This window comes from Pangasianodon hypophthalmus, chromosome 11, assembly GCF_027358585.1.
Source record: "Pangasianodon hypophthalmus isolate fPanHyp1 chromosome 11, fPanHyp1.pri, whole genome shotgun sequence".
In the NCBI taxonomy this organism is placed as follows: domain Eukaryota; kingdom Metazoa; phylum Chordata; class Actinopteri; order Siluriformes; family Pangasiidae; genus Pangasianodon; species Pangasianodon hypophthalmus.
In genome coordinates this window covers 22,294,519-22,438,697 of record NC_069720.1, presented here as the reverse complement: position 1 = coordinate 22,438,697, position 144,179 = coordinate 22,294,519, and the positions used below count along the sequence as shown (strand labels likewise).

Below are 144,179 nucleotides of genomic sequence, written 5' to 3'. Positions count from 1 at the left end.
GACTACAGAAGGTGATGGGCCTGGCTCAGGAACAATGCCAAGAGCAGAAATGCTCACTGCCCCTGCCGTCTTCTTCCCAGAGATGAGTATACAGGCCAAGTGGAGGGGGAGTGGCAGAGACAGCAGAGACGGCCTTCTGTCTTCTTCCCAGAGACAGGGCACATCCTGTCAGTCCTCATTCACAGTAATAAAGACCATCACACTTTTTCATGTGTGACACCTATAAGCAGCAATGCGAAAATGAATTGTATTGCAGTGTATTAGTGCATTCATTTCCAATCCTCGCTCCTATCTGACAAGTAATTTCAAGGTTTTCATCCCTCTCAAAAACTTTACAGATAAATCTCTAGGGATTTTTTGTTTTCTCTTACTTCCCTTTGCTAATTGTCATGGGGGATTTATACAGTGTGTGTATATGGTGAGTGTAATATCGGGGCCAGATGGCTTAAGTCTGTGAGTGTCTATTGAGATAGCACACCACTGAAGGGGTCTGTGCCACCAAACCCATTTTGATTAGACTGAGGATTCAGAGCCAGTGAAGCTCTGGCAGACTCTTCCTAGCCTCCAGATCATAAACTCCTCAATCACCCTAGTAAAGTACATTCATTTGGCTTGGCAGCCCACACTCGGAGCAATGAACTAGGCTCAGGTATATTCGTCATTCCTTTCACTTTTACTTTCTTCTCCATGCCCTGCCCTCCTCTAACTTATTCTCCACAAAAGCACTGGAAAGAGAGGCAAGTGTTTGTTTACTCAAGCTTTCTCGTTAATATAAAATGAAGCACTCCTGTGAAAGATGGGGTGAAAAAAAAAAAAAACAATTACACACGGAAACGCAAATGAGGTATGGCCGCGTCAACAGCAAAAGCTTAATAGTTCATTTCAGTCATTGTCTGTGTGTGAGTGCGTGGGGCTTTTTGGTCCATTACCTCCAAAACAGTATGTAAATTCGCTCCTTTATAGACAAAATATTTAGCTGTGCTTTGCTCGGAGCAAATGAACACAGGCTCTGATGGAGGGGAGAGAGAGAGAGAGAGAGATGCAGGAGGTTGGAAGCCGTTTGAAGTTTTCTCTGAGTCTGCAGGAACTAGCCTGTAGCGTAGCCCAAGCTTTGCTTAAAATATTAGTTCTGAAGGCATCCAGGTCACAAGTGAGTTTACATAAGCAGCCGTGAGGTGTTCAGAAGGAAATGTCATTATTTTATCTGTTCTCTCTCCCACTCACTCTCTGGCATTTCAAGAATTATGACTTTCACCTGTAACAGTGGTTGGCTGAAGTTGGTAAATGAGTATTTACTGGCATTCACTGAACATTGAAAGTGTTTCTTTGACCAGAGGTCTTAGTTCTTCATACTTGGATCATTTTTTAGCATTTATAGTATTATAGCACAGCAAAAAAAGGAGAAACTCATGAAGACCTACTTTATTTTTCCCATATTAGTTTTTATGTTCATAGTCAACTCCGGAATTATTGGCACCCTTGCTGAAAACATGTAAATGTGTGGTAAATGAATAGCAGTATTTGGTAACACTTCGATTTTATTGAGGTTTATTAATGAATTTAAACTTCAATAATAAACTGTTTAGGCGCAAATAATGTGTAATTTATTAATAAGAAATAATGAAAAATAATTGTGTAATGTTTAAAATATCTTTCATATAATTAATTAATATTAACCTTTTAGGTTAAAAATCTTATACCAAGAATATGTTTAATGAGGATTTGATTTTTAATTTATTAATAAATGACTTCCCAACACTCTTTAAACTGTTGGTAAATACTCGTTTTTTGATTTTTTAAATTACATTTTTAAAAATTAATTTGTTGATATTATTTTTTTACCATTTTAATAAAGATGATGTAGCATCCCCCTAGAGAGAATAACAGCACTTATACTAGAGATACATGGACATTGTGGATACTAAAATGGTTATTGCAAACAGCAATTTTATATCCCTCACCCATTCCTGCATTGATTTAGATGGAAGTTTGGGGTTATAATCTTGTTGAGATAATGAGAGATCCATCTATGACCAAATTTTGGCCTCTTGGCAGAGGAAACAAGTTTTGCGCTAAAGTATCCTAGTGATTAATGGAATTCCTGTTGCCATCAATCTTCCCAAGAGCTCCAGGACCACCACAGCCCCAAAGCGTCAGCGATTCACCACCTTACTGTATTTTACAGTGGATATGGGGCACATTTCCTTGTAAGTGTCGGCCAAGAAGCTTTTCATTTTATCTGACAACAACATATGATTCCATCTGTAGTTCTAATAATACTAGGCAAAGGTTAGATTGTTAGGTAAGGTTGTTGTGTGTAATTTTTTTTATATTCTTTAATTCATCTTCAGTACCTGCTTTATCAGGGTCAGGGTTGTGCTGGGGTCGGACATAATCCCGGTAACACTGGGTACAAGGCAGGAGAATTCACCCTGGATGTTACACCAGTTCATCGCACAGGACCACGCACACACACTCACATTTATGGGACAAGTTAGCATAGCCAATGTGTGTTTGGAAGTTTGGAGAATACCAAAGAACCCAAACAACACCGGCATAAGCACCGGGACAACATGCACAGAAACTCCACATATACAGTAACCTGAGCTCAGACTCAAACAGAGAACCCTGGCACTGTGAAGCAGCAATGCTAACCTGATATGTTATATGTCTCTTTTGTGTTGAAGCACTTTTATTTTTTCCCTATATTATGACATTAACAAAGGTGTGCAACCTTATATTTCTGGTTACCAAAGCTGACAATTTGTTTGTTTGTCATTTTAAGTATTGCTTAGGGGTGTCAATAATTTTGCCACACATGAATTGCCACATATATGCTTGTTCTCACAGCCTGGAATCATCAAACGGCAGGTCAAAAATTTTGCTCTCAATATATGAGGCCCAGTTGTTTGTGTGGCATACTGTTCACAACATTTCATATTTGAGGTTGAACTCTCACCTTCACGACTCCTTTAAAGCTATGAAGTCATGGTCACAGAGTGCATTGGCAGAAGATCAATAACACATGCTGCTCCCCTTTCATGGCTACTGGCCTGCATGACAAAGTGAAATAGAAGTGGGGAAGCTTTTCCCCGTGCTGGTCTACAGCTATATGAAAAGGCACTGGCCTGAGAGATGTGGTCACAAGCACCTCTGCATGACTGAGCTGCTGATTTGCAGAATGGACTGACCTCAGAACCTCCTCACCATACTTTTGAAATGAATGTGTATTACACGTTTTATGAAATTATGTAGACATTTGCTGGGGGCAGTAAACAAACTTTTATTGAAAGTTTTTTATTGATTCTTAATTCATATATATATATACACATAGATAAATTACAATAAATTATACAAATGTTTTATACATACAATATACAATAAATTATATAGATGTATAGCATAATTTACTCACTCTCTCTCTCTCTCTCTCTCTCTCTCTCTCTCTATATATATATATATATATATATATATATATATATATATGTGTGTGTGTGTGTGTGTGTGTGTGTGTGTATATATATATATATATATATATATAGAGAGAGAGAGAGAGAGAGAGAGAAAGAGAGAGAGAGAGAGAGTAAATTAAGCTGTACATCTATATAATTTATTGTTTTGGAGATTTTGATCAGAACAGCTTTTTACTATGTTGTTAAATTGGATAAAATTACACAAGGAACATTTCTACAGAGCCCCTAAGGGTACATGGTGATGAAAAAAAAAAATGAGATAGGAGATATTGAGACATGAGATATTTCAATGCTTTTGCATTTACTTGCAAAACTTTTGTGTTCTTCCAAGAAACTTTGTGTACTCTCGCAATTTTTTTTTTTGCTTTTGCAAAGATCTTGCAAATGAATGCAAAAAGTTGTGAGAGAACGTAAAATAACTGTGAGAGAATGCAAATTTCTTTGTGAGAGAATGCAAAAAAAATACCTGCGAGAGAACGCAAAAAAATTGTGAGATAATGCAAAGTTTTTTGGAGGAACGCAAAAGTTTTGCGAGCGAACGCAAAAGCGTAGAAATATAAATTTTCCTCCTATCTCATAGTTTTTTTCCCAACACCATGTCCCCTTAGGGGCACCGTACATTTCAAACATGAGCAAACAGGCTTTTTATCGAGTTAAACAGGATTCTGGCAAGAAACAACAATTTTAAAAAATATAAGCGTGATAAATAAGTGTATGTATTCTACTCGAGCAATCATTCATGCCTTTAGAGAAAGACAGGAAGAGGAAGAAAGCAGTCTGCTTAAAAAAGGACAATGCTGATTTCCTGATGAAAAAAAGAAATGACAAGTTCAACTCACACACATCCATGATGAATGAGTTGAATCAAGTCAAGACCGTAACATTACAGCAATCTGCACTTAGCATCCTTCGTCCTGTTCATGTCTGAGCTGATGGCCTACGAGGGGTTTTCTCATGAAAGCACCTCATTCAGGCTGTATACTCATTCTGCTCTGGATATGAGCTAAAACACACTACTAGTTCCTCCATCATGCTCTGCATCAGTGTCAATGATTAAAGCTCCACCCCCAAACCACCCACCTCCGTTTGGCTGCGTACGTTCCATCAAAAGTTCAGTTCTGGTTAACTTTTTAACTGGACAGTGGAGAATATTTTTTAAACATCATCATAAAATCAATGGGAAGATGTATGTGTGTGTGTGTGTGTGTGTGATGTATACTAAAATGTTCTTGGGAATGCAGCCTTAAGGTAAATGGACAGTAAAATAATCAATATTAAAGATTAGAATTGGGATGAATTGCTATCATGTTACTTCACAGTCTAAAAAACAGAAGAGAGAAGAGATGGACTTCAGAATATCTATTGCACTGTGGAGTCAGTGTGAGGTCAGAATACTTTTTGTAACATTTTGTTCTCCCATTCCTGCAGGTGTCAATACAATATACTGTCTCTAAAAAAAAAAAAAAAAACTCTAGTCACTGTGGCTGCCTCAGGTTCTGTAAATGAGAGAAAAAACAAATGATGTCAACAATGCATCTCTACTTGCTTGGCATGTGTGTTGGCTATCAACCAAAAAGCAATTGCTCTGTTGTCAGGAGATTGAGTTCGAATCCCAATGATGCCACGGCCAGCTGAGGCTAGAAGTCCAAGAGAGCAGAATCGTCTGTGCTTTCTGAGTGGGAGGGATGGCGTTACCCGCTCTCTCCTGTCAATCACTGTTACATTAAACAGTTGAAGTATGAAAGCTTAAGAATGCTGAAGAACGCTTTCCTCTGAGTGTGTTCAGCTGCTCTGTGATGTAGCATGATGTAGCACGTGCTAGGCGTCTGATAGGGAAGAACTAGCTAATGGTTGGGAATTGGAATTGGTTGGGAGAAAATGGGATTTTTTTTTTTTTCCCTCTCGTTCAGGCATTCTAAGCATAGGCAGCATGTGTGTATGTGGTTTGAGCCATGGCATTGGATGGAATCATTCCAATGAAGGAAGCGGTTGTATTTGTTTGGATTTTCAATGGCTAGCTTCAGATAACTTTTAAAAATTGCTGACTATAACTTTCAGCTAGAATCCACTTTTCTCTTATAGTGAGTAGTGTGAGGTAGTCCATCCATCCATGCTTATTCTGCACAGGGTCATGGGGGAGCCTGGAGACTATCCCAGGAGACTTGGGGCACACTGGACGGGGTGCCAACCCATCACGGGGTACGATCACACACTATGGACAATTTAGAGATGCCAGTCAGTCTACAATGCATGTCTTTGGATTGGGCGAGGAAACTGGAGTACCCAGAGGAAACCCCCAGAGCTCAGGGCCATGCAACATGCAAACTCCACACAGATTCAAACCCCCAACCTTGGAGGTGCAAGGCAGCAGTGCTAACCACTAAGCCCCATGTGAGGTAGTCATGCATTACTAAACATTTTGCACTAGTTTAAAAAGTGTTTAGTTAAGCAGATGAGATGACATACAGCAGACTACAAACTGCTGAGCACATGAGAAACTTAATTATATGTAGATGAACTGTTAACCCATAGTGCCTAAGCTAATGCGGAGATGCAAATCAATGCTAAATATGACCTTATGAAAAGGCATTGAAAAGACACTGGCATGCTAATCGATCCTTGATTAATAGGGCAAACCATAAACATGGCCAGTTAATCCTTGGTCAAGTTTTAGGATTAAGTCAGGGACGTGTTCCAATTCAACATGCAACAGGGAACATTAGTGAGCCATCGTCCCCATTTTTACGTCATTTCTACATATTGATTTTGTCCACATCAGAATGCAGATAGGATAAGAAAGCAGCTATTCTGCGCATTTGCAGATCATTCACACTACCTAAACCAAGAGCTTTATGTCATTTACACAGTTTGTGTTGTTTATGTGTTTGATGTGATGTGCACCAGCGAAGATGGCTTAATAAAGACTGTTTGTGCAGTCAGTAACGACATCAAGCACGCAGTCATTCTGTAGTACTTTGTCTCACACACTGCATTTTGTACATAGCATCATTTATTTCTAAAAGACTTACCAAACAACTGAGAAAAATATTAATATTAAATACTAAAAATACTAGCAACCATACTAATACCCCAAAAAGAACATTTTCAGTCTGTTGCCTGGAGAGTCTTTTCAAAACGGTGCATTTTTAATGGTCAGAAGCACCTATATTAAGTTTGACAGAAAGTCAAAAAGAGAAAGCGTTGTGTGTTTTTAAATGTATCTACATTGGTGTGGATATGCATATGATTCGGTGGCACAGGCTCGACTTTCTCTTTTCATTTGAAAAGAAAATGATTGTGCATTATTCATTTCACGTGCGTTACTCACATATTAGTTTTTCTTTCTCATAAACTACAACATTATTCAGTATGGGGAAGGATGTTTATACCCTAAACCCCACAGCAAACCGTGGTACTAGAGGCAGTTATGAGTAGAATAGTTAAGCTTATAAAAATCGTTCCACAACCACTTATTCATCAGCATCAATATGCTGTAGGAGATGTTACGGGTTAATAAAAAGTGCCCTTTAGTAAGTTTCTGGACACTATTAGATATGCAACACGCAACACTGAGCGAGAGAGACAGACAGAGAGAGAGAGAGAGAGAGAGCCTCCTGCTTCCCTGCCATTTTATGGCCAATGATGACATTGAGTGTCCTTTTTATGACAAAAAAATGTGTAAACTTAAAGGATGAACTATCTTCGCCTGAATTGACCGGTCTCTGATTTACTGTGCCAACTGTTTCCCTTCTCCATAATTGTCCATCAACGTGCACAGAAACTTTTTTTTCAGAGCTCTCTAATTCCACACCATTTATGAGGAAGAACATCATAAATCAGAAAGGAAAGAATAATTAAAATTTGCTCAAACAGGATCACACCCCCATGGCTTAGTCCTTTCCTGTAACATTGCTGCATCACTTCCTTTGCTTTGCCCTGTCCACAGTTACACTAATATTGTTGATAAAAGTTTTGTTTATAATATTTTAGGAAAATATAGCAATAAAATCTACTTGCATTTGAAGCACTGAGATATATCATGGACTAGGAGCAATAGATGATGTGTTTTTTTATGCTATCACTGCAACTGTGCCACAGAAGAAAGAAGCATTGCTGTCATTAAAATAGCATTTTATCTGCTTTTATTTGTGGTGATGATGCGGCTATTAGATTTGATCATTTCATACAAATCTCCTGTAGTCATATGGGATTTGTTTTCATAGAGTGATGGTTCAGTTCAGAGACAATATGCCCTGAAAATTGGTTTCATTTTTAAGTGTACAAAAACATAAAACACAAGTTCAAGACAGAAAATAAAGGCATCACATGGATGAATGATGACCGATGAGTGAACGTTCATGGGAGCATACACTCACCGGCCACTTTATTAGGAAAACCATACTAATCCTAGTTAAGACTACCTTTGCTCTGAGAGCAGCTCAATTCTTCATGGCATGGATTCCACATTCTTTTCAGCGTCTAGTCCATGCTGACATGTTGCACCGGATAATTACTGCAGATGTCAGCTGTACTTTCATGCTGCAAATCTCCCACTGAAGTACACTGACCACTGAAGTACACTGAACTCATGGAAAGAGACTGAGACAGCTTTGTGACATGATTGTATATGCTTGGTTGTCTATGCTATAAACAGATTGTGTATGCTTTGTGACATGCTGCATAATCATATTGGAAGTAGGCGTTATAAGATGGGTACATTGTGGCCATAAAGGGAAGCACATGATACTCAGATATACTGTGGTATTCAAACAACGCATAATTGGTGTTCCCCACAGCATTACACCACCACCACCAGCCTGAACTATTTACACAAGGCAGGTTAGACTATGGTTTCAGGCTGTTGACATCAAATTCTAACCTCACCATATGCATGTGCTTAGGTGATGTTTTCCCTTCTTCGACTGTCCAATTTAGGTGATCCTGTGCCCTCGGATTCTTTTTTTTTGGCTGACAGGAGTGGAACCCGATGTGGTCTTCTGTGGTTGTAGCAGATCCGCCTCAAGGTTCAGCACTTTGTGCATTCTGAAACGCTCATCTGCTCACTAAGATTTGCTGTAGCCTGCGCAACTCGAACTAGTTTGGCCATTCTCCTCTGACCTCTCTCATCAGCAAGGTGTTTCCACCTGCAGGGTTGCCTCTCAGAGGATGTTTTTTTTTTTTGTGAGAGAAAGAGGGAGAGAGAGAGAGAGACTGAAAGCATGCCCTTATGCGTGTTGCTCCATTACTTCCTCTATTCTCTCTATACAAGACATCCCTGAGTGTGTGTGCAGCTGTGTCCTTGTCTCCGTTTGGGTGACTGCTCGGGTTAATGCATCACCCATCATCTGTTCTGCATATAGACCCAGCTGCTCCAGCCAAACCTGTATCTCCACATCTCATGGTTCATCTTGATGCCCTGCACCTTTCCTCTCTGTCCCCTCCACCCGTCCTTCTCTCTCCATCTCTTCATCCAATGACTCGGGTGCTGATTGCACATCTGGAACCTGCAGCTTTTCCACAGATGGCTCTGGTGCGTTGTGGGTAATGCATAGAGCACTGCAGGGACAAGTAGAGGGTGAGTGTATTGCTCAGAACAGGATTAGTTCTTGTGAAGGGCATATAGAACCATTAAATGTGTATGAAGCGTAAAAGGAGGTTATATGTCAATTACCGTATTGTACTAAACTATAATAATGCATAATGAATTTTATAAATCTGTAAGTCTCTAAACACGTCATATATTTCTAAACACAGTACTCTTTTATTAACCCGTCATCTATTTTCATTATGGCTGCATAATTCAGCAAAATGGTGAAATATGCGCAAAGTTAAGCTCGGGTAGTTTGATACACAAGTCACTAAGATACACAAGTCATGAAGGATTGATATTCCAAAGCTGTCTCGGGTGACTTTGAGCACAGAGTGCTGGCGTATGGTGGCAGATGCTTGCTGAAGAAGCTGAGATAGCACAGAAGCCCCAAGATCGTTAGGGACAAGGAAAATTATATATCATTTTTTTTTTTTTTTGCATTTGCACAAAAAGTATGGAGCACCAGAGCTTTGTTGTTCAACTTCTCACCAGCAACCAAGTGGAAAATAAAGTGCATCTGCAACATCAAGAGAGGCAGAAGGAATGCAGACAAACAGAAGGCTTGGTATGAAAAAAAAAAAAAACATATCTGCTTTGTTAAATCAAGCGATGAAACTTTTGCTCTTGGTGGTGACCTGTATATGAAGGGAAAATCACTTTTGCGTTTTCACACTACAGCAAAGATTAACTTATGTGGGCAGCCCAGTAATATGCACTGAAATAGGTGCTTGGATTTTAAATCGATCAATAACCCAAAGGAGCTTTTGATAAGACTGTGTACATATTGCTGCAGTGGGAGAAAGACAATAATTTTCTCAGCATTTCAACATGAGAATAATGCATAGTAACCTTTCTATATAACTTGATGTCATGGGAATAACTACTGCTATGCTATAATGCTTCCTTACAATATTCCCATATTACTTAGATATATACAGTCTTATGCTTAACTTTAGAACCATAATGGTTGCTTGGCTTGTCTCTGGGGAAATTTAAGTGTTCTTTATAAAACTCTATAAAACAGGAAGCTTAGAATTATCCAAAGAACTATTAAAGAAGCCCATTTCTGAGAGAGAAGAATTGGCAATGCCCTGTGAGTGCTGGTGATGGTCTCTTTAGTAAAGCCTTTATCGTGGTAAGAGTTGCAGTGGATCCAGAGCCTATCCCAGGAACACTGGGCTCAAGGCAGATGAGATGCCAGTCCACTATACACACACTCACACACATTCACACCTTCAGTTACCCCTAGGGGCCATTTAGCATAGCCAGTCGACCCAAAAGCATGTTTTTGGGAGGTGGGAGAAAATCAGAACACCCAGAGGAAACCCACATGGACACGGACAGAACATGCAAAACTCCACACAAACAGTAAGTGTACAGAATACCCTTAATTACTGCCTATGCTAAGTGTAAGGAACAGGCATCATGTAGGGTACCATTTTGGATGCCAGACAATTTTTTTTTTGTAATACCAGGCTCAGTAAGAGCATTATGAAGTGCACTGCCTCTTCTTATACCAAGTATTGTTGCAAGTGTCCCCATAAAGATGAGGAAAAAAACAGATTGGGCCAGCTTCCAATTACACTCCTCCATCAAGGTCGATCCAGAGAGGGCCTTTACCAACCTGCCCCAGCTGTTCCTGCTAATGTGGCTGGCATCTGCCCCTAAAATTCTCACATGTGGCATGTGCCACACGCCCGGATGCCCTCCTACAGAACACAAGGGACAATGGGTTAAAGAGGAGCCAAGACGTCTGTCAGTCATTAACCTATCACAGTTGGGGTGGAGCTATGAATAGATTGTTGTGACCTGGGAGGACTTGAGAGAAAGGTATGCAAACATCGTAGTGGAGCATCTTAACCTTAGCCACGTCACTGGCTTCAGCATTCCGGCCACTAAAGAATAGGAGAGACAAATCCATTACTTTGCTGTCCCACATTTGAATTGGGAAAAGGACTGAATTTTGCACATTCATAGGCATACACTGGCAAAGCAATTTGCAGCCCAAGGCTTGCGAGCCACTCTCATAAATCTAGATTCAAGCAGCATCTTTGAGTAAAAGTCACCAAAATGTTAAGGTACTTGGGAGTTATTTGTCTGTCTTCAGGCATTTGTACTGGCTATATACTGCCAAATGCTATGCCACACACACTGTTTATCTGTGACAAAACACAAAGGTGAGAAGAATCAGGGATGTGGTATGTACTTTTATTTTCTTTTTCTTTTTTTTTGTTGTTTTCCTCCTGGGATGCTTCCCAAAATGTAACTGAAAAGCACAGACCTTCATGTCAAACCTTCTCGTGAAAACAAGCAAAGCATATGTATATATATATATATATATATATATATATATATATATATATGTGTGTGTGTGTATATATGTATTTATTTATGTATACGAATATACATAGCGTATATATATATGTATTACCTATTGTAATGCTGATGCAATCAGTGCTACTTTTTCAGTCGTTTGACTGGTGGATAAGGTACCATACTGTATATGCCGAAATCCATTAACACTAGCCCACACATAGTGTTTCTTCCCTTGCAAAAAATTGTATCTAAACCTGCCAGGAATAAAAAAAGGGACATGCAGCACACAAAAATCATCATTTTCACTGGACAGGTGAAAAAGGCAGCAAGTGCAGCAAGAGGAAGAAAGCTTCATTGCTTAGGGAAAATATAGGCAGAGCTGTGCACGGAATCAAAATGTATTCAGTTAGGAGTTCCTTAATTCTTCCTTCTGTCAAATATGCCAAAACCTAGTCAAAAACCAACAACAACCTTGTCCAGCAAGCCCACTAAGGTGAGTACACTAGTCAGACCTGTGTCAAACCATCCCAGAACAGCAGCCTCATCCAATTGACCTTCATCCACGCTGCAGAAAAGAGAACAATGCTAGCCAGGTTCACAAAAGGTTCTTTTTGTCCGCTTCAGGGCACCACATGGCTGTGGCTTGGCATAGAGAGAAACCTGGTTGGTTTTTTGGCACATTTTCTTTTCAGGAAATTGTTGTGAAATTGCAGGCTTGGGTTACATTCTTGGTCTCTGACTCATGGCCCTGTCTAACAGATCATACACGGTTTTGTATTTCGTGTCTGTAGAAAAGGCATCTTAGTTTTGGCCAAATCTGGTATGTGAAACATGATTTGACTTCCATTCGTCAATGTCATAGTGATCATCTGGTCAAACGTCTGTTGCGCTTCACTAAGCCAGTGTGTTTATTTATGAAAATATTTGAAACCTATGCCCTTGCTTACACAGAAATGTATCCTGAACATGTAGCGTCTAGCAGAGAATAGCTATATTCTCGTGGCACAGTTTAGTCTAGCTGGATGTAAAGCAAAGTGACCTCTGTGCAAGTGTATGTGTTTATGTGAGTGTGTGGGAGATGCGAAATAGCCTATGCAGAAAAGCCCACTCAGGGCACAAGGGAAGCCAGTAGGCATATGGTAACTGTGACCTTTCTCTCTTTCATTCAATTCATTTGCTCTCCCTCTTTCCAATTTGTCATTTTCCTTCTGAATTAATGTATCATTTCTCCCCCACACTTGCTAATCTCATTGCATTTTCCCAATTTCCCAAGTATCTCATCAGCAATCAGTTTCCTGTCTGATGCTTATTCATGCGCTTTGCTTTAATGTATTAGTTCTTGCTTTCTTCTCCTTCACTCTGCGCTGCTGTATTCTTGCTCTTCTTACCCAACTTCTTTTAGCTTCCTTTTGCACTTTCCTCTTTTTTTTCTTCTCTGCTCAATGACACAAACACATGTAATTCTTCCTAATGTGACAAGTGAGCTTCTTTAATCGTAACAAAGCTGCACGCTCGCCGCTGCATTCATCTGTGTTAATCAAAGTGTTTATGCAAATGCCAGGTTTAGAAGAGTGTGAGGTATTTTTCTCCCAAATAAGTGCATAAGCTGGCTTTCTTTGAAATGCTAATGTAAACAAGTGTCAAAAAAAGAACATTTAGCATCCAACTCACTCTGCAAACTCACTCTGATGAGCTTTACCGATGCTCAAACGTAGTCACCCAGTGCGCCAGTACGCTAAGCTTGTTAGCTGTAGCGCAGGCAGGTTTGGTTGTGTGTCATCGGCAAGGAGACTGTCCCCGAAACTGGAAGAAAAGATAACGTCCATCTCTTGATATACACCCTTGCCTGAAAGCTTACTCTGTCAACATTCGAAACTGCCTAAATTATGCACCCAGTGGCACACAATTCATGCCCATCCAACACTTTACGGTTGAAATACGATCAATCTCATTCCAAACGTAGCCGAACTATTTCCATTCCATGTCTTGTAAGGTAACACATTAGGCTGCAATTCCGTTGGCTTAGTGGCATGGGCATTTAAACATTTACGACGATACATCACGATATATGGTGCTGTCAGTGCGTGTATGGCTGGGGGGCATATTGCCAAAGTGCCGATGTCTCAGAGGGTGGGGAGGGAGGGGTTGTTCCAGAGCTGTGGAATGACAAAACCTCAGTCTGAAGTATTTATGACCTCGGTGTGTTCAGAGCCACAAAGCAGAGTGCTCTTCTTTATATTGGCTAGGCTGAACCTGCCCTAGCTGACATACGCCATCCCCTCTCTGCTGTAGTGGAGAGGTGTTTATAATGCACCGTGTGATCTGGAGCAGACGGCACACAGGCTCTCTGACTGCTGTCTCCTCTAATGCCGTATCCTCGGAGCATTGGAGAGAGGGCTGTCATGAGAACTGCAACCCCCATACCCGCAATCACATCTATCATATGGTACATAGAGAGCCAGGAACATCAGGATACATCCTTCATATTCCACATGTCTTGTTATGACCAGCATACAGGAAGCAAGATTCAGCAGAAGTACAGGAGGTACATGTCTCGCTTTTGAATTGCCAAACAGTGGCTGGATTCTAAAAGACAAATAACTCTAGCAGGCAAGCATGACTGCCACACAATACAATTAATACTGAAGTGTTTTCCAATCTGATCATGCTCCACTGGTTTCCAAGACGCATTCTGAATAAAATGACTGAGCCCACGTGGATAGGGTCTGAAATGGTAAATCTGTTTTTAAATGATCAGATAACATGGGGTCTGTTATCATGCAATGTTAAATATTTCATTGTCTCTCAAGTTTCCTTTGTCTGTTTGTTTGGGAGAAACAGAACAGGCATGCACACTGCCCTCCTATAATTTTATGCTCCAGTATTTCTGTGTATGAGCATTCGCCTTCGTTGTGGTCCAGAAGCTCACACAAACACACACACATATATGCACGCACTCATGCACACACACACACACACACACACACACACACACCAGCTGCAGCCTTGCCACCCATGGCATGGGCATAAACCCTGCAAATTTAATGGTTCAAATGCAACATGGCCTGCCATCTGGGATGGAAAAGTGTTTTTTTTTTTTCTCTCCTGCTCTGATTAACGATGGTTTGGAGCACTGAAATAGATGGAATCATTATGGAAAAGCTTTGCTAAATGATCAAATGCATCTCGCCTTTCTGAAGAGTGAATGTTCGACAGCCACACGATTGGAAATGACTTCTGTAATGATTGGAATATTTAAGTAAATGACCAGAAAACTGATGAGTGGCTACTTTATCATGAGTTCATTCATAACCTACTGAGCAATTCAAGAGAGGGCTTATTTATCCTATTAAATTTCACTGCAACAACAGGATATAAAATATTTAACTGTGATCAAATTGAATCCCACTAACACATAAACGATCCTGGAACACAATACGCCTGAGATGAAATTATACCTGGAGATTGTCTTTCACTTCAGATTTACACATCCGTCCATGACACTGTTTATTATTTCTTATGATGAAATCTATTATCATATGGCCTTTTGCTAATTAGTTTTCCACTGATGTGCCACCCATTGACCACGGGTAAGGACAGACTCAACTGTTCCACTCTACTGCACAGCACATGTAAACCCATCAGCGCCTGCCTGTAGGACACTGGATTTGGCAGCAATCATGATCCTTCTTCTGTTCATCTGTCACTCAGGGAAGATTACAGGCTGGCCCAAACAAGACTGGACATGAGAAGAAATAATATCCCATTTATCCATCCCGATTTCACTTCACCAGAGATTAGCGGTTTCTCACGCTGCCGTGATACTACTTTGCCCACTATTTTTATAATAAATGGAATTTGAGTTCAGCTCGGGATTAACTTATACTTCTAAGAGCCCTTGACCAGCGTATAAAGGTAACATTAAAATGGAACCTTTAACCGAAACCCGTAACATGATCCTGATCCTGGTTTTACCTCTATCGATTGGGAAAAAGGAGAGCGGAAAGATGTATCAGCTATAGGGTTAAGTCTCATTTTCACAAACTATGAATGTATGCTTAATACACTATATATAGCCAAAAGTATATGGACACCTGACGATTCCATCCATAAATTTGTTATATATAACTCTCCTGTTCTAATTAACAGTCACCTTGCAGTTAAACATGAGAGAAAAGAGACTGTAACATTACAAATTACAACTGTTCCAGCATGACAATGCCCCTGTGCACAAAGCGAGTCCATGAAGACATGGTGTGTGAAGGTTGGACTGGAAGAACTCGAGTGTCCTGCACAGAGCCCTGACCTCAACCCCACTGAACACCTTTGGGATGAACTGGAACTCCATGCCTTCTCCATTCTCACACGACATCAGAGCTTGCTCACTAATGCTCTTGCAGATGAATGAGCACAAATCCCCACAGCCACATTACAAAATCTAGTGGAAATCCTTTCTAAAAGAATGGAGGCTGTTATAGCAGCAAAGGTGGGATCAAGTCCATATTAATGCCTATGTTTTTGGAATAAGATGTTCAAGGACAGATTGGGAGTGTGAAGGTCAGGTGTCCACAAACTTTTGGCCGTATAGTACATGAATGGCAAATTTGCAAAAATGACAAAAAAAAATCTAAGCAATTCAGTTACTGTGCTACTATAAAACACATTCTGGAATTAAAAGGAAAAACTTGCTCTCCATTTTGACTCTCTTTAGTTTGGGCCGAGATCAAATACTAACTATGTATCAGAGAAACAGATGCTAATTTACCTAACAGAAGCAAATAATACTGTTTCCTCTAGGGTTTTAATTACAAATTACGAAACGTTCCAAAAATGGATTTAGTTGATGTCTTCTGGTACAATGCAGAACCAAAATGGGGGTTTAAAAAGCAGAAATATGTGATTCTGAATGTACAAACACCTGTGTTCATTTAAACAGTATGGACTTCATGTGATAATGTATTGAAAGAAGCAACAGGAACAACAGATCATGCCTGGGCCACACAAGAGAATAATTGCACTAACTTTAAGGCTGATTTCCCCTCCTGATTTTAGACTGGTCTTAAATGAAGGGGGCAGTCATGGCCTAATGGATAGAGAGTCGGACTTGCAACCCGAAGGTGAACCTGAAAGTTGTGGGTTCGAGCCTCAGGTCCAGCAGGGATTGTAGGTGGGGGGAGTGAATGACCAGCGCTCTCTTCCACCCTCAATACCACGACTGAGGTGAGACCCTTGAGCAAGGCACCGAACCCCCGACTGCTCCCCGGGCGCCGCAGCAAAAAAGGCTGCCCACTGCTCCGGGTGTGTGTTCACGGTGTGTTTGTGTATGTTCACTACTGTGTGTGTGTACTTGAATGGGTTAAATGCGGAGCACAAATTCCGAGTATGGGTCACCATACTTGGCCACCAGTCACTTCACTTCATGATCATCCTCCCAGATTATATCTTACAGTCCAGTTGTAACTAAAAGAATATTAAACATGCTTACGTTTCAATATTGTGTGGTGTGGGGGGGGTGCACTAACTGTCACGCATGGAAGCCCAATCTTGACGTCATGCATGAATCATCAACAACCAGTGACAGATGAGCTGAACTGTCATCTGTCATGTTTATTTTAATCTGAAGTCATGTGTGTTCAGAAGAAATTCCGCAAGATCCCAGATCTGGATCTGGAAGTGTGTGGTGTTTTATTCTGGGCCGTGTGGGCCTGATGACTAAAAGACCATTCACGACAAAAAAAATCGGTGTGAAATTTGTCATTACAACATGTGTGTCGGGTAGAATTGTGTAAATTTAGTAGTGTGGCCTAGACCTAAGACATCACATGACGGAAACTATTCTGCAATTAAAAAGGAATTTCAGCACAATGGAAAAAAAAACATAAATGTAGTCATTAACTAGCTGGACTCCAGCTAGTCCAACCCACTGCAGATGAAATTCTGCAAAAATTAAAAAAAAGTGTTAGCATAAAATATAATCATCAAACTATGATATCTGGTGTTGCAGGAATTCACCTCATGGCTTTCCTTTTCTTCCTTTTGAATGGTGGTTCAGTACTAATATTTCCTACTTTACTCTGAAAAATTCATCTCATTGTGCTTACAAAAGCAATTATGTTACTTCTTACATGCTTGCTTTATACCTCATGCATCTTTATTGACAGTTGCTGTTTAAGATCATCAGACCGTGTGAAGCTGAATAGAAATGGTGCCCAATGCATAGTTTGTGAGATTTACTGATATAACAAGCACGATCACAGTGTTTAAAAAAAAAAAAAAAAAAAAAAAAAACACTAAAAGCAATACTGAGGCTCTGTCAATGACAGAATACTCTTTCAATTCATAATTCATCTCTAACGAGCTCTGGTATGATCCGTCCATGGAAATGTAAAACGTGGCAGAATGAGGATGATTTAATGATGATATAATATAGTTTCACACTGCTTTAGAGTAAATTGTGTATTTACACACATAGTAAAGACAGTGCCACTATCTGTGTTTGTATGTATCTGTACCTAATCGAATCTGCATATGTATTCGGATTTAAACCTGAAGTGGGCGTGGCCTAAATATGTACCCTACCACTCTGTACCCAGAAACACTGAAAAACACTGGAATTCCTCGAGCCTCATTCGAGTTCCTACACGGTTCAATTCAATTCAATTCAATTTTATTTGTATAGACATTGTCACAAAGCAGCTTTACAGAAATATAGAAATTCAGGATATAAATTTTACATTTATAAATTTATCCCTAATGAGCAAGCCAGAGGTGACAGTGGCAAGGAAAAACTCCCTGAGACGACATGAGGAAGAAACCTTGAGAGGAACCAGACTCAAAAGAGACCCCATCCTCATCTGGGTGACACCAGATAGTGCAACTATCTAATAATTCCCTTCTATAACTGTGTACTACATGGTCAAAAAGTGCAATCGTGTAACCAGGAAATTCATTATAGTTTTCATATGAAGTCTATTTTGTCGAAGTTATCAACTGTTCACTGATGGAGACTTGAGTGCAAAACTGTTTGTGGCAAATTGCAGTTCTAAAGCAATTTAGATATCATAGCAATTGCAGTCCTAAGCCATTGTAGCAAAACTGTTTGTATCAATTGCAGTCCAAAGCCATCTTCAATGGTTTCTAAGAGGTACCATCCACAGATCCACAGTAATCTCATGTATCTTTACATGGTCTCAACAACAGCTCTGCACTGTTTGTACCTGCCTGCGATACTTTCTAACAATTATATCAGGTTCTATTTCCTAACACATAAATAACCTAGTAGCTTAATTTAAACCACAGCTACTCAGACCAGGCAGGTACTAAAGATGAATGAATGAATGAATGAATGAATGAATGAATGAATGAACTTTGTAAATGCATCGCACTGTGACTCACGTTCATGTACATTAATGCACTCCTTTTTCCCACAAGTTTAATATCTGATCCCTTGCTTACATCCTGTTAGTGTTTTCACAAGGTTCCTACCATTAGTCTCAACCAGATTACAAGCAATGAAATAAAGAAATATGAGTACTGTGATTCCTATTCATATCTGTATTTCTATATGTTTAGAACACACTTTCTGTTTCAGAATAATGTATTACATCCCTAGTAATATTATTTCAAATTTGTAAAAGGTATTAATTCAGTCAAAGCAATCATTAACTGCTGTGTGTATACATTTAATCATTAAAGCAGAATGTATGTATTCAGTTTCCTAGCTTAAAGGATTTTCTGTGTCGTGCATCAGAAGATATTGTGCTATCAGTATGATGCTAAAATTTTCAAATAAGGAATACTGAAAACTGAAACATTCTGGCCAACCAGTATATAAATGGAGAGACGAGAATTTATAGGAAATAACTAGATGTTAGACCTCCATATGTGGTCTTTCTCCCAAGCTTCAGTTATTTCATAACTTTAATTTAATCACATTTCCATCAATTCAGTATTGAACCTAATTAAAAACCCAAATTGAATGCTACTGTTCTCACATTGTTGACACCCGCATGGCTCCTCTATGTCCTAAATCTCAATTTAACCCTGTTGGTAGCCAATATTCTGCTTGAGCAGTGTTGCTATTAGCTGACAGATGAACTTCCTGGTGGTTTAGTACACAAAAGTATGTTTGTGTCCTGCTGATGGCAGCTCCACCGAGGCTGGCCCTTCTCATCAACTCGTTTTCATTTCACTGGCATCAGGGGGGCTTTCAAAATGCTGCTGCCCTCTAATCATACCAGAAATGTCTTGCAGGGCTTAATCACCCTATGTCCATTTTTTCACTCGAGAGTTTCAGATAGGTCGAATGTTTACGAGCAGTACACTCCTAGGCAAAAAAAAAAGACAAAACATGAAGCTTTTAATGGTCGTAACAACAAATCATTTAGCAAGAATTAAACAAATAGATAAAGGAAGCTAGTATGGGAGCTTTTCCCTTTGATTTCTTTAAATGTTTAAGCCTTGTGGCCATTGATGGGCTGCATCAGGTGTGGCAGATAACCAAATAATGACTAATCTTTTCAGAAAAAAAAGATCCCAGAAGATATTTTTGGAAAATTTTGTATACCCAGACATGTGTTAGTTTGAATTTTACATCAAGCTTTTTAATCACTATCATGATTTTACCTTTGCATACAAGAAGACCATATAAGTGAATTTCACTTATAAATAACAAGTGAGCAGTTCACTGCAGCAAAACAGCAAATGGTGGCGCAGGAGCTCTCAGGAGTTTAATTCTTGCTAATTTCCTGACCCATGATTTGTTGTTAAGACCATTAAAAGCTTAATATTTGCCATTCTGGGCCTTTTTTGCCCAGGAATGTATGTGCTACAAGGAGAGAGAGAGAGAAGTCGGTGCATGTACTCATGTACAAACATATGACAGAAAACATTTTAGACATTTTTAACAGCAACTTAAGGTCTGATTATATTTCTGTTGTTTCAACAGATAGAAAGGAATGAATTAAGCATTTTTGTCACAGTTCCCAAGCAAGGCGGTATAAATTTTCTTTCCGGTGCTGCTGATTCCTTCTGATTGGCTATCTGATTTGGTTAAATATTACACCTATGCTAATCTATACTGTATTCTGTTTTCTTTCCAGGCTCTAAAGGTGTTGCTTTTATTTGCATCTGTTAACCTATTGGCAGGTTTTATCGCAACACATGGACTTTTTATTGCAACACATGGACTTAACCACCGTCAGACAGCAAAATGGTTTACGACAGTGAACAGTAGCGGAACTTTGTCACAATGGGCCCCTGTGTAAGCATTACATTTGGGCTTCCTCACATTGCCTTTCCAAATAAAGGATTTGCATGAGCATACTCCCACACCTTTTAATATTTCGTAAACAGTTAGGAATCCATTATGGCCTGTAGTACTGTCTACACCTGATTAATATGACCTAAGAACAGAAAACAAGCAGGATTACTAAGCAACAAGAAATTCACACAGACACAAATAATATCATTTTCCTACCAATGGCAGTAGGTGTACTTTGGCACTGGAACCAACTACCATCAATTCTGACTGAAACTAGTCTATGTCAAAGAAAGATATATTAGGAAACTATCTAGCTATCTAATTTATTTAGCATACAAACACTCTAGTCCTGAACAAGTAATGAGTGAAGTCTCTGAGCAAATAGTGGTCATTAAATATGCTACGAAATGACAGATTAATATGTCATAAATTGCTTCTGTTAACTAACTAATCAATCACACTCAAAGTATTTATCTATTAGCCTTTGCTAATGATTGTGGTTTACAACTTAGCAGCCTGGGACGAGATACAATGTCTCTAGATCTAATTGTCGGAGTTTTGCCCTGTCTATTTTTTAAAAATCCTTTTTCCTCTCTTTTCGCTGTCGGGCTCCACTTTTATATTTATAATCAAAAGGCATTCTGATACTGGCGAGCTGCTGTGCTGTTAGAAACAAATAATTTCCAACTAAGCAAAGCAATGTAATTGGACTAACCATTAGTGAGTCCTAAATCACCAGATGAAATTAGATGGGTCCTTTCGGATATACCGCATTTTCCTAGATCTCTAAATTGAGAAAATCTTGAATTGCTTTTCACATTGAACCAAGTCTCAGTTGAATGTAATGTTGTAATGCATTCGATATAATCCATCCTTCCAGCCATCCATTTTCTGGACTGCTTATCCTACATAGGGTCTCGGGGGAGCCTGGAGTCTATCCCAGGGAACTGTGGGCACAAGGCGGGGGACACCCTGGACGGGGTGCCAACCCAAGCAGGGCACAATCACACACACACACACACTACGGGCAATTTGGAGATGCCAGTCAGCCTACAATGCATGTCTTTGGACTGGGGGAGGAAACCAGAGTACCCAGAGGAAAACCCCCGAAGCACAGGGAGAACATGCAAACTTCACACACACACAGGGCGGAAACCCAGCTGTGCGAGGCAACTGTGCTAACCGCTAATCTGCCGTGCCTCCACATTCGATATAATAGAAACAGCTGGAAGGTGGAAGGAACGAGCTAGAGTGGTGTAATTTTGGATGTTGGATAGTCCTGTTATCCATGCTTCTACAGATTGCTTTTATGCTTTTCTAATGTTATGCTTTTACACACCTGCGTCATGCTCGTGGACACAGCTGCGTCACGGACCCCAGTGCAAGTGCACCGCCAGCACCGTGGTGGACTACACTACAATCTGATTTGGGCAAGCTGAATTTCATGCTACAATACAGCATCATTCCAAAATAGATGATAGCATGTTGCCTGACAATACACCAAGAACCTGCTTTCATATCTGACAACTTCCAGGCAGTGTATCTTACACACACTTTGTGCAAAATCATTCGGTCAGAACACGTCCTGTGTTTTTGACATGCACTGAACGCTGTATTCTGATGCATGCGGCTTGTAGTTGTCTCTTCCTAATTACCAAAGACATGCCACTGTCAGCAGTGTCATGCCAGGCTAATGTCTCCTCGGAGGCTGACAGCCACTGTGTCAGCCTGTTCGGAGGCGGCTGCGTCAGTGTTCCGAAGATAAAGCGAATTAAAATCCTGTCAAGGCCTCACAAACGGTCACTTGAGCCAGAAAAAAAAGAAGAGAAGGGAAGACTGTAATTACCATGTGTTGTTGTTTGCCTTTGTGCTTCATAACAAAGCAAACTTAATTAGACATCTCCGGATAAAGTCTCCCAAAGAGCTCCACATGTGTCAACAAGGGTTTTTTGTGCTGTTGTTTGAAATAAAGCAGCCAAAATATTCAGCAGGTATTCATTTAAATTTGATTTGGTGCCTCCAATTTGCATGCTTCCTCTCATACCCTGGGGGAAAATAAGTGTGTGAGTGTGTGTGTGTGTGTGTGTGTGTGCACCTCAGGGGTTACCCTACACTTAACATTGAAAGAGGAATGACTTTGCAATTGCTAGGCTCTGCTAATGACAGCGCCGTTCATTGATCCCCCAGTGTCAGTCAATATCACACCATTACCAGAGGAGCAGGCTTTTCCGGCTGATGTTTAGATATCTACCTTCCCTGGTCATATGCAAATGCTGAAAACTAGCCTCCTGTTTCCTTATAGGAAAAGCTTTCCTTCCTCCTCCACATCTTATCCAGTAAGCACTATTTTAACATTCCTCTTGCTATTTTTGATTGTCATTAATGCAAGACCATTACATGCACAGCGTCTCTTGAACGCCCATTAGCTGCGCTTGTCATCTTGATGCTTGCTCTTGACATTCTAAACATCATTTGGATCAGACCGTATGCTGAGGTTCGCTGGACAGAGTGTATCGATTGATTTTCTCTTGGTTAGAATATGATTACAGGAAGCAATTTTTTTTCCAAAATGTCCTCGGTCCTATGGGGTTTCCGATCATGGGAGTGTGTAAGAGCGTTCATGAGTTATGCCAGAGCAAGACTACATCCTGTAACGTGGCACCAAATATACCTAATAGCAGTGGCCTTCTGCTAACAGCCTGACAGGCTAATCATAACAGTGTGCAGCCGAATCCAAGGCCAACATGTCGACACTGACACTTTTCGGACAGGTGGCCTGATTAATGCCAGCCTTGCTTAACCTAGTAACTGCTACTGGGTTCAATATCGATGCTGTTGGCAACATATCTAGCTGACAGCAAATAGGTTGACTCCAATTAGTCAGAATATCCCGTTTATTAGCAGCTGCTGGTGCCTGGAAATGGAAGAATAGATTTATTTATGGCTTGGAAGACTAACAATGAAGATTAGGATACTCAGTTATAATCATTTATGAACCGATTTGTGATCCTTCGAATACAGTTTTCATTAACACTACTTTTTCACTTCTATCTCCCTCCTTGAATGAATATTTTAGATAGCAATTCACATAATCTACTCTGTGATTCCATATCATGAAGATCATTTTTGGAGAAACACAGCTCATATTGTATAATCCTGTTTCATCACTCCAGCTCCTCCACACTTCACACATTTTGGAAAAGTTGTGCACTCATGTCTATAGAAAAACATTTCAAATGATAAATTATAAATGTATGTGAGTTATGGATTATGAGCTATAGTACAGGGGTGGACAAATCACTAGCTGGGTCTCTCGGCTAGTAGTTTTTTTTTTTTTTCATTTGTAATTCACCAATGTTGGTTTAACAACAAGAAAAAAAAGAGAAAAAAATACTCGTTACTGACTTTGCCAAAAAAAAATGTTTTTTTTTTAAATTTGGTATGTACGTTTAAACTTAAAACTCTACTAATGTGATGTGCATTACACACATCAGCTGAGATGTGAAATTGTTTATTTATTTATTTATTTATTTGTTTATTGTAGGATTAATTAGTTTGCACGGATGACAGATGATTTTTTTTTTTCTGAATCAGGGACACGCAGGTATGTGAAAACGCTAACAAAACAAAAGTTGCAAAATCACAAGAAATTGCCATAGAATTGAATCAGTACCTCTGTGATCTAGGCTCATCAAAAACCGTCTGTTGCTTCCCTTGTGGCACATTGCAGATCTACCAAAGGCACAGACTCTATATCTCATGCACCGAGATCTTTAGCATGCAAAAAAGTGGGAAGACTTAATGAACTACTTGATGATTATACGTATATGGTTCGCTAGAGAAGCCTGTTAAACATACAGTCGTATGATACCTAACTAGCATGTGCTAACTATAGACTTTGCTTTGATGCTTTGCTTTATGATGGACATGACTTCAGCAAACAGGAAAGGTCAAGTCGTAATGACAGCATGTTCGTCTTTTCTTCTTTTCAGTGGGGATGACATTTGGCTATCCTCAACCACCAAAGTACAAACGGAGCTATGTAGCATATATTCAAAAGCGATTTAGCGCACGCTGTAAGCATTGTGGCTTTGCTTTTATTTAATGTTCAATGAAAAACGTGATGAAAACGATCAACAGGAAGCAAAACAGATAAAGAGGGAAGAGATAGGAGGGAGGGAATAAAACAGGCAGGTTCAGAAGGTGCAGGTGACATTTACCAAAATCCCTCTGAGCAGCAGTATCACAGAAAGCACAGTCTCAACATCGGATATTTACGAATTGATTTGGTGGTGTCAGGAAAAGTTGCACGTTGCCGCCGGCGATAATCTATTTGATGAGAATCATATGTCTTTTTCATTTTAAACTTGCGCACTGCTTACTGACCTTTTCGTTTAGCATCTTTGAATTGCTGGCTCAACTACTCTGCATCTGTGGGCTTCAGGCCTCATTATGCCTGCCATATTGCTTTGTTAAAGAAAAGACAATTTTACACTTAACAGATTTTCTGCATCTCCGAGCGGGTGTGTGAGTGGTGATGGTAAAGCGGTGTCATGTTTCCTGTCAGTGCGAGACGGCTGGTTAGATCAGCATCAAGGTGCTAAGTGAAGTTAAAGCTAAATTCACTCATAAGATTGACCTCGATCATTCTGAATCCTTTCTCAAAAGGTTGCCATAAGGTTCTTTTATTGATCAGATGGGTAGATGGGCCAAACCAGTATTTCCCAATCCCCTTCCACTACATATTATGTTATATGTTCTTTAATCTAACATGGATCGTTCATAGACTTTGATAATAATCCAGTTCTTGGATGGAATTGGATCAGCAGGAAAAACTACAAAATGTTCAGTCTCCATGATTGAGATTGCAATTACCTCCCTAAGCAGAAAATAAACATGTATATCCTGAAAATAGAGGAGAAAAAATATCGACGTTTGTTTTTCAGGATTTAACCTGTAGGAAGGCAGATAGAGAGATGCACTCGAAGATTAGCCAAAGTCCTGGGATTTCGATATTAACCTTTTTGAGCGTAATGTTGGGAATCTAAGCCTGTCCTCCAGCAGACCTCCAGTGAGCTCTGCTTCTCTAATTAGCTGCCTGACATTTCACTTAATGCAATAGAAAAAAAAAAAACCCAAACAAAACATGGCTGCAGCATGATGATCTGATATCAGTAATTGGAACTTGCTTTTCGGGGTTGTTCATCTCAGCACTGGCACCGGTTAATTCTGATGCCTGTAGAGATATCATTAAAAAGCTTAAAATGAAGCGCAGCTCTTCCCAAAGGACGCAGCAACTATTCTGCTCTAATCACGTGTGTATATACAGTGTATATACAAAGGAACAAAGTGCAGATTGTGATCGGTCCAGCGAGGACGGGGGCTGGGAGAGGGTTTAGGGACGTATCATTTTCCCCCTGCTTATGTTGCGGCTGTTTGATGACAAGAGGCTTTTTTGGCACCTCTGGCTATGATTACTTTCTGTGTTAGCATCTCGTCGTGGCCACCTTTGCTATCAAATCAAAGTCAAGCCGATCGTCCTTGCTCAAGCTGACAGCTTAATTTCCTGTCACTCGCTGCTCTGGTCCATCTGATCGTTGTCATTAACACTGATTTTGAAGTGCCTACTCCGGGTGCACGCACGCTTTCAATCCTGCCCTTGTCTACTTGATCATTATATTTATAAGAGAGCGTTACAGGCTGAGGCGTCTACTCAGATGTACATCACGTATCACATTCTGCATCAAGCAAGCCTTATGTGTTACATACTTGTATAAATAGTATCAAGTTTGTCCAGTGCTGGAAACCTCACAGGCAAGTACAATGCCTCATACTGCTAAAGTAGCTGAGCTATATTTATGTGCACTCCAAGTCTCAGTACTTTTAAAGCATTACTGCATTAGAGAGAAGCGAGGAGTGTGTCTTTTTAAAGAGCACAGAACCAGAGACTGCATTTAATTTCTCCCCGTTTCTTCTTCCTCATTAATTAATATCTGCCTCAGGGCTATGTATAAACGAGACACAAACCAAAAACAAATATGAAATATTCTGGCAAAGATGAAGAATGATTTTTTTTCCCCTGGAAAAACCTGTTTTAAAAAAGAAATATTGTAACATGCATTATGCATTCTTTAGTGAAAATTCTTAATTGGCTCAGAGCTTGCAAAAGGATGAATGGTTCTTCATGTATTTGATTTTCAATAATAGTATCCTACTGAAGATGGTTTTATTACGCAGTATTTTCTCACAAATGAAGCATGAAATGCTGTGAAACCCTGGATTTTTTTTTGCATTTTTGCTTTACTTTAAGAAAAAATTGGCCATTATTAGTTCCTGGTTCCACGTTCCTGGTTCAGTCCGGAGCGGGTTACTGTCCGTGTGGAGTTTCTTCTGTGGTTTCTTCTCATGTTCACATGGGTTTCCTCCAGGTTCTCCGGTTTCCTCCCAGTGTCTAAAACTGTTCAGGTGGATTGGCTACACTAAATTACCCTTAGGTGCGAATCCTTATGTGTGTGTGCACGGTGCCTTGCGATGGACTGATGCCCCAATCTCCCACTGTGTTACTGGGATAAGCTTCAGATCCACCATGACCCAAACCAGGATAAAGTGGTTACTGAAGATAAATGAATAAATAAAAATAATAAATGTATAGCCAGTGATTTGGCTGAAGCTAGCTGTTTGGACACTCAAAAATTCAAACAAATACATCCTCACGGCTCAGTGGTCCCTCTAAAGCCAAACCCTCAAACACATGGACCACTTAGGCACTTCTGAATAGATCCCTTTGGTTAAAAAAAAAAACAGATGAGTGCTGCCTGGTTGTGAAAGGGCCCCAGTAGTCTAGCTTCCTGACACAACTTGGTTAAAATCAGACTGAAAAATCATTTAAGAATTCTAACAAGTCTCTTGATGCTTACGGCCTTCTTGTTTGTGGTCACATTCAAGACATAATGTTTTACAGTTACACCCTTAAGGATGTCATGGCACTGAAAGCCAAGGTGCTGCCCAAACAGATGCCATAAACTCATTTGTTAGCTAAACAAAGTTAGCTAACTAAAAGTGTCCGCTATCGGTAACTCCTGAGTAAGAATGTAGCCTAGCTATCTAGCGTTAGCTAGCTAGTTTCTTGATGTGGATTTTAGATGAGCTATGTAGGTTTGTTATATACAATAGGCATGTTAGCTAACTAGCAAGCTAAGCCTGTTACATTTTATTATTAGCACCATATGATCGCTAGCTACTTAATGTAGCCGAGATGAAATGGGAGCTGCAAAGCCGGAGCTCCTCGGCCCAAAATGATCTGATGCGTTAGTGTGCGGTTAAAAACGACGTTTTTATGAACACATTTCTGATTCTGACACCCAACAGCAGACCACTTAGAACATTTTAGAAAAAAATTTATTCTGGCTTGCTATTAAGATTACCGTAATAGCCCACTATGCTTTTAGGAGCAGGGGGCGTGGCTAGCGTCACAGTGAGGTATATCAGTCAGGGGTCTATAGACATGATTGCTAGGTAGGTAGAGGAGCCTGCTTGTCCTGATTGGTTGGAAGCTGGTGGTTCACATCATGTCTTTTCTACATAGGCTTGAGGCAATACTGAGACTTTGAGCACATATTTTGCCATAATATAACAACTTTGATGAATATAGCAATAATAACTTTCTGTATTAAAATGCTTTCTGATCATTGATGCCACCATGCAGATGATTTGCCTGTCATCGTAAACGCTTTGGTATTCAGCCCTGTAAGACTGACGTGTCAGTGCTGCTGAAGCTTTATATTCAGTGTGTAATTTCTGATAGTTTTTTGGTCTTCTATTTTCTAATTCCTGTTCACATTCATGCAGCCACAGTTTACTTGAAAGCTGTAAATATGACAGCATCAGTCTGACACTTTCTGCTGCCATTCTGGTGTGGCATTCGTCTGCTAACTTTCTGGGTCATTTGGAACCGAAATGTTGTGTTTGCTAGACACCGTATTCATGAATCGACGAGGATATTTAAATAAAGTTGCTCATCTGTCATTTGAGTGAAGCGCTGAAAAGCTGCCCAAAGGCTGCCTGGCTCCAAGCCTGAAGGAGCTGGGCTGTGCTCAAAAAGTGCTTTCGGTACACTTCGAAGCCTGCTCGCCCAACCATCAAGCTGCCTCGTGCCCTTCAGCTAGCTTGCCGCTTTAATCTCCCTGTGTGTTGGGAATGTGAACTAATGAGATAAATTAGGGCTCATTAGCCTAAAGCTAAGATATCATCTGTGTACAGAGATACAGATTCCTTCGAGCTGGAGCAACAGCAAACCGAGAGACTGGAGAAACATATACATTTAGCAGTTATTTATAGATATTCTGCAGCGAATATAATGGAGATGCATTTATCATTTTCGTCAAGGAAGAGTTTAGCATACACTAGTCTTGTGTTTACTTAATGTTCTCATTATCTTTAATAAGAATATTATGACAACACTATATATATATATATCTCCACATATGTATGCCAGGGCTAATGCATGTAGACATAGTCAGGAGCCATGTGTATTAAATGTATTAATTTGCTTTTTATTCTTTTTTTTGTTTTGTTTTTCAGATAGATCACATAGAACACAGCCTTAGACAATAGCAGTTGAGCTTATCCATACAATGTATGCCTCATTTCTTTTGCCCAGCGTATGGTGGATCCCTCTGTGTGGGACTGTGTGTGTATGTGTGTTCAGGACAGGATTTGGTGAAACGGTAGAAGGATGTTTTTTTTTTTGTTTTTGTTTTTTAATGGGTTTCATTCAATTACGCATTGAAGCGGCAGACTTTGATGGCCAAAAATACCCCTGTTCTGACTAATGCAGCGATCAATCCCTCTCCATGCCTAGCCAGTGTAATTAGACAATAATGAGGGCGCAACTGCATTATGCTGGATCTCCAACTATGTGTTGACCTCAGCAACTTATACTCCATTAGACAGCAAATAGCTTGCAAGGCCTGGGTAATAAACCATTCATTCCACCTCAGTGGGAGACCTGAACAGGCTTTGCAAGAGACACCTCAGGATGGTCTTCAGTTTGACTGTGCCACTAATATTGGATTTAGAATGAAAAAAATACGTTTAGGTCAACTTTAGGTCGCAGAGAATAACTCTAGTAATTTAGGGCACACACAGACACACACTTGCTCACAAAATGGCAACCACTAGTGCACCACACACGCACATCTTTGCAAGCCGTGAAAAATGAGCAAACTTGGAGTGAATAGAGTGAGTTGGAAAAAAAAAAACCCAAACAAACGGAGACAAATGACAAACAGAAAAGTTATTTCTATCTGTCTGGCTCAGGGTTAAAGCGCGCATAAGATCATCCGTGTCTCTCGAATGTTTTGTTCTCTTAAATGAAAGGGAGCGCACGGCATCGCACTACAATGATGAGTGCAAAGGAAGAGAGAAGACGCTCGTGTCAGTTGCCGCTTCGAGCTCTGAGCGCAAGCCGCCGTGCCGCCTTTCATTATTTGTTGAGGTTATGTCGAGGGTGTCAAAAATATCAGACTCGTCACTGTGTTTGGGCAGGAAAAAAAACACTCAATTAGAAACCAACACAAAGTTTCGTTTTCTCCTTGATGCCAAACTTATATCTCTGCACCTGGGTGTAGATAAACCCACTGCAAGACAGGGAGAGAAGGAAAAAAAAAAACAGAAAGAGCGCTTTCTTGGCAGATAAATAAATATATAAAGCAAAAATATGTGAATAGTTCTGTCTATCATGTCTATGTGAATATGAAGGATAATAGGAGGCTATTTTGTACGCTGCAGTTTAAGTTGTTCCTCAGGTGACTGCATCAGGTGTCATAAATAGTCAGTCACGGGCTCTTTGAGGTCCTGAGGTGTGTAACAGTTCACTCGAGCACACAGTCAAGATGAGGCAGGTACAAGAAAGTCTTGCATTTCAGCAATGGAGAGATGGGAAGCTGATGAGCACTCATTATCTGTTCATGACACAGACCAGCACCACTTAAGAAACAAAACCAGGCCATATTGGATCAGCTACCTCCTTTTACAGCCATTACATTTTTTAGGAAAAAAAAAGTTTTCACTCCACATATTTAAGCAGTGGAGTCGGTATTCTCCTGAATCAAAAATAATTATTTTCTCATTTGTTGTTTACAAAGAGAAGCTACGGTGAATGCTCGAACTGCAGACCTGACATTAATGCGTCATTTGAATTCTGCCTCTACTGCTACAGTGAAGCTCCAGACGGATAAAAAAGCGAGGAAAAAAAAAAACACATCAAAGCAAAGAGAAAAATAGATGCTTGGCTATCAAGTTTCACACAGTCCGAGACAAAGAACCGGTGTGAATTGCGATGAAATTTCATCTGAATTGTGATGGGCTCACGATAACGAAAACACACATATATGAAGCGAATACAAAGACCGCTCAAAAGTCCTTATATACAAAATAAGATAGCACATTCTCAAGAATCCCCCCCGTCCTCTTTGTAGTCAAGTGCACTACAGTAACAATGTGAGCTTTCTGAGTGAGTAAGGCAGTATCACAGAATGTTAGCCAGGGACTCCACGCTGCTTTATGAAATGGCAGGCTTAGATTTGAAAAAATAAAAAAAGAAAGAAAGAAAAATAAATCCAAATGACAAGAACTTGTCACAATTAAAAAATAGCTGCCCTGTAAGTTTATCTCAGCATTGCAAAAAAGGTAATCAAACTGTAGTTGTATGTGTTTCGTCTCATTTTGATAGAAATGTGCTGGCTGAATAAGCTCTGACCGAGTTAAAGCGAAAGTGTTTGCTCGAACACGCGTGTGTAAAAAAAAGCCCCGCTAGCGTGCCCAGGTGTACGGTAGCCGGCTCGCTCAGTAAGAGCACAGACAGAGAAAGGACGACGAAGAAAACAAAACCCAACAGCAAAGGAAACTCACAGAGTTTGACGGCTACTAAGGCAACAGTTGCCAAATACAATATAAGCCCATGTATATTGCAACACAACTATATATTAATTTAATAAAATACACAATATAGCTCTTGTACACGTAACAATTTGGCTCATATGCACAGAGATTGCAGAAAAAATCAATAAAAATATGTAATTTCGATGTAAACACATTAATTGGATACATTTTGCACATTAAATGATATTGTGAATAAGGGACAAATGTGAAGGGACATTTCCTTTTTTTTTTTTTTTCCTTTTTTTTGACATTCGTTTTCTTGGAATTCGAACCAGTGTCCTTTGCAGTGTAATAAATATCATTAACAACTGCATTTTCAGCATCAGTACACTTTTCTTTTTCTGATTTCCACTTCTTTTTTTTTTTTTAGAAAATGTATAAATATTTTTGTTAATATCTGGACACTATACATAAGTTCATATATGTATATATATATATATATATATATATATTATCTATATATTTATATAGATTTTTTTCACAGTCGAGGAAATATGTCCCTAATATACATAATTATGATTGCCTTAATTTAATGTAGGACAAGTGGAAGGTCACCTTAAAAGAAGGGACAAGTAGAAGACAGGTGACGACAGTGTTCACACAAAGGACCAATGAGGAAAGGAGTAACAGTTTCACCAATCTGGAATGTTCCATATACACGTATATATGGGAGGAAACACAGCTTACACATATGACTAGAAATGGCGAGTGAAGAAATGGTAACATTTCTTAATTAAGCACCCCAGTTACCACCCCTCCCCCTCCCCATAGATCAGAGATAATCAGAGATTATTCAGTATTTCATACAATGATATTACAAAGTCAGAAAAGAGAAGAGCGTGGTTCGGTCTTCATGAGATCCAACCGCATTTGGAGTGTTCTACATTTCAGTTGCGATTGTCAGAATCAACCTTTTCTTGCGGTTTGTGGCGTTCCGAGTCAGAAAGAAAGTATAGAGCTGGTGGGCACTTGAAGAAAAAGCTTGCTAAGAAGCCAGAAACAGCAACATCTGAAACTCCCTAAGAACCCCCTCCCCCCCAAAACAACATGGCGTCCAGAAAACCTGGCTTTTTTTTTGAGACAGTCTGTCAAAAGTTCTTTTCTGTCCTAATCTGTCAAACCTCATGAGCACCTCACTCTTTGAGAGTGTTTCTAAGCTCACAGACTCTCGCCCTCTCACACTGTTTGTCTTCTTTTTCATTTTCTGCATCAGTGTATTAGTCTGTTCACTTCCTGACCACTGCAGCCTCGTTGCCTCGGCAGTCCTGGAGAAGTTTATCGATGTCTCTGACCACCTGCTCGGCGTCCATGCCTCCTCGGCTTGCCTCTCCTCCTCCATGCTCAAGTGCTCCGTCCGGCTCGTTAGCCGTTTCCTGGCTGATACGTGAACGTGCCTCCAACAGCACTTTGGCTACAGGATCTGAGCCGGTTAGTGCACAGTACCCTTGATCTCTACTCTGCTTTCCAGGAGAAGTGTAAAGTCCATTGGGCCCTTCATAGTGGCTGGTGCTGGGATTGACCTCGGCTCCGTCTGCAACGCCTTTGGTTCCCTTGGTAGGGCTGCACGAGGCTGAGGGCACTTCCTGGAGCAGTGGGCTGAGAGCACGCTTGCCCTTGAGGTAAGGCTTGACGTTGGCCACCAGGACGGCATGCTCACGCCGCTCCTTGCCAAAAGTGCAGAAGGTCTTCTTGCCACTGGTGTTGCCTGTTGCCTCATAGCTCTCTGGCTCGGTCGCCACGGCCTCCATTCCTGCAGGTACGAACAGGTTTGTGCGGTAGTCGAGACCCTCAGCCTGCGCCATGCCTGGTGCCGGGAACTGGGGCATCCAGCAGCGGTCCGAGTGGCCCAGGACCCGGCACTCATCAGTACAGTTCACGCAGTCCTCTTCTGCAGAGAGGGAAACAGAGAGACGATTTAGTCAAAACTTTGTTTTTCAAACATGTCCATGATTGCTTTAATGTTCCACTTTAAAGGAGAGGTCAAGTTGAAAGCATATTTCGAATAGAAAACTGTCAAAATGGTGTTCGCCCTAAGGAAAGTAAATCAAAGTTGGTACAGATCAACTAAGGCTGGTCTCACATTGCCTTACCATTGCCTCATGCTTTCTATGAAAGACTGCTATTGAACAAGCTTGTATTGATGTTCGTAATTTTTTAATAAAGAGAGAGAAGTGTAAGAACCAGCATCTTGGGTATCAACACCCATAATGGTGTACTATTTTACCATAATACTACTACTCCCAGAGTTATTTCCTTTCAGAGGTAGCTAAACAAACAAGCCTAGCTACCATTTTCCTGTTGCTGTGTATCTGTTTAAATAGTCTGCCTTTGATTTCATTGCTCTGCTCAGATTGCTTGGCCATTTCATTGCAATAAAGCAAGCTACAGCAGATGAGAAGCTGAGAAATGTTGAGCACATAATAGAAGCTGGAAATGAGACACTATGTGTATGTGTTCTTTTGAATGCCATACACTCACTTTGGTCATTTTATTTTCTATTCTTCTGCACTGATTCACTGGGCTGAACAATCACTCAACAAACTTTGAAAAAAGCTGAATCAATAGAAATAGGCGCTGAAGAAGGCTGACCAGTCCCAATACCGTAGGTCACCTTGTAAAACCTGGCTTACAGATGGCTTAGTGGGACAAGCAATTATTACAAATCACTAGAAATGGTCACTGATTAATGATTAGATCACCAGAAAATCAGAGATATTAGAGATTATTCTGCACTCTATACACTGGGGATCCACTGAACCTGCTTTTTCCAATTTTTCCTACAATACTTATACCAGTACTCTGATTATCAGGGATATCTGATATCTGATGTCTGATACTCATCCTCTTAGTAACTGAGCTGACTCTGCAAGCCTCTGCTGCCAAATTATGCATCAGACAGGCTTTAAACAAGGTATGTTCTGTGTAGTGTCAGTCACTGTAGTCTTGCCAGCCAGTCCTCTAGCTTTCACTAGAGAATCTGGCTGATTTAAACACTGAAAGTGGTTACAAGTAAAAACCATTTGAATGACACTGCAATTGACCGGCTATAAACCTTTCCGGGAGCCTGTCAGCAACCTCAGGAGAGATCACATTCACTCACCACTGATTTCTTAAAACATAAACTCTGAAATAACTTTTAAAGATGTTGTGTCTTTCGAACATTTTCCAATTGAGAGACTACATATTGCTCAAAATCCAGAGATACAGAGAGTATAGATAGTCTTGAAGATTCTGAAGCTTTTGGCCAGAAAAGTGTATAATACGTATCGGACTGTTTCATTGTGAAACTCAGTGGGTCAGGAGGGATACTGATAGAGGCGTTTATTGTTCACATGTCAGAATGCAAGTTTATAATGCTCTTATGTAGTATATATAGCATTTCTGAGTAGTCTTTCTGCTTTCAGGGGAGGGAGGGGGGGGGCAGCTGGTTGAGTGAGTGTATTCAATTAGCATGATCAAGAAGACGGCAGTGAAGACTCCCTCCTCTCCCTCCTCTCTCTCTCTCTCACTCTCTCTCTCAATCATCCCTCCCTCTCTCCACCCCACACAACACAGCAAAACAACAACAGTTCCGTTTTGGCAAAAATGTCTGGTACTGCTATCATAAATTTATGTCACTGGGCTTTGAAGCTCTCCCATGGCAGCCCCTTGTATCTTTCAACCAAGTGCCTAGTGCTGCATGCCACAAAGTGTGTGTGCATGTGTGTATGTGTGTGTCCACCCCTTTCATCTTCATTCTGGATTATTATTGGTTTGGGGTTTTTGATGCCGTGTAAAATGGGTCCAGGAATTGTAAATTGGGGAGAGAGAGGAAGGACACACACACTCACACACACTCACACACACTCACACACACACACATCCCAGGGACTAGCAAGTCCTAGTGCTAAAGAGAGACTGAGAGAAACTGAGGGATGGACAGCTGCTGTCCTGTGAATATTCAAGTTCAAAGGGATGAGGTATGCCTGTGCTTCTAACATGGCATTCAGTGTGTGTGTGTGTGTGTGTGTGTGTGTGTGTGTGTGTGTGAGAGTCAACACAAAGCAGGGTCTCCTGCTCTGTGCAGTGATTTATGCCTTACAAACGAAACTTCATGTATATTTAATATTCTGAGGATTTCACTCTTTCAGAAGGTAAGCAAGGTGGGAAGAACAAGAAAACTTCATGAATTTCTGAAAAGTAACATTCTCAATAATCTAGTACCAAAGCACTACCAGCGCTTCCACTGCTAAGCTCCGGTGCATACGTGATCAAAAATACCATATTAAAATATCTCTTGATATCTTGTTTCCCTTTAGTTTGATTGTGTGAAGTTAAAGAAAAAAAGAGCACCAAGAGAAACACTCCTAAATGTGTCTAATAACACTAATAACCATTTCTATTCTACAGAGTCCAGGGCCACACACTGCCTTCTTCATTTGCTTCCTGGAATCCCAGAGGTGCTTGTTATACATAGCCGTTTTCCTCTAAGCATTTTCCTCATTTTTCCTCATTTAATACAGGGGAGTGTGATTTGCACCTGGCTAACATCACTTTACATCTGGAGTTTCAGCACCAAGATAAGCCCTGTATATACAGTTTAACCATTTTTGTTCAATTCTTTTAGCATGAGATGCAGATTTTTTTCCGAGAAATTGGAGATTTCAGGATAACAATCGAACCCCAGCAGTTAGTTTGTCAAACTAAAGTATAAATTGGTACTACAGTGAACAAAAATGTGCTCCTTGGAAATGGTCCTACTATCTCTAACAGTGAATCAGTATGTAGTGCAGGGGTCATCAATTGGCAGACTACAGTCCGGATGCAGACCCAGCAAAGTATTTCCTTTGCAGAACCGATCGATATATCAAAAAAAAAAAAAAAAAAAAAAAACCTGGCTACAGTTCAGGACTCTAGTCTTTTAACCATGAAACAGAGTGACATCAGTAACAGATGCTCCATTTTAGTTTGTTTGTCCAAATACATGCATTTATGTAAATGACTTACCAGAAGGCATTTTATCGTAAAAGTAAAGAGTTTCTACAGACTTTCAGAGGTTTTTTTTTTCATTTATCCTCTCTGGTCTAATTAGTGAAGTGACAACATGGCTTGATCTAAAACAGAATGATTTAAGATGATTGGACAGAAAAGAATGCATTTATTCTCTGCTTTAAGTTCAAAACAGATTTCACATCTGCTTAGAGTCTAGAATAAAAGTGTTGATGTGAAGGGCCAGTGTGCAACACGGCTTTTTAACTACTTCAGATTGATGTATCGTGTTTATAGCCATGAACTAATCACTAATTGTTCAACAGTTAAACTGTTAAGACGTGATCTTGTGTCTCCTGACAGGATGAAATTTACTCTTTGATTCTGTCTGTAATAGCTGGGGGTTCGATTCCCGTCGCTGCTCTGTGTGCACGGAGTTTGCATGTTCTCCCTGTGCTTCAGGTGTTTCCTTCCCAAGTCCAAAGACATGCGTTGTAGGCTGATTGGCATCTCTAAATTGTCTGTAGTGTGTGAATGTGTGTGTGTGTGTGTGTGTGTGTGTGTGTGTGTGATTGTGACCTGCGCAGGGTTGGCACCCCATCCAGTGTGTCCCCTGCCAGTGTGTCCCCTCCAGGCTCCCTGTGACCCCGTGTAGGATAAGGGGTAGAGAAAATGGATGAGAATTCTGTCTGTAACTTAATATTGGTTGAATGTAAGCCCATTTTTGAACTCTATTTGGTCCAAAATTGGATTATCACCTCTCAAGACCCGCTCTTAGTGAACACCCAATGATAAAATGCTATTTTCCTGTTCGGTCTCCTACAACCTGGTTTTGTACGCCACTTCAAAATAAATAGGCAGCTTCAACCCTAAACATAGCTGACTGAATTCCTGTTACCGTAATATCTAAAAACTAACCACTTTGATAACATCTGTGGCTACCAAATGTAAGTCACGCAGTTGATCTGACATTACACAGACATTATCATTATCTGACATTATCATGAGTAAAATCAATAAAGTGTGGATACTAAACTAATTAAAAACCATATTGCTATCACAAGATGGAATGGAAATATAAACGTTATGTCCTAGAGACACCCACAGCAGCATATAAGCAGACAGAAAGCTCATTTGTTGCACGTAACGTCAGCCAGCTGCTTATTTCTTCCACTAACACACACACACACACACACACACATATATATATATATGTATATGGAAATCTAATTATATATCATTATATCATCATCAAAAAATTTTTTAAAGAGAATGAGAGGAGCTGATGTGATTGGATATCACAGTAGCACACTTAATCACACCTTTTTTTTTTTTTCTTCTTTTAGAAATAAACCTCTCTTTTGTAGCAATATTCTTAATTCATATTGCAATATTCTTCAATAATATTCTTTGTGATCTTATTGATTTATTTATTGCATTATGGCCATGAAAATAAGGCTCAAAGTATTGTATGCACCTTCATAAAATTCTGAACAAAATGATTACCTCTACAATTTAAAACGTTATAATATATAACACTGTATTTTATATAACACTTACTCATGCAAAAATAGCAGGATTTACCTTTTGCAAAGGATAGACACTGTTTCCTTTTCCATCGCATACTCAGTGAAAATAAATGATCAACCTTTGACCTTATAATCATCATTAATCATATTCTAAAATGCTCGTTCATATCGTCAATGAAAAAGGCCAAACAGCGTGATGAAAAATGATCATCGCTCTCTCTGGCTCCTGAGTCGCTATTGTTTTTGATTTCACTGCGTGTGGCCAACCAATGCCTTTCCCTGCCATTCCCTGCTGCGTGTGCGTGTGTGTGTGCGTGTGTGTGTGCGTGCTTGTGTGCGTGTGTGTGTGTGTGTAAGTGTGTTTAGGGATTCGGGTAACCTTGAAAAAAGTTTTTCAGATTCATCAAAGCCCTGCTTCCCAACAGAGCGTGGAAAAAGTTAGCGCCAGATTGTAGCTACTTACGACAAAGTCAGAGTGTAGGGTGCTAAAACACAAACACACTTCGGATCAAGGTGACTGACAGAGCATGTGAACCCGTTAACCCCAAGCGGTGGGAAGTGTTTTTGTCCGTGTCTGAGCTGGTTCTGGTTCATTGTGTGTGTGAGGGGCCTGTAAGGGGTTGGGGGGGGTGTGTGTGTGGGGTGTGGGTGTGGGTGTGTGTGTGTGTGTGTGTGTGTGTTGAGGGGCTTGCATAAAGGGTGTGAAGGGTCAGCAGACTCACACTGAGCCGGGAGGAGAACTCTTATAGACAGGGAGATGAGAGAGACTAAGCGAGGTTTGGTGGAGGAAAAGCCTATGAGAGAACTTGACATTTGAGATGCAGTACACTTTATTGTCGAAAAAGGTGCGGTGGCTGGTCTCCAGTGCGATATCACACACACACACACACACACACACACACAAACACACACACACAAGTAGAACAGGATTTCCTTGTGTTGTTGTTGTTTTTTTTTCTCTAATCACTTCATTGTTGGCTGTATGTGGGTGTGTGTTAGGGCTGTCAGAACAAATTTCACATGCTCAAAAGCTATTGCAATTTGTATTCAAAGGTTCAGAATTCCTTATTTAGCCTTTAGTCGCATAAAGTTTACCACAACATTTATTTTTACACGTTCTGGCTCAGTGACCTCTGTGCCACTTCTACTAGCTATGAATAAATGCATATCATATTTAACATAACGTTATTGTCACATATTTGAGGCAATGTATCTTTTTTTTTTTTTTTTTTAAATATATTTTATGTAAAAATGTGAAAAAAAACCCTGTTGTTTGTGTATTTTTTACTGTTTTTCTTTTTTCCAATAAGGAAACAAGCAAAAACTACAAGACAAAATCAAAAGAAACCAGAGGAATATTAATATCAAGGTTTTTTTTTTTTTCATGAAAAATATCATAACATAAATTATCTGACAAATCTGACAATTTTTCACTTGTGATAAAGGAACCACCGTAAAGCCTAACACAACTCCTTGTGTTCTTGTTATGAGCAAATTTTCTCTGTCTCCTTCATTTTGTCCTAAGGGTACACAAACTTTTGCAGTCCTGTAAAACATATGACATGTTTGTAGTTAAGAAATTCCACTACAAACTTACAGAAACACATTTTCCCTGATACTTCTGATCCTGCCGCCTAAGAAATGGAAAATCTAGCTAAATATCAGCAACGAAATATTCCTGTGAGTTAATAAATAAATGAATAAATATGAATATGCAACATTATTATACTTAGGATGAAATTACGATACTGTCTTCTCATGATTTTCCTTGTGTTTCACAAGGCTGCGCAATTTCGTACCTTTTGTAGTATGTTACGAATGCGTTCAGATGGGGCAACATAAAATGATATGCAAATGAATATGCTAAATCATTCCAATATTAAATTCAGAGGCCATTTTTAAAAGACTTAGACACTCCTATTATAGGTGTGAGTGCCAAGATTATTATGGTGAGACCATCCGAGCCAAATGTATTGCACAGAGTCACGGCTCCGAGAATACAACATAATCTGGACTTGAAGGGAATATGACTTCTTAGGACTGATTGCTCATTCAGTGAGAGGCATATTAAGGCATAAATAATCCATGGCTGACACATCTCTACGCAGCCAGTCAGGAGGAACTGAACCACCTATAGATTATTCATGCCTGGGTGGAGCAAGTGACCTTGAATACTTAACAATATGGCATGTGATGCCGACGGAAGCCGTTCGTTTGCTGCCGGATACAAATCAGGAAGCCGAGTGTGATGTAATGCGGCCACACAGGCACAGGCAGAGACACACACACACACACATACACACACACACACACACATGCATGCATGGTTATTGGTTTTTTTGGATCCACTTAATTAAAGCTGTAAAGCTGCTATTCCTGTGCTTTCCTGACTATCCACACACAAATCTATATATCGATCGGATGAAGAGCCCTCATTTCTGTGACACTATATATGACCAGCGGGATCAACACGCATTATATCCCTCGGCTGCAAGGGCAGGAATTTCCTATCAACTCCACAATTACTAGCATTGACGGAAAAAAGCGCCTCGCTGTCAAAGCACACTGTGGTCTCTTATTGGAAATTGCACTGCTACAACCACATGCTAGGATTCACCTCTGGCCATTTATCAGGCTAATGATGTGTATGGCAAATCTCATCACACTCTGTGCCCGAGAATGTCTGTAGGCAGAGAAGTGATCTGAGAAGGCCACCAGTTTTATGTGACTTGTAATAACTGAACATCGCATCACGGTAATGTTATCAGTATAGCACCGAATGTGTATGTTGAATGTATGCTGGGAAGGATTGCCAGGGACTGCGTGCCACGAGCAGCCCAATAACAAAATACCCCCCAAGCCCACCCCCCAAGTCTACTGGTCGATCATAACGGCCATCACTGCCTGAATGTATAGAAATACCGTATTGACAAAATAACGTAATACAATTCATTTATTATAGAGGTATTAAAACATGCATATTCTTAAATAGGGGCTTAAAAAATAAAAGGTGTCAATGTAAAAGTAGCCCAATTTGGCCAAAGCTGGAATTATGAGCATTGTAGACTGAGCATTTTTACATGATGGAATTTCTGGGAAAAAAAAAAAAACAAAAAACTTTTACTCTAGAGAGTGACAGAGGAATCCAGGACAGTTAAGAGTAAACAAGCCCTCGCCTCACACTCCAAATGAAGTAGACATTCTTCAGTGCCAGTTTTCCCTTCTCCCTTTCCAGATCTTTCTTTCTCTCTCTCATAGGAAATGGGGAAGTGTGAATGTTTTTTTTTTGTTTTTTTTTTTGATTGCGGACAGCAGGAGAGAGAGTTATAGAGTGCGGGAGGGAAAAGCAGCGCAAGGAGTAGCTGAGGCTCTAGTGTATTCCTAATGCTCAGACTGGGTGCATTAAGGGCTCTTGCCAAATCTTTTATTAGCATCCCTATTTTTCAGGCCCGCTGTGTGCACTCTCTTTCGCCAAGCTGATTCCACAGCAACGCTAGCGGCTTGCTGCTTCGCCTAGCCCACAACCACAGACACCTTCCAAACTCTCTCTCACTGGCTCTCTGTCACTCTATATATATATGTCTCTCTGTCAGTCATCAAAGCAGACAGACAATGTGAAGGAAAAAGGCCAAGAACAACAAAAGAAAAACTGAGGTGAGTGAGCAAGTAAAGGAAATTAAGCAATAAATAAACTAGCCAAATATGGAAATGTGAAATACTGTGATTGGAAGAAAAGTAACGAGTCAGGTCTCTCAAATCCAAAGCTTGGGGAGGGAGAGAAAGAGATAGAGAAGGAGGAGAAAGAGGACAAGGAAAGTCAGAGAAACAGAAAGAAAGAACGAATGAAGAGGTTGTTTATAGTGCGGAGGCGCAATTTAATTAACGAACATTCCAGTCCGTGTATTTCAACTGGAAGATTTCAAACTTTAAACTCAAAAGTTGTGAAAGTTATGTTTTTTTTTTTTTTTTTTCAAAATTAAAAATATAGAATAATCACTGAAATCACTGAAAGAACTTACAAAATACAGTATAAACAAAGTCTATATATGAAGTGGTTTAAATTAACTTAATTCTAGAAGAATGCAAGGACAAGAAGAAAAATGTTGTGAGCGATATATGCTTTCCGTCTTTAATGTCAGCTTTCAAAGAATACCAAGGACACTTGGCCAACTGCTCACAACATGAGAATTTTCTGTAACATCCGAACTGTTTACGGTATGCATCTACTCCTTTTATCAGACAACTGTCCCAATTTTCCCCTAAAATCCATTTTTCAGCAGAGTGAAGTAGATCAGTCAGGGGAGTTAGGCTGCTGTTTACCCGCTCGCACAGACTTCGCAGGAATCTAAAGCTTTTGCTACTGTTTTAAAAGCTCACCTGAGAAGAGAAAGACAGGTATGTAGACCTTGGTGAATACACTCTACCAGTCACAAATTAAAGAAAGGCATTCTACAAATATTGGTCTTCGTACAGCCAGACACTCTCTCTCTCTCTCACACACACACACACACACACAAACATGATGTCATCCACGTGCCAGACGCAGTGTCCTGTGCGCTGGCACGTTTTATTGCCAAGCAACAAGATTGTGGCATACGCTCAGGCCAAAGCAGGGGCACAGGATGTATTAGAAAATTCTCAAGGCCATTCCAGTGACTCTGAACGCTCACCTACGGACCGGATGGTGTGTTTAGTAGTGGGCGGTATTCTGGAAGAAATGTAACACAGGTTGAATGTTGTAGGACTGGGACAAAAAAAAAAAAAAAGATAAATATGGGCAAGGTTATTCTATAACTATTTTTTTGGTTCCTTAAGTCTTCATTCATGCAACACAATGAGACAAGTAAACAAACGCTATAACATTTCGACCTCTTTAAAATGCCTAAAAAAATTTTTTAAAAAATTCCATATCCTCTTACGGCGGTTATCTTTTGTAAACTGGTGGAAATATTAAAAATGCCTTCCTCAGTTGCACAAAACTACAAATGCTTTTTAGCCTATTGTAGTACTAGTCACAGTACTGCTGCAAATATGGCCTTAGTGTTGTGTAGAGTGTGTGTTTAGATGGTTTCAAGTATGATTCATGTTTTCTGCATTGTGTATTGTGTAAACAATAGTGGTAAGAGTGCCGGTTTCCTCTATCAAAACGTAGTTATTTTGCTGAGATGGCCACAATGACCACTGAGTCTACACTCAGTGTCAACAAACAGTACAACACAACGGCTGTGGGTCTCTCAAACTCACACGATAGACAACCAAAGTGAAAACACTGGAGTTGGTGGAGAAAATGTGTCGAACTGGTGTAGAATGGACCTTTTAGAATATTAAGAAGAAAAAAAAAACCAAGTTGATTCAGCTGACTCGTCTCACAAAACACATCAGATTGATTTGATCGTTAATTCATAAACTGTTTATTGAGTAGTTAGTAATAGAGCCAGTGGAGCTCATTTAAAATTTTAAACTAATCTCAAAACATACAGTACATCTTCAATCTTAATTATCAGCAATATTTAATGAACAAAATTGAATGAAACGCTAATAAATTGTGATTGTGATATCTTTTAAGCAAATTTTTTGCCTTTTAATCTTTAGAATTAGATTAAAATTTGAATAAATAAATGATTTTTGTATACATTAAATAAAGTATCATCAAACAAGGTTTTTTATTTTATTATATATATATATATATATATATATATATATATATATATATATATATATATATATATATATAAAATGTTTTATTTTATTATATATATATATATATATATATATATATATAAGTTATATTAATGTAACACTAATGCTTTGCTGGCAATTTGTTAGTAACACAATACACTGTGATACTGATTGTGTATCATAGGAATGTCAGTTTGTTCTTCTCATGTCAAACAAAATGTCTAATTTAAGTATGACTTTTAAAAATTATTTTATAAATTCATATGAGTAATTTATTCAAGGACATTAAGTTTCCCGCTGGAAAAAAACCACATTGTCCTTTTAATACTGTCCCACTTTTCTGACTTGAACAGAACGTCAGAGATAATGATGACCTTGTAAAGGCAGAATTGCAGTGGAAGAGCCTGCTATAGATTGGCACTTGTGGAAAAATGGGCACAGTGCAGCATGGCAGCTCTGCAGGGTAGTGGGCCGCTAGCTGGGTATCTGTGTGTGTATCTTGTACCGTAGCACAGCATGACTAGCGAAGCATCAGAGCGCTAGCACCTGTGTCCTGGCAGGCTGCGGCGCAGCTGGTAGGAGTGTGTGTAAGTGAGGTGGTAGGGGTTGAGTGGGCATTTGGAGAGGAAGGATCACTGAGTGACAGAGAGGAGGAGATGAGAGGAGAAAAAAAAAAGAGAAGATGAGACGCTACATAAGGCAGCTGGAACAGGTCTTTAGGCCTCAGTGACAGACTTCTATAGCACGTGACCACCTGGGGGGATCTGCACTCTGTGTGTGTGTGTGTGTGTGTGTGTGTGTGTGTGAGAAGCTGTGTGTGTGCAACAGGATCTGTCTGCAGATCACACCACAGAAAATGTGTCATATATGGAAATGAGAGCAACTGTAAATGAGCGGGGTTTAAATTCCACAGATGGGAATGAGGGTCTTTAACTACGTAAGTCTTCAAGTAGGTCATCGACAATCATATGTGCAGTTGTACTTTCACAGATTTTGTTAGACACGATTTCTGAGGGCACTTGGAAGTGACAGCCACAGATTTTTAGTTCATTGTTAATGCTAACCCTGCTGAAAAAGTACAGCTTGGTCTAAAGAGCTACCAGCTACCCAAACACAGGCCAAGCTGGTCAAGATGGAGACCATTTTTACCACCTGGTAACTTATTTCCCAGCTTCCTTATTACTTTTTCCAATAAACAATCAAGATTTTCTTACTGTTGCCTGAAAAATTAGTCACGTATCTACAATACAGCATTAGTAGTTATATTTCAGACATGATTTCCTTTCTCCCAGACTTACCCCCTGACAAAGATTTGATTTGGCTGCTAGCTGGTCAGAATTCACTGGATTTTCAATAAGGGAATCTTAGCCATAAGATGTTATACACATACTTTCATTTGCGTAGGTGTAAGAGTGTGTTATGTCAGATTCAGGTTTCGTGAATTCTAATTTGTATGCCACTTATATCACAATCTCATCCATTCAGGAATTTTGGATTGAGTATGATAGTAAACAATAAAAAAGTTATCTTCTCTTTCACTTTTTTTTTTTAATTTGACCTAATTTCCGTCATACAATCACAGAAGCCAAATATTAACACATTAAGCTTTGTTTTGATTTGTCTGACCCATGCTCAGATTTACACACCCACATATCCACACACACACACACACACACACATATACACAGACCTCCAACACGTGTCCACAGGTGAAGCACTGTGTGGCGAGGGGCACTTTTATCTCTGCAGGGTGGCTAGGCGAATACCGATACACACCAGGGAGGCGCATTGACGAGTGGCAAGTAGCGACCACGGAAAGGTAGAGCCACCTTAACTCACAAAAGCCTTTCGATTCGGTTCTTCCTTTCATGCTTTCCTGGCATACCGGCAGGGCTTTATTGCCTGGTTAAACCGTTCAAAGCTGATCCCCTGGGGGGGTGGGCCGCCTTGAGAGGACAGAGCAGCGGCAGAAGAGAATTCACCAAAACACGTGCACAAAAGCCAAATCAATAGCCATATGCACACCCCCGCTGCCCCCTCCTTGAAGCTGGAAATGAAGAAATTAGACAAAAGTGGAGGGTGGGGAGAAAGCGTGGGAGATGGAGGGGACGAGGAGGTTTAGACAGCGGTGCTTTTCTCCTCGCTCGGTAGGAGAGAAAGCAGTCGTAGGATTTCGAACCGGAGTCTGCAGGGGGGTTGAAGCGCTGTGGCCTTTGGAACTTTGCGTACTGAAAGAAAAAAAAAGTGCTAACCTTTACCACACAGGCATGTGACGTGGAGGCGGAAGCTTAGACAGCCTTTCATGTAAGGCGGTCTACACTTGTGTGATGTGTGTGCAGAGTGAACACACAGAAATGTGTTCATTTGTGTTTATTTGGATACTATTTTGCAAGAAAGTTTCACCAGGTAGAGAATAATGATGACAGAAATAAGGAATAAATGGAAAAATATTTACACTGAGATTGCTAAGAACACTCACTGGGATTGTAATTCACACAAGAACTCAAAGTCAGTGAGGACTGATGTCTGTTTATAGTTGTTGTTGTTTGCACGGTTATGGATTCTTAGCACTCCTGTACAGTCTACAGTGTCCCGCAGCAGAGGCTCACATTCCCTCTGATAAGCGTCGCTGCATTTACACCACAGGTGAGCGCACTCACATTACCGAAATTATGAAATCTGTTAACTCATTCTAGCTGATTCTGGCCTTCTGACACAGAGTCGGGATAAAAGGCCACATTGTTAGCGAGGCATTACATAATATCCGTCAGCTCATTTTTGCTGTCCTTTTTGGTCTTTTTTTTGTACTGTTGTGGAAACACTATACAGATGAACTGTATTAATCTCCAAAGGAGAATTCAGTTATTTCTGTATGTAGCTGGCACCATACTTCTGACTATGTATTACAGTTACCGGCCACTTTAATAGGAACAACTGTACACCTGTACATTCATGCAGTTATCCAATCAGCCAATCATGTGGCAGCAGTGCAATGCATAAAATCACGGATACAGGTCAAGAGCTCCAGTCAATGTTCACATCAAACATCAAAATGGGGAAAAATTACGATCTCAGTGGATGGTTTGCATGGTTGTTGGTACAAGACAGGCTGGATTGAGTATTTCTGAAACTGCTGATCTCCTGGGATTTTCACACACAACAGTCTCTAGAGTTTATACAGAATGGTGCGAAAAACAAAAAACAGCCAGTGAGCAGAATTTCTATTGGTGAAAAGTTCTCGTTGATGATAGAGGTCTGAGGAGACTAGTGTCATGGGCACACTGGTTTGAGCTGCCAGGAAGGATACAGTAACTCAAATAACTACTCTTTACAACGGTGATGATCAGAAAAGCATCTCAAAATGCACAACATATCAAACCTTGAAGTGGATGGGCTATAATAGCAGAAGACCACAGAAGTTCCACTCCTGTCAGCCAACAGGAATCTGAGGCTAAAGTGGGCACAGACTGGATAGCTGAAGTTTGGAAAAAGACCAGAAAGAAGACAATAAAAATTGCCTTTGATCTGTTTTTTCCCCATCAAAAGTTCAGTGACTGGTAGCAGACAGAAAGAATATTCAGGATAGGACACATTTTGCATGTCAATAACAGTTTAGCATTTAAAACATGAAGTCTTACACTTTTACACTTACACCAGTGACTAAAATTGCTTCGGAGATTTTTTCCCGCTTTAGAATTCACCTGCACAGATCATGCCACAGCAGCTATCTCAATTAAGGAATATCACACAAGGATGAGTGCTGGATTGGGCTGTAGGTAATCACAGCCGTGCCGATATTCCGCATAACGGCAGGAGTGTGAATTTGCTTTTATACAACAGCTCTATAAAGAAGAAATTAATATCGAGTAACTGACATGTCAGATATAAAATATTTTGTTTACTTTTGCTACATCAGCTAAAATAGTTCCCAAAGAAGCCATGGCTGCATTGAGTATTGCGTGTTGCTATAGTAACACACAGACTGACTGACAGGCCGTAGTAAGTGTTAGTAATGGTTTCAGTGGAATTTTATGTAGTGAACACAGACAAGCAGAGTGATACACACAGTGAAATGTCTCAGTGCTGTTATAATAAATATCAGCACTCCTGTCCAGTTAAATGAACGGCTTTGAACGGCGGTGTATGGTAGCTGAACGTGGTGCTTTATTCCTGGTGGATTTCTACCAGAACTCTAAATCTTTTTTTTTTTTTTCCATGCACAATGATTACAACAATAAATATCTCGCACAGATTTAAGAATGATATTACCTCTCCTCTGGTGGTGTACAGAGCAGGATACACTGAGCACACTGATCTGATTTGAAGGTGAAAAGTAAATGTCCACACACACACACACACATACATACACACACACACACACACACATATACACAAACATACATAGTACACCATGTACAAATAGGAAGACACACTTGGTGGCCTCTACCTGGTAACATGAAGGAGGAGAGGAGAAAACAGTCCAAAAATAAGTAAGTTCTGGGAACACAGACACACACATACACATGCGCACACACACACACACACACACACACACACTTAGTGGCATGTTTTTCTGAGGTAAATATTATTCAAGAGACATGCTTTATGTGTTGTGTGTGTGTGTGTGTGTGTGTGCGCGAGAAAGGGAAAAACAGGAGTAAATCAAAATGCAATCCTTCATTTTATTTAAGCTTTTGTAATTAGGACATAGGGGATCAGAGGCACGCTGTGTGTTCTGCTGGGATTTTTAGGTGTGGCTGTGTGTGTCCTGTTTTTGTGTGTGTGTGTGTGTGTGTGTGTGTCTGTCTGTGCTGCCTGCAGCTTCAGATGTGTAATTTTCCATGAGAAGCTTGAAAAGTCACTAATTCAGCCGTAAAGCCCAAACGACGTAGAGGTGCACATGCGCAAAACACACAGCCCTATACACCCATTCATCTGATCTTCATCTGCTTTGCTCATACGGAGCAGAATACAGGCCAAATCAAGGCTAAACATTATTTCTATCTTAATTATTTACTGCAGTGTATGTAGGATTACCGCAGACAAGAATTTTTAACGTGTTTCCATGTAGTGACAAAGGAACAGAAAACCCAGTTACTCATAATAACTTATCACTTATAATAAAAGGTCAATGGTTGAATTGCATCTACAAATGTTTAAGACATGTGATTACATCATACAAAATCAAAACTACTAAAGTTACACTGCAACAATAAGGATCAATGAAGATATCCACTTATCTAACATTCCAGTACTGGAGCAATCTATAGTAAAGGGAAAATATTTTTAAAAAATAATAACAATAAATTAAAAAAAATGAATAAGGAATTAATAAGAGGGTTCTACAAAAAATAAATGAATGCCCTGACAGCTGCCTTTAGGCGTTCTTTATAAGTGAGTTTCAAAAATAGAGATTTTTCCCTTATGCTCATTATAGTACAGCAAAAATGAGTAAGTATGCATACGTTACACAGAGAAAAAAATCGGAGTATTCCTTTAACCTGAGACTGCACTTCTCAATTAAAGTACAGTATCAAATCTGACTTCCTCCCAAATCAGTCTCTACCATACGAATGCCGTTTTTCTTCACCCCACAGTCGTTTTTCCTTCACCCCACAGTTTTGCCACAGTCGGATTCAGTGCTTCCGTGTATCATCACTTTGTCACTGTGATCGCTCTCTGGAGTGCTGCGTGGAGGAAGAGGATTATACTTCTGTCAATTATCCTGCAGTCAACAGGATATTTAAATCTCAGCCAAGGATCGAGCTTACTAAACATGCACTCTCTACTGCATCTGATCTCTCATTAGCAGACACTGTTTAGCATGCTGCGTGCCAGGAACGGATTCAGCTTCTTATTAGAAGGACAAGACATGAGAGAAGACATGAGAGAACAAAGGACAGGGGAAATGAGGCATCCCAGGGAGATGTTATGTGACCTTTACGTGACTGAATGAAAGAAAAAAACATATATATATATATATATATATATATATATATATATATATATATATATATATATATGTGTGTGTGTGTGTGTGTGTGTGCATGTGTGTGTGAAAAAGAAAAAGACAGTGGGTGCATGACAGAGAGCAAATGCATGTAATGAAGGAGTTAAATCCTGGACACTAAAACTGTCCTCTCTAATCTGAGAGAAAAGGGTAGTGAGAGATAAAAACATTCATTCTACAGGATTCATGATTTTCAATCAAGCATTTGATGAATGTAATCATGGTGGTAATTGATCTACTGAAGCCGGCCCTTTCTGCCTGATGATTGTGGGTCATTGAGAGCAAGCTGTTCAGCCTCCTGAGTGGATAGCGCTAGGGCGAAAAGAACTGTGCCAACATTACTGAACACTAATCTACTCTGTCTTAAACACTGCCTGCCACTTCGTTCTCCACTTCCATTGCTAATATTCCCACAGCATCGCCTCTCTATCTCTGTTCATCTATCTCCCAGTGCCTCTGATTGGGATGCTTCGAGACGACGGCTCACAGAGAGAGAGCAAGATGGGAAAAATAAACAGAACTAAATTTAGTGTATACAGGAAAACTGTAACCAAGGATAATTTGTTCAAGCAAAACAACAGCATTTTTCAACCTAATCTCTGTCTACTGTATTTGTAGGGAATTGCTGATTACTACACTCATTAATTTTGACACAACTCGCAGTACTAGAAAAGAAAAAAAAAAACATGTCGAAGCTAATTTAAAATAAAGGTCTAAGGACAGTCAATAAATGTTTATGCAGAACACCTTTTTTTGTAGTTACCTTCATTATTCAGTCAAGGTTATTAGTAAACTAAGCCCTAACTGTATAATTTGTCCTTTTTAGCGGTAAGAATTTGGATTAATGTGCTACCGGCTCAAAGTAAACAAGGGTCTCAATTTACATTTAATTGCGCATGGATACCACGAAACCTGAACGAAAGCATAAGCAATGAACAAAGCATTTATGTGGCATTTTCACACCCATTGCTCCAGTTGCAAATTTTGGTGATACTTGGTTTGGTTTGTTTCTTATTTGCTCTGTTTTTTTTCTCTCTCACTGGTTTCTCATTAAACAAACCAAAAAGCAAAAGAAAATGTCTTTATGTAGTAAAACTGTTTGCACAAATGACCCTAAATGCACATTATGAATATTTTAAATATCGGATTTATAATCCAGCACCAACAGTTTATTATTTTATTACGTCAGTAACATAGGTATGTGTGATATAAGTGATTATAAGCCAAAAGAATATTACCAGTCTAGTAAGAAGTGGAAGAAGTCTAGTAAGAATCCTGGTTTAGGATTTTAGGAGCCTGGTTTATACATGATGCCTGATTTTGTGTGTGCACGCAGAAGCAGCCGCAACACGAACGGCAGCGTTCACACACTTGCTCTGTATCTTAAGTACATCCGGAAGATTCACAAGCGACATTCGTTAGATGGCGTGTCAGAGATAAAACATCCCTGTTCATCCGGTTTTTAAGTCAAACTGTAAAATGTTTAGTGAATTCATGCACTGTGATGTTAAACACACTGATGAGCTCTGTCTCTGTTAAAACGTTCCGCTGTCGTTGTGACTGTTGTCATGGGATGCAGCTCAAAAGTCTACTAATAGTCTACTAAACTAGAAATGTGAAAACTGGTATGGAAAACAGACCTGTCAGTAGGTTTGAAGGCTACATGAGAGGTTTTTAACCTCTAACACTAACTGTAATAGGAAAAACGGTTAGCATGTAGTACTAAAGTAATTACGAGCTAGAATAGTACATAAGGTCTGAGATTTGAGATACAACATCGCTTTGTTTTGCAGCGGTAGATGGGGACATTTTTTTCATTTTTTATTGAATTAGCACTCAGCTAATGCAGCATATCAGGATAATGAAAAAGACTAAAATAACATGTACCACTATTCATTTATATGTGACTTGTTTTAATGTGACATTGTGACAAGGACATTTAAAAATATTCCTGTCACAATGTCACATTAAAACAAGCCATATTTAAATATTAATATTTCTAATATCAATTTGTAAAATAAATGAATGAAAAAAAAGAGGAGATTGTGAATTTCTCTCACAATCCCATTTGTAAATCAAGCGAACCCACGTGGGGTCGCGACCCCTAGTTTGGGAGCCCGTGTCTTAAGGGCATGTAGAGCTGAAAATCCACATTTCAGTGAAGGAAAAGGTAAACAATGCTTTACTTAGTGAGCATAGAAATCATAAAAATCACCCGAGCACAGAGAACCTTTTGTTCCTTGGTCCAGATATCCAGAATGCATTGCATTACTGCATTACTTAGCTTTGTCCATTGGCCCGGTTTGGGGCTCTTGGCTCAGTTTAGCAGCTTGCATCTACAAAAAAATGCTGCTGCGCAACTCAAAATACACGATATATTTGGTTTACTTTGTGCTTCTTTCTCACTGCAATCGAACTTTGCTGAGATGATCTCGGACTGGTTGTTTTGGTCCATGCCTGAGTGTGATTACTGTGTGTGGACCTGCCAAAAAATAAGCAGCGCACCAGTGTTTGAAAGTTGGTAAATACATTTTCTATGTCCATCTCATTCTAAGACCGTATTGACTCTAGTTTTGACGATGCGTTATATAGACAGGCATTTCAATGTTCACAGTTCACTGTTATGTTGAAATACCAGTTAAGCTGGGTTTAGCCAATACAGGAAATCATGTAAAATTTTTTTTTTTTTTTTTTAATAGTAATTGCACGTGTTGCTGATGTGGTGGATTAGGCTGAAAAATGCCACAATATCCCTTTAAATGCCATTTTGTTCCTCAGCAAAAGCAGCAAGATAGGTTTTGAGTATCAAGGGTCTGCGTTTACAGGAACTATTACAGGAAACATAAGGTATACACACACACACACACACACACACAGAACGAGAAAAAGAGAAACTTAAGCAGCTCGTTAATAGATAAGAGATCTAACACAAAGACAAAACATCAACATAATGAGAGATGAAGTGGCTGATATTATCGAGAGCCATCACTTCCTCCTCGACTTCCAAAGACAGGAAGGAAATAATGACACAAATGTTAAGTACTGTAACTTATCAATTCTCTGAAGCTACACAAAGTCAACAAGCTTACAGGACCAGCAAATCAGCCTAATCAGATCTCGACTGTTACATGAAACCAGCAGCTGAGCTAATCCAGAATCCCAGACGTACATGGCTTGAGACTTGGGACTCACTCCGAAGTATTGGTTTCCAAAGGCTCAGTGCTAACATGGTTAAAAAGCTAACTGACACACTCCTGCCATGATCCAGTCCACTCTCATCTTCCATCTCCTCCACCCATATCCTGCCTTAGCTAGCTAGCGTGCTAGCAGCTTTCTGTTTCAACTCCATCGAGTTAGCATTGATGTTTCCTTTTCCGCTGAGTACAGTGCTGCTTGCTGTCTAGACCCCTGCAGCAATGTAGCCGGAGATAAATATATATTTGCTCTTTGTTTCATAAATATGATCAAATTAGAACGAGATGTTTGAACAAAATGTAATAAGAGACTATTAGCCTTTGTGTTGTCGAGGGATAATCGTTTAGAGCTGTTTCTTTTTTCTAATATCAAATTTCAGCTGTATCATTTTATGCTTCTGTATTACAACATAGCCTTCGAAGAAGATTGGTATTTTCTCAAACAGGCTCAAAAGGATGTCACTGTAATAAACACGTACGAAAGCAACAAAAGCAAATCGACTTCATGAAGGATCAAGGATGAAAGTTTTATTAAAGGCTTGCAAACCAAATTTCCATGCTGGAGGATCTCGTCGGAAAGTAAGCTCACATAGAGGCCAGGGGAAAAAAAACACACACACAAATACATTGTAGTGCTTTAAGATTAAGGTCAAAGATTACTAGGCTTACACAGGATAAGAATAAGATTATATGGGCTCAGCAGTGTTTAAGCACATGTCTAAAAGTTATTAAAAGAATCATAATAAAAAAATAAAACACCTGGCTGGTAGCATTCTTTATAATATCTCACCTATAACACCGAAACAAGAGTGAATTCAAACCTAAAAAAAAAAACAAAAAAACCACACAACAGCTGTCACAGTAAGCAGGGCCGTGTGGTGCTCTCATTTCCTTAAAAACACGAGTCTGGACATTCTAAACCCATTCCATTGGGGATTAATGACACAAAGCCCTCTGATAACATATCCCTCTCCTCTCTGTCCTTCTTATACATCCAGTGCACGTACCATGAACAAAGCAATATATCCTACAGTGGTCACAGTCTGTGGAAGGCCGTCAACATTTCAGTGCCGAGTTCAAGCTAATTAAACTATGCTAGAGAGTTGAGCTGACATCTGGGCACAGCGAGTTTGAGCAAAACAAATAAAATGCAAATGACTTTGAATGCCACGGCTATCTGTTTTTTCTTTGGCGCCACTAGTGAAATCAGGGTAATGCCACCACTTCACAATATCGCTCCCTTCGCCCTTCCTTCCATGTGGCCTATTCCTTAAAGCCTGAGAGAAAAAAAAACAACCAGTGTCCATGCAAATCGCACTTTGATTGGTGGTTGGTAAAGAACGAAGAATGTTGACGTAACAGTGGCTTTTGATAACACAACAAGGTGAAGTGTTTCCAGAGGGCTGAATAACAAACCAAGGCTTGGCAATCATGCACATGCCAATTTGAGTTTAAATGGGTTTTTTTTTAGCAAGCAGGTCCCTGATCAAACATGCGCTTGGTGGTGTGGAGGCAATCTGCATTACTTGCCAAGTAGAAAATCCTCACAACACAACGATAGACTCTGGAAACTGGAACTGAACAGTCAGTGAGACTGTACAAAGAGTCACTTTACAGCAGGTCCCTGAGAACACAAGGGACATATATCAGTTTTACCTGCTTAGAAATTGCTCACAGTGTTGCCTAGCTACAGAGGTGGTGTGTTTTTGCCTCTCTCCATGTCTGTGTCACCAACCTGGAGAGGCATTATCACAAGCTCCTGACTAGATTATGTTGGCGGGTCACTCCCTCATCCGGTTCTGTCACAAAAGTGGAGCTGATCTCCAGATTTAGGGGATGGGGGGGGGGGGGGGGGGGGGGGGGGGGGGGTTGGTGTTAAGGCTGGTCTTGAGATTTGCCCTTTTTAATCCTGGATTTTTGGATTTCCAGCACCTTCTTCACAGATGGCTGGACAGCTTCTGCAAGCACCACTCTGCTTCTGCCAAAACTACATAACTACACTTTCAAAAAAAAAAAACATCTAAAAAAATCCAAATATAGAGCTTCAGGTTTGCTATTACACTCTCACATGCAGACTCGAATGAAGGCATGCTTAACAATACCAGGGTGTGCATTTCAGAGAGTGAGAATCTCCATAATTGATCCTCCACGCTTTGTCTCTCGCTCTCTGATCAGTGTTAATTGCTGGATTTAACAGCTGAAGATTAAGCAGGTCGACCCGCCTCGATCTCTACTTCCACTCCTGGTACCATAATACAACAGTACAAGAGAGAAAGACAAAAGGTGGGTGGTTGGAATGTAAAACAGTGCCCATTTCTCTCTCTCTCTCTCTATTTTTTCCTCCGCCCCATGTTTTTTCTTGTCCTGATCTGGGCCAACATTTGTTCTCCATCCCTCCTACATGATTGTGGAAGGATAATGCTTGGCTATGTACTCAGATAAAGGCTTCCCAATTAAAGTAGCTTGTCCTCAGGTATTCGTCAAAGTGTTGCCATGTGACGGTTTCATTAAACAGACCTCTTATCTTAAACCAGCAGTGGAAGAAAATATATATCAGAATCAGAATTAGCTTTATTCGCCAAGTGTACGTGCAGACACACAAGGAATTTGTTGTGGTTTTCTTTAAGGTGCTCTTGGTACAGCCATACATATCTTACATGAGAACAAAAAACATTTAAATAGTAAGACTTAACAATAAAAAATATATATATATATAAAAAATAAAAAAATAATAATCTGAAACAGAAGATTTCTGTACAGATTTGTGCATTATTTACTCTATATACAGCTGTATAAATAAAGAGATATGCATATGTATTTACATAATACTTGAGAAAGAGGTAGTAATTAGAGATGGAGGATGAATTACAGAAATGAATTATAGAATAAAAAAAAACACAGGTACTGATTCCTGTGTTAGCTGTTTAAGCTGGAGATGGCATGGGGGAAAAAACTGTTTTTATGCCTAGATGTTCTATATACATATATATATAGTGTATAACAATTTCAAACATATACATATACCTACAAATACTTACCTATAGGCTGCATCTAGTTCGAGGTATCATACAGTAAGCGTATAGTCTGCGTTAAACAGACACGGTACCCTAATTAGGTAGCATTCCTAAACTAACTTATCAGTTAACATTACCCAGTTTAGCATGAATGAACCATTCATTAATATTAATTAATACTTGATGCTTGTTAAATTGTTAACTGAATAATGAACCTGCATTAACTGCTTATTCTATTCATAACTAAAACCAAGTTCACAAAGACCAGTATGAACTAATGCCTTAATTAACATGTTCTTGGTGGCTAATTGGCAGAATTCAACGGTTGGTTGAAATGATTCATACCAAGATTTTCACCCTGTGACCTACGATTAGCTGATTATCAACATTTACAACATGTTGTAATTTAATATATGCTAATTTATGCACTTATTTTAGTCGTAGAAGGAATAACACTGGTTAATGCAGGCGATTCTGATTTTTGAACTTACTTCAATTAAAATAGATGTAAATAATACAGGAGTTGATACAAAAGACTACACCCCTCTGTTAAAACTGCAGGGTTTTGTGATGTACAACAATGAAACATGAAAAAAACATATTAACATCCATCCATTTATTTTCTGTACTGTTTATCCTACACAGGGTCACAGGAAGCCTGGAGTCTATCCCAGCGGACTCGGGGCACAGGGTGGGGGACACACTGGACGGCGTGCCAACCCATCACAGGGCACAATCACACACACTCACACACCCATTCACACACTACGGACAATCTAGAGATGCCAATCAGCCTACAATGCATGTCTTTGGACAGGGGGAGGAAATTGGAGTACCTGGAGGAAACCCCCGAGCACGGGGAAAGCATGCACACTCCATGCACACAGGGCGGAGATGGGAATTGAACCTCTAACCCTGAGGTGCTAGGCAGCAGTGCTAACCACTAAGCTGCCTTGCCAAAAAAAAAATTTCTATTTGGGGGGGGGACTATGAGAAATACAATAACCTGATTGCTTAAGTGTGTACACCCTTTATAACGGGGCATGTGACTGCGCTCAGAATGAACCTATCACATTTAAATCACTTGTCATAAGGTAGCGATCGCGTTAAAGCTGGAAAAGGATCTGACGTGGTTTACCTTGGTTTCATTTTTCACAAACACCTGATCACATAGACCTGCAATTTTAACAGGCGTGTGTAGACTTTTTATATCCGTTGTATATTAATTCCGAAGTCCATAGTTTGTTATTAGTTAATAAAAACGTAAGAAGTTTGTTTAGTTAGTTTATATTAGTCATTGTGGCCTTATAATAATGTCACCTTTATTTATTTGAGATCTAATTCTAGCCTAGTATTTCTACTTTCTAGCCTAAAAAAAAGAAAAAAAAAGAAAAAAAAAAAGAAAATTTGATATCTATTTGACAATTATAGCCTGGTGCTCCATTTGGGCCAAATGATCTTCTTGTTGGTGGCCTATTTCATTAGCTCAGAGTATCATGTATTATTTAAAAATAGTCTGGTACAACAGGTGCAAAAGGACAAGGCCAGTCTGAGAGATCAGCTAAAAATCATCTCTAAATGTTCCAAACCCCGCAGATCTCCTCTGTGCGACTGTGTGTGTGTGTGTGTGTGTGTGTGTGTGTGTGTGCATGTATATGTCCCTGCCTAGAGCACCACACTGTGCCGTTCTGTCGCCAGCCTTCCTTTTGATTATTATTTTAACTGTAGGTGGCTTATAGCCCACAGGAAGCAGGAGAAGTATGCTACTTAAGCCTGCCTCCTACTGAGAAAAAGCCTGCTGTTCCTTCCCTTCTTCTGCCCTCCATCCCTCCCTCTGTGGCTCTCGAGCTCTCCGTTTAGCACTGTCCCCTCTTGTATCCAACCTCTCGTCCTTACATCTCCATTTCTGCCCCCATCAGTGTTTCATCAGGCATATTCTACCATCCCCTTTCCTTCTCTCTCTCTCTCTCTCTCTCTCTTTCTCTTACACCGACCTCAAATCTACATCGTTCCTTTTCTCCCCAATTTCTCCTAATGAGTCTGTCATCTCGCTCTCTGCAGGAAGCAGTCAGGCCACAACAAGTGACATCCAAACTGGAAGAGGGGGAAAAAAAAAAGGAGGAAGATCAAAAAGATGCCTTTTGAAGCCGACGCTCTAGGGCTGAATATGAAACATGACTAAACTGTGGAAAACGTTTCATGCAGGGAGAAATATTTGCATAGCTTAATGTGCTATGAAATCTGACACGTACAAACAGTTTCAATCTGTTTATCGGAGGAAACGTCTTTGCTGGGGTGCCCTATAAACATTCTTTAGGAGTATTAAAAAAAAAAAAAAAACTTTGTCGACTAATGCACTGTAATTATGGTCAGTTACTTAAGCGAAGCACGTAGCGTCCGTGCCTCAGTGCGTCGAGAAAACGTTTTGGAAACGCTGCTCTCTTCAAGAAGCTGTTGAGGAGAGGGAGCCTAGTGTTAAAAGGAAGGTGATGCAATTACGGGAGAAAGCATGGTGAGAGCTGCGCTGCTGGAGGAACGGTGAGCCATCATTATGGGGTAGGCAAGAGGGAGATGAAAAGGGACATGGGAGAGCATGAAGTTCTGGTTTAGGGGCTTGAAGCATTTTATAAGCTAGGCTTTTACATGAATAAATATTAGGATTTTTATAGCTCAACATGGTGTCATGTAGACACTTTTAACCTCTTAAAATCTCCCGCCAGCAGTCAAAAATATTTTATATAGCAGCGTATGTGACGAATTACACGCTGTAATACAGAGAGCTGAAGCCTAGTGTATCTCCATCCACACCTGCCATTTTAGTTCTCATTATTCTCAAAATATTTTTTATTCACAAATACCTAGGAATAAAACTTATTTTAAAAATCGCAGTATCAGTACGAAGTTTTGTGAAGCCACATCTTATATCAAACAACCAAGCTGGCTCTCGGGATTACGGCTGAGCCACGTATGACACACTAAAATCAATGAATATCAAATGAAACCAAACTTTCAGAATATGGAATATTATGATGTCAAGCAAGTGTGTCTGAGAAGTAGGATTAATATATAAGAATAAAGTCAACCATGTGGTAGTCAAAAATGGATGAAAACTCAACTCCTCCTAAAGTCTCCTATGACAGTTCTTTGGATTAGTGTCACAGTTTAACTGTGACACACACACACACACACACACACACACACTATTCCACACTGTAATGAAGACAGAGGACAGATGGGAAGAAGTGGCAGGGTGCCAAGATGAGAGGACGCATCATCATAATCTCCTTCTGGGGCGTCATCGTCATGGCGATTCTGGACAACATGTTTCCCCAACTGAGTCTGGGGACGGACACTGACACTCACACGCACACACACTCTGTGAGCCATGTGCCATTAAGCTAAGGAAAGGAGGCAGCCTGCAAGGCTCTGTATCTTTGCTCTCCACCACACACACTCCAAACATACTCTCCTACACACTAGTAGTGGGTGGTGTGCTGGTTTTCTTAAGGTATGGATTTTGCCCCTATAGTTATATCGGTATGGAACACTTTTATGTAATGAAAACGATGAAAATGATTACACACTATCCACAGAAAATGTGCTAGGTGAAAGAAGGTGAATGCTGCGAAAACACAGAGAATGTGATTTTTTCCGATTGCAGCGTCCGCACTGGCTGCACAAGGCACTGACCATCTCAAATTCGCTCAGCACCCGATAATTGCTTGTGCTGTCACACGCCATAGAGCTACAAAAGGTGAAACTCCTTTATTCCACTAAGCCTCCGCTACTAGCAGGGGTTCTGATTAGATGCTGTAACCGCATCACACAGACTCTTAGAATATGTGAATCCACGTTTCCACGTAAAGAGAAATCTTATGAATGAAGGTGGATGCATGCATGAATCTCTCTTAGCTCTCAAGTGGACATGGACACGCAGGAGCATAGAGACTGGAGACTCTTCAGTATAAGAGCTAGAGGACAATGCACTGCTTAAAACCAAAGCGCTGAGGCACTGGACAAGAAAGGACAGCGTTATTCCTAATCAGTGGACAAACGAGCTATGTGGAGAACAGATGGAAATATTAAGTTAATTTCATATGTCTTATGCAGCCAGGCTCTTAATACGGCTATTCAAGTGCTAACAAAAGCCTGAGGCTAGGAGCGGAAGCCAAAGATAGAAATAACAAAAGCTGATTATTGTGTGATAAGCCCAATCAATTTCCCTTTTCAGGAGATGTGTTTGTATAAAAGGGGATGAGTATTCTTGAGCTCGGCTTTGTCCAATATGGCACTGCGGCCAATGCAGCCTCCACACAAGCACTTCATGTCTTTTTATAATAACGGGACAGAAAACAAGGCAGGGATAGGCCTGCTGAATGACCACTCAAGTGCTGTTTTCATCCTAATCGTGTTATTGTGTTAACAACTGCACGGCAACTAAAGTTTAGCTATAACAACCTCCAACAATACCACCCTCGACCCCACAACCTCCACGGGCCCGACCGGCTATTGTCTGCACAGAAATTCTGACTCTGTTCATCTCATCAGCAGGCTTAATAGATCACTAATTAGGCAGAGCGTAATTATACAACCAACAATGCCTTAAAAAAGAACAGGTTAAAACTGAAATGTGGGCTGCTACCGCCCAGGGGAGATGCGCAGCATTAATTAATCCAACATATGTGTGCTTATCTCACTTATGAAGATGTTCATCAGTTTAAACTGACACGAACCCAAAGAGAGGAGTATGAGAGAGAGAGAGACAGAGAGAGAGAGAGAGAAAAAACAAACAAATGCTCTGTGCCAGTTAAGCTGTTAAATGAAAATCAAGGAAAATAAAAGACCAAACACAGTCCATCAGACAGACGTCAGATATTTATGGGCTTTCAGATATGCAAAAGCAACCAGGCTTATAAAGATCTGTATACAGAAAACAAATGAAATTGCCTTGTTTGTTTAAACAGTACATGCCTTAGCAGCAAACAGTAATTCTTAAATTACTGGTAGATGAGTTTTTGATTTATGGACACAAGATCTATTACAATTTTAACACCTGGTCCTATGTTGACAGTGATTAAAAGAAGTGATTTAGGGGGATCTTGTCTTTTTTAATTTTTTTCATTTTAAAGAATAACGTTTCATAAAGTTGTGTAAACTGAAGTAAAAATTGTGTAATCATGTGTAAATTACCAAGTGCCTTCCTGGTACAGCTGATTTACATTTAAAAAACTTCATAAAAGGCAAAGCTTACAAAGAGCAGAAAACAAAAGTAATGGGTGCTTCCTATGTGCGCAGTGAACTAAATCTTCCAGTAATGCAGCTCAGCCATTGCAGCGTGTCGGCTACCATTGACACCCGCTCCTTCTCCTTTTATAGGGTCCCATTTCTTTCGTCCTAATTAAATGGCTCGTCTTACCTAATTTATGGATTTGTTTTGGTTTGCTTTTTTTCCCCAAACCACTAATGTGAACCATCTTGTGGCTCAAGTTGTGTGTAATTGAAATAAATAAGCCATTAAAACTCGACATAATCTGTAAATAAAATTGCAGTTATAAAATTTGAAGGCAATCAATCGAGGATTATATTATATAATATTGAATCTTCTTATATGTAAATTTCCACAAACTCAGGAGCTCTTTTCATGGATACATCCTTTCTTGTGTAAATGCTCCTATAATCGAAAAAAAAAAACAGTTCATATCTTCACAGCTTCATAAATGAGTTAAAGTGTTGGTTAAACTGTATCGGCTGCACTCTAAATGAAACTAAACACTTTCCAGAATCTTGCCATGAAGTGGACTGGCCTTTTTAAGCAAAAACATCCTTTCCAACCTTTAAGTCAAACTGGCTGAATTCAAGTGATAAGGTCAAATGCTGAAGATCATAAAGAACAACGAGGAAGGCTCAGGGCAATCAAAGCGTTCTGACCACACCACGAATGCGCTGCCAATTACAGCTCTCTCTATGCAGCACAACTGAGATATCCGGAAAAGAAGGCTGTGCATTTGAAGTAGGAATTAGCTCATGCTCTAATTAATGACTTGCTGTAAAAGATCTCCATTACAGCGCTGGACAAAAAAAAAATGCCTCAGATAGCATTCATTCATTCCTGCCAAATTAATCAGTAGAAGGAGGAAAGGACGAGCAAACTGAAGTGGGAGAAACGGAGACGTCTGATTTGTTACTGAAGCAGGGATACTGATGGTGTCACGTGAGAAATGAGCCATTACTTTCACAAACAGACCATAATTAGTCACCGCAGCACCAAGGGCAGTGGGCTAATGTCACAGATTTATGGCAAGCTCCCTGAGAAAGGCAAAGGACACAGTCTTGTTATTACCTCGAATATCACAACCAGGAGGCTAACGAAGGCTCCAGTCTCCAGCTGCAGAGCTGCAGATTAAGAGAAAGCACGGGCGTACGCATGTGTGACATCCGAGCGATCATGTCCGCGCTACCTGGGGGATAATATATGGAGAGTAACACTGAGACTGCCCTGCTGTTTCATTCAAACAATAGAATGAAGGCTTGCATATTAAAAAGAATAAAAAACTAATCCTTTAAATCCCTTAAATAAAAGGAATGGGAAGCTTAAGATGGTGATATTCCTTTTAAACGATTCGCAGGCTTCCTGGATTGCAGTGGCTTAGTGGTCTAAAGCACTTTCCACACACACACACACACACACACACACACAAGCCTGCATCCGTGAGTGAGAATGCTGCGGGGGAGAAGAGAGAATCATCAGAAGCAAAGATGCTGAAATCACAATCAAGTAATAAGACTATCAGCTCCGCTCGCTGTTCAGGCTTCTAATTGCCTTCTTGGAATGTTGTGGCTGACACTCACGTGAATCCACACGTTTTTTTTTAGGAGGTTTTTCAGAAGGTTGAGAGAGAAAATGAGAAGGAGAAGAAACAGAACGGTAAACCAAAGAGGTACGCTGTGTATTCAGAAATAAAGAAACAATGTTTATTCAATTACACTCCTGCTACAAAATAAAACGTGTTTCGGAGATAAGGACATCTGAAACTTCTTCTCATCAAAGAATTGAGACACTTGCTATAAAGGCCCAATTAATCACAATCAAAGACAGATGTGCGACGGCAGTAAGTAATAACAATGTTACCTGTTTAGGCCTCGTGCATGCAAATACTGTAATTAAAATGTTCCCATTGAGGCTAACCACTCCAGCTGTTCTGACATTAACACCGTCGTAACACTGAGGTAAAGTTTACTAATCATGAAAACTAAGCCAAACTAAGCACTTAAAAAGCTGAACAACAGAATATGATGGCATGAAAGAAATTTGCATAACATCTGTCATAAAGGGGTGGGTTGATCAAAACATCAAACAAAGACACTAATGGTGGTTTAGTTGACTCATCCCAGCTCAGTGGAAAAGCTCTTACTTCTAAGGCACATCAGCTTCAAGGAACATCAAGATGCGAAATGCGCGTGGGTGTCCTACTGGGTGTTTGAGCCGTAACAAATCTCATGTTATAGTCTGCTGCTGAATGATTCTCTCTGAGCCCAGATATAATACTTTAAGAGCGTCAGTGGAGCTCTGATAATTGTGGAGCGAGCCATCTGTAATCATTAGGAGAGAACGCCTGCTCCTCTCCATGGGAGTCACATGGCCAAACTTTTTCATGTGCCATCAGATATGAAAGGGCAACTCTGGCCTTTGCTTTGCCACAGACTGCAGGCCTGGATTCAGGTTCGGGGGTTGTCTCAGGATCATTAATCACGCTACATCGTAATTCGAAAGAGTTGATGTCGTTGTTGATTGATGAATCATTGCTGGTGTTAGCGAGGTTAAATAAAGAAAGGCTATAGTAGAAATTCATTGATCCTACAATTTGTCTGTGGACTATTTCTAGTTATTTCACTGGGCGGCAAATCAATGCTGTGTTATTGCAATGTATTTGTTATTGTCAATCTTGATATAGAACAAATTTTACAGACTGCAGCCAAATTACAGTATGAGTGACAGCTCCACCTTAAGTTGCACAATATAAATAATATACTGACGTTCAGAAAATCGAAGAGGTATATGATATTAATTCACGTTTGAACCACTGCGTTGAGGGACGTTGCCGGTGATTTACTCTCGCTGGCACGGGGTTCCCTAGAAGCACTAAGAAAAGGGACAGAACACAATTCTACTAAATTCAGCTAGGCCCACTTTCAACCATATCGGCTTCAGGAAAATAAATTTCAGGGCTGGTGGAGTTTATTGAATGCTCAGCACTTTAAAGCAAATGCTAACGTACAAGTTTTTCTTTGCAAACCTACTGCCACTCTTTATACTCTCTTACCTTTAAATATTTTTTGGCAAGCACGAGCCAGCTGTTAGGAGCCAGAGACTACAATTTAAATGCGTTGAAAAGTGTTGGATTAGCTAATAATAACTAGAAGACATACTTTAAGGAAAACTGTGCAGATGGTCTCTATCACTGCCACCAGTATGGGTTCTTTTTTTCCCCCTTTTTTTTTTTTTTAAAGCTGGGAACCTGACTGTGCAATTGCTTGATATCTGGCTGGCCAGATCTTAAAAAGCTTTAGCTGGGGATCTCAAAAGACATTACCTTCCTGCTGCTAATGCTTTCCCACAGTCCCCCCATTACTGCCCTAGAACATCACAACCACTTCTACTAACACTCTGCCTGTGCTTCAATTTGCATACCATTCCACTTATGCTAGTGAAAAGGGGAAAGGAAAAAAATAGAGATGCATGACTTCCTAAGAACAAGCAGGATTATATGTTTCGAAATGAAAATACAGAAAACACATCTACGAGGAGAGTTGAAGTGATAATTTATTCCATCAGTTAGCAGGAGAGGATGAACTCTATGTGAGAGGCATTTCAAAACAAATCAGCCAATGCACACACACTGCCTTCACAATGCAGGCTTTGTAGCCATGTAAAATATGAATGATAGGAAATGACCTTTAGAAGTCTGTCAATATGGATTGCACTGAATCCTGGTAGTTGAGTGGAAGCCGCTTCCTCAGTAGCACGCTGCTAAAAAGGGCATCTGGATAGAAACCGCTAATTAATTGTTTGACTTCTTCGAAGTGGATGTGTTTCTGGGGTCTAGAGCCGTAAAAGTAAGAGGACTGGAGGACAGTACGAGTGGCTCTTTTTTTTTTAATATCTCAATTTACTGCGATTGGCTCATGGCCTCCTGGGTAACACTTTTAATTGGAGAGCTAACACGTACCTGCGCAGAGGAGTGAACTCGGTGAACTCACGCCTGTTTATAGATTAAATGTAACAGCAGAGTGAGGCTACAGGTGACACACTCACACTTAAAAAAATGCTCACTAACAATTAATAATACACAGAATACAAAACTATAAAAAATACATGCGATGTATTAATGAATGAATAAAAATGACACAAAAATATCTGAAATAGTCAAGCCACATCACTGTGCATTCACTTTTCCCTAGGTACAATCTTACACTGCTACAATGTCCAGTGAGGAGGGAGGTTTACTCAGATTATATTAATTTATCAGACCTGCCAACTGAAAGCAGTCATCAACCCCTGCCCAAAAAAAAAAAAAAGGGGGGGACATGAGAATGAAACAAACAACATAATGAATGATTTGCACAGGTCCAACTCTCCAACATGGCCTGCAAGCCCCGCCCCCTTGATGGTGCTCTTACATCTTACATGCTCTTGACAAGACTCAGGGGTGCCCTCGCTTTCAGTCTCGTTAAATAATGAATGTTTTGAGCTCATTAATGTAAAACAAAATCTAGCACTATATGTTCGACTTAATTAAAGTTAATGTCAATCCTAACATCTGACCTAAAAAAAAAAAAAAAAAGATTAAATAAGCCTATAATGAAGTGTCAATCTGACACTTTAAGCAGAACCTGACTGCTCAGGTTTTATATTTATATTATTATTCCACACTTCTGTACTCTCCCTAAACCTGAAATGGTGGAAATGCTCATTTCCCTGTCTCCAGTTCTGGATGATTAAATTGTCAATCACGATATTTAATGGAAAATTGCAAGGATGGAAAAATCAATATCGCACAAGCCTATTGCGTTTATACAAGGGAAGCGAGATCCTCTGCATGCTGCTTGCTAGACACATGGCCATAGGTGTCTTCTTCTCTGATCTGCATAGCTATGCTAATGTTAATGCTTCATGTTTGCTGAAACATAATTGTCATACATTAGCAAATCTTATCATCAAATGATCATATTCCTTTAAATATTTGATCATAGTGTATAGTTTGTAGTAGTTTGTATTGCCACGTTAGGCTAATGTAATACTAGCTAACTAGAACTAGCATGTCTGACAACACTGTGCTAAATTTACTAAACTTGTGACAGGTGTTCACTAGAGTAACATTTATTAAGTGTTTGAGCCACTGCAGAAATTTTATTCAGCCAATCGTATAAAAAAAAAGCTTTGGGAAGTGAGTAATTACAAAGTCTTTTTGTTAAGTATCCTGTATGACAGAATACTTTACAGAGACCTGAAACATGAGAAATTAATGCATTTCAAATGGGTTTTCAAAGCTTTAAAAGAATATTGTGGAAATTTGAGTTTTCATTGACTAACAATGAGCAAATGACTAAAATGAGACCAAATATTATATATCAGATTTAACACTGAATCCCTATCAAACCCAAATACTTTCAGCAAAACTATAATACGTTGCCATTGGATGTAGGCGAAGGCATAAATTTTAAGCCCTACTCATTTTTCACATTGTCTTGACTAGGCTCCTTATTTGGGCATAAAAGTTATAATTTTGTAGGGTATTTGATCCGTAACGTGATCCATACACCAATAAAGCATCCTAACAAAAGGCAATCTTTGTCAAGATATCCGAGTAGAACATTATGCTGGGCTTCTTGTAGTGCTCTGAAATTTGAGCGCTAGAGCCGGCCAGGTGAATCATCTTTTGTAGAATCCAGCCCCCACCAGTATATTCAATTCACTTTATTGCTACGGCCATTGCAAATCAATCAGCCAATGCTCTCAGGTAGCCTCCGCACAATAGTCTCTCCGTGGGTGAGCCTGTGTGTCTTATACAGCATGACATGTCTCTGCTCCAAACGCCGTTATGTTTACAGGGATTCTGATTAAATAACATAAGCAAGAGAGACAAGGGGAGATGAGTAATGGCAGAAGCCTAGTGTCTTTTTCTCTCTCACTGTTACCCAGTTCCTGCCTTTACTGCTAACATTCCATCCTTCTCTTTCTCTCTCTCTCTCTCTCTCTCTCTGTCTGTCACTCTGTAATAAGCTAAGGTTACCGTGGCAGTATGGTGAATGAAAGAGAGGAGAAGGGACAATAAAAGGGGAAGCAATTTGATTATCGCGCTTCAATCAAATGCAATTAGAGGAGGTCATCCAGAACACTCACCCAGCAATCTAAAGAAACCGCCTCCCCACCTCTCCTCCTCTTCCACACACACTCCCACTAACTCAGACACACTTACACACACTTTATCACGCACGCACATCTCTGTGGCCGCGCACCAAAGACAGGAATAGAACTGAACCACTGATGAAGACGTTCCAGGATTAGACGCTGCTCTGGGCAAGTCCTCGTATCAATTAATCACCAATTAATAGACACAGGCAAAAAAAAAAAAAACACCCCTGAAAAACTTGTGATACACTTCTGCTTAATTAATACACAGTTCGCAATTTGGGGAGCTTAATTAATCAATTTCAGAGTAACACCGTAAATGGAAAACAGGAAAGCATGTGTCTTTAATGCAGTGGACAGTGAGGATGGGGAATACTGAGTGTGTGTGCTTGGAGCAATTTGGTTTTAATCCAATTATGCAATTATGGTAAGATGAGAGGGAGAGGAGACAGTGGAAGATGGGGAAAGAGAGAGAAAGAGAGAGAGACAGAGAGAGAGGGAAAGAACTATAAACAAATAACTATAGCAATGTCTCATGGTCACTGTAGACAACTGTGTAATTTATGGAAACTATTTGGTGTATGTTAGCTTCTCCTCAGGAATAGTGGTAGAAAATGGGTATAGGTTGGAAATCTAATTTAATGTCACTTTTGATCCTAACTAATTTATCTTAAAAAAATATATTTTTTGTAATAGCATGCTGGCATGAAGATTTGAGAATAAACAACAAGTCCTACATGGGTCAAGTCTACATTTCTTTGACTAAGGGATTTACCCAGGCTAATTCCTGAATGAGGCCAAAAGGTAATGTTTTGCTTATGGTGTCAGGAGACAAAAAAAATGCTTTTAAGCAGTACAGTTTGTCAATCTGTTCTTTTTTTGACCAGGGCAAGGACCTGGCTAGAGGCATGTGTTGATGTATTCATGCTGGTCTTGCACTTTGGTTGGTTTCACTTCATGTTTTTGTCCAGAATCCACTAAATAAATGCTGTAAGGTACACCCTAATTGGAGTGGATCATGTGTAGGCCTAGAGCTACAGAGAGACATAGAGAGAGAGACACACAGAGAGAGAGAGAGAGAGAGAGAGAGAGACTCTGCTGAAAAGTGTTGCTTATTTATGTTCAGCAGAGCCTCAAGCCTGCTCTCTCTTTCTGTCTCTGCCTGAATTACTGCCTAATAAACATGGCCCAAGGAGTGAACATGGACACACACATGGACAGGATGAACTGTCCACGCTTTGGGCTTGCTGTATGCTTTACTGACTGCTCAAGTGGACCGTTTGAGCCTTTTCCTTCTCACAGCAGCTGAATAAATCTTCAGCTCTCTGGAAGAGTTAAATCCTCTGTCAGTATGGTATTAAATGCTAAATCCTTTGTGATACTGAAGATTTATCACTTAATAAGCACTGACCAATATATATGTAGAAATATACATCCTTAGCTACAACTGACTGTCTATTGCAAGGCCTTGAAATGTATAATTCTGCTAAAATCGTGTTTACCAACAAAAAAAAAAGTCATATCATGTCAAATATTTGTGCATGCATGACCAAGAGAAGTAAAGACATTACTAGATAGATACATAAGTATCTATTACTGAATCTGTTCTCAGAAAGAAAAAGGGACGAAGAGAGGACAAAGGATTGGAAAGGAATGAAAAGACAGAGGGGAAAGGGGAAGTGTGGAAAAGGAGAAAAGAAGGAAGCTAGAGGAGTGAAAAGATGTACTAAAACCCTCTCCGCTGTCCGAGCAGCTGTAGCCAACGCCAGCCTCAAGGCCTCCCCAGATAATGCATTCCAGCAATGATGAGAATACAATCGCTACAAGTACTGTGTCCCTACACCCACACTCCCCCCCAACACACACACACACACACACGCACACACACGCTACACTGCCCCCTGCTTGCTGCAAGACAGAGCTGTAAGACTCCACTTTAAACCACGCAGCAATAATGCAACATAATGCATTATGGATCACTTTGCTTGCAATATGATGGCTATACTGCTCTCTCATCGCCTCGTAACAACAATGTAATCTCCATTTCAAAGCCCAGGCCCTTTTAAAAACCAGTTCAGATGCCTGCACTTCAAAATCAAAAGTAGTAATGCCACTCCAGGACAAGGGAGTGAGCTTGCCATTGTTCACCGGTGAGCCTAACAATTTACACTGGCATCAGGTATCACAAACACACACACACACAAACACACACACACACACACACACATACACACACATACGCAGAGATTGAGACAACAGTGCTCTGCTGAACATGTGAGTAAGTCCCACAGCTAAAATAGCAAATTTCAGCCATTTTTCAACTATTCCCATGCACCATTAAATGACTACTGTCATAAAAATAAGAAACATATGGGCCTCTTTAATTGGCCAATTTCTCTTGCCAGTGCATTCAGACTTTTTTTTTTCTTTCCTGAATCTCAATGAAACACACACAAAGCACACACAGTTAAATCGAGGCAGACATCAATGGCATAGTACTCCAGTGTCTCAACCCAGATAGCACAAGATTCCTTCTGTTCTATTGATTAATTGTACTGTTATATTTGATTTATAGCTTTTTACAGGCCATTTATTCTAACTGCCAACACACACACACACACACACACAATGTGTTTTTGGTTTTGGATTCTCTTTTGATGGATAAAGCTCTGGTATAACAGTCTTAAATGTGACTCAGCAGGCCCCTGGATGGATGCACACAACCTCTTTTATGAACAAGTGCAAATAATTCTTCAGCCTCCTCACATGGAACATGCAACTTTGTATCTGTCAGTGGAGCCCAAGGAATTGTTCAACGAATGTCACTAGTCATTTGTCCTACCGACATGGAACGGGGAATAATTATTCATATTTAATCAGGCTGAGCACGTAATTTCTCCTGCTGCGCGATAAGTCGCTTTCCATGTTCCATTATGAAAGTTATAAAGAAGCACGCTCCCAGCGCTTCCCCAGCATGGACTAAATGGAGAGGCTAAAGTGGTTTGGCTTATAAAATCATAATGGGCTTGTCTGGTTTGATAAACTGAGAACGGTGCTGGAATACAAGAATGAGGGAGAGAGAGTCAGAGTAAGACATGAGAGAACGGAATTGGTTGGGGTGTGAGATAAAAAAGAAAGATTGGAAAGGGTATAGAGGAAGAGAGAAAACGGAGAAAAGAAGGGGCTTTGAAAGTCAGACCGGCCGTATACTTTGGCAGATCAAATAAAGAACAAAAAGAGAAAGATTGGGGAAATAAATAAAAAGAGGAAGGTCCAATAAAATAGCAATAAATAATATAGACGCAGAGCAACACGGGGCAGTGAATATTGAAGAATGGAAAAGGTTAGAGGGGAAATGCAAAGAGCAAACTGAGAAAGTGGAAATGAATTGTTATGTTATTCATATGTTGGGATCTTGTTATGGCATTGCATACCAACTTGTAATTGCTTTGGCAATGCTGCCTGTAAAGCAGACAGGCCAATGAAACACGCTAAACTGAACTGAGAATCAGAGATAGCGGGGGATCCAAAATAAATTATTAATGTTGTTTATATATTGGCATCCGGTCCGTTATACATTGTCGAACCAACTTGTAATTGCTTTGGCAATGTTGTCTGTAAAGCAATCATGCCAATAACGCCTATTAAACCAAGAACAAAAGATATTGGGAGGGGTGTATTGAGATACGAAGCCCAGAAAAGTCAGCTAAGTTGGGGCACTTTCTCATCTATTAGTCCATTTCTTCTAGTTTGAACCAAAGTAAATTTGATCATTTATTTTCTATTTAGTCCAATTCGGCTTCCCAGTGCTCAAATTTAAGCTGGCCAAAAAAAAATAATAATAATTCAGCGGTCAGAAATCATAGAAATTAAGCAAGCATGGATAAATAACATGCATACACAAGGGTCCGCTGGAGGACTAGTGCTTAGGCCTTGGCGCTTTCACTGCTGTGGCCCAGGTTCGATTCCTGGCCAGGGAACCGACCCCAGCTACTGAGGTTGCACAAGACAGAGCACTCCCAGTGCCGGTCCCAAGCCCAGATAAAATTGGGAAGGGTTATGTCAAGAAGGGCACCGGCATAAAAACTGTGCCAAATCAAAATATGCAGACCGATGATCCGCTGTGGAGATGCCCAACGGGAGCAGCCGAAAGAACAACGACACCACGCATACATAAACACAGCACCATTTTGTAAAATGTTTCCAGAATTTTCTTTTTTTGTGTATTCTTTTTTTATGTTTGTGTTTTTTTGTGTGCCGCAGATATCCAGATATTACTTCTGTAGAACTCCAGCTCTATCTTCTGGCACTTGTTTTGCATCTCGTTTTTAGTTTAGTATCTTTAAAATGTTAAAGCTAGTATGTTAAAAAAAAAAAAAAATCCACCCGCAACATAAAATACACAGCAGGTTTGGTTAAATTCCTGCAGTTGGCGCCAATCAGTCTTGTAGCAGTGTCAGATCAGTTAGACTAGTTGTTTTGGTCCGTTCCCAAGCTAATTGCACCAAGGAGGCACCAGGGTTGAGTTTAAACAGATTAAATACTGCATATGTATATTAAAAAAAAAAAAACCTTTAAGATTTAAGAGTTGATGGAGACTCACCCTGCTCAAGAGGTTGAGGCTTGAGTCCAGTTGCCTTCATCTTCAGTGCTTCTTTGGCGGACATGTCGCAGCACGAGCCCTTATTGGTGTCCTGATCGCTGTCGGCCTGGTCACTGTCCCCATGTCCACTGTCCCTCAGACTCACTCGCTCCGGGTCCTTAAACGTGGAACTGCTACATGATGAGAAATTCAAAGAAAAGAAAAAAAGTAGTACAGCAGCGTAAATAAATGACACGGGAAATTGAGAATGGTCGGAGGACGGTTTCTAATTTGAGACATACGCTCACTGGTAAAGTAGGGGGGGGGGCTATGGAGGGGGTCCAGGCATATGTGATGGCTGAGCGAGTAATTTAATAGGACTTACCTTTGAACAAACTGCTGCCTGCTCCCCATGTAATTGGGCTCGGTGGGGAAGTTGTCGGTCTGTGAAGGAGAAGGGAGAGAAATTTAGGTGTTGCTCGACATCGAAACACATCCTGGTGTGCATAGAGATCTCTCGGTGAATGGGGTTGATTAATTATTCAGAAAAAAGGGGAAGGATGGAAAGCGGGAGAGAAGGGTGGGGGGGTGGGGGGGGTGTTAATCCTTACATTTGTACATTTTAATTATTTAACTAATACAGCAATTAAACATTCAAAACATTGTCTCGCACAACTGTGAACTCGCAGTGACCTAATGGATATAAATAGGAAAGGGAAGAAATAGTAGACTAGAAAAGGAAAGGTAGGAACATGGAGACACACCTGCAGAGTATGCCATAGTTGCATCAAGTACTCTATTTACGCATGCACACACAAAGGTGCGGCGAATGTATTCTCACAGCACAAGCAAGCTGTGTTCAGGCTTGTCGACAATCAACAATCACCCATGAGTAGCAAGAGTGCATTATTTAATAAACTTCAACAATCATCCATCTAGCCAATCTTCTTCCTTCTGCTCTGGCCTTGCCCATCTTTTCAACATCTGACGACGCTGGAAAAGCCGATAGCACCTTTTCTTATAGGTCTCAGTTTCTCAACTCTTTGCGTTACGTCAGTGTTGCCACAACGTGTTTGCTTTGCAGTCCCGAGTCAATATGGAGTGGAGAGGAGGAAGAAGGCGGCATAAGCTGTGGTCCAGACAATATTGACATGGCTGAATACGAGCCTGAACGAAGACTAATGCACTGGGCCTGTGTCTCCATCTCACATCACACAATTTCACCTGCCTCTGACTTGTGGAGGGTTTGGCTTCATGTTCTTAGCAGCAATATGACGGCTTTGAAATATGAATATCTGAAGTTTCACCTTCTCTAGCTTTAGATGCTTTTACCCAAAGTGAATTCTATAACCTCTAAGAATGCAGTCCAAGCATATGGAAAGCTCATGAGTAAACAACAACAAGAGCATCTCAATGGCAGTCCTGGGATTCATACTGTATACATGCAGAGGTAGTAAAAAAACTATAAAAACAACTTTGACTATAATATAGAAAACAAATATCATATACGTATGTATTTCTGATATGATCAGCTCACCTACAATATCAACCAACTTCACTGATACTCAAAGTACCAAACAAACAACTGAAACTGGTTTATTTTTGTAATATTACAAAAAAAATTTTTGTCAAAATATTGTCAAAATTATTCTAAAAAACTGTTCCACCACACTGTTAAGTTCTCGATTCTGATTGGTCAGGAGGCGTCATTTTCTACAACAGCGGCTCAGACAGGCTGCTAGGCAAACAGCAGATTTATATTAATGTACTCGTTCTAATAAGCTGTAAGTCGTTTCCATAGTAACAACTAACACAGGAAACTGCATGGTAGATGCTCCACGTGAACTGTTGATAAGGTAAAGGTTTCTGTGAGGAGTTTTTTTTGGAAGAAGTCCCCAGTGTCAGCGCTTTGTTACAGTCAGAGCTAAGTTTTCACTGAGGTCTTTCCGGTTTCTTGATAACAAGGCAAGCTGCATATTTTTGTCTTATTAACAGATAGAAAGTAGAGAGAAAAACAAAGAGCCTGGTGAGAGAATGACTTTATAGTTCAGAGCTGCGATAAGGAAGTGATAACAAGAACCACCTTGTTTCATGGTAGTTCCACAACATTTAATACAACTGTAAATGGATAAAAAGTACGATGTGTTGTTCTATAGTTCTTTTTTTTTTTGCTATTGACAAATTTCTGTGGTTTAAGAGGAATAAAACACTTTGGGATGTGAGAAAAATAACGTTGGGGTGGTAACGATATCACGCTAATACTTTGTTGATTATTTTCTGATAACAGCACGCCCCGTCGTGTTTTATTCCTTACACGCCACGATAAAAGAAGTGAAACTATGATACGAGATTACTTGAAGTATTGTGATTTACTACCCCAAATGTGCAATCAAAGTGCCGCTGAAGCTGTAAAATATGAAAGCAGTTAATATATGTGTATGGTTTATATGTATATCTGCGTTTATATGGTTTATATATATACAGAATTTTATGATGTCCATTCTCCAAAAATGAGACAAAAGCAGGCTAATCCTCACAAAGCATTTAAACAGCTAAAATGATACACTGTTTATTACTTCCCTTCACATTCTGTCTCTCAACTCTATGCTAATGATACACTACTGAAATCTCCGCACCTCTTTCCCATGTATGGGTAAGGCCCTATTTCAAATGAACTTCAAAAGAAAGTTTTGAAAGGCGCCATAATGACAGTGACAGACAAAGAGGAAGGGGAGGAAAAAAGAAAAGGAAAAAAAAGGCAGGGGCTCAGCAGGAAGGAGGCTCTGGAGAAGGTCAAATTGGCCTCCCTCAACCACAAGAACCTTTTCCGCCTTTGTCAACGCGTTCTATTGTGCCGTGATGTTCAACTTCACAGGAGATATAAAATTTGAGGAGGAATGTCGTATCAAAGCGTAGATCAGAGTCTGAGATGACCGAGAATGTCTAGCTATGGAACTAAGAATTGCTCAAGAATTGTTTTGAAATCTAACAATACCTGGCAACTTCCGATTCATTCGATCTCTTTAATCTTTCTAATCTTTCTTGCACAGAAAACAATTTTTGGTGGATGGATAAAACTGGCTGGGATAAAAGACTGTGAGATGTTACGTGACAAAGGCGTGTGTATGCCGTGCTATGTTTTTCTAAGCTGGTGTTAATGATTAAACAGTTGGAGGGGTTGGGAGGGGGAATGGAACACAGGTCACATGGTCTCAGGGCAGTGCAGAGGCAAAAAGGGGTTAATTTATTTAGATAGCATTAACAGCTTGTTCCAGGCAGCCCTAGGAAGCACTACATGCTATCACATGACCATGACCCAGGCTTCAGCACTTTAAAACAGACGATAAGAGCACTTTCCTGGAAAGTGTTTTATAATATGCCTCTATCCAAACTATCCCTAGAGAAAAAGAGAGAGAGAGAGAGAGAGAGACAAGAGAGGGAGAGACAAAATATGGTTTATACAGTTTTTAAGGATTTTTAAGGATATATTATTATTTTTATTATCAATACTATTTTTTGTTAAACTTTCAAAGACCTTAGCAACTAAAAATGCTTGTGCTAACTACGCTTGAATGAGTGTCTAATGAGCGGTTTCTGAAACGTGTTCATTGGCAGCATGCTGAAAATTCACATAATTTGTTTTTTCTTCCATTTACGGTGCCTGAGCTGCCACAGAGACTGAGGTTTTTCACCAAGCTTACTGGATATTTTATTGACAGCTGCCGGAATGCCGGAAATTTGCCCACATGTTATGAAAAGTGTTTTCATCATTTCTTAGACCTACTTTTGGACATACTTTCTTCCCAAAAATGCCACTCTAGTTGTGTGTGTGTGTGTGTGTGTGTGTGTGTGTGTAAAACCAGACACAGAGATTATCCCATGTTAATAAGCTTGTGTTCACAAACACAGACGTTCTGCGTCTCTCCGACACCGGATTTCTCTCTTGGCTTGAAGAATGAACCTGCAGACACGACTTTACATGGCCAGGTTTCAGATGATAAATGTGTATGTGTGTGTTTCTTGGTGGAATATGGGTACACCTTAGGGAGGAAAAGCACAAGTCTGATGTAAGTGAGTGTATATGGGCTCTCTCTCAGTATAAAATAGCTGATCTATTTTGGTGTATCCTCAGTGGTCTCTCTGAAGACACCCCTCAATAGAGACAAATGAACCCAACTCTGTGTGTGTTTGTGTGTGTGTGTGTATAAGCAGGTAGAGAGGGGAAAAAGAGGCACAGAGGAACAAGGGGAAGATGGTGAGAAACAAGGGAGAACGAATGAAAATGAATGAAAATGGATAACCTTGTGGGATGCCTGGGGGCAGAGGGATGGATGGAAGGAAGGAAGGAAGGAAGAAAGGAAGGAAGGAAGGAAGGAAGAAAGGGTGGGTGTACCTGTCTAGCATCTAGAAGAACATCTTGATAGACTGACTAGAGATCAAGAAGTAGATAAAGTATATGAATTTGCATGGATTAAAAGCGATTCCCCTTTCTTATCACGTACCTCTGCCAAGTTGACATTAATGTGTTTTTACTCAGACACTTCAGTGTCTCCTGTTTCCACCAAGGTGACCTTATGTGGCGTGGCTCTCTTCCTCCTTCAGATCCTCCGAGTCTATCACAGACCCATTTTAAAGGGACATTTCATAGTTTTTCTAAATTTAACACGACTTATTCCTATATATATATATATATATATATATATATATATATATACACAGACTCAAAATACCTAATTTCATCTAAGAAACATAAGAAACCCATTTAAGCTACTTCTGTAGGCTGTAATAAACCAAGTGTGGTCAAATAAAATCCATAAGCCAATAGAAAACAGGTTTAAAAACTATAGTAACAAAAGTCATTCATGGTTTTGGGGTTGAACTTGTATATTTATATACAAGGAACAGCTTTTTTAGAGTGCTGTTTAATATGCCAATCTCCAATAGGTTTTCAGTTGGGTTGAAATCTGGTTACTGTATAGACCATCGCATATGATTTACATCATTTTCATACCCATCAAACCATTCAGCTGACCATTTCCATATTCAGGATAGAAATGTTTCATCGTAGGATAAAGGTGATCAGTCAGAAGAACTTTGTATTGAGTTGCAGTGACTGTTCCATCTAATGGGACAAGTGGATCCAAAGCATGCCAGCGAAATTCCCACATAGCATAACAGCCACCAGGTTTTCCTTGTCTCATATCCTTGTATTCATAACCATTTAGTGCAATATCTATCTATAAGGTCTGTCTGTGTCTCTGAAAGGTTGCGTTTTTCATCAAAACAATCTGAATGACTTTGTTTACTTCTCAACAGGCCAATTATGCAGAGATTGTGAAAAATCAGTAGAATTATACCTCAACATAGACTCTTAAAAAAAACTTGAGCTAAGTGTAATAAATAGGGACTGTGTTTTACAGCTGGAGACGAAACGACTGAAGAGCAAAGTATCTGAGTTGCTGTTTAGGCACAAGGCCTGTAGGGAGAACCACCATCTGTATACATGTACTATAAAGCTACATACACAAAGAACAATCAGTTTTTACAAGAACATCGTAAATAGGGCCTGAGCGAGTAACCACAAGACCCTGATTCAAAAAAGAACAAAAGCAAGTGCTAACTCTCTTCTCTTTCTACAGGTGCAGGCTTTGAAGACCTATATAACAACATGTACAGCCACAGACAGAGAAAGAGAGAGAGAGAGAGAGAGACAAAAAGAAAGAAAAGAGGACAATCAGTGGCAATAGCATTGATCAGACCAATTCTCTGGCGCAATTCAAAGTGATCAAATTTAATTAACCAGTTGCGTGCTTTCCTGCGGCTACCAAGCCAATCAATCGTCTGGCCTTAACGAACTAAATGCCATGGCCATTCATTTCCTGTCCCATTCGAGTTAAAATTTTTGAAAAATTAATTGGTTCCTCTGAAATGAATGCTGCGTGACTGCAGACGTTTGTGGTCAGGAACCGTATCCATCTGGATTAATCCATCTGGATTAATTATAAAGAGACACCACAAATCTTGTCTGCATTACTTAGGACTGAAAAAAGCCCTACATTTAGTAGGTCTTAAGTCCTAACAGCGCTCTATCAGTGAATATATACACGTACAATGCTTTATATTTTAAGCAGCACAAAACAGATTACTGTCCTAAACTGCAGAATTAATCCCCTTTCTCTGAGGATAGCTTCGCTGTTGGCTGTTGCCTGTATCACTCATCCAATTACTCAGACAACATGAAGTGTATGTCTTCTGTCAAATAAATCAAACATTATTAAATCATAAAAAAAAAAATACCAACCTCTGATCATTCTGGAGATTGACCCATTTGCTTTCGCAAAACATCGGCTCATCCATGCTGAGAATGGTTTCGGGAAATTTGCTTTAAAAAAGTTTTGGGAAAGGGCAAATTCGGGCATTCTGGTAAAATAAATAAATAAATTTTTTTTAAAAATCTGTAGTGTTTGTCCAGCTTGCTCTTCCACAAACTAAACTAGATGCACGTTTTAAAAGAAGCCTTTGTTACACTGAATATTTAACATATAAATTAAATTGTGGTTCTGTTATGTATTTTAACCTCACACATGCATGCTCACATCATGAACTACACTTTATATTCCAAATCCTACTTTCATCAAATAAACACATCAAGATTAACATAATCCCAGGGTCAGATTAAAAGTGATATGCAAGCAGTCTTGCATGTACAGAGTGCCCAAAACCACCTCTGATCAGTAAACAGAGATAGCATGTGCAGCAGATGTGTGTATGGTGGATAAAATTCAGTTTCCCCTTTCAAAATAACAGAATATAATCCTGTAATCTGATAGCACGCAAGCCTGACCAAGAGAGAGGTTGCTCTTTTCCACAAGGACAGATGGAGGAGAAAAATGGTTGTTGACTCATTCAGATCTACATCTTTTGTGTTTTTGCATGGTCATGCAGTTATTTCTGACAATATTATTACAGTTAATTCCCAGATTCAGCACAACCGCAGATAATAATACGTAACCCAGTAAACACTGATATGTAGTAAACAGGACACTGAGATCTGGCTGTGGTGCAACCTAGCAGGACTGAAAGATTCTGAGCCCTTAAACAAACAGATGAGTAAAAGGATGTGGCGCTGTAACACTCCAACGCAGAATAAGCAGTGTGTAATTGATATATAAAAGCGTGAAGTGATTTAGAAAGGAGCTAAGGTTTCTGTTGAGATCCCAGCCTCTAGTGAAGCCTTTGGGTTCCCTATGCATCCATTCTGGTAGCAGGCCAAGTCTCCCTCAGGAAGACCTGCACAATGGGCACAAATAATGCTTTTAAACCACATTACACACACACACACAAGTGGGCTGGTTTGAAAAGTCCTTGAATCATATACGGTCCCCTGAAAATAACCGTCCACAACAAACAATGAAATGAATTAGTGAGCAAAAGACACATATGATTTAATGTTTAGTATCTGTGGAAACACAGACACAAAAGACCCATAGTACACACAAACAACCACAAATATTTCAACAGTCCACTGGATGGGTGAGGCTCGAGTAGCAGGGTGGAGGGCATGTCGTTCAATGCTATGTAGAGATGTACACGAGACTGTTTTAATCCTGCTTCCATCCTTCCCAAAAAAATTCTGACCAATCCCGCCCCATTCCTGCAGTCTTTATTTTTGTTTGTGCCTGTCTGCGATATTTTCTATTGAACTCAGTAGGTTCTATTTCCCAAAATATAAACATATTAGGCATCGTACAGCATGAGAACTCAATACGTTCGTGTGTCATCTTCATATATGACCTCCAGCATGTAAATAAAAGCACCCCTTTCCATGACTTTCCGGATGAACACCTCTAATGCTATGGTGAGCTAGGTTTATTGACATGAGAGAGGAAGACAGAGAGACAGAGACAGAGAGAGAGAGAGAGAGAGAGAGAGAGAGAGAGAGAGACTTTGTGAGGTGGAGATGACATGGCAAGTACATAAAATCAATACTCCTGACTCAGACAGCATCTCTTAACACTCAGCAATGGCAACGTGACTCACTTGTGACGTAACGGTTCATTACAGAGAATGAGCAATGAGGACCTAGATTACCAATGAAAGGAAGGAAGGAAGGAAGGAAGAAAAGATGGATGGATGGATGGATGGATGGATGGAAGAACGGAAGGAAAGAAGGAACAAAGAAATGATCAATGGCAACGTGACTTATCGCGATCGTCACTTTTCATTACAGACAGTGAGAGAGAAAGAAGCAACTGAATCCTGTAGTATTTTGAAATGTAGACCTTCATAAAGTTCTTTAAACTGTTATGAGTCTTTTTTGTACCATTTAAACAGTATCAGAATATACAATAAATGACTAAACAGTCATTGGATACCTAGACACCTGATATTTGTGGCTCTATAACTGGCTCTAAACTAAATACCTGAACGGAAGAGCTTGGATCGGAAGTTCGGTTGAAGTAATGACACTTAGGCGTCTTTCTTAAGCTTAGGTGTCTCTCTGTGTAAACATCCCACCCGGCCTAACTCTTATTAAGCATGCTGTATTAGAGCTTTTGCTAAGGTGCTTACAGTAATCACAGGGTGTGTTATATGTGTGTGCAACAGGTCAAAGAACCCGTAATCCTCCCTTATGTTTGTATGTCACTTCTATATAAACACCTCAGAGATGGTGCCAGATCTAGTCGTAGACCACCTGGTGTGGATTTGGTCAATCTGCATAAGCCCTCCAGAGTCTTGTCACTTTGTGGAACAGACTGCCAAACATCAAGAGGATGGACTAGCATGGATTCTGTGCATACCGTTATTTCAGTATAAGATGATTTTTATGTGAGAAAACGACGTGGTACACATAATACACAAAATGACAGAGCGGAAGTCGGAGCAACGCAAAAATAGATTTTTGCCCCATTTTTTTTTTTTTATTGTGGCGTCCACATTGGTTACGCACAATAATGTGCACACGATGTTGCTTATCACATGAAAAATGCTCAGGCTTTCTCTAGACTGACCGGAGTAGCCTGTTCTCTATGGCTGCATCTGTTCTTATCTATACAGGCTTTCTGCCAAATAGCTAATAGCACATATTCACTAATTCTAACTACTAAGTATGCATTTGCATTTTAATATACATGTTATTCTTAACATTGTGTTGAGCAAAGCTTTTTTTTTCCATTCAGAAATAGGGAAAATGGAACAGGATAGATTAGATCATGACCTGGGAACTGTTTCACTTGCTTGCAGCATAGAAAACAGCACAGCAAACAAAACTGAACCCAGGGCTAACCCTGGGGCATTTGGAGTGGTAAAATGAACTCGAAATTCAAATCAACGATTTGATGTTGAAATGTGTGGTGCTGCCTTGTTTCTCTCTCATAGTATGAACTAGTACACACGTGGAAGAGAGTTAGTTTCAGTGGCAGCGCACACACCAAAACACAACGCTGACAATACTTCACTGTTTACTGCAAATAATGAGGAGCAAACATTTACTTTATGACTGGCTATGAATGAAAACACAGTCAAGCGTGACAAGACTTTATTCTTTATTGGAATGATGTTTGAATGAAAATCGTACCTAAGTATATATATACATAAGCAGTGAATTTTCTGGGACTAAATACTCAGTCTATACTTTTCCTGAGGCCATGAGGTAGTGTGTTAAGCTCCATTGTTTTATATTCTATGTAGGGCATAAACAAGGCATATAGGAAGCCATTTTGGATTTGACTAAACTAGAATATGGTGGATTTTACTTTGATCATGGTGAGTTAACTAGTGATAAGATGTTATTGCTGGTGAATACATTTAAAAAGTCTGAAATTTAGTTGTTTTTTGAAACTGATTAAAATTTCTGGCTTCTTAAATCCACCAGAAATATCGACTACTACTGAGGATTTTTGTTCCAGTAGAGAAGACTCAATTTTGTGATGATTGTGTTTGCACTATTTTTTAGCTCCAACCGTATTTCCTGGTTCAACTCGCATGGTACCTGGGAAAGACGGGTAACCAAATTCAGCATGGGTGTGTAAGTACGGCATGGCTCACTTGGCAGTGGAAATAGTGACAAAGTGAAGAATTATGGGTAATTTGCCAGGGTGACGTTTACCATAAGTGAGAAACACTATAATACACCTGATTTAAATCATCAGCTAACTATCAAGGCACAAACGCAAGCATCAAAATACAACAATGTGAACACAAGTTCCCATTACCTTGTGTGTGTTCTCAGAATAAGAAAAATCACAATTTCATGATATGCACATGATTGCACAGTGTAGCACTACTGCGTAAGTTTGTTTGGTTTGGAGTATAAAACTATAGGTTAACTAGGCTAAGATTTGAATGCATTGAATTGTGACTTTAGTCAATCACTTGCTTTGTTTTTGATGCTTTAACCTAAAAAAAGGAAATGCTGTGCCTGTGTGTTAGTGTTTATTTTAGAGATAAATACCATGAATAATTATACTAGGTTATAGAAAATTAGTGAAGTAGAAGTATAAGATGCTGACCTCGTCTTTTCCCATTTTTCTTTTCTTAGGGTTCATTACAAATACTGATTTTTTTCATCTCCGTCAGCCTTGGTTACTTCGACGCTGGTGTGGTGTGTCAGGGCTGTTAGAGCAGGGAAACGTGTGCAGAGTACATGGTACCCAGAACTGGAATAAAGAACCACTGTTTCTGTCAACTCTCTGTGGCCTGCTACACTGAGGATGTGTGTGTGTGTGTGTGTGTGAGAGTGTGAGTTCTTAAAAAAGAACATTCTGCTTAAACTGCAGTGCCAGAATGCCACAGCTCCACAGAAACACTGCACATTCGTTTAGATGAGTGGTTTGAGAAAGCATCAGTCAGGCTATGGAATTAATCAGCAAAACCCAGAAGATACAATTGCACATAATCTACAGCTATAAAGCCACTTGACCTTCTCTTAAAAGACACAGCAGAATTCCTCCTCAATTGAGAAACCTGGAGAGCAAGCAAACCTTAGAACCTCAGTAATTTTCTTTTCTCTCTTCAGTATTAGTTATTTTTTTATCCATTCCCACCCCCCTGACATACCAGTGATGGACTGGTCCTCTTTTTTAACTGAGCTGAATAAAAAGCAGCGGTTTGTACAGTCTGTTTGTTATGAACACATATGCTCTTGTGTAGACCGAAAATGATCACTGTTCTCATGATTATTCAAGAAACGGTGGCAGAAAAAGAAGGAGGAGTAAGAGAGTGAGAGAGAAAACGTGTATATTCGAATGTCCTGTCTTCTTCTCCGTTGTGGTAAATGTAGCACTCTTCTACAGTGATTCTTCGCTTCTGACCAGCCTTTTCGTCGATCGATTGTAGAGAATGCACAAAGTTCACGTCGATGACAGGATAATCTCATCATCAGGTATCTGGCTTGGGTCGTGACTTGAACCATGGCACAGCTGATTTAAACTGACAAGAATGAAGTGGGGGGGGGGGGGGGGGGGAGAGAGAGAGAGAGAGAGAGAGAGAGACTGACTGACTGTAATTATCAGCTAGGAAAACAATTCTCTGACTAGACGAAATGAGTTATAAACTCCTCCCTCTCTGGATCAATCATAGCGCCCCAGTCTGTAGATGGATCTAACGTTGAAGAGGCGCCAGTAAGCCCTCGCTCAAAGACATTAAGTGCCAGTATGGAAGTCTATTACCGTTGTGCCAGCATTCCTCAGGAGATAGAAAGGAAGAAAGAGGTTTTTTTCTCTTCCTGAAAGAAATAATAACAAATATTGATTTGGAAAATACCACTTCCATTCATTCATTCATCTACAGTAAGTGCTTCATCCTGATCAGGGATGTGGTGGATACAGAGCCTATACCGGGAACACTGGGCATGAGATGGGAATACACCCTGGATGGGACTCCAGCCAATTGCGGTGCAGTATGCACACACACATTCACAGTATAACCAAATTTAGTGTATCAGTATGTTTTTGGATAGTGGGAGAAAACCAGAGGAAACTCAAACAGACATGGGAAGAGCATATGAAACTCCAAACAGACAGAAACCTGAGTTTTGGATTGAACCTTTAAGCTGTGACGCTGAAACGCTGCTATACATGTCTTAGGCCCAATCCCAATTCTATTTTATACCCCTTCACCTACCCCTACCCCTTCCCCTTGTCCCTTGAAACAGAGTGTCAAAATATTCCCCTAAGAATTGGGACACCACTACTATACCGTTACACGTCATCATACGTCATCTAGGTCCTAATTCTCTCTCGCGAATTGGCAATATTTGAGAAAAAAGTGTCAATGTCTTTGGTGGTTACAGCCCTGATCAGACATGAAAATATGTTGTGGCACTATCATGCAGTCTGTAATGATATAACGTTAGCAAACTTTAGCGATTTTTTGCAAACATTTCTTTGAATAACATCACCGTAAATATGAACACACGATTGAATGTAACATGAAACAAATGATTTATGTTCATTAAAATCTTTATTAACATCAATAATGCTTACATTTGTGGGTCTTTTTGTTCGCTTGGGCAGCCATGTTGCCGCTGTAGCCGGTTTACGCTGAGATAATTCATACCCCTTCGTTTGAAGTGTGGTCCTGAAAAAGCTACGATTGAAGGGCTATCTGGCCCTTCCCCTTCCCCCTACCCCTCCAACCAAAAGAGAATCAAGACACTCCTACCCCTTCACGTGAACGTGTGAAACGGAGGGGTAGGGGAAATGGGAAGGGCTAAGGGGTAGAAATGGGATTGGGCCTTATAGTTCTTTCAACTATTCCTGTTTTTCTTTCCATTGGCGGTACTACAACGGATAAAATTCAGATAAATATGTGCTGATACTGTAATATTATAATGCTATATCAAGTATTACGATAGCTGCCTAACATGTTATCATATTTAATAATTCATTATATATAAATATATATATAAAAATATATATGTATGTATGTATGTATATTCGCTCCATGTTTGGGCAGCCCGTAAAACCCAGGTGGTATTCGAGGCTGCACTTTAACTGGCCCCGTCACTCTGGGGCTCTTATGGCAACAAAGCACCTTTTATTTATGATGGGACTCGAGCAAGCGGCAAAAGGCGAGGTAGAGCAAGACTTACCATAAACAGATAAGAGTGTGTACAAAACATAAGTGCTGACAAGCCCGATGTGTGTAACAGACAAGGCCACAGTCACTGGGTTCATATTACCCCCATGTCCTGCCACTCAGCAATCTAAGAACACTGGGAAAGAAATGAGTGCACGCTGCACCTCAGTGGAAAGGCAAACCGTGTTCCACATTTGGACTGGCCATCGATTTAACCGCAGTGACCTGAGAAACCTCTCACTAGAGTGCTAGCGAGTGATCGCACTATAAGAAGAGGTCAACTGCTCGGGTTGAACCACCATGCTGTAATTACCCAGTGAGATAATCCCCACACAGTCCCGTATCAGGATTGTGATCAAAGGTGACCAGAAAAGTCATCTTTACTCAACGGCTCCTTAAACACACGTCATTTTTAAGACTGTATGTGAGGAATGTGCTTAGTATTATATACATTCTCTACAGCAACATTTAACACATTAACAATATGGAGTCAATTTCTGTAAAGTAATTGTGCCTGAATGTAATTATGAGACCATAACTGATCCATAATGAGATTAATAAAAATGCAACTGTCATTGCAAGCACAATCCTCAATTATTCTCAAATATTACAACTATAAATCCTAATTTATATCTTCATAATGCCTATGCTGTGATTACAAATGATACATACATTATACTTCAAATTTCCATACATCATTCACAAATGTGTGATAATTACAACAATATTTCTTGTCTTCCGACTCAAACACTGAACGGCTCTAACGTTTTGAAGAGAATCATTTCTGTGGATGTCTCAAGAGAAACTGTAAAACTGTCACCACTGTCAAAACTCTGGTAAGCTAGAAACATATAAAGTAAGACGTAAGCTTTAGACCTGTATATGTGAATAATGATTCAAAAACGGTGCATGAGGTCGCGTTACAAAATATATGACTGCAAAATTGTCCGTGAATTTACTGTTCACAGAATTCCAATTTTGGCATTGATTTCACATGCTATTCCCCTTGACAAGAAATGAACTCCATGCAGGAGCCCGTGTGTGACAGCAGGCTTCAAAACATGTCTGAACAAACATCACGGGCAATGAAAGCTCCTCAAATAAATGTTTTATTCTAGTTAAAAGAGAGAAAAAACAGAAAAGCAGGACAGTTTTGCAAGTAAAATGAGTGCTGTGTGAGAAAGCAGATCTCTCTGTTGGCTTCTCACAAGAAAAGACCCTTATTCTCCAGCACATCAGGAACTTACCTGAGGGCACTCAAACAAGAGACAATGTTCAATTTGGGCGAGTGCCAACACTGAAAAAAAGCAAGTTCCACTTGATTTGACATTGAAATAAAACACTAACCATTCTAACGTTCTTTAATACCGTCACTAAAATTCATCCTTCTCTCTTATTAGTGTTATAGAATATTAATGAACACGATACTCATATTTTAGCTAACAAGACATTCAAGACAAAAGAATCTAAAATTGAACCTAACAAACAGAACCCCGGAGTGGATCCTGCCACTTAGACAATTAAGCTCAAGGAGGCCCATGAGAAGCATCCCAAGGGCCCTTGAGGGTTCGGAATGCCCCGCTGGGTCGCCAGCATAATTTGGAAATAATAAAGAAGCGGGATGGTACTTCAAAACACAGCTGGTGATTGAACAATCTTGTGCGTTCCCACCCAGGCAGTGGAGGCTCAGCAGCATCCTGCCTCTATTCATTCCCTCAAGGCAAAAGTGCACCACAAAACCCAGCTTTGTGTGTGTTTTGGGGTCACAGCATGGAGTGAACAAATTGTTCATCTCTGACTGCGGACAGTTTCAAAGGCCTCTTACTGTTTGTAAGTCTAGTCCAGAAAGTGCTAACGTAAAGGAAAAATCCACCCCGAATGACTTCACTCTTTATAATTAACACGTGATCTTCAGCGGCATCCAAGATTTATTTGTAATCAAAGTCTGAATTTATGTTTTTAGTTTAAACTTCTTTCATCAGCATGGTCTTTTTCGCTTTGGCTTCCTAAATTACCCACAATGCTTCAACTTGTGGTGGCACCAGTGGGATTTAGGTTTTGAAAAATAGTGTTTTTTTTTTTAAACCTGACTGTTATCAATTTATGTATCAGATGGTTGATCATTTTTTCTCTTATTAAATGGTCTTTTAGCAATCAGTGATCATCCAGTGAGGAACCAAAGGCAAGTGGTAATGCGCTGGACCAGAAAGACAAAACACACCCATCTGTACTCCATTACAGACCCACATACAGCACACAGGCCACATAGTAAAAAATAAAATAAAAAAAATAGAATAAAATGCAACAAAGGTCTGAACAAATTGCACTAACAATGTCCTCTAGTGACGTCAGAGCAGCAGACAACCGCTAACTTCTCACAGGAACCATAACGCCACAGCACCATCCGACAAATTCACACCAGAATCTCCAAAAATACCAAAGATATTTTCATATAAGCATAGTTAATGTTTCAGGCTGGTGTTCTCCTTTAAATGATCATTAAACTTGGGTCAAAATTCTGATCGTTATTTATTTACTGGTCTCTGAAAAGCGCAAATCTGATTTGATTGAATTGAAATTGACTAATTCTAGAGTGTGAAGACTTGTAATGAGGCCAGATGGTCAATACTTGGGATTTACAACATAGCAAAGATGAGTGTACATAATTTTTTTTTTTTTTTTTTTAAATGTAAACAATGTCAGATTGCTATACTGCAAAAAAACCCGACATCTTAGCAAATGATAATATCTTGAATATAGTCAATTTTATCTAGTGGTCCCTATTATAAAGTTACAATAAACCTAATAAATAATTATTAAACCTGTTTCTAGATTTTTTTTTTTACTCATTTTAAGCTTGCTTTATCAGTAGATACTTTTGCTCATTTTAAGCATTTATTTCTAGAAAGAAACTGAATTATCTGCCAACAGAATAAGAAAGTGTAAAGCTGGAAATGAGTAAAAAATATCTAGAAATAGCTTTAGTAATCTTATGCATGGTTTATTTCAATCTTATAACAGAAGATACTACATATATTTGACTGTATTTGAGATATTTTCACTTGCTTAGATGTTATTCCTTTGCAGAATATTTCATTGTAAGGAACATGCAGTACAGAAAGCATTCTTAAGCAAACAAGAGCAAATAAAGTACTGCTTTTTTTCCCTCCGTTTTTTTTTTTTCTTCCCCCCGTTAAACAAATATCAACTCAAACCAGAGTATGATCTATTGCAAGTCTAATGATGATGCCTTTCAGCACTGGGCATGGCTACCATTAGCGGTTAAGGTTATAGTGCACAGAGTAGAGGAGCTCGAGCAAATATTGATGGGGACTAACAGCGGCTTGCTTCTCCAAACACCTGCGCTGTACGAGGAGAGAAGAAAACCACTGTTTACTGTAAGATCGATGGAAGAACACAAAACCTCAAAAGCCTGTGAAAAACAAGCAGGGTGCCAGAGAGCAATTTTAAGCTTGGAGATGAAAAGCAGAATGGCAAGTGCCACATCGTAAATCCTGTATCGCGCCTGTTTGACGTGTCCAAGAGTCGCAATAAAACCATACGAAAACAATGTAGTCTGAAAACCAAAACCACAAGAGCTTGAGATGTCTTGACCAGGCAAATTAAGTACTTTTGTATTTCCTGTTTCAAGGGTCAGGCTTTGCGGTCTTTTTGCATCACGCTGGTGCATCTCTCTCCGGTTTACAGTCTACCACGGTAATAGCTTCTGTTGCCTGCTTAAAGTAATTAAATAACCTAACCACACAACACTGAGTAAGCAATATTTCCTCATCCTTCAAGAAGGATGTCTTGTCGACCTTGAGACACGCACACGCATACACAAACGCATTATACGCCATTATCTATGCACTTCCATACGTTCTACAATGTAGTTATATATATTTATATATGGCCTTTTTGTAGCATTCGTAGAGATGATGCTCTGACTCATTAAGAAACAAGTGTTCCAGTTCAACGTTATGTATCACACAACTCTTAGCTCAATAAATCATTCATTCGTCCACTCATTCATTTAACGAATCTACCCCAGACCCATGGCCCCACTGGCCTGCTTCCAATTGATTCCATCCTTTGAGTAGAGATACAGAGACGGGTGAAGATGTATCAGGTTATGAGTTAATAATAACCTGCCGATTTGCAGCGCAGCTCAAACCCTGGCAGACTGGCACGTGCTAGATTATGGCGCTATACAACTCGCTAAATAATTCAACAGCGTGACTTAGATTTCCAGAATTGTCATACATAATACATGCAGCTCGACAAATGTCCTGTGTATTAAGCACACAGACATGCACTTTTGTAGCACGCTAATTAATCGTGTGACTGTGCGGTAAAAGCAGCGAGATTTTTTTTTTTCTCTCTAGCCTTCGCGCTACATTTTTCTCCACTCACTTCAGTGCACACAAAGAAAAGAAGCAGGAGGCAGGGAAAAAGGGAAGGAGAGAAAAAAAAAATAGGATGGATTTTCATCTTTTAGAAAAACTAGGCTAATCTCAAACCATCTCTAATTTGTATCTAAATCATCACTTGAGTCACAGTTTCAGCATGTGACATAAATAAATGGGGTATGAAAGCATGAGGGAGTGTGTGTTTAATCTGAAAAGGAATTATAAAAGCTTGTATACGAATGAGGACACACACACACACACACACACCTTTTCCTCTTGTGCTCACAGACCATGTAATGTAGGATTTCAGAGTATCCTGACACCTAGCACTCGTGTCTGATTGGCTAAACCTGCTGATTTATTAATGAGGGAGTAAATATAGCCAGAGATCAGCATGTGTAGTTTCTCTCTCTCTCTCACTCTCTCTCACACACACACACACAAACACAAAGATGTATACAGTGTTAACAAGGTGGCAAATAAAACCTACGGCTCAGAAGAAAACAAATTCCAAAGGAATTAAAAAAAAAGCAAGGTGCAGGTTTAAGGCACGCTCTAATGCCTCCAGTGTAACTCATGCAGACGCTCAGATGCATTTCCCTCGTAGCCTGCAAAACACATTGATCTCGCATATGTGTATCAAAAACCTGACATCAATAATTCACTGTAGCGCAGCATCTGGAAATAAGAACAATACACCAAGGGCAGGACAATGACGCTGTTTAATGCACAGACAAATGGAGGAGATGGAAAGCAGAGAGACTGAGACACACACACACACACACACACAGATAGATAGATAGAGAGGGAGAGAGCAAGGGATGAGCACTATGGCAAAACATAATATCACAAATGCTAAAGACATTTAGCTAATCAAAACACAGGAAAACATTAGTGCCACTTTATGACTATAATGATTTCTTAAATTCATTGTTGACAAACTACTCTTTAAGAATGGATTAATTAATAAGGAACAGGATAACGAGTTATCATGAGTTGCCATCATTTTCTAACTTCTAAATCCCATTCCTTATTTGTCTCCTTCCCTGACCTTTCTTTCTTTCTTTCTCTCTTTCTTTTCAGTACACAAGGCTCTATACTCAGATTATGTCATTTGCATAAAATCAAGTGCAACAAACAAACAAACAAACAAACAAAACGAGACACATTTTTTACTTTGGCTGCTCACTAAAGTGCAGCTACAATTTCTATACTATATCGAGTTGCTGAAAAATGTCCAAGCCTGAGTGCGGAAAGTGCTTCTGAAAAATGAGGGGCACACAGGAGAGGAAAGGAAAGGAAAGAAGGAGAGGAGAGGAGAAGAGAGGAGAAGGGGGAGGGGGGTTTATGGGGGGGGAGAAAAGGCCTTAGAATGGTAAGGACAAACAGTTGGCTGTCGTACACATATAAAAGGAGCGCTGTGACTAAATCATGCCTGGAATACGCAATGCACAATCCCTCCCTCCCAGATAAAAAAAATAAAAATAAAAAAATAAATAAAGTGAAAAATCCCCCCTCAGGCATTGCCTTTCTGCAGCTCTTGCTCCAGTCTCTATGCAAGGACATATCTATTAGCATGCATGACTGCACTCACGCTCCCTCACTTGCGCACAGAATTATATAGAGAACACACTAACAGACACATGCAGAGAGTGTGTGTGAGAGAGAGAGAGAGAGAGAGAGAGTGAGAGAGAGAGTGAGAGAGAGGAGGGGGGCACTTAGTAGACACATATTGAATCTTCAAGCCCTGGCCGTTTGTCAGTGTTCGCTTCTCCCACATGCCACCGAGTACCTGACAGCAAATTTTACTGCCCTATGTGACAAAAACAAGATCACAAGAGCCCTAACTCATTCACCAATTACATCAGCTCACAAAGTCACAGGGATCTTCAGGGAATTCTTTGACATATTTGACCTCTATAATAAAAAAGCGTTCGGAACCAGCCCTTTCCTCATATTTACATCCCCCCATCTCCACACTAAGTCAATTACTGTTTTTGTCTGCTTTCGTTGTCCTTCAGTGTATTCATTGACCTTTTCTTGTAGGACAATCCAGAAAACATCAGAGACCAGAGCAGAGAAAGCAGATTTTATCAGGATAAGGAGTAAACATATCGCCTTCCAGATGAAGCACAGAAGGATTTGTACTTCATAAGGATGAAGAAATTGGAGCGATGCAATTCGAACTACAGACGAAACAAGTGTTACGTGCTCCATCTTGGCATATGATGAAGAAGTTGATGAAATTTCTATTCAGATTAAAACCAGATCAAGTTGTTCCTTCAGCCATCTCCGAGACTTTCTAGGCAGACTGTCGCCACCTAGAGGCGACTTTTATAGCCTCGTTCCCTCATGCATTGCATACATGGCTCGGCTTACATGCGTATCTATACTCACGAGCCGGAATATGAACACACTCTACTGGTTATTACATTCACTATCTGTAATGTGATACATAAAAACCCATTAAGACCATGTGAGATTATTCATTTCCATAACCCGTGCATTTAAGTCCCATGCAAGAAGAACCCCCCCGCCCCCCAGCAGATAATCCTCTCTCGGCTTTAATTCAAGCTCCGAATAGCATGTGGAAAAGGATCATTTTCAAGGTACGAAAAAGAACAAGACTCTTAAAAAAAAAAAAAAAAGATTAACCACTTTTAAACAAATTAGTGAAATCCCTTGTTCTTGGCTTGGGGGGATTGCATGGATAATTCTCTTTAACCTTGATTCGTCAGTAAGTAATATGCCCGGGCACCTGCAGCGCAATTAAGTGCCATTACTCATCCTCCATCCTGTTATCATGGAGCTCCTGTGCTGCCAGGCGATTTTACATGACGTTTCAGCTCGCTGAGAGCTTGAGCCAGTGGCACCCCCTTAACACACACACACACACACACACACACACATTCATTGCTTATACCAAGCAGGCTCCACTCATGGTGTGGCCAGCTGTTACCAACCCCTGGACCTCCTGCTATAAAATATCATTAAAATGCCTCCAGGCCTGATGGAAGCTGCTTAAGGTGCCCTTGTGCAGCTTTTTTTTTGAGCTGAGGGAATGTGTGTGTGTGTGTGTGTTTATGCTGGTCAGTCTGTCAGCTTCCAGAACTAATGACAGAAGTGTGGGGTGAACTTTGATCGATTTAGGGAAGTTTAAAGTTTTACCTTCTGACATGTTTCCTATAACAACACTTCTCAGATCTATGACACCCTCCAGCTACCTCTTTGCCAGGCTCTGATTGTTTTATGGTTTCAGTAACAGGATCCGTGCTCTGCCTGCGTCCATCATTTTGGTGTTTCAAAAAAAAAAAAAAAAAGAAAGAAAGCACCCAGTCTGATGTATGGAGGAAGCTCTACCATGCACTTCCAGCAGTCACAATACAAAAAATGTGTGTGTGTGTTTGTGTGTGGAACTTGTTTGTTTTATTTTGCAGAGTTGAAGAGATGGTAAGAGTGGTACTATGCAAGGGTTGTTGATGATGAATTGCAGCTCGCTCAGGCATTTCCAATTATTCTGCTTATTATTAGTCCCATCATAAATGGTCACACACATGCTGACCTACAGTCTGCAGACTATACACAATGATAGAGTGGAACACCTACACACAGCTTGTACACAAAAAAACACCTCTTTCACCACTCACATACAAACTGACACATTCTAACCGCGACATGGCAAATGCACAGATGCATAAATGCACAAATTAGCAGCTGCTGATATGCCCCCAACATCAAACTCATTCACGTACCTACTCATTCCACTTACACTTGACATACTCTGATGAACACAACCCCCTTCAGACACAAGCACACTTGTGTATATATATACATATGTGAGGCGAGTGAAAGCAAAATTCACTGAGTTTCACACTGAATATGCTAGACATAAAAGGGAGGAGAAAGGACAGAGCGACAGGTAAATTACTTGTAGCTAGCTGTAATCTCACAAGGCTGCGTGCCTGCACCTGGCATAGCTGTGTTTAAAATAGGGACTTTAGCCTTGTTTGACACGACAGATTTCAAATGCCTTTAAACTGGCTTAGCATTAACAGAGACACAGGAGTTGTCAGTGGCTTAGTCAAAGTGCTGCACACAAAGACGCATTAGTAAGGAATGAAGAAATCCACCAAAGCTCTTTATTTCCCTCTACAAAAAAGCACAAGTCTAAAGTCGAGCCATTGATGATTATAGCAAAGGTGCACAGGCTTTAAGCTGCAGAGATTTGCAAAATCAGTTGGTTACTGTGATTAAAAAAGCTTTTCAGTGTTAAAAGTAAAATTTGACACCCAGGTAAATGCGGACAGACAATACGCTAGAGATTGATGAATGCTCTGTTCATTTGCCAAGACTGGTGGAGTATCCATCATGAACAAAAGCAGTAAAGCATTAATCATAGAATGAATTAATAAGACACCATGCCTGTCTATTTATCAGTGTCTTACTTATACCTACAAGTGCATCTACACAATACCTCTGTAATAGATTTATGTTATCTGTTCGATTCACCAAAATGCATTACCTGAAACAATACGGCAAAGTTGGATGCCAAAGACGGATAGAGAGGTAGGCTTTGCAGTACATAAAGGACAGGAGTGAGTAATGTTACATATCACCACCGTTCCCCCTTCCTACCTCCCCTTCCTATTTTCCCCTCTTCCCCACCCTTCATGCCAGCTGCTCTGCATTCATGCACTTATTCACCTAAACAGATAGAGCAAGACAGAGGCAGAGAGAGCAAAAGCAGGAAGGACAGGGTGATCAGAAAAAGAAAAAGAACATAAACAGCCTTGCGTACCTGAATTATCGACATTCTGTTAACCGGTGTCTCTGTGGTGCTAGTCACAGGCCCCGTGAAACTCGTATGGCAACCCACGTGTCCTTGGGGAACGCTGAGGTTGTTGGCTGTCGGTTTGAGGTACATGACCTCAGACCTGGGCGAGCTGAGGGGAAGGCGGGTCTGGTAATCGAAGTACATCGGTGATGTGGCCAGCGAGGGGCTGCTCACTACATTCATCACGTTCATGGTGTCACGTTCCTCCACTTCGCTCTGCACCAGCATGATGTCATTCTTGTTTATCTTCTTCTTTTTGCCCTTGCCCAGCTGTGGGTGTGAGTACTCTGCGATGCGGCAGTTGTAGGTGCGGATCTCCTTGTTCTCCCGCTTGCACTTGACGGCGACTGCAATCATGGCTGCCAGCAGCATGACGGAAATGACGCTGAGCGTGACAATCAAAGGGAGCGACACGTCCCACCCATGCTGCTCAGCGTTGATCCGCGGCTCGCCCTCTGGCAGGGGTCCCGAATATGCCTTGACCACGAGCTTGGCCATGGCGGAGAGCGTGGGCTTTCCATGGTCTGTCACTTTGATGATGAGCTCCACCACAGAAGACACCTCCTCCCACAGTGGCTGAGCTGTCCGCACCTCTCCCGTCACAGAATCAATCTCAAACAGGTGCTCCTCGTTGCCATCCGAGATCTCGTAGGTTAGGCGGCCGCTCTCGCCAAAGTCATTGTCCACTGCTCTCACCGTCGTAATAACATGGCCTACGCCAACATTGCGTGGGACGTGTATCTCTGCCGTATCATTTTGCAACAGTGGCAGCACAATGACTGGGATGTTGTCGTTGACATCAAGCACACTCACACGTACTGTAGTGTTACTCTCCAGATGGGGATTACCTGAGTCCTTAGCCTGGACCTTGAAATCAAAATATTTGGTCTGCTCATAATTGAAACTCCTTAGGGCATAAATGGCTCCATCGGTTGGTTTGATGTTCACGTATGTGGTGATGGATTCCTCACTCACATTAGATGGAAGGAGGGAATAGGAAACAGTGCCATTTTGGCCCAAGTCTGGGTCATGGGCCAGAACTGAACCAAGATATTCTCCTGGGATGTTGTTTTCGGGCACCTGAAGGAGGTAGACCATCTTTGTGAACCGTGGTGCGTTATCATTCTCATCCAGAATTTTGACTGTAAAAGACTTGGTGGCATTCAGTGGAGGGTTACCGTTGTCTTTGGCCATGATCGTAATGTTGTATTCGTCCTTCACTTCTCGATCCAGCGGTCTATCTGTCACCACTGTGTAGAAATTGTCAGAGTTCTCCTCAAGTCTGAATGGGACGTTGCCTAAAATCCTACACTGGAGCTGCCCATTGCGGCCAGAGTCCTTGTCAGTCACTCTCACCAGAGCAATGACAGTCCCTGGGGGTGCTGCTTCACTAACTGCCCCCTGCCGAACCGCTACAAAGCCTATTGATGGCCAGTTGTCATTCCTGTCAAGCACTTTAACAGTGACTTTACAATGGCCAGGAACAGGATTCGGACCTTGATCCTTTGCCTGCACATCAATTTCTATAATTGGGTTTTCCTCATAGTCGATTTTCCCCTGAATCTTTATGACACCCGTTTTGGGGTCTATTGAGAACAATTCTTTGATTCTATCCGAGCCATAAAAACTCAAAGAATAGGTAACCTGCCCATTACTTCCTTCATCAGGGTCAGTGGCATTTAAATCTATCAATACTGTGCCCGGTGGAGAATTCTCAGGAATTTCCACAACATAAGAGGACTGCTCAAAAACGGGGCTATTGTCATTTGAATCAATTACTTTCACATTGATTTGCATTGTGCCTGACTTCGGATACTCCCCTCCATCTGTGGCAGTTATAATTAGAGTATGATGGCTGCGCTCCTCTCTATCTAAAGACCTCTGGACGACCAGCTCAGGAAATTTAGTTCCATCTCCCCTGGACTTCACATCCAGAGAAAATATGCTGTAATCATCTCGTGTGATTTGATATGTTTTAAGGCCGTTTTCCCGGGTGTCGGGGTCGTAGGCAGCAGCTAGGGGAAAGCGGGTGCCAGGGGCGGCGTTCTCTGAAATATCGATGTCGATCTGATCGGAAGGAAAGCTGGGCGCATTGTCGTTTATGTCCTGTATGTCTACCTTAATCATGTAGATCTCTTTGTCATTGGCAAACACTTCCATAGAGAGCTGGCACTTAGGGTTTCGTTTGCACAGTGTTTCTCTATCAATCCTCTGCTTGATAAAGAGCAGCCCACTCTCGGGGTCCACATCTATGAGGTGTGGAGCTGAATTCTCCAGCACCCTGAAGTTGGATTTTTTGCCCTGCTCTCTCAGCTCGAGCCCTGCGTCTTTGGCAATGTTTCCAATCACACCCTGGTTCTTTTCCTCGGAGATCGTAAAGTTCAAGTTTTTCAACGTCAGGGCTTGCGCCCACAAGAGTAAGAAAGACAAAACAGAGAGGTGCATTCGTCTCGACACGAGCGCCATGGCTCCAGATGCGCTTTACGCTTGCGACCTGTTGATCCGTCCAGCGATCTCACAATTCACACCTTCAGTTCCAAGTCTGTTCATGGTGAAACAATGCCCAAAGACATTGTGCGCTCTTTCCCTCCGTCAAACAATCTCTTCGACGCTTCCACAAGCAGCGTTGCGGCTCAACATCTAATTGATATTCTGCTGAAAGCCTGCGCGCGCTGGATCACCACCATCCGGCTTCCACGACCGAGCAGCCTTTTCTGAGATTCCTCTCTCCTGCAAAACACATACAAAGAAACTGGTTGTTGGAAACGCAATTTCTTGCAAACCGTGCATTACTGTCGGGTAAATTATTCCCCCAATCAAACTGCTCTTTTTTTTTTTTTTAGTGCTTTTTTTTTTTTTTTTTTTTTTTTTAATGCGGCTCCCTCCTCCCTCCATCCTCACAAAAGCGCATCTGATGCGTAATATTCCTCATTCCTCCGCGAACTACGTGAACAGCGTGTAAATAATGTAACCTTGAAAGGCGTCGGACGCGTTACAGCTAAGCACAGCTCGGTGTGTTTATTCATCATGGATTTATCAACACGCAGGACTGCAATTGCAAAATAAACGCGCACGCGTTCAACTATACAAATACACACCTGAGCTCACACTTCACGTGCATACAGCCTGCTAATGATGTTGTTGCTGCTGTTGTTGGTTTATTTTGTTAATCACAAGGAAAAAAAAAAAAAACTGGGGCCCCATATGTACCTGTCCGTCTTGAGGCAACACTATGAATACAGATGCGCTAAAAGAAATAACCCACTCGCGCGCGCTCACCATTTCTACTCTATGGTGTAATGTAATTTCCTTTTATATTTAACACACACACACACACACACACACACACACACAAATCTGTTGCATCGGATGTGACACAGCAGCAGACACAAGTCCTGCTCTGGGTTTGACGCGCACATGACATTCTCTCTCTCTCTTTCTCTCTCTCTCACACACACACACATACACACACCACATCACAATTCATCTCACTGAATAAGAACAGATTATGAATGCACACTTACCCAGAACACAGCGCGCTGTCCAGCCAAAAAAAAAAAAAAAAAACACCAACAACAGCCACCACACACCAAAAGCCAGTTACATCCTTTTTATGCGCACTCTTCTGAAAAAGCCCAGGAAGAAGAAGCCCACGGAGAGGTCCAGCGCGCGCTACAGTGGTGCGTGATTGTGGATGGATGCAAAGTGCTCCAGCAGTACGTGCGCACGCGTGTGCGTGTGTGTATGTGCGTGTGCGTGTGAGTGAGTGTGTGTGTGCGTAACAGGACCGAGGCGAGTCCTCTCCCGCGTCTCTCCTCCTATTAGAATGCAGTGAGTCCCCTCTGCTCGCGGCTGCAGCATGCAGTGAGTCACCAGGCTTCCGCTGGAGAATCTTTATGAGAACCTTGTGGCCCCAGATACAAAATATAGATCCACAGAGGGCGTTTGCGCGGTGATGAACCCTGTGGCACGGCGCATCGCCGTCACATCTGCGCGTCCTTGCTCCTAACACAGAGAGTCCACGCAAAATGAAACCCACACACACACACACACACAAGAAAAAATGAAAAAAAAAAAAGCCAAGTGATAGATATCGATATCGAGATCAAGATCGATACAAAGTGTGGGCCCTGGTGAACAAGATCCCAGAGGTGTCACGATAACTGTTAAGAACAGTGCGGTTGGAATTTCTCGCCCGGTTTTGCCGGTTCCATCCCCTCAACGGCTCTCTCTGACTAAACTCACTTTCTCACTGTGCGTTAAAGGTCGCTGCTGATCCTCTGCCAGCCAATACGTGAAGGAGGGGGCCGTGGCTTCCGGATTGCTGTCCAATGGAATCACGCGCTCGAGGTTTGGAGGCGGAGTCAGGCGACCGGTGCAGCAAGTGGGACGTCCCTCCCGGTACAGGCACCAGATTTCAAATCTCACACTCACATAGCGGGATTTGAAATCCTGTTGCTGTTGCTGTTGTTGTTGCTGATGATGATGATGATGATGATGATGATGTCCGTTAGTCAAGGCGTTGCTTGTTCACCATAAAGCACTGCCTCCTGCTCTGTGACTGATTATGGTTTGAATCATAGTTTACAGCTGTTCCTTGTATCTGTCATGTCTAGTCTAGCTTTATAACTTAAAATTAATTTTTTTTAAAAAATGCTAATTAATTCAACAGCACATTGCTGCATGCAGGATGTGTGAGATGTTTTAATAAGAAATAGGATCAAGAAACAGGATAAAGATCTTCATGCCTTCATACAGATGAAAACATCTGTAAGTCAGACTAGTCTGTTTTATAAATGTGTCACTGTACTTTCCCAGACTGCTTCCTCTTGCCTCCATGATTCCAACTAACACAAACCTTTTCTTTCCAAGGACATTACAATCTCATGCACAACCTTTAAAATCTATCTTTTTAATTTGCATATGTCCTAAAAATCACTAAAACCTATTATATAGCATGTACTAAGCCCTACACTACCATACCCTGTTATGAATTATATTGCATAGAAGCAGGACTGGCTACTGCCTGGCAGACTCTGGACATTTGGCAGGAGACAGGGAGGAGTGTTCATTCAGCTCATCATTGCCCTCTTGTGGTAAGTTCTCACTCCTCAGCAGTGTTGCCAAGTCTTTTCAGGGGAAAGTGGCTAATGCATGCTCTCCAGATGAGGCCTTAGACTGATTCATATCAAAACGTGTTACATGAAGAAGAAGGGTTTCTGAAGGCACTTAGAATAGAATAGAAGATAATAGAAATTTAACAGAATACTAAATAATAGTTTCTAATGTATTACTAATGTACTAATGTATTAGAAACAGGAATTCTTTAGTCAGTGCACCACAAACTATTTTCTTTTCTTTTCTTTTTTTATACATATTTAAAAAATGCTGTAATATCTATTAAGAACACAAACAAAATTAAGCAGTGTCAGTGAGTAGTCAGGAAATAGACATGCAGGAAATGGTTACAGATGAAATAATTCACTTTTATTCCTTGTAAATATAAGCCAAGAAGAGAGTTTAAAATTAGGAACAAAGAAAGATGCAGGTGGACAAACAATAGTTGTCAGTGAAAGGTCATTGGGAACAATGGTGATCAGTGATAGGTCATTGGGAGCAATGGTCAGTGATAGGTCATTGGGAGCAATGGTCAGTGATAGGTCATTGGGAGCAATGGTCAGTGAAAGGTCTTTGGGAGCAATGGTCAGTGATAGGTCATTGGGAACAATGGTCAGTGATAGGTCATTGGGAGCAATGGTCATCAGTGATAGGTCATTGGGAACAATGGTGATCAGTGAAAGGTCATTGGGAGCAATGGTCAGCGATAGGTCATTGGGAGCAATGGTCAGTGATAGGTCATTGGGAGCAATGGTGATCAGTGATAGGTCATTGGGAGCAATGGTCAGTGATAGGTCATTGGGAACAATGGTGATCAGTGATAGGTCATTGGGAACAATGGTGATCAGTGATAGGTCTTTGGGAGCAATGGTCAGTGATAGGTCATTGGGAACAATGGTCAGTGATAGGTCATTGGGAGCAATGGTCATCAGTGATAGGTCATTGGGAACAATGGTGATCAGTGAAAGGTCATTGGGAGCAATGGTCAGCGAAAGGTCATTGGGAACAATGATCAATGATAGGTTATTGAAAACAATGGTGATCAGCGATAGGTCATTGGGAACAATGGTGATCAGTGATTGGTTGTTTGGGAACATAGGCTCACACAAGCGCAACTCAGCAAGACTTTACACACTGGTAGTGATTCTATCGACCCTGCTCTGTCAACTCTAATATAACCAGCAGTTGTGATGTGAGCTGGGGAACCGTACTGAGTGCAGGACAGTTGCTAAAGTCTACTCAAAAAGTTCCTAGATTTGTAACTTGGGTCCTTTTTTTTAAAATAAAGTCGCTAAGTTGGCAAGACCGCTCCTCAGTTCCTAATGCGAAGTAGTTCTCAAGATTAGGAGCTTTAGTGTTAATGAATTTGATATTAAATCAAATTAAAAATTATTTTGATATTAGCTACCATGTGTAAAGTGTATCATTCAGTGTATCAGTGTATCAGAGAATATGATTCAGATATTTTTTCCTGAGTAAGAGAAAGTAAAATGTAAAAATGCTAATCTGAACAGATCCAGTTCTTTCTTTATCAAGGGTTTTGCTGAATAAGCACTCCAGGGGAACAATGCTTCTCTTAGTCAGTATGAAAGAAATGTGAGTCCCCATACTGCTCGAGACACCCTGTAGCACTGATCAGTTGATGATCTGCACCTTCGCATTGCACCACAGTGGGGTTGACAGCATGGGCAGCTGGGCAGAAGCAGGGATGGAGTTGCCATTGGGCAGCGGTGGAATTGACCAGAGCACCAGAGCTCATTATGTATTTCCACACAGTATGCTTTGATATTCTTCAGATGCTTCGGTTTTGTCATATCATTATAATGCTGTCTGTTTAATGCGGGTCGTTTGAAGCTTCTTAGTCTCTAATGTCCTTTGATTATGCGGAGATTGAGGCACATTCGCTAGTGTCGCACTGGTAATATTTCCTGCTCTTCCTCATTTCAGAGCACTACATCCTTGACAAGGAAGCATGCGAATTGATTCAGGAGGATAAGGAGGGATCATAGAAGATACACTATTTATTTGTTCTCTTGATTGCTTTCCTTCTGCTTTCTCCGAAATCTTGGTCTGATAAACTGTGTTGACATCTGGCTAATAACATAGTGGGTGACTAAATAATAATTTGGTGAGACCTTGACATGACTTTTAGATAAAAAGAGTAAAAGACAGAGAAGCAACATATAAGGCAGTCTTGCATCTTAGACATCATCGGCATGTTGTAAGAGTTTGGATGAAATAGTATAGAAACTGTAAGCTCTGCTATTAATAGGCTCCTCTATTAGCCCAATTAAATGTCCTTAGGACACACTAGTGATGGGAACCACATTTGGACGGATGGAAGGGAATACGCACATTAAAATGCAATTCCGTAAATTAAATTTCAATTTAATGGCGACAGTCTGTCTTCAGGTAATGAGACCGAGTGAGCGGCTGTGCTCTGGACAGGCTATATGAAAATCTCTCTCTCTCTCTCTCTCTCTCTCTCTCCTGCTGTCCTTTCTATAGAAATGAGAGTTTTATGTAGTACAAAACATTTTATTAAATTTAAATTTTTCTATCAAGGCTAGTTCTGGGAGCAAGTTTCCCTCATCACTGACACTTTTTATTGACTCTTCTCTCTCTCTCTCTCTCTCTCTTTCTCTCTCTCTCTCTCTCTCTCTCTGGCATAAGGTACAAACTAGAAAATAGTTTTGAATCTAGCAATATTCTGTGGACAGCTGAACCATTAAGTGCTGAGCAAAATCATTGCTTATACTATATAACATTGCCTAGAATAGTCATCAAGCAGGATTTCTCGTAGTCTCTTTGCAGAAATTGTATTTCCTTCTGCCAAAACATTTAAATCATTAATCATTCAAAATGTTTAGTGAATTCTTCCATGAGCTTCCGGAGTTTGGTATAACAATGATTAATAATAGTGATAAGTTCTAATGAATAATTCTAACTTGCTGTCAGGCATAAAACAGTGTTTCATGTAGACAATAAGGTATGTGCAAAGATTTCTTTGGAGAAGGTATTAGTTCAGTTTAACAAATCCGATCCGAAGTGCTTGTGAAACTGTGGGCTGAACAATCCCATTTATGTGATAATACAGATTTATATTTGGTAAGGTTTGTAAATGACATGAGTCTCTGTACTGTCTGTTACAAGTGCCTCACGTGTGTGCACTCTTCAAACCATTTGTTTAATTTCTGCAAATGCTTTTAAACATTAAATATGTGTGTAGCAGATGGCTGTGATGTTGACATTCAGCAAACCCCCTGAACAACACAAGGACATACTCGCTGAAGGACAAACGCTTCTTTAGTCTGCTCCACACATTCACATGAAATACCACAGCTGCATTCATTATATGGCAATGCTTTCAGGTGGTCCACTTAATGCCATGCCTAATGTAACATATTTTGCTTAACCTCCACCCCTCCGTCTCTCCTCTTCTCCTAATGTATTTCAGTACAGTACTTAGCAGTTTTCTTAACAAAACCATGTGTCCTGTTTACCATTACCCAAGCGTAAAAATAGAAAAATGGTTTAACCAGTATGTAACCTGAACATATAAGTTATTCATTCATCTTTAGTAACTACATTATACTGGTCAGGGTCACGGTGGATCCAAACTCTGAGCTTGAGGCAGGAATACACCCAGGAAGGATTGGCTGTCCATCACAGTTTACCATGCACACACACATTCACACACTCATTCATACCTAGGGGCAATTTATCACAACCAATCCACCTACAGGCATGTTTTCAGGAGATGAGAGGAAACCAGAGCACTCGAAGGATATACAGACATGGGGAGAACGTGCAGAGAAACACCACACAGACAGTAACTCAAGCTCAGGATCGAAAAGGGTTCGAACCCTTTAACAAGTCATGGCTGTAGAAAATTACTTCTTATTCTTATTCTTATTCTTATTATTAAGCCAAGTATCAATATATATTTACACATCACATATGGTGAGTAGGAGTTTGTCACTTGGTGTCTTATACGGTGGCATTTTAAGCCACATTTTGTCCTGAGAGTTGCAAAATTTGAGATTGATTTGTAAGTTTACATTTCAATTTGGACTTTTTGCTTTTACAGTGAAGAAAAAAATTGCACTCCCTAGTCATACACCGTCCGTCTTTATATCTCCTCTTTTCCAAGTCTATTCTGTAATCAATGACACTGCTCTTAGTTATAATCGGCCTGAGATAAAGTCAGGAGATAAAGATGATTTTTTTGTTTCATTGTACCCTTGTACAATAAAAATAACTGTTCCTACTAGGATTAATAACCTGGTTTATATCTAGCCTTGCCTTGATAATAGCTCTTATGGATCCACATATCTAAAGGGACTCTTTCTGGGAGTCTCTTCTTGATTCTGTAATGTCTGCAGAGTCTCTCTTGGTTTTTAGTCCATCCAGAAATAGGCTTATTTTTTTAAAGGCTTATTGTTAACAGATACTGGCCTAATTCTGCCATAAATACAGTGGTTAGTGTTTTTGTTTTGGATATTTTTTATAATCGTTTGGCACGTACGATTTGTGTTAATGTATGTCCCATCTAATAAGAACGAATTCCGTACTCCCGTTGAGAATAATTGTTGATATTACACTATCAAATCATTTTCACTGCATTCAAATGAGTCTATCAGTATTGTGTCATTTGTACTTTATTGTATTTGCCTTTTACTGGTTTTTACTGGCATAATGAATCTCTCTGATGCAGTAATGATGCAATTTTTTTTTTTCAAGCATATGGAAAATCTTCTTTAATAAATTCACCACTGCTGAAAAGTGACAATTCTCATAGGAGAGGGACATCACAGCAGCTGTAGCTGTGTTTGTTGCAGTGTGTCGTAGCCTGAGGGATAGTGAAGAAATAACACACTTATGTTCTTGAGTAAGTCATCTCAGCAATATTGGAGCAGACATTTATTGTTAGTATCAATTTTGTGAGCTTTCTATTATTTACAGGTCATTTGGATATTTGTTGTATGCTTTGTCACCTTCCGTTGCCTTGGCAATACTGAGAAGGAAACAATCATGCCAAAAAATCAAATGAATGAATTTGAGTCTGATGAGCTCGAGGTAAGTGGTGTGTGTCATGTGCTGTAACAGATTTCATGCTTGCTTTCCTGGCGTCTAGGTTTTTTAACTCTAGAAAATCATTTATACGTTTTAGAAGGTCCAGTTTATCTGCCTACAGGAGGCTAATAATTTCGACTGTATTGAAGATTATGTCTAGGAACTGTGAACTATTCCACTGGCAGCATTACCTCATTAATGCAAATATATAGCAGTCTTAGACTGAATGCCTATGTCACAGCTCCCTTCTGCAAGAAGGCACAAAAATTGCAGAAAAACATAATGAAATAACACATGCATTTGTCTTCAATTTTTACCCCGCATTTTCCCAAAATACACTCATTTAATGATTTCATTTTTCTGCCCAATTTTGTGGTTGGAAATTTAATAGAACATATAGGTCCTCAGGCCAAAGAGAACTGAATGCCTTTTTAAAATTAACAAAATAACAAGATCTCTCTCTATATACAGTTTAATTTACAGTCAACTTATGATTTTAAAATTGTTAGCACCCCCCCCGCACACACACACACACACACACACACACACACACACACACACACACACACAATTATTATTTCATTGTGCCTTATGCTCCTTGAGAGAATAATAGACTGAGCCTCTTCCTGGTTGGAGGTTGGAGAAAGTTTTAGATACGACATTTCTAGCTTATTTATATTCTCAGGCTTTCACATGTACACTGTCTGATTCAATTCAAACCACAGACTTTCAATAGAGTTCAAATCTGGAGGATAAGATACTTCAAAATATTGATTTTATGTTTCCATTTCTATTTTTGGCCAAGTCTTAACCTCCTGCCAGAAGCAACCAGGTTTTGGGTTAAAATATGCTGGTGCTTAGTGGAATTTCTAAAACTATTGATATTTGCAACAGCCTCAACTTTTAGCCAAACATACTGATGGTTTGCATGGCCAAAAATCTTAATTGTGTGTAACCTCATATTTGCTTGAAAGTAACAAGGGAGTCTATGTGTGTGTGTGTGTGAACAACTTTGACCCATTTGTTTCTGAGAAAGAATACTAAAAACTGAATCCTTAGAACAAAGGTAAATAGTATATACAATTATTTGAGTAGAACATTTGAATTATTGTGTGCAATGTTCATTTTATTATTTATTATTTTTGCCCATACTGAGAATAATTCTGAAGGATGTTAGTTGTATATGCTGATTGACTGGGACATGTATTCTGCAGGTTAGTCAAAATTCTATTATTTACAATAAAAAAAAGTATCCAGAATACTGCTCATGCAACTGCCTCTGAAATTATTACGGTCTCTTTCTCTTTCTCTCTCTTCTATCTGTCTTCCTCTGACCTACTCTTCCGTGTTGTCTCTTACACCCATACACTATCACACACTGCCAAGCTGAGGCGTTTGGTCACAGGTAGGTCTTACCACCCCCCGCTGATCATGGTTCATTGTGTGAAATTGTCTGAGCAGCTTTTGGGGCACCCATCAAAGTGCGGAGATTTTTCTGGGTAGAGATCTATCTCTCTCTGGGTGTGTGAGCTGCACTCCACTTATCACTTGCAATGCTTCTCACTGTGAGCTGTATTTACTGACCAGAGAGACAGGGTTATGCCCTGTGTGTGTGTGTGCGTGTGTGTGTGTGTGTGTGTGTGTGTGTACCCTAGAAGACAGTAATGAAGGGCCTTTAAGTATAGAGGCTGAATAGATCTCTCACCCCAAGGGAAAGTCTCACACTGTGGCATAGGCCTGATCTCACACTGCTAGCAGGTCACACACATGCAGAGAAGCGGGATATTGTGCATGCATTGGTGCATGTTCTGACTGCGTGTCTGGACACCTGCTGTGATCCTCCACACTTCTTACCATTCTCCAACTTACACCAAACATCTCTCTCTCTCTCACACACACACACACACACTCTCTCTCTCTCTCTCCTGATTCCTCTTTGTTCTGCAGGTGTGAGATAAGCTCACAAAGGCATATTTCCAATTATTGTTTTGTCAGTTTGACAAACCTTGGGAAATGGAAGATCGGCAGAGGATGGCGATTTGGAGTGACACACGCTCGCACCTTTCTCAGACACAGTCCCGCCTCACACTTTTAATTAATGTTTAGAAGATTAAATTAAGAAACAAACAGTTAAAGTTTGCCAAGCGATTAAAAGGAGTGACAGAGAAAGCAGTTGTCGGAACTGGAAAACAATTCATGGGAGACCGCGGGGATTAATTCTTCATTCATTCCAGTGATAGAAGATTGATTCCATTTTCTCCCCCAGCTCTTACTCTAAGCTTCTTCCAGACAAACAACTTAGCTGTAATTGCTGCTGTCTGAGGCACTGGTATGAAAGGGTTCACCCTCCATTTTAGCTACCAATGGGAGTTGCGCTGACACTAATCATCAACAAACTCCTGATTAGCTTTTCGAAACTTACCAGTCGCCATCAAGACCAATCAAAAGTGAGTTGGTGGTAACTAGCCAATGACATACATTTGACACGACTCGAAAACACATTAATTAATGAATGTGTCATTTCATAATTTCTTATAGCACAAGGCTTGTCAAATTCACACAGAGCATATTCAGCAGGCTTTCCATCCCTCACAACATTCTTCCTCTGGCTGCGAGTGCATTACCTTGTCGCATGCCCTTTTTATATTAATGTGATTCCTCTTCTGTTTCCTGAAGACCCAGTTAGAGTCAAGACACCCACAGTTTTACTGCTGTTCTTTCAATAATAAATGTGTTTGAACTGTAATGCTGCGTGTTACACACAAACCATAAGGAAGATCAAGTGTACGTCGGAGTCAAGATGAATAATCCCCGATTGCTCGACGAGGCTGGTGTATATTTCTAAATGGGACAGACACTTGGCACAAATGCCTAATGTCCTACATATGTGCTTATTGATCAGAGTTGAAGTCCAGCCAACTCTCAAGTTTTACAGCAAATACCACCCAAGAGTAATCCTTCAAGCACTCTTACATTTTTACACACCCTCCATCCGTCATGCACAGATAAAGCTCAGTGTGTATCTTTTCGTTCCCTTTTTCCTTGTTCTCGCTTTCACCCGCCCTTCAGGGACTATCAGTGTCTATATGAAAACAGTGCATTATCGTCTAACTCAGTTCCATTTTCTTTCTTGTGGGAATTGTAATAAATTGGTTTGTGTAAGAGAATGCTCTTTATAGACAGTGGAGACATGACTCGCTCTCGTTTGTTCATTTGAGCCATAAAGAATGGATAGAGAGAATAGCACCCTGCACTACTTTACATCAAAATGGGTCAGAGTGATTTTTTACAGAGGAGTTATCATCGAGTTGGGTCATCGCATTATTTCAGGCAATGCACACAAGCACAGGAGTAGTAAAATTTTGAAAACTAAAAAACCATGGAATCTGGGTGACCTAATACAGAGCCTATCTTTGTATTACTGATGAAAGTGAAACTCAAGCCGAGTCGTGCAGCAGAAAGCATTTGTCTCTTTCTCCGTCGTAAATGCAGGCACCAGGAACTTCGCTGCATTTTGTGTACTTTGCATGGTTCTAAAAGATCTCCTCTCTCTCCCTCTGCTTATCCTTTCTATTTATTTTTTTATTTTTTGTGTGTACAGGATTTGTTCTATCTGTTATTACTCTGTGGAGGGTATTGCTCTGCAGCAACGGCTTATGCAGGCTGAGTAGGTGGTCCGCCAGCATCCGATGCTTCCTCCATCAGTCAGCACAGAGGCAGAGAACAGGGTCTGGTCAGCAGGAGCCAGTGTAAAGAATTACCATTGCAAAAGATCAACAGCAGATCCAGCACAGAAGAGGAGATCTGTCTGCCTGAGCAGAAGACAAAAATGGGGAATGAACAGAAGGGGTAAGTGTGTGGGAGAGCAGACGGAGAAGGCGGGGAAAGCATGAGCAATATATGGCCGTGTGGAATTCACACATCTTGATCTGAATAAATATGCAGTTCCCATAGAAGCAATGTCATTTTAGCTGCCAAGACGATTATTAGTGCATTTTTATAAAGTCACCTGTCAGTAATTTTCGGGAATTACATCCTGATTAATTCATAAACAATGAAATGCAAAGGACTCCTTCCACCTTCCCTTTAATCACCAAATAATATCTTACTCACTCGTTCTCTCTAACAAATTGGGTGCATGTTGCCTCCATGCAGTCTGGCAATTAGAGAAGTGAAAGACGTAATTAAACGAGAGTGAGCGAAATTGTTTTCATCTGGCAGCCACATTCAGACATGCCTTTAGGTTCCTTAGCAGAATCACACATTCAGATTCATTTTTCCCCCCACCAACAAAGTAATTCTAATGAGGTCAAAGACTCCATCAAGGATAAAGACGTCTCGCTTCACCTTTTTTTGGGTTGCCCTTGACTAATTCACACATTGCCTTTTTTTTTTTTTTTTTTTGCCTCACACTCTCTTCTTTTCTGCAGTTCACAAAGCCCAAAATATCGGAATTCTTAACATTGCAATTACAACTGGTGCTGTGCGTGCTTGTTTGTGTTTATGTGTGTGTGTGTGTGTGTGTTTGAGACATTGTGCCTTTCCATCATCTGAACACAAATGACCACGTAAGTATAGTACAAGTAGAGGGAGGGATCTTTTTGTATGTCAGGGCCTTTGTGTGTGAATATGAGTGTGTTTTTTTTTTTTGCTTTGCGCTTGTTTATGTGGTACATAGATGACCGCAGGGGCACAAGCAGAACACAGCTTCAGGAAGCTACTGTCAGCCTGCTCTGTTCTCAAGCTGCAATTTAGTCCACAATTATCATTATTATACTCCCATTGAAAAAGACAGGGACAAAGGGGTCATTTACCAGGACCAGGGCTGAAAGAACAGGATGCAAAGACTAGGCTATTTCACGTTTCAGTGTGTGTTCTTGCTCTTTTACTCTGCTGGACTGAAAATAATACAACATAATGTACATATTCAGACAATGAAACACCACAATTCCTTCTTGCATTTTCTTTTATATGAGTACTAAAGACAAAGACTAAAACTAAAGCTGCCAGCAATTCAGCCAAAGCTGCATATTTGGAAATTAGCCACAATTCAGTATTTACTGCTCGCAATTAGGGGAAATATTGTGTTAAGAAATATAGTAGCACGGTAAATCTGAAATTATTGCAGCCATGCCCTGCTGTGCTTCTTCAGTGGGTTGGGAGCTAGGGGAATAAGACACTGAGCTTCCTCTAAGTCTTCATGAGTCTTATCAGTGCTTCTGTTAAGGCAGCCTCCTTACTCAAGCCTTTGATGTGGAAATAAAGTGGAGGTATCCGGCAGCTTATTTGGCACACAGCAGAGCAAAAATATCACCCCGAGTCCCTACACACTGAACTAAGGTGTCAGTGATTTAAGGATGTATGGAAATGATCATTTGAGATCTTAAAAACAACGATGGAATAGATTTTTTTTCCTCTCCAAAATAGCAGCTGTTAAATTGCTGTCAGAGAGATCTGCAGCTTCCTCGTGGTTTGCACAAGAACAGGTAATGAATGTTGATGGATGATCAATACCCTTTGGGGGGAAAAGTTAACCCATACATTCTTTGCATCTCTCATCATTTTTTTTTTTTCTCCTCAACCTGTCCTTAAATAGGTGTGAAGCATTTCTCACGGGTTTGTATCTTTACAGTGTACAAATTGACACATGATCATGAAAGTATGAAACCAGCAATTCACAGCTGTTTCTTGCTATTATCTTTGGCTACCAAGCCAAGTCAGCCATGTAACCGATTTCATGTGTCACATCCTCTCACCTGAGAGCGAGCGAGAGAGAGAGAGAGAGAGAGAGAGAGAGGAAGACTGCTGGCTTGATTCAGTTTGCTCACATCCTCACTATCCCTCTTCCCTGAAGAATCGAATGTGAGATTTACACCTTGTTGTAGTTGAAATATATTATATATAAAATCTGTATACTGTATGTATTATGTTTTATGTGAGTGTTGCGTTATTTTTATTTGTAATATTTTCACCAGATCAAACCTACATGATAAACAGAGAGTTGTATTAATTATTTTTGAACAGATCCATTAATTCTTGAATATTCTCGAATATTATAATAGATAATATTCATCTTGACAGAGAAAACATGGAACACCATGGCAGCATCGATTAAGGAAGGTTTGTCACATATTAGGTGGATGGTGTAAGGAAAAAGACCAAACCTACAAATGCTGGCTGCACAGCTCTTTGTATACAAGAAGTCTGGGTTTGTGAATAAGTGAATAACAAGTGACCCATACGCAGGTCTTGTGCTCCTGTACTTTGCATGGTAAACAACCATGGAGTGAATTGATACCCTGCATTCAAATGAACTTTAGGATCAGGTCCGTCTGAGAAAGTCCATTTGCTTGCTCTGACTTTGAATGAAAGAACACATAAGAAAATGTCCAAAAAAAATTAGCATCAGCTCTTTCATGTTAATGTGGATGGTGGAACAGGGTCTGGTGAGCACATGGTGTTCTGTGGAGACAGAAAGGTAGGCTTCATTGGCACTTTAGCACCACCTAGTGGTGTCTTAAAGCTGGCATGGACTAATTACAGACGCTTTTTGTTATTCTGAAACATGGAAACAGACCAAGTGGGGAGAGGGAAACAAGTTAATCAAGAAAGCTTTAAACCTGGAAAAGAGAATATACAGGCTTGAGTGTGTAAGTACGTGTTTCTTTATGTGTGTGTGTGTGTGTGTGTGTGTGTGTGTGCGCACAACTGTGTAAGGGAAATCACGTCAAAATAAAGCATGATCCTAATGTTACTTATGTTACTTATGTTGTCCTTTTGTTATAAACTGTAACACAATACTGTCATATACTGAGCATCATACATTTCATTTGCTTTACGCCGAGACAAAAAAGAGCAGTTAACCCATTAAACTGTCTGTCAACATCCAGACTTACAGATTTACATTCTTCATTCTTGTAATTACAACCTTTCCAAATAATACTAGAATAACTGACTAATAAACTCAGACCTTATGGGGTCAAAGAGGTGGGAATGTATTTGCTGCGTCCCAAAGGACACAAGAATGAAGAACGTCGAGCACTGCAGTATAAGAAATATATCAGAGAGTAAAAGAGATGCTTTTATGTTCGTGAAAGGGGGCAAGTAAAAGCGGAGTCATCTGAATGAAGTAATTGCTATAATTTCCTCTCAAGGAGGTAGCCATGAAACGAAGGAAAAATGCAAGAAGGCGCACTTATGGTACATGGGAATGAGTTATACATGGCAACAAAATAACTGGAGATGGTTATATGAATGGTGGAGAGTGATGTCTGTTTCACATGCTAGACAAATGTTCAGGCTTACACTTCCTCCCAGTCACATTGGTGAGTGCTTCTTACCCTGTGTTCACACTAGTTAACAAAAACGCACTCCAGATTTCTCTTGTGGTCATGTTGTCCTCGCTGGCATCATTATTTATAGAAGGGCACTGTCTAGTTTTTTAAATTCTGGTAAACATGGTAGTCAAATATTTAATATGGGATACTGTTTAATGTATACACACTGTATAGAAAAATTATTTGCCAATAGAACAAGACAAGTTTGAAATTATTATAATGCTGGGGTATAGGCTTAATAAACTTAGAGAAATCCTAGGTATATTCAAGTATATATCATTTTTGATATGTTGATATAGGCTAGATCTGATTCTAAATATATTCAAAAATAAACACTGAGGAACAAAACAACCTGTGGAATAGGATTGGTGTAATGATTCATTGATTTTCTTACATAAATATGTCATAATTAATTTGTATAAAACTGAGAAAATCTCAAACACAACCTGAAACCCAAATCCGACCTTGTTTTTTTTTTCCCTCTTAACCTTGTCATTGCACAACTCTACATGGATAATCGATTGAACAAAGCTATCTTACTCCATCGAGCAGACAATTGTCAATGCTGTTCCTTCAGAATGATAGCATCTAGAAGTGATCAGTTAGCTTTTGTGCATTGTACTGGATTGAGTTTTTGCTATATTGCCGATGAAAGCAAGAGAAGGAGAACGGTTTGAGCTCCTACCTTGCTCCTGCGCTAGCACTTTGATGGAAACCAGACAGTACAATTTGGGCTCATTCAGGCAGTTCCTTAGCAACCACACAGACACACTACTCTCTCTTTCTCTCTCTCTGTGTGTGTCTCTCTCACTTTCTATAAGATTTCCTGCTGAAATCTGCCACATCATGGTATCTCCCCAGGTGCCTTTGAAAACCAAAAGCTGAAAATGATCTCCACATGCACCAAAAGATGGCTCTGTCTGTGTGTGTGACTGAGTGTGTGTGAGCGAGTGAGTGTGTGAGTGAGTGAGTGAGTCTGTGACTGGAAAAAAAGAAACAAATGAAAGCACTTTGCCTTAACTTCATCCACATGTTCTTTAGCATGTAATAAGAAACCCAGCCTTTTCCTGATCCCAAACCATCATGTGAGCAAGATCTCCATGAGCATTTCTGCATGTGATTATATCAGTGTCACCCCGCTGATGGCAAGCAGGGCAGACTTGCAGCAAGGTGTCGTCATGTTCGTCTTGCTCCAGAGTCAAATAATTTCATCAGACTGTTCGAAGGGCAGATTGATTTATAAGGTTGGGAAGTCAGGACACAGGAGTTCAGTGTAAGGAGCCTCGAGCAACACCTAGGTCGCCGTGTGGGACATCCAACTTCACCTTCAATCTCCTATTTCATCCGTTTAGACTCTCAATTCTAGGGAGGGATAGACAGAAAAGCAGTATTAAAGGTTACTCTGTACTCGTGTGCATGTGTGCGTCAGCATGCAAGTGCAAGTGTGTGCCTAGTTGTGTGCCATTGTATCTGCACTTTGAGAAGCCTCCCATCTGAATGCATGACATTTCGAAGCACGTAGGTGGTTGAATGTGTGGGGATGAAAGGTGCTTGGCCGGTTTAGTTTCTTGTTTTGCAACAATACCAGACAGCCAAGTGCCAAGAGAGCAAGCGCATTGAAACCCTAGAATGGCACTGGCTTGACCAGCCAAATAAAAAGATGTTTAAAGAAAAGGAAGCTGTCATAGGAACTTAGCAATGATCAGCGATCTCTTCTCACACTTAAATCCCTACCTTTTTTCATCCTTTGAGTACTTCTTTCTCCCTTGTTTCCTTTCTATGGCTTTAGCCTTGCTTTAGCAGTGCTCTGTCTCAAATGATGAACTCGTGTCTAGTTGGTGTTCTCACTAGCTTATCCGTTTTTTTCATGAAATTCCCCAAAGGTTGGCAAGTTGGTATACAAATGTAGGGCTGTGTAAACATAAAGTTCACTATGTTATCTGCAACAGTGGTTGAGCATCCCTCTGTCACAGTTGATTTATGTAAAACATTTGTTTATCTATGCTGTTTTGGGGTGTTTAATGACCTAGGTATGAGCAGTGATGGCTCAGTGGTTAAGGTTCTGAGCTCTGAGCAAGATGTGAGTTCAAATCCCCAGACTGCCAGAGAACCACTGCAAGGCTCTTAATCAAGACATTTAACCCTCAGCTGCTCAGATCAAAATGCTGCTCTGGATAAGTGTTTGCCAAATAAATCAACGTAAATATATAAAATAGCTACTAATTTACTGATCAGCTACACAAAAAGAGGAAAAAAGTACTAGACTGTACCATTGCATGTCACTGGGGGAATACCCTCAAGGGTGTGAATTCTGTATCATTGGTGTGTACAGGTATGTCTCAGTAGGAAAAGCTTATGAAGTAGTCCTTACAGTGTAATTGAACACCTTTAATAAGTTTTAAATGGAAAAACATTCACATTTCCAGGTGAGCCATTCATACCTAAGGTACAGAGGATGTGTGTAACAATGATGGAACTACCCCAGTGACTAGCAATGGTACTCACACCTTACTTCATGACATTGTGGGTTTATTATTTTATGTGTTTGGAGTTGCAACGAGTAGTACATTCTATTTCAGATCTTTGGAGTCATGCACATGGCCCCTCCCCTCATCTCTCTGGAGCCATCAACATCGCACTATGCGAAACATAGCTGGTGATTGTGTAATGATCAGCGTAATGATAATTGGTGAATCGTAAATGTATGTAAATTGATTCATAACATTACTTCTCAGAAGGCATTCTGATAAGTGCTCTTAGTATAACCACTAGCATTTGGGACTGCCTCCGCCGCCACCGCTGCTGCTGCTGCTGCTGCTGCTGCTGTTGTGCAGGAGAGGGTTAATTCTGGGGGCAGTCGCAGCCTAATGGTTAGCGAGTCGGACTTGTAACCCGAAGGTGAACCTGAAGGTTGTGGGTTCGAGTCTCAGGTCCAGCAGGGATTGTAGGTGGGGGAGTGAATGACCAGCGCTCTCTTCCACTGAAGTGAAACCCTTGAGCAAGGCACCGAACCCCCAACTGCTCCCCGGGCGCCGCAGCAAAAAAGGCTGCCCACAGCTCCAGGTGTGTGTTCATTACTGTGTGTGTGCACTTGGATGGGTTAAATGCAGAGCACAAATTCTGAGTATGGGTCACCATACTTGGCCACACGTCACTTCACTTCACTTCACTAATCCAAGCCATAATTTTGTTGCAGAAGAGGTGTTCAGTGGTTGAATCTATTTCTTTGGTCATGGATGAGTTCTAACAGGTGCAAGACCCTATTTGGTGTTTGCCTGAAGGAGGTTGAGCAGTCCACTTCAAGCCAGATCGGCCTGTGGAGAGCAGTGGCAACAGTTTGGGAGGATAGAGACCTGAAGGACAATAGCAGCAGAGCACACAAAGCCATTTTCCTGTGCTTGCTCTGGGTGATCTTAATGTAATATACATGAATTCTATTAAGATAACAACAAAGGCTATATATCAGTCGCCATTTCATTGCAGAGTATCTTCACATACTCATTCACATACTCATTCAGGCATATTTTTGGGAGGCGAGAGGATATTGGAGAACCTGGAGAAACCCATGCAGACACAGGGAGAACATGTGAAACACTGCACAGAGAGTAACCCAGGCTCAGGATCAAACCGGAGCTCCTATAGCTATTATTATTCCTACACAGAAGGTAAGTGCTCACTTATAGACATAAGCCATGTCTGTCTCTAAGGCCTCAGTTCGCCTGTCAGTTGGGACGCACATGAGGATTTGTCACGTACAGCCATGCACACATGTCTAGGCTGACATGTTCTCACAACATGATTGAAGATGCATTTTAAATCTTTCCCTCTCAGTCTCTTATACACACATACACGATAAATCTTTGCCTCTCTCTCTCTCTCTCACACTCTCTTTCACAAACACACAAACATACACAATAACGAAGTAGCTATTTCGATACGGTCTGTCCCTCTCCGTCTGTACTCTCTGATTTCCAGCTGCTGCTCTAAACAGCAACTCATCCATTTCACACACTCTTATTCCATCCCTTTCTCCCTCTCTTTCATTTTCTCCTCATCATTGCTACAGCCCCAGACCACTCTCCCCTCACAAAGAGCAGCTCTGAAGTGTGGAACAAATTGGGAAGTAAAAAAAAAAAAAAAAAAGAAAAAAGAAATACACCAACTGGATTTAGTGGGAATCCTTCGGCAAATGGACTTACACGAGGAAATTCATAGATCAATCGTATGAACCCAAACCCACCAAGCAAAATGGATCTAAAGCTGCAAACACAAACACACAGTTTACAATCTCACTGCAACCCACAGTCATGTCTGCACACACAGTAGATTTGCCCTGCAAATGTTTTTTTGTGAATATGGGCTTATGGGAGGCTGTGTATTTGTAGACCCAGTGAGCGGGCAAACAGAAACAGAGCAGCACCATAATGACACTCAATTCACAAAGAAAAACACAACATTCACAACACCATGCAGCCAAACACAACCCACACCGGGATTCATTCATCTCACACATACACAATTTCATACATTATCTTCATTAAAGACAATCTGTATTCATAGTCATTCAGAATGTTTCTAGAAAACTCCAACGGGTGCATTCTGCCATATGGCACAGAAAACTGCTCTGGATGACTGGCAGACCACAGCTACATTTTGACAGATTTACTATTAAGAAGATTTTTCATTCAATTCATTATTGTATCAGTTTGGAAATTTGACGCCTATTAATACAATCTCCTGACTGGCCCTGCGTCAATGCCCCAGCTAAAGAGTGTAGTTTTTTTTAAGCATTATGGTTATAGAACCTTTTGGGTCCCTGGAGGACTAGTGGTTAGGCCTCGGCCCTGCCACCGCCGTGGCCCAGGTTTGATTCCCGGCCAGAGAAACAACCCCAGCTACTGGGGTTGCACAGGACCGTGCACTCCCAGTGCCGGTCCAAAGCCTGGCTAAAAATTGGGGAGGGTTGCGTCATGAAGGGCATCCGGCGTAAAAGCTGTGCCAACCGCTGTGGCGACCCCTAACAGGAGCAGCCGAAAGAAGAACAACAACGGTTACAGGACCTTTTGCTTCCAAGAACATTCATCTGTCTTATTTTCTTGTTCTTTTGTGATCCAAAAAAAGTTTTTTTTAAATATTATTTTTAGTTTCTAATATACAGTATATGCAGTATTTTTGTAAAAAATTAACAAATTTCAGGGTGTAAGCATTGATCTAATAACACGAAGCAAACTTTTATTACATCATGTTTTGAGAACCTTACAGAAACATTATTTTTGCAATTTTTTGTTACAGCCTAGCCTTCTTAGAACATGTCAAATGCTTTACTCTCTCTATCTCGTGTTCTCTCTCAGCTTGAACATTTCTCATGCCTATACCATTACTTCTACACTTTCCCTTTTCCACTTCTGCTACACCACAGTTTCATGAATTATAAAAAAAATCAGAAGTGAACATGCTTTCAGCTCTTCAAACCTCTGCACTCAGAGAACCACGGATTTTGACTTTCCTTACATGCCCTGTGTATTCTTAGTGACTGGATATAATTGGTTGGTTTGCTCGGTTGGTTGAATTCATTTCTTCTGTCATGTTCTGACTGGCCTGACCTTTAGCAGTGGATTTTCTTGCCCTTGATCTTCTGGAGTCAATACGCCATCATAGAGATTCTGACTAGCAAAACCAGGCGGATAAGAAAACTCTGTGGATCTCTGGTGTCTTGTTTTTTTTTTTGTTTTTTTTTTATTTCTTGCAATTTTTTGTTTGTGCTGTTTTTGTCTGATTACACCACTATGTGTAAGATAGGTATTCATTCATTCATTAATTCATTCATCAGTAAGCTCTTTATCCTGGTCTTTGTCATGGATGGATCCAGAGTCTATCCCAGGAGTACTGGGTGCAAAGTCTATCGCAGGGCAGCATGCACACACTCTTTCAGACCTAGGGTATGTTTCACTATTTCACCTACTGGTATGTTTTTGGACAGTGGGAGAAAAGTGAAGAACCTGCAGGAGACCCACGGGGAGATCATACAAAACTCAGAAGACATTAACCTGAGCTCAGAATAAAACCAAGGATGATGATGAGGATGGTTATTATTCACACTTGGTAATTTCAGTTTCAATCAGTTTCCTTGAGCCCTTGTGGTGCAGAAAGCATACTAAACTACAAGCCTGATCATTTTAATAACCGTTAACTCCCCTTTTCTCTTATTCATAAAATCCCAATAATAAGAAGCTACAAAGAACATGTAAGGATGGCAGTTATGAAAGCAATTTGCATTTTAAGAAATGCATTAAATAAATAAATCTGGACAAGACTCACATTTCTGCTCCTCTATGCTTAAAAACACAACAAAAACACCTACTGTTGCCAGCAAGTAATGAATGTCTGTCACCCTAAATCCTTTTCAGGAAGTTCAAGGTTCAAGGTTCTTTATTTGTCACATAGATTACATACCTGTGATGTATTAATGTAGTGAAATGTTTTTCCTTAGTGCCTCATCCCACAGTGCAACTGTGATACATAAAACAGAATATGATAAAAGAATATAATGAACAAAATAGAAAAATAAAATAGAATAGACTCTATTAGACAAAATATAGATGTTATACGTAAAATAATGTAGAAAGTGTTTAGCAGCTTGAAAAGAGGAATCTTAGCAGCTTTTTGAGGACATAGTGTGCAAAAGATGCAAGAGTTTTTGGTTGTCCATAGTGCAACCGATTGTGTGTGTGTGTGTCTGTGTGTAAGGTAGTTAATATGTAGAGACGTCCATTACTTGTTACCTTCAGTTAACTTGTAGTTTCTAGTAGTAATTAAAACCATTAAACACTGAATATGTCTTGGCTGATTTGAGAAAAGTTGCCCAAAAAGAGTTTTTTTTTTTTTTTTTTAAATAATATAGTCTAGTAGCATTTTTGAGTGGCAGTCATAAAAATGAACATTTCAGTACACACATTATTGGGAAACTAATTCTCCACAGTTACACAGACGGTTGTCTCAGTGTGTTGGCAGGAAATTGTGAAACCACTATAAAAAGCTGGCACTAACAAACAAACAAACAAAAAAAAATACAAAAAATATCTTCCACCTTGAATCCCTATCAATTTACAAGCAATTCAACATTCTACAGATCTTACTGACTGTCAGAAGTAGTTAAAGTCTGGGTGTATTGTTAGTAAGGTGCAGCGGTGAGACAGAAGGATTTGTCATTACCCGCACTGCTCTCTCGCTCTCTCTCTCTCTCTCTCTCTCTCCCTTTAGACATCGCTATCTTCTGCTTTTGTGGGGTTTGAGCTGAAGTCTGTATCGCCGGAGTCTAGTCCAGGGATTTGAGTGTGTGTATGTGTGTTTGGGCATCAACCCAAAAGAGAGGCGTGAGCGCTACTGAACATTTGGTCTGGACCTCCTCTCCTCCTTCCAGCTCGGACATCATGATCACTTAATTAGATCATGTCAACCCTGCGGGCCGCTGCAGTTCCCCAGCCAGTCCTGTCCTCTGTTCCATTCCTCCACCATCATCCCTCCTTCTGTCCTGAGCACTGTCGGGTGCAGATGGGTGGATTTCAGGGGAGAGATATGTAATGCACTCTGTCATCCAGTCAATATCAAGCAAATCAAACACACACACACACACAAACTGGCCATATAGTGTCCACTGTAAGAAATCAATGGGGAAATGTTGTACTGTCCTAGCAATAATCTCCAGCTTAAGCTTGAAATGAGAAACCTGTCCTCTCTGAGGGTTTGGATTTATCAGTTTGCAGCCAGAGTATCATCATTTAGACCACACCAATTATATATGCAAGTCTATTTGGTGTTTATATTCAATTTGAGATTTTGAGATTTTATTCTCATGGTAAATTACTAAAGCCATGTCAATTACAAAACTCCGTTGTTTTCATATTCTGTGAAAGCTGTGTGAAGTCATGAGGCACGTTTAAGTGCTTAAAGCCCATGAAACCTGTCTGATATATGAATCTGTGAAATGAAGCCATGTCCTCCATTATTAGTATAGAAGAAAGTGAAGGCACATCCTTCTTTTTCAGAGCAGCTGCTGTGCTCCGGCTGCTACTAGTGTCTCTGACGCTGGGTGAGAAATGACAGACGGCATTAGGCATGACACACCTGCAGTACACCCCGCACACCACCATCCCTCAGAAGACGGACACCATGCTTTGCTACCAGTAACTCATTTGTGCTCACTTGATTAAGGGACCCAATCTGTCATCTTAGTAAATGATTCTAGTGATAATGATAAGGATGCTTCATCATGGGGAGCAGCCATTCATGGCCAAGGTCACAATCACAGTGGATTGCTGATTCACCCACAGCTTTATTGACAGGCCTCACCCTTGTGGTTCACGCTCAGGTTTTGTATACACAGCCAGAGTAAGTCATTATGCACAGGCTTCCATGTTTGCATGTCCATCAGAACAGGGCAAGTGCATTACCATTTGCATGCACAAAGCAGGGAGGTTTTCATTAGCATGGAGAAATAGGCGGAACCCAAACCCTTGACCTTTAGAACACACAAAGCAGTTAGGAAGCAGTTGGATGTCTGTTATAGGGCATATGGCTAAATCAGGAAAGATATGTTAATTAAATCCACATTATTATAGATTACCATTGGCAGGGAGAACTCACTCTTGATAAAACAGGAAAAAACAACTGGTCCAAAAAAATATGAGAAACAGAAACTGAATAATGGCCTGTGTTGACCTGCCAGGAATAATGACAGTGAATCAATAACACCTTTGACCTTTAAATATCAAAGTGCTTAAAGGAAAATTCCAGTGATTTTCAAAAGTAGGCTTGTTGAGAAGTAAATAAAGTAATTTAGGTTCTTTTAATGAAAAAAAAAAAAATCACTAAAAAAAAATCCAAGACAGGATTGTTCACAACAGAAGTTATTTCAAGCTTTTAGAATGTACCTTGCAAAACCTTATTATACAAAATGATTATGAATACTTTCCCTGATACCTTAGACATTATATTAATTTATTTTTGTGAGATATACAGTCACCGTCCACTTTATTAGGTACACCTGTCCATTCATGCAATTATGCAGTTAGCAAATCATGTGGGAGCAGCACAACGCATAAAATCAAGTAGATACGGGTCAAGAGCTTCAATTAATGTTCACATTAAACATCAGAATGAGAAAAAAATGTGATCTCAGTGACTTCCACCATGGCATGGTTGTTGGTTCCAGACCAGGCAGTGTTTTTCTTCCTTTCTTTTTCCTTCCTTCTTTCCTTACTTGACATCATTTACCATGAACAAACCTTGAACTTCAGAATTAATATACCTTAACGAAATAAAATCAAATAAACCAAATATGCCAAATAATCAAATAAGCCCACAATGAGGAATATGAACTAATGAACCTTAATGAAAAATGTTTGCAGTAGAAGCATGTTTTCACTGGTTTTGACCTTTACTTTCATTCTCAAGGTCACGTCTAAACATTATTTAATGCAGCATACTTATTCCTGGCATCAATAAATCAAATTTTAATAACGGCACCTCAAAAAATCTTGACCATCAAGCTCAAATTGACCATCAACATATTCTAACATTCTAACATATTCTAACCTTCATCTGTGTCTAACACAGAAGAATAAGTAAAATTGATTACATATGAAAATGCAGGTCTAAGTAACACTGTATAATTCATTTCTTACAGCAATCTTTAGAAAATCTTTAGTATTTCCCAAATTCATAACTAACGTTTTCTAAAGTTTAATTTAAACCAGTTAAATAAATTCACGCTAAAAACACCACTAAAGGATGATTAACATTTTATAATGAATTTCTTGCAGTAGCAAGAATGTGAGGATTTGAAAAAATAAAAATAAATATTACCAATACTTTCTGAAATTATATGAATACCAGTACACCTATTAAAAATCTTGTCATACTGTAATAGGCCTAATGTTCTATATTTCCCAGTAAACCTCATAAAACACCATTTAATGTACATAAAATCCTCCAATGAATCATTTAACCACAGCTGTGGGGTGCATCCAGTGTTTCACTTCACTTTTCTTTGCTCCAATTTATGTATTTTAAGAATATATGACTTGAAGCATGCCTGCCAAATTACCAAATCATGTCTGGTAATTTTGGACATTCTTATGTATAGGTTTTATGCATCATACATGTGTAATATAATAATCACGACAGTTTTATAAATGCATTTAAAAATATCGTCAAAGTATCGTCAATATGTCATTTTTCTTATCTGATAATTTTCAGGGTCAATACCCTGTTTGATGCTGACCACACACATGAATAAGTTTTGACTTTCACTTATCAGGCCAGAAAATAAATGCCTCTAAAGCCCTGCTCAGATGAGATTAAATTTACACAGCGTTCTGGGGTAATTTCCTGTTTTACAGCTGCTCCTGTGTGCTTTTATTTCAGTCCGGCTCGGCCATGTCGGTGTTTTTCTCCGTCCCCAACTGATAAAATTACAGGCTAAATTACCTACTATTTTTCGCCAAACTTAGTCGTTGTCTGATCATTTCAGACATCATGCCTGTGATTTTCTATGCACGTGTCACCTCAGGTTGAAAAAAAAAGATCCTTGACTGCTGCTACTTTTCGTATTTAGTCTCGTAGTGTGTGTATCAGTGACCCTTCCGCAGATAAACACTTCCTGAAACACGAGACGAAAAAAATTTACGCTTTAGAAGAGGCACTCCACCGTATACTTGGTCCTGGAGGTAAAACCTCGACTACACATGCTACCTGGGAAAGCATTTTCAGGAGGAGAAATAAAATAAAATCTGAAAAGTGAGATCCCACAGGCTGATAAAAGGAGCCATTATAATGGCAGCTACATGTATAAAGCATTACTTTACATTCACATATGAACAATATCATCAACTTTATATATACGAATGATGACTAGCTGCATCCCTGCCAGTTCCTTAAATATCTAATGTTAAATACTCAGCGTGATCACATGACTATGTGACACAAACATCTGCGTTTGGAGAAAATACGCCCCAAAAGAATCTCACTCCTCCTGTGGCCATTTTATTGCTGTCCAGATGTAAGAGTTTTGTCACTGAAGAGATGTGTACAACATTTTAATAGGGTTTAAGAAAGGAGTTGAACTAACCTTATTTCTTTTTCACAACCATAGAGGTGTAAGGAAGGAAAGAATTAGATGAACTAAATTGTTATTTATATGAATATTTAAAGCAAAACACCTCATCTGACCAAACTGGAAAAGTATCATTTTTAAGGAAAGGAGGAGAAATGAGAAAAAATCTGAAAAGTGAGATCCTGCAAGCTGATAAAAGGAGGCATTATAATGGCAGCTCCAGGTATAAAGCATTACTTTACATTCACATATGAACAATATCATCAACTTTCATTTTTCCTATAAATAATGATACAACTCTATCACTGCCAGTTCCTTAAAATAGCTAATATTAAATACTGATAAATTACTGCTGTAAATGATTTAATTGTGGAGCGTGATCGTATGACCAGGTGACACTAACGTGACCCTGCCTGTAGAACATGATAAACTAATCCAATCCCAACAGGGTTTAAGTTAAAGTCTCCCAGTTTATACTGTATATCAATATACCTGAATAAAATATACTTGAATAAAATATACCTGAAAAATCAGATTTGTTTCACTTCTGCTTGCAATCGAGCTTTTTTTTTTTTTTTTTTGTCATTTAATTATCTTTCAGCACTTCAGACTGCAAAACCGCAACACACCAGACTATAATAATAATAATTATTATTATCTTTTCCCCCCTGTCTTATTTTGTGCTGTGAGCAAACAAGGCCCCCACTAGTTTTCGCACTGGAAGTCTCAGCGCGCGCGCCGCTCTTCCTGGTTTCCGCCTTTACAGTCAGCGGGTGTGCGTGCGCGCGCGCGTGCGCGCGTGCCGGTTCCGCCGAGACGAACGCACGCGCGCGCGATTAGATCTGTTGTTGCTGTTCTTGTTGTTGTTGTTTTAACTCCATAAACATATTTTCGATAAACTGCGAACTTTCAGGGACTGAGCACCTCCCCCCCGCGCCTCGTGCTGAACTAACCGATGACGTTCCTGCGCGCGCACGCACGCACGCACGCACACTCACACACACACGCGCACACGCACGCACGCGCGCGCGCGCGGCCCGGCGCAGAGAGCGAGAAGTGCGTGTTTCCTGTTGCCATGACTACGGCTCGCGCCTCGAGGCTGAGCTCACTCAGGAGGTGCTTTTCTCACAGGACGCAGCAGCAGCGTTTGCTCTGACAGCAGGTAAAATTGCCTATCCTGTTTTCTATCCTTCTCTCACATATTTTCCTCCCCCTTTCTTTGTGTCCCCTTGTTGTTTCGAATAGAAAAAATAGAAGAAAAAAAATAAAAATCAATTTAAAAAACAATCACGCCTGATTAACAATGTAACAAACATCAGCATGTTACCAATGAAACAATGACCCTCAAACAACAGTCACAGTAATGTGTGTGTGTGTGTGTGTGTGTGTGTGTGAGAGAGAGAGAGAGAGAGAGAGAGGAGGTTAACCAAACCTTTATTGAAACCTTAAAAAAAAAAAAAAAAAAAAAAAAAAAAACTCTTATCATATAACAATCACAGATATTTCACCTTACAAATAAAATATTTACACACACACACATTTCTTTTTAAAAAATTATACACCAACTCATCTTCATAAATCTCACATAAAACTTGATTAAGATTAAGAGAGAGAATTTTGAAAGCTTTTTTTTTTTTTTTTTTTTTAACAATTTTCATACACATAAAGACATTACTCAGACAATAATTCTGGTTACTTGCTAACAACCGTCATATTAAGAAATACGCAAGAAAACAGTTCATTATCAGTGACCTCACACACACACACACACACACACACACACACACAGAGCGAGAGAGAAAAACAGAGAGAGAGAAGACACTAATTAGTAAATGTGATATGCCTCAGTCACCCACACATTCATAATATCATTTGTTAATACATAATAATCTGCATTCATTTACTGCAGGTCTTTAATCATTATCTGAAAATGCTTGAAAATGTTGCTTGTAGATGTCAGAAAGTTTGGTTTTTTGTTTTTTAACCACAGACCTCCCATATAATCCTGTAATGTTGTTTTCAAATTCATTTCTAAATGATGTTTTGATTGTGGAAGATTGTTGGAAGAGTGCTATAATAACTTTCCTGTTATTTTTACAGTGTATCATTGTATCTTTCCAGTAATTTACTCCAAAGTTCTGCAAGTAAAATACTTGTAATTATAATTATAGTATAAAATAAAACATAAGTACATCAGTACAGTATTTGGCTGATGCTTTTATCAGACACAACGTACGGTCGAGGCAGGATATAACTGAGCTGAAGTTTAAGAGTTTTGCTCGAGTATCCAGCCATGGCAGCTTTTTGGGATTTGAACACACAACCTCCATCTGTAACACAAAACTTTAACCACCGAGTCACCACAAGAAGTTCAACTAGCTTTAGCCTCTTCTACCTTTGAATTAACTCTCACTTATACATTAAACTCTCACTTATAGATGAATTTCAGTGCTTTACAATACAAGTTTTCACTAGAATATAACCTTAAACACAAAAAGGAAAACATTCCACTAATTTGTACATGTTGATACGAGGAGATTTTTTTTTTTTTAACCATTCACACTCCTTATTCCAAAAAAAGTTAGATATCCCACTATGCATTGCATTTTCTGGTATTTTACTATAAACCAGTGCCTAATCATTTACAGTATAATCCTGTAAAATAATAAAGCAGTATTTTGGTGTAAAATAAATGCTGTAAATTTACAGCTTTTTTGTGTTTGCGTTTGTGTGAAAGGGCATTGGCTTAATGCTGAACTGCCATTTATCTAGAATAATAGCCTCCTAACACCTTATGGAGTGTTTATTTTTGCTTTTGCATGCTGTATGTGCATGTCCACTAACGAAACTTTCATCTCTGGTGTGTAACGATGCAGAAAGGTCGAGCGGAGGCTTTGGGAGTGTGTCCTTGTGGCAGACGACGTGCAGGGTGTGGGTGGCGTGTTTGTACACACACTGTCTGTTAGAGGTATTTCATTGGAGCAGAGCATATGCATGGATAATGTTCTTTCGCAGGCTGCCAGTCCATAAAACTCCTGCCATATCGCCTTTCTTTTTCCAGATGGTCAATTTTTCGATTGGGTCCCAGAGGCGCGCATATACAAACACAATTTGAGCAGCACTGTGTGAGCCTATCCAGGCATGGCTACATTTTGTGCACCAGAACAATTCAATTAGACATTCAGTTGGAGGTCGCCTCCAAATAACTCATGAAGGATAAACAGGATATTTTTTTGATATTCTTTCTTTCTCCCTCATTTCTGTCCATCTCACTAACAATCCCAGAGCTGCAGTACATTCATATTCTTTCTCCTATGGATTTAAAGATATTGCATATTCCACCTGATACATTTGTTTGTCATTTGTATGACACAGAACACACTATATACAAAATTTTTTTTCTTGTACTGTGATCAAAATAGTATGTTATGTACAAAGATCTATTCAGGGCTTTAATTATAACACAAGACATACCTGAACACCAAGGGAGTTGTGATCTAGTGGAGGGAAGTGGAGGGAAGATGTCCCAGAACGTAGGACGACTGGAGGAGTCAACCTTACAGCAAACATCTTGCTCTGAGTCTTAATACTAAATCAGTGAAAAAAAAAAAAAGACTTTCCTAGCCTGCCTAATTTTCCAGATGACTTCACAACGCATTCATGTAATTTATAGTCTTCTCCCAATGTCGGGATTTGTTCTGATCATCTGTGGCAGTTTGTTGTCATTTAGAAAACCAGAAACACACATTCTGTATAGCACAGGGCTGAATTTAGCACAGGGCTGAACAACAGAAATGACACTTCTCTTGTGGGTTTAGTGTCTTGCTCTGCCATGACTTTTGCTTACTTCTTTAAGGAATGACAATGAATTCAGAAAACTACTATCTTCTCTTTTCACTATATCCATCATGCGTGAGATTGTTACCGATAACGCGAGTACTCTATGATTAAGTTACCAATTGGGGAGCACGGAAATGAGTCGATTGTAATATTAAACTCATCCAAATTATTTTATTATTGTTACTTTTTAAAGTTGCAGAGGTGCCTGATTCATGTAAATATGTTTGGGAATGGCACTTCAGATCTGAGAGGTGTTAGATCCTGTTCCTGCACAAATTAAATACTCTATATATTCCTTTGTGATTGAGGTTACTGAATAAATTAGAAGGTAGTTAGCATTCATTCAGTTAGCTAAGCATATGCTCTCACATTCCTACAAGTCCTGAAGAACAAGTTCCTGTAAATAGGAATGTTTTCACCATTTCGAAATGTGTTAAGTTGTTAAATCTAAGAGCAATAGCTGTGTCTTTGGTCTTGTCATTACTTTAGTGGCAGGTTGACCTTTATTTTCCCTCTAGTCCTTTCTGACTATGTGTGTAAACAAGTATTTAAATCTGTGCACAAGAATTTTAAGCAACATTTATGATTTTTTAAAACTGGAATTTCAAATTGTTTCTTTGAAACATGTAAGAAGGGTCATCCTGATCATTTTTTTCCTCAGCTAGTGGACTGAGCTTGAAAGTAAGGTTGAATTCACAGTCTTCTATTTTAATTATTTATTTGTTTATGTGTTGCATTTATATAATGTCTTTCTAACACCCAAGTTGGCTTCTTCAGAGTCACTGCAAGGTCACCGCTTTAGAGTTCTAGCTGCAAGAACCAATAGCTTGAATATTAACTTGAACTAAAACATGAATCATATTCACTCAAATAAACCACTGTTTAATTTATTACCGTTGTTTGTAATCAAGGGAATCAAAATGAACAAACCTTCTATAAATGATTTGATTTCTTAAACATCAACTATTTATTCATACCCATAGTAGAGGCTTCAAAGACAGTCTGATGTTTAATCCAGCATAAAGTTTAAAAATCATTTTCCCCCTCCACCGCATAAGTCTAGATTCTCGATAGCTCATACAGCTGAGATTTAATCTGGGCTCTGCACAAAACTCCTGGAAGGCCTTGATTGATGATGCTGTTTCAGATTGTTCTAGTGTTGCCTCAGCATCAATACAACTTCCAAACAAGCGGTCTGGCAAGGCATGAGCAGAATCCCAAAGCAGTCTAGGTGTGATTTCCAAAAAAAAAAAAAAGCCGGTGAGAATGATACGAGGATAGTCTATTTTGGTAAGCTGTAAAGTGCAGTTGGTGATGAGAAACTGAGAATTTCAAAAAGATTCTCAAATGATCTGGATTTGAACAGCAATAAGGTGCCTTAAACCAAACACAAGTAGCCTAACCAACTACCTGAGCCAACAAATAAGTAACGTGTGAACATATGCCTTAACATGGTAATGTGTAACCATTTTAATACAATATTACAGACTTGTGTGTTCAAATACTTTTTTTTACAATTCTATGCTTTGATATAAATGCTTTATTATGAGAGAGGTTTGTGCATGTTTGTAAGCAGTCTTCTTGAATTTCATTACATTTGAATTTACATGATTCGGAATGGGCGTTGCTTCACAAAGAGTGGCCTACAAACATTTCACCATGGACTACAACTCCCAGAACCGAGAGCGGCCTACAAACATGGCCGCTGAAGACTACAACATCCAACAACCATCACCGTCCTACTGATTACACACACCTGGACTCACTTATACCATCATGCCAGCAGTATATGAGGACATTCATTCCACCACCACAGTGTGAAGTATACGCTCATACCAAGCCTTTGTCTTGCCATAGTAGGGCCTTTCGCACCGCTTTAGTTCCAGAACTAAATTTACAGTACTAAAGTACAGGGCGATTTTGCACGAATTATTCCCCCGTTTAAAGGGTTGCATTCGCACCGACAGTGGGCACTAGGAAGTGACGTAAGCCGGTCAACAGCGACGTCATTTGTGCGCGGCGTTCAGCAACGGAAACAAAAAAGAACAATGTAAACAACCGGAGGATGGAGGACTCTGTGATTGGAGCTGTGTTTTTGTTGTGCCTCACGGGTTTCACAATAATGGACATGGAATGTCGACGTATACGTAAAGTGATTGAAAGAACAGTATGTTTACACTGCGTTTTAAATCATGGTGGTTGAGGGCGTTTTCGGACACGTTTGGCCAATCAACGTCTACTTACATCACGGATAGTACCAGTTGTGCTGGTTAGACCCTGCTCTGGAGTAGGAGCTCATTTGGTTCTTGAAAAAGGCAGTCTGGTACTAAAATCACACCCAGTTCCGGAGGTGCGAAAATGCCAAAAAGTGGGTAGTTCCACAATTAGTTCAGGTACTACGAAAAGGTTCCTGTGGTGCGAAAGGCCCTAGTGTTTTCTGGTCATGTTTTATGTCTTTGTCTTTTGCCCTGGTTATTCTGATTGCACATCGCCTGACTACTGCCTGCATCCTGACCTTGATCTTGCCTGTTGTTTTAATACAACTCTGAACCTGCAACTCTCTCCGTCTCCACCACCTGACAGATTACATGAATTGACAAGCATGTACACAGGTTCCTATGGCCAAAAGAAAGAAATAAAACACAAGAACAACAACAAATCCAAAAACAAATACAAGCCAGACCAGCAAACAGATTTCTTCATTCCACAACCAATAAATCTCCGAAGCACACTTGATTAAATTATTGTCTCTCTTTCTGCTTTCCATTGGATCACCGAATCTTCTAAAGGATGCTTTTGCACAGCAGATGCATTGATTCAGCTTATGCTGCGTTGAACGCGCCACTGAAAATTCATTCAATCATTGAAGCATTCTTTTGCTGGCTAGGCATGAATGCAAATGTACCAGAGGACAACAGTGAGTTTCTGATGAAGGACAGATAATCCTGTATTTATTAGCGCTATAACAGAGTGTTATGTTAACCTACAATGGCCACATACATACCACACAGACAACATCCTACATCTGAAATAGTTGTGGTATGAAATATTCATACAATGAAAAACCATGCAAACCAATATTACAGTTTTTTTCAGTACATCATAATTATCTGTTTACAATTTTGCATTTTCAAAGAGACATCATATTTTGATTCCTAGAATATTTTTGAGCATTTTCTACTATTTCTGCCTTTGTATCTTTAAGTAGTGAGCTATATAAAACACTCATTCATTCTGTACTTTCATACATCTTCAGTAAGTGCTTTATCCTGGTCGGGGTCATGATGGAGCCACTGGCAACACTGGGCACAATTTTTAGAGCATCCTTAGCTACTTACTATATATATGTCATCAATTTATGAATAACTATTGACATAATTAAAAAATTTTAAATGTACATATTTTTGCCAGCATGGTGGTGCCTCACAACTCCATGGTCCCCATGTGGCTTCTCTGGTTTCCTCTCAATGTCCCAAAACATGCCAGTAGGCAGATTGGCTAGTCTAAATTGCCCCAAAGTGTGAATAAGTGTGTGAATGTGTGTGTTACTGGTATCCTGTGATGGACAGGCATTCCATCCAGGGTGTATTTCCACCTTGTGCCTCCTTGAAATCGGCTCAGGATACACCACATCCCTGAGCAGGATAAAGCAGTTACTGAAGATGAATAAATATCTTCTCAGGAATGGATAAAGTGTTTGAAAAGTTTGAACTTTGTTGGTTTAGGCATTTTAAATCATTTGATATAATTCCGAATAGAAGAGGATTTACTATTACATATTTAGAGATGCTTGAAATTTGAAACTGAAAAAAAAAATGCTGTATATTTCTGCCTGGCATTTCAGTGCAACCGGATATGAAACTCTTTAAAAAAATCTGGATAGATGTAATTAATAAAGATGAGATGTGATGATATTTTAGTGGTAAATGCATTAAATGAATACAGTTATATCTGATTTTTTCCACTGCATTAATTAGTTGAAGTTTCCCAGCAGGGTAGTGATCTAAGAACTTTCCAGATGTTGCCTAATATTCTGATGACCATCCATCTGTCCCAAGCTTGCTACCCCACTCAGGAAGAATTATATACCATGATACAAGCAAAGAAAGTCAGAATTGTTCAAAACTCCATAGATAAACAAGATTAAAGAATTTTCTCATTAGGTCTCGCTTGTTAGTTTAGCGTTCCTTCACTAGTTTGATTTTGATTACAAGGTTGTTCAGACTCAAATAAAGTGCGAAGGTATTATTTTGATAAATGATCAAATCAACATTATACTCTTACAAATAAAAATGATAAAAGATTCTTTACAGCAATGTAAATAGAATAGAATAATGATTTTTTTTATCATTTGATATGATATGTGATATCATCTCACCTCTCGTAAAATGTTGCTCATGTTTAACATAATGCCTTAGCTGGTTCCTCTATAAACCACCAAGAAAAGGATTCAGATATGTTCATTTGGATAGTTCTTCTGTGTGTCAGTTATAATAACATGTCTCTAAGCAACTACTCATTTCATGGCAGTCCCTGAACACTTGTGTGGAGTCTCAGAATTATTTGAATGCAGTTTTGGTAGTTGTAGTTAAGGTGTGCATACTAAAATTCAAAATGTAGATTTAGAATCTCTTAATGTTTCTCATTTAACCTTAGTCAACCTCTGATGTGTTAAAAATAGTATGCGTAATGTTTAGAAATGCACTTTTGCATTTTAAATGCCAATTAAGTCCATTTCATTAGTTTTCACACCCTGTTTTTACGAATGCTTGGACCACAGGTATGTTTTGGGCATGCTGGAGGTGAAAGCATTACCAAGATTGCTTGTTTTACCTGCAATTAGTACTTCCTTCTCACACACACACACACACACACACACACATACACACACACAGAAACCTATCGATCAAAACAAATCTATTAGTATATAGTACTTTGCTTAATTCAAAGTCATAACCTAAACATTGTAAAGATGTCTCTCTATTATATCTATAGTATTATATATTGTTTGAAAAGGATTATTCTGAATGCTGATAATGTTAAGACTTACTGCATGGATAAACAAATACCTCAAACAAGAACAAGAACTGACAGAAATACCACAACATAGTAAGGTGTGCAACCGTCTCAAAGGTTTTATATAATAGAGGGCTTCCGTTGTTTTAATTGTTTTATTGCTTCTAATTTGTTTAATTGCTGTAAACTAATTGCTATAAAACATATTTACAGTGAAGTATTGTAATGTCTTACATAGTAGAAAATGACATAATGCTTGTACATTTGCTTGTACAGTTTGATGATGCTTTTTTAAAAAAGTGATTTAAAATTGATGCAGAATCCAACTGAGATGAAGGTCAAGGGTTTTGCTCAACAACCCTACCATGGCACTTTGCCATTGCCAGAATTTGACCACAAAGCCCTCTGAGCTCTATCTCAAAGCGTTAACCCCTGAGCAACTACAGCTTGCTCATTTACCTTCCACTGATTCAATGCGGTCTTTTAGTGCAAGTTAATTCCGTAGGAGAAGTAGCTGAATCAATGCAAGCTCAGTGAGCTAGTTGTGCTGGCTCAGTGGTTAAGGCTTTACGATAGGGATCTGAAAGTTGTGTGGTCTGAAGGGTGTGTGGTCAAACCCTAGCAATGCCAAACTCCTATGGTTGGGTTCTTGAGCAAGATCCTTAACTCTCAGTTGTATCCCGCATAAGTTGTAAGTCATGCTTTTTTTTTTTTTTTTTTTTTTTTTAAAGCATCAGGCAAATGAGCAAATGTACTGGATTATGTGATATTTATACTAAATAAGCAGTTCATTTACCAGTACAGGATTCAATAATCACAGTGACACAATAATACTGTTCAAATCTCAATAGGCAACAACAGGAACAGACACATGTTAATACCATTAGTACATGAGACTACAACATGCACAGTTACACAGTTACAGTGGGACACTATTAATTGCCGTTTTTATGTCTTCTTTGTTTTTAAAGTCTGTGAATAATGTGTCAGTGGGGACAGACATTGCTTGGCCAGGAGACGACAAACACGTAATATTGCCTAGGTAGCAGTTTTAGCTCTTTCCCTTTCACGAGGTTTTGTGGAAAAATGATTGCTGGGCTTTTAAAACCAATTTTAACTCTTGAATTCTTTTCTCTTGTATTTCGCTCTTGGGTGGGAATGAGTCCTTGAATTTCAGATGGTAAGTGGTGTGATGGAGCTCCAAATTCCCCCTTTTCAACAACGTTAAAGCCTGGTGACATATCAAGCATACAGTCTTTTCATTCAACACTGTAAAAGCAAACTCGTTTTCCCACTAAGCATGGAAATTTTCTCCTTCTTTCATTGCACAGGCATGGTTTCCTGAATCATTGACAGCTCACTGACAGTACAAATATGGAGTTTATGCTAGCTAGGTTCGTAGCTTAACAGCAGGTTATGCAGCTGGAAACAGTTATCTGCAAAGGTAACCTAATTTCACAACTGTAATTGGCCAGAATTAATGTTTTTTCTTGAGCTATGGCCCGCCCATACAGTTGCTCACCAAGTAAATATGTAGCAGTTAATCTAGCCATCCAGCAAATATTTTACCATTGCATATTTTTTTTATTCTAAAAAGTGTGCGATCATTAACGTGGACGGTTGTAATCTAGTAAAAATGCCTTGGCGATCAACTGGTAGGTCACAATGGACAGGCTAGCGACCACTGATGTGAATCTTTTTTTTTGTTTTGTTTTTTTTTTGGTTTTTTTTGTTAGGACAATCACTTTTGGATATACATTAGGTACCTGGAGGACTAGTGGGTAGGCCTCAGCGCTCTCACTGCTGTGGCACGGGTTCGATTCCCGGCCAGGGACCTAACCTCAGCCACTGGGGTTGCACATGACAGTGCATTCCCAGTGCCGGTCCCAAGCCTGGATAAAACTGGGGAGAGTTGCGTCGGGAAGGGCATCCTGCGTAAAAACTGTGCCAAATGAAATATGCGGGTCAATCGGAGCAGCCGAAAGAAGAAGAACAACTTTTGGATATACAGTATTTTTCAAGTATTATACAGCTATGTTATGCTTATTTACAGCTGTTAAGAATTGGATTCCCAACTAAAATGTCACACTTTTCAGCTCTAAGTAGGAAAAAGATTAAAGCAAGGCTTAAAATGTCCACGTTCTAAATAATAGGACTTAGCTATGTCCCTGGCAAAACTCATGAAAGACAGAAATACCATACCATATCCAGAACATACCCATGGAAACGTAATGAAAGGATGCCTTGAATGTTTCACACTGTCATTAGATCTAAAGGATGATGAGTATAGAATTAAATCAGAAATGAATCAAGAATTAAATCTATTGTGCACTATTGGTGCAAATATTTTTATGTTAATAAACATATTACTGTTGGGTATTTTTTGAAAATAAAAATTCATGTTAATTTTAACTAGGAATAAAACTATTCACACACACACACACACACACACACACACATACACAGTGTGTTCCCATAGTGTGAGAGAACTCCTACCCCTGCATTCTTGCATGACCAGAATCCCAAAGTTCGCTCATGTCCTTTTTTAATAGACTCCTTGTTATTTATGATTGTGCATTTTGAGAGGCAGTAACCTGGCAACCATCACTTCAGCAGAGCACCACCACTGCAGTGCAAAGTGGAAAGAAAAAGAGAGACAGAGAGAGAAAGAGAGAAAGAAAGAGAGAGAGAGAGAGAGAGAGAGAAGGGGGACCGACTGTCATTAGAGTGCCATTAAATTAGATTTGTAAATAACATGGTATGGTTGTCTTTATTTCTGCACTGCAGATAAGGATCCAAATAGGAGCTCTGACTTTGTTGAATGCTAGTGATGCAAAGAGGCAAGCGTCCATGTCATTTACCGTCAAGCCTACAGATGTCCCTCATATTAAGTCAAACTGACGAATACCCCAGGTCCTCTTTAGCCTTCCCTCCGTCTCTCTGTCAGTTTCCCTCCCAGTATCTTTTCCTTTCTTCTCATGTATTCTACCTCCGATTATGATGCTCCTAGCACTGCTCCTCACACCTCTGTCTAACCATCCGCATATAAACCACACCATGTAGCTTTGTGCTGTAAAGATCTTTGAGACTGTTTCATCACTTGTCTTGCTTCCTATTTGCTATGTCACTATAAAGAAAATGTTCTTTTTCAGCAGAACTGAAATGCTGAAATGCTGAAGCTGGTTGAATATAGAATATGGAAACATATAGGAAACATTCATGTCATGGGTGAATGATAACAGACCTTTTTTTTTTTTTAATTAGAGATTCTCTTGAGACGTTTGGTGTTCAACCATATTAATGATTATTGTGTGCAATAATCTACCCATGGGCCTCAGCATCTGGCTTTACCATTAAGACCCTAATGAGCTGTTCCTTTGCAACCATCACATTAGCAACCCATTAAGAGCAAGTGAGTGGCAAAATACGGACGTGAATGACCTTAAGCACACATAGATACACATAGATGCATATAAAGACCACATCAGCAGGTAATGACCCTAATCCCGATCATAAAAAGAGCTCTGAATGTGTGCGCCATGTTCCCAAAAGTCCATTTTGTGACAGCCGCTCTGTCAAGGCTGTGGGAAGCCGGAACTATTGCAAACCTCCATCCTCTAACTGAGAAAGGTGAAGGTGACATTATCAGTGGGTAGTGCTATGGTGATGACATCATCCTTATTGCTCGCATATGTGTGTTTGTGTGTATATGAATATTAAGCCACATTTGTTAGTATGATAGGAGGCTGCATGTCCAACACAGCAGTGGCTGATCTAAGGCTGATGCATCACTGTTGAAAAACTGCAGGTACACAGAGTGATTTGTTGGCCCAGCTTCCCCATCGGTACCTGAGGTTTGGTGCAGGGCCATCAGTCCTGGGCACGCACACACACACATACACACACACACACACACACACAGCACTTACAGATAAGGTCAAAGGCTTGGTTTTATAAATGGCCACTGCTAACCTCTGAAAGCTCTCTGTAGTTTCCCAGGCTAAATGGAAAGGATGCTCCTCTTAATCACTCATCAGAGTCCTGACTTCAAAAGTAACATTCGTACCTCATAATAGTTAATATAAAAGCCATTAAAATGCATTTAAGAAAAAAATCATGTTTGCTATTCCAAGAATTATACATGCCATTTTACCTCTCTGGAGATAGAGGTGTACATCCAATCAATTTCATGCAAATCAATGATGTAAAATCCTAATCATCTTCATACTGAATAAAAAAAAGTAAGTGATGGCCATTACTTCTGGAAAGTTATTTTTTTTATTTCAAAGAAACATATATTTTCCACCGTAGATGATGTGCTTTTTCTCTTACTTCATTAGAAGTACATTGTGAGACAGCCTAAAGAAATATAATGACCTTTAGATAGTACTTTAACAGCTCTACTCAAATACCTTTCCTCCATATACCCGTTATTCTCAGTCCAAATACATTTTGCGTTTTGCATAATCTATGATAATATCAAGTCTTTTAAAGTCTGTTCAGTTTTTTGAAAATTTACAAAGTGTGTGTATCTGCCATTCTTTCCAAGAGATCCAAATCTACAACTATAAATGCCTTCACCATCTCCATTTGTATATGTATATATATTTTTTTCTGTGTAACTCCATATCTGTAAAGTGATTTCTGAATAATCAAAAACATACAAATAGTTTATGTGAAAAGTCATTTCTAGGGTCGTTATGGTAATGCCGGTATTTAGGATATTTATTATTTGTTGAAAAGTTGTTGGTTCATCTGTTGGAAAGTTTTTGCGAATGCAACTCATTATTGTATTATATAGCCACAACATCAATGTGTTTCTGTGCCAGGTGCCTGTATTTGTTTGGAGCAATTATCCTAAATGCTTCTATTATGGCTTTATAATGTAATAATAAGTCATATTCGCAAAAACATCTCAGGGATCTTGCTTATGATTGTGCACATATATGCGAGCCCTGGGAATAACCTTAAAAATAAAGGATTGTTAGGGCGTTTGTCAATAATTTATTGAATATACAGTACAATATGTACCTGGTGATTTGCAATCTTGGACCTCATGAAAATAATGATATTCACTGACTTAAAAAATGTCAGTAAATAAAATGAATCACTTCAATAAATCATAACATTTACTACTTCCATTTCAATACCAAAATGAGTAACCTACTTAGTATTAAGCAATCATGGGTGTCATGGGACATTTATTCAGCTCTGTTTATTGCTGCTATGTGCTGCTAGCTATGAACTCCCGGTGATGAGTTTGATGTTTTATCTTGTTATTGTATTTAATCTGTATTTCTGAAAGAGAGAGCCAGGATGACCGACCTGGTTGTGCAGTGCAGTAGCAGCGAGCTTGGTCTTAGTGTGCATGCAATTCACTGCACTTTTTTTTTTTTTTTATTGACCACACTTACTGATATTGCTCTGCTCGCCAAGGTGGGCCACCTTCATATTCTCTAATAAAAATACTAAAATCTAAATGCCATAAGATGTGTTAAGATATGTTAATCAGGTTCCTTTTATTGTAGAAAGATGCTGTAGAAAGATGCTGTAGTACCTCTTGAGATTTTAGAGAGCAATACTTTGACCATTAATCATGAAATATATCCAGATCGCTCTCATTTTCTGTCGTCTGTTCATTAGGGTGAAACTAAGCCTAGGTACACTAGGCTTAATTCACATAGTATCATGCGGTGGTGGATGTTAGTAGTGTATGCAATAATATCAGGAAGTGTGATTTAATATTGTGCAGGTAGCTGGAAGCCAGTTGCTTGTGTGAGACTGACTGGTAAAGAGTCTACACCTCCTTCAGTGGGACTTTACTGGACTGAGTATACTACCACTGAAAATGAGACATACAGATATAATCGGTTAGTGTCACTGCGAAAATGCTTTAACACAAAGTGACTTACAATTAAGCTGAGCAGATGAAGTTGAAGGACCCTGTTCAAGAACCCAAAGGTGGCAGAAGGGCAGTGATTTTGAATTCACGACTTTCCATAATCTGTGGAAACCACTGACCACCATTGCCTTCATCAGACTTTAACAACATCGAGGTGCTTGTACAGATTCAGTCCCAATTATTTCTCAACCTTTCTGAAATGGCACATGTAATTTAGTATTAGTGATGTTTACAAGCATAGCCTACATACACAGGTTCCAGGGTCAAAATCAGGAAATCATTTGAAAAATAAATTAAAACCTCAGACAATTTTTATACATAATAGAAATAACTGACAAGGTCAAGTGTGACAACACAAGCTAGGGCCCTTAAACAAGGCCCTTAACACTGAACTGCATCACTTACGGTATATGCTTGCTGTATTTTGCCTCACTTGTCAATCTATTTGGTTAAAAACCTCTTCTAAGCAAATTAATACATAAATAAAACAATTAAACCTAGTCAGAATAACATAACATGTTACATGGCTTTACAATGAGTCAGGAAGTCAAGGTTGCGATATTATAAGTTTATTTATTTATGTATTGCATCCTTTAAAAATGCTTTAGATAATCAGGTGTATTTCCTCTTAGTTTGTCCCATACAACAATTTAGAGTGCAAAATATTCATTAAAGGCAGTTTGAATGCCATAAGTAAAGATTACTGTGGAGAAAACAGTAGTAATGTGCGATATAGCGCCTAGACCACTGCTAAAGACTTTTTGCGAAGCACCATACTCCTTCAATCGAGAGTGCACCCTTACATTTTCTAAATCTGTTCCAGTATGTACTGTAATTATGATGGGTTTGAGGCTATTTCTTCCCACCGTCTTAAATTAAAGGCATTATCTTTACCTAACATGTATCCCACTGAGAGCTTTGACATGTATGACAGGAGTGGTTTAACATCAGAGGACAAAATTGTTCTTCTGCCTGAATTCTCTCACCATTTTTTGAGCACACCTGGCTTGCTCTATGAAAAGAAAACTGAAATGTAATTTCAGCTTCAAATATGTGTCTGTCATTGTTCTGTGAGTGTGCTCCTGTACTCCTTTGTATTCTCTGCTTAGTAATGCCACAGCATTTAGGCACATCTCACCTGCCATGGCTCTTCTGCATGGTTTTTTTTTTTTTCTTAAGGAATGTATTTTCTGGGGATTCAATACTGAAAATAATATAACAATAGCAACTCTGTGTGTAGGTTGAATATTTGCAAATAAAGCTCAGTAGTGACTATGAATTAGCAGCTATGGTCAGACCAAAATCATGTTTCATAATCTATGGTAGTGTCAAGCTTTTAACTCTCATGGGCCTTAAGATTAACTTTTTTTTTTTTTTTTTTTTAAATTTCGTTTACAAAGTATATTTACAAGAACTCACCCAGATCCATGTAGGGGCGCACATATATTTGGGCAGTTACCTTCTTAGTTATGCAAGTGCTTTTTCCTTTATATCATGCCGGGACAGGCAAAAACTCTTTGTGCAGTTAATGGTTAATGCTAACTATACAAAGTCACAGTTGATAGAGTTTATACACCGTATAACACCTGATTACCACAAGGTGACAGCTGGTATGGCAGTTGTCAATAAAACCACCTCTGATAAATTAACAAAACACAGTCATTCACTCTTAAAGGACATTCCTGGTTAGCTGTAATTGAACACTTAAGTCACGTAGCCGTATGTGCACGGCTGGTGGATTAAATTGTCCTTGTATGTGGGCTGCTATTGTGTAGGACAAATTCAGGTAAAGATGACCATCATGCAAAGTGGGCTCTTTATATGGGTTTTATAATGCCATGTTAGAGATGTATCATGATTCAATTATGAAAAAAAGTTATTGAAATTTTCATTTTGTATGGTAGACTGTATGACTGGAACAAGTGAGACATAAGCACAAATGATTTCACGGGTACTTAAAGTTTAAAAGTTAGTTAACAGTTGCTTAATGTTTACTAATTTGATAATCTGGAGAAAGTTTTTCGGTTAAAATAGGAGTTTAAACTTTGGTTATGACACAGAATTAAATCATAGGCTGTCATGAACATCCCCATGACATCCCATTCCAGATTTAGTCCCTCTTTTGCTGTTATAATAACCTCCACTCTTCTGGGAAGGCTTTCCACTAGATTTTGGAGCATGGCTGTGGGGATTTGTGTTCATTCAGCCAAAAGAGCATTAATGAGAACCTCATATGTGTGTGATGGTCAGGTGGAAATGACGTAAAACCTCATAGGGTACAGTCAGTTAGGTAACTTTTAGCAAAACAGGTTAAGTACAATTGTTTGCCCAGAGTATAAGGTTCTGTTAGATCCTTCTATACCATATGGGTTATTTAGTATGTGTAAAATATGTAGCTCTACATTTGACTAATTATCATATACACAGCAATATATACAGATTTGCTCATTTCGTAGGTATATTTACCATGTATCTGCTATTATTGGTATTTTTAGTGGGTATTGAGCTGGTACAAGCACATGAGGTACCACAGCACTGATGGGATACCTGAAAAAGGTGAAACTCTCCAGAGGTGAAAATGGAGTACTGGATATGAGGTTTCCTATTAAAACAATATATCATCAATGCAAAAAAAACAAAAAAAACAAAACAAAACAAAAAAAAACCATGTTAATTAAATTTATTTTGACTTAATAAGATACTAATGCAACATTTCCCCGCAAGTTTCATGCCTGTATTCCATTATATTCCATTTGCTCTGTTTAGACCATGCCATATTGTTTCACTTTACTGCCAACCTACCTTACTGTCTCTTAGCACTTTACACCACTAACACCTGTTTTGCACTTCTGGTTATATGCTCACTGCATTTCGTTGGCTTTGTGCATATACTCTGCTGAGTGACAATAAAGTTGAATCTAATCGGATCTGATCTAATAGTGATAAATAAGCATACATATTTGCTATCACACAATTTAATCTTAATTTACAAGTGTTGCCCCGAATTTTGATACAGTATAGACTACTTGTATTTACGAAACATCATAAAAAATATGTGAACAATGTTGCAAGAAAAAAAAAACCACCCTTCGTCTTTTTTCTTTTTTTCATTTTACGTTTTTCATTTCTTGTTTGCTCAGTAGTGATGGATTAGGTCAAGGACTGAACAGATGGCCTGCAATCTTTTAGGCTTTAATCTGGGGCTGTGTGTGGAATACCTTTACTAAAACTTAAAGTGATAATGTACATCACAATGTTCTGTGGCATCAATTGAAAATGTTGTATAATCTGCTTTGCTTTTAAACTGGATTATCAAGTGATTATAGAGCTGCTGTGGCTCTTAGCTGCAACACAAACAAAAGGAGTAGATTACATTGCTAATGCGTTTAGGAAGAAGTCAAGCTTGCATTCTGTTTTGCAATTTGACTCTCAACTCTGTTTAAATCTGTGAATGCTGAAGAGATTAAGGAGATAAGGATGCATTAATATATTAACCTTCTACAAGGAATTCATCAGAATCATCCTCATGAAGAGAAAAGAAAAATGTGGTTGTGATTAAAAAGAAGTGGTTTTGTTTTGAGTTTTCACGTCTCTTGCCCATGTCCGTAATGGAATAAAATGGAATAACAATGTCTTTGTATGCAGTGGTAATGTATACAGTAGGTGTGACTCCAGTCAGTAACCTTAATGTAGCTTTATGCATCACACTACTTCAAACTTTTTACTTTATCTATAACATGTTGTTCCATGTGATGAATATCTGATATATATGATAGTATTCCCAGGATAGTGTCAGGAATTGGTAGTGGAAGCGGATGCAATTACTGAAAATTTATTGTGTAAAACAACCGTGAAAACAAGAACCATCAACATGCACTATAGATACGAGGCAAAATAACATACAGACTATAAGAATAAATATAGCACACATCAGCCACACAGCAAATACACTGATGGTGTACATAGAATACTTAAAACTCATATATTGCATGTCAGGACATGATGACTGTGAAACTGCCATGGAAAATGAAACAGGATCAACCTGCATGTGTGTGTGTAAATTAACATTTCAGCATTAGTACTTATATCCTTATGAGTCTGCTAGTTGTTCTGAATAAAGAAATATTCTTGTTATTTGCCTCACATCCTCAAATTCCACTAGATCCCTCAGAATCACACAATCAAATCCCAATTTATCTCCTGTTATTGCTTATGCCAGGACAGCAGCTCGTTGCAAAAAAATCCTAAATCCTATCCCTACTTTCATCCCCTAGATAATCCTGTCAAGTTGTTGGAAACACTCCGTCCCAATGACTGTGTAATACTTCATTTAGCAGCTACACCTGTCTATTGTGGCGTACAAGCACGATTACAGAGCTATCAAGCAAAACTAAACATGTTTATGGAACAGATGTGGACGGCACCTGCAAGAACAATACAGCTCCATTTTACAACTCATCAAAGCGTTATATCTGCAGCCTTCAGAGGGACTCTAGCGTTCTACTTGAATGTCCAATGTTTGCTGTAAACATATTAAATTTTGTAACAATTTTCATTGTTGTTATGGGAGTAACACATTTCAGAAGACTGACACTGAGAATGCTAATTAATCTAACATTGATCGTAATGAATAAAGCTTTGTTGTATGATGCGAGCAGATGCTCATCCATCCAGTTCTAACCTGCCTACAGATCCAGACTAAGATGAATGGGGCCGAATTACACTCTGTTCTACTCATTAAGGTTTCATTTACCTAGAGTGAAAATTGCCAAAATAATTTAAGGCTCATGAAGTATGCAGTTGCCAATGCACATGCCTCACTTATCAAAGAGCACAAACGACTTTGCAGCATAACCCACAGGAAATGTCGGAGAACAAGGCATAATAGATAGACACTGTCAGAGAAGCTAATTAAAAGAGACTGAGAGCAGCATGTCATGATTATTGATGCCTGTTGACAGATGTATATATTTAGTAGAGTCTCATTAAACCAGTGTTTCGCAAACTGATCCACATGCTCTCTAATAATGGTCTGAAGTTTTACTTTCACGCAGTTCCTAATATACCTGCAACTAGCCGTAAGGAACTGAAAATACCTGGGCTAGTATGTACTCTTACTCTTAAAATAGTCTTAGAAGTCTTTATACAGTATATCCATGGAGATATACAGATATACATTATATCCATGGAGTGTTTTTAAACACATCTTGAAGAGTGAGTGAATAAAAAAATGTTTTATTAGCATAACAAATAGCCAAAAGCTCTCCAGATAAGAGCGCTCCAAAGGGGCCAGAGCAAGGAGGAAGGCATATTCATTAGCCACATCACACTGTTCAGAACAGTCCCTGAGGGCAGCCTAAAGAGTGATGTCTCTGTTTTTAGATCCTTGACCTGCTTCTGAGGAAATAGAGCTATAATCTGCCAGGAGAGAGCGTTGACTATCCTTAGATTAATTGGATTCTCTTAAATAAACCCAGCAAGGTCAATTTAATCATTCGGTGTAATTACCAAACTGTTGTGTATTAAAATAGATGGGGCTGTAGAGAAAAAAAGGACAGCCTGAGTTTACTGTGAGAGAAAATATTTTTTATTGTGTACTCTTGATGGTGATCAGCTGAGCTGTTTTGCTATTAAAATTACATCTATTGTCAAGCATGTTTGATTTTTTTTTTCCATGACTTAGCCATGGCTAAGTAATCAGCACAAGTGAGGATTGTATCTATCTATCTATCTATCTATCTATATGTTTACTTTTAGTGTTTAGGTTAAATGTAAAGCATGTTCTTGGTGCTAAAGTACAGTAAGACCAAAATACGCATGCTGGTCTGATAAAAGCCGGTAGCAAAAAAAGGGTTTTTGAGTCAAACAAACCTGATGAGTATCTCGCTCAATTCAAGAGTCTGCAGTCGCTTCAAAAAGAGTAAGAGAACAAAGAGTGTATGTCCACTTCAGCAGAAGGCCTACTTCATCATCAGCACAGGCTGATTCATCCAAGGCTGAGCAAGGTTTGTCCTTCTCCTGACTATAAAGAACCTTGTCCTGTCCCCCCTTTTCTTCACTCCCTCTCTACTTCCCTCTCTCCCTCCTCTCTTCTGTCTATTGGAGCTTTTAATCCTGAACACTTGCCCCTTGTCATGCAGGCGGCGCCGCTGTTGATATGCAGCGTCCTTCACTGTCACCCATAATGTCCACACAAGCGGGCCATCTCATATGGGCCAGATCCTCCAGATTTATGGCCGCCGAGTAGGTTTAGGTGAGCACTTTTCCTTGTTGATGATGTCTACGCACTGATACACAGACGAGAGCTGAGATGAGATGCAGACATCAATAAAATCCATGACGATCGGCAGTTGTAGGAGGCTGGAGAGGATGTGTTTTTCTCCTAGATGGAGTAAATCATGGTGGATTGCTTAGCCTGGATATAAGAAATGCTATTTAAGGGTGACCTTGAGTATTTTCGATATCTAGTTGTGCTTATGATGCAGA

At 39.8% G+C, this 144,179-nt stretch overlaps 1 protein-coding gene across 1 annotated transcript; it reads right to left on the bottom strand.

Moving 5' to 3' along the window:
- Positions 1-29,172: 29,172 nt before the first annotated feature.
- On the bottom strand, positions 29,173-98,536 carry pcdh17 (protocadherin 17). Its single transcript, XM_034308953.2, has 5 exons — positions 97,816-98,536; positions 94,256-97,021; positions 72,354-72,412; positions 71,990-72,162; positions 29,173-33,470 (listed from the first exon to the last, which is right to left on the bottom strand). Exons 2-5 carry the CDS (start codon positions 96,755-96,757, stop codon positions 32,809-32,811), a joined length of 3,396 nt encoding a protein of 1,131 aa, XP_034164844.2. The 5' UTR covers positions 96,758-97,021; positions 97,816-98,536; the 3' UTR covers positions 29,173-32,808.
- Between the last annotated feature and the right edge of the window lie 45,643 nt (positions 98,537-144,179).

Excerpts from the sequence above, each read along its gene's own strand:
- pcdh17 (XM_034308953.2), bottom strand. The coding sequence starts at position 96,757 with ATGGCGCTCGTGTCGAGACGAATGCACCTCTCTGTTTTGTCTTTCTTA. Across the intron at positions 72,413-94,255 it reads ACAGAATGTCGATAATTCAG|ACCGACAACTTCCCCACCGA; the intron begins GTACGCAAGGCT and ends TCTCCTTCACAG. Across the intron at positions 33,471-71,989 it reads GCCTCAACCTCTTGAGCAGG|AAGAGGACTGCGTGAACTGT; the intron begins GTGAGTCTCCAT and ends CCCTCTCTGCAG.